This window comes from Scardinius erythrophthalmus (genome assembly GCF_964197995.2).
Source record: "Scardinius erythrophthalmus genome assembly, chromosome: 13".
Lineage (NCBI taxonomy): Eukaryota > Metazoa > Chordata > Actinopteri > Cypriniformes > Leuciscidae > Scardinius > Scardinius erythrophthalmus.
The window spans coordinates 24,935,121-25,063,264 of NC_138233.1; the positions used below are offsets into that span (position 1 = coordinate 24,935,121).

Below are 128,144 nucleotides of genomic sequence, written 5' to 3' on the forward strand. Positions count from 1 at the left end.
GATAAGATACTGATTTGTCATTGTTCAACAGATGCATTTTCATTCTGTGCAGACTTTATATCCATCAGCATGGAGAGGTCTTAATGGCAAGCAGCAGGGCCATGCTGGGCTTGCACCCCCCTTCTCCTCTGCCCCACACTGGGCCACGGCAGTAATGGGGATCATTGGGAATAGGTCCATGGTAGAAGAACAGAGGCTTACCATTGATCCACCATCTACTCTCCCGCGCCACTCCCACTTCAAAGCCACATAATGAAATTCACCTGTGCTAGCCAGCCGGGGAAGTCTTTAGTAAGAAGTGTAGATTGAGATAAAGGATAGGAAATACAGAGACGCAGGAGCTTTAAATGAGCTCAGCAGTGATCAAGAAGCTTGTGAGATGCACAGGGAAAGCAGGAAGGCCGAGAAGACTTGTTGGCTCAGTCAAGGTCTGGTGGAGACCTTGCAGAAAGCCCCCCTCACATTAGATTAGCTTAGTTCAGACACTCACTGAGCCCCTCTCGTTGGCCCCCTGCTCTGCCCCCAGTGAGGGGTGTTTGCTATTAGCCACTGACCTCTATCCATTCACTCTTCCCGAGTCTCTGCTCCTGCCTTTAGATCTGCCACACTAATCAAAGGAAACCTGGCCTCTTAATCCCGGCGTTTTCTTTTCTTCAGACATGAATTATGAACTGGACCCTAAATAATGTGGGGGGTTTTAGGATATTTATTATAATAATAATATAATAATAGCACATGCATTCAATAGGATAAAAGTCACAGACATTCATAACCTCAATTTAAAATGTCAATATGCACCTAAGCTGATGGGAAATGAGGATCTACTTATGAACTTCCATTTTTTTTATTTGACATCTAGAGGGAAAGAGTGAGTACATGTGAAAACAAAAGAGAAAGTTTTAGTCCACGTCCTTGTGTTGGGGTAAACTGTTTGCTTTTATTTTCCCTATCATCTTGATATTGCCGATAATAATATTTTAATATTATATTATATAATATTTTCATAATTCATAGTTGTTGTTCCTGGGAGTAGGTTTCTTTAAGTAACCCAGCTAACCAATGTGGTGTTATTTGCCTTTTAATGGCCCCAATTTAGGCAACTTTCCAGCCATCCTTTAATACAGTAGTCTATTTTTAATTCTTAATAAATGTTACATTTGTTACATTACTGTTAACCTTACATTATACGTACACTACATGCAATATATGTGATGCGATAAAACAGCAATTTCATAAAAAAAATTATTGTCTATGCTGTAAATGGTCCTATATCTATACATGGGTGTACATTCATCGCTTGAAAATTGTTGCTTTTTGAACAGAATGCCTGCAAGTCAAGCTTAGCGTGCTGCCTATCTGGAAGAAAGCAATTAAATTCCTCACAAATTAAAAAAGATAAGTAATATAATGTATTTACCTTTTATAAAAAGTATAAGTGTAAACTATTTAGTTATGTTATTATGAAGCAATGCAATAATTTGACTTTTTTTATTTATTAATGTTTCCCATCTTGCCAAAGTCATATAAAGCCACGTGCATCCAATCAAATTGGCCATTTAACACTTTGACACATCTTCTCTGTTTACAGCACCTCACAAAACTACACCTACTAAACTTTCACATAAACAGAGGAGCATAGACTTTGCATAGTTGAGAGACTAAATAGCTGGTTCACAATTAACCTCAAACATTTGAAGATCATTGGTCATCATATCATTCTACAGCAAGACTTCTTCAGAATTTTTATTAAAAAAAATTAAGAACATTGTCATGCTGTGTAGCTGTCTCTGGATTTGTCACTGATTTATCATTTACAGGATTTGGAGTGATGGTGGACCCCAGAAACAGTCATTGCCTCTGACTCTATTTTATGATTTTATGGGCAGTATCCCATTTACAGACCACACTCACAGTGGTTGGGCCAAGTGCAATTAACATGACTGTAACCTTGACCAGGCTGCAACACTAAATCACTGATGTCATCATGTGGGGGATCCGGTATGTAATAGAAGATTGAGCTGTGATGGCCAAGAGCTCCTGAGCAGTTAAAGAGTAAAATAATGTATTATAGTTCTCTACACTGTAAAAAAAATAGGTTTGTAATTTTTACAGAAACTATAGAAACTTTTACAGGTAAAGGAAGGGTATATCATTTGTTCCAGAATTTCTTTTTTGTTATGCTGGTTGAAAGTCTCTTCCCATCCTGATAGCAATCACTAAGTTAAAGGATAACTGTCGCCAAAATGCAACCTAGGGTCTTTTTGTTAATCTACCCGAGGCAAACTTTCGTTTAAAAGCATAATTAGAATGGAAACGTCACTTTTAAGTTTGACCGTATTTTCGTTTTCGGTCAAATTGCCTTTTTAATGGGAGCACTTGGGGCAATTTTTTAAAACACTAAGAAGGCTCGACACAACATGAAACTTTGCTCAAAGTATCACCAGGGTAGCCTGACGTCATCATACTCAGATTCTAGTCAGAATGTGAGTCTAATTCTGCTCCATTGGGTTGTGATTATAGGGTGTGTTTCAACCGAACCAGGAAAGAAAATGCCTCTACACTCAATTGCATAGGTGACGTATGTTTTTCATTCATGTTTCCGATCGACAAATGCCTTGATCGCGGCTCTCTGTTCCTCTTTTAAAATTAATGCGCTGTCGATATCTTCTATAACAGACGCGATGGTGGAATCTACACATGATGTTTTATAAACAAAGTTCGGGAGGAGCATGTTCAAATAATCAATCCAATCATCTTGTCATCAAACAATTACCAGGTCTACCCTATCAGTATGAGAGGAAGAATATATTTATACACTCTGTCAACTCACCTAACATTCCTTGACAGTTTTCAGCATCCCTACACTCACTCTTGGCTTGTTCTTCCACAGCCTGGAATACGGGGGGAGTACTTTGGGTTCGGGACGAATAACGAGCCCGGAGCCCTCTCCTCGGACAGCCCGCCAAATATGCATGTATTCTATCTGACTTATTTGTAAGTGTGAACTCGTGAAATCTCAATTCTCCAGTGGCAGTCATCTTTGTTGTGAACAAATTCAACCCAAGCGCTCTTTGGTGACGTGGATGATTACGTTACTGTTGATCATCTGTCCATCATCATATAAAGCCCGCCCTGACAATTTGATTGGTCCAGGGGGGCAGGGTTTCATATTATTTTGAAGCTTCCCCGGGCGCCGCCATTGATTAGCAGACCCCCACCTGCTGTTAGCATTCCATTGACTCCCATTCATTTTGGCGTCACTTCGACAGCGAATAACTTTACATCTGAGGCGTTTAAAGACTCCATTTGTCCATTATTTATTTCTAAAGAAACACGAAAATGTATAAAAGGCTCCATTACCTTGTATCTTACGTTATGGCCCCGCCCCGTAGAAGCAATTTTTGTAAAAATAGGCTAACGATTGCATCATAACCACGTGACTCTCTGTCGCACAGTAGAGAGATTACCGTATGGACAGGAGGAGAAGCTCAAGGGCAATCAGGGGGACGTGGAGGCAAAATGACAAAATAATTAATCAGAATACTTAGCAAAAGTTGCTCCTGCTCCTAGCTCATGGACACCTCCTACTCACGCTCTCCGTCTCTGCAAGTTTCGGAAGGGAATGATTTAGATTTCTCTTGGCACAGCTACTAGAAGACAGACGGGTTGTTCACGTCACATCTACGTCGTCAAGCTCAGTTTGAGTCTGTGCAGTATGCTCGACCCCCAGGAAGTGAGAGCTTCTAATTGACTTCACTTGTCTCCGTTGAATCCAATGGGGTCGCTGTGTTCAGTTTATATACTGTACTGTCTATGGATTGGTCCGAACAGCTTTTGTTCGGGCATAATAGCTCCACAACGGATCAAGTCCAGACCGAACTTCCCGACCTAAAAATTTTGTGGGTGGGGCTGGCATTCAGGCTATCACCAGGGGCTCTGCACATGAACTCGAGCATTGAGAACATTGTTTGTGTACACAGAGTTTACTAAAAAGAAAGATTTTGAACAACTCACTGTAGTCGATCTCCAAATGCAACGTAACAGGGAGGAAGGTAAAGATGTAAAGCTCCTAAAGCTTAGTTCCATATAAATTCACAGATAATTTGTTGTTTTGTTGTTAGTGAAAATCAGTAATGAGTATTTGAAAAAGGATGCTCATATAAGAAGCAGTACTAAAATTCAGAGTCAGTTCATTCGCATTTGGAAATCGACTATTTTTGACTGTCAAAATGCCATAAAATGTTTGTCCAATCATTGTATTCGGTGCGAATGCATTGATACGATACGATGTCCTACCTGCCAATGTTCTCATCCCAAGGCATCATATACTGATGCTTTTGACATTTCGTCTACATCGAACACACATGGCACCCTTTAGCGTCAATATGAGACGCAGATAGAAATGGGCCAGAAGGCGCCTCCTAGCGGTCTAACCCTAACCCTACCCCAGACCTAAACCTACCCATAACCGAACAAAGCTCTGTGCGTGTCATATTGACGCTGTAGACGTATATGTCATATTGACGCTGTCTATCGATGTAGACGAAATGTCAAAAGGATGAGAATGCGTTGCGCAGACATCACATGTCATCAGTGTGTCTCATGCAATGCAGAGTTAGACAGAGCTCTTGTAATTAATATTATTTTTTGTTCAATTTGTTTATTTATTATATGTGTATAGTATGTTTTGTGTACTGTGAGTACTTTACTGTCTTCATGTATTGCTGCTAATGCACTTAAATTTCCCAACTAGAATCAATAAAGTACTACTACAGACGTCAGTCACAGAGTACCGCTACCGAAACAGCAGCCGCCTTTTACAGTTCATCCTGAACCAAAACAATGAGCTTATGCTGCGCTCTCGCCATAACTACTGTAATTTGGAAGAGAAGGAAACCTGCAGAATCTGAAAATGAATCTGCAGCAGTCAGGTGCTAACTTGTGCCACTTGTGCCGCTTCTTGAAATGGGTTTAATGACTAAAAATTATGTAATACACTTTTATATTAATGGTAAGGTACTTTACAATCAGAATTGATTGGCAAGCAGCTGCAGTTACTTCTGTTTAATGCGGTATTGTTTGCCATTGGTTAATGTTTTCAATAAAAAGCAACCTATGAACAGAGAGAGAGAGTTAGATACAGAATATGGTGGGGACCACCAGGTCCAGCAGCTCCATAATGAGTTGTCTTGAGAGGCGAAATTTTTTTAATATAGCCACGTCAGGCAAAATGTCAAAAGGTTTTGCCAAATAAAAAATTTTACATGGACTAAACGGCTCCGCTGCCGGCGCCGTCTTTGATTCAATACAAGGACACGTTGGATCGCTGCCATAGTTGGTCGCTTACTGGACACCACCATGCTTACCCATTTATAGATCTTAGCCATTTAGAGCCAAATTGTTTGCCAGATTTTAATTATCAAAAGTGATTGCCAATTTAAACGCTTTAATGACATTACAAAATAGCCTAGGCTAATTACCACCATATTAGTTCTGACACCAAATAAAGTCAACTTCATAAATAGGCCTGTATCCATTGGAAACATATTTTATTATTAGTCTTAAAATGTCCATAACATAAAATCATTGTTGAGCCACAACATTGTCAACATACCACAGTTTGACTTGTACTGCGCTGCACTGATTTCTAAAGACTGTTGTACAGTGGCGGCGTCTATCTTGAGCTCAAGCAATGCGAGAGAGAGCTTACGAATGGTCCAGACCAACCTTACGAAAGTGTGACTTACAGAAGATATACTTAGCGTACGAACGTGTCGGGAATCGTGCCATAACGTTAAGAGAGAGGTTAAGGAATAGGTTAAGAACTACTTAACGATAAGAACGTTTTAGGGAACCGGGCCCAGGTTAGTTTTGTGTATTTACCATGGTAACTTTAGTTATGTTGTTTAATAGCCTTGCATTATTTTTTATATTCATCAGTGTTAGTGATATTCTTAAAAATGTGTGTATTTTAAGTAAAGTGGGACGGTACTTGTGTTTGTCAACCATTTTTGGAGAAATACATTTGCTTGGTTCTAATTCCTAAAAATTTGGGCCGGGGCTCAATTACCATGCAATAATTTGACCATTGACAACAACTGTTGTAAAATGCACAGGCACCAATCTGCCATTATGTAATACCTGAAACATTGCCATTGTATTTTTTATTTTATTTTCTGGCAACAACAGCTGTTTTTTTTTTTTTACTGTAAATTGAACAGGAAATTTTTACAGCATAGGCCTACATTTATTTACACATTTGAATTGTGAATTTTGGATATTATTCAGTGGATTACAAAGGGTATATTCGTCTTGAATATGTAGGATGGTTCCCTGAGGTGTTTTAAGTTTGACATGATACCAAAGGCTGTTACATTAATTCAGTCGGACCACTTTCTCGGAAATAAAGGTCCATTATACTTTAAGAAACTTACAACAATATAAATACAATAATTAATGTAATGTTGTAATGTTAAATAAAAAAAGGTGCAATAATAACATTGAAGATAAATTGAACAGATGTCCAATCCCTGTGAGTACAAGTTAACCACTGGGAACAAAACTAGAGGCCAAGAGTTGTCAGACAATAGGTGGAGCTGAGGATGGTGGAGGGTGATAAAATATCTTGTAACCATGCAAGGAAAGGCAGTTAAGAGAATGAGGACATAAAAACAGCTTTTATGTGTTTGTATTGAGCTGATAGATGTCTTGAACAGCTGTGTCACTTGATTATACTGATAGAAAATTGACCACTTGACATTTGAAATCTTTTAACTTGATATTAGACATTGTGTAATCGAATTCTAATGTCAGTATCTTAGGGTTTACCTGCTAAAAAGACAATTAGACCAGCATGAATTTCCATGCTGGTTTATCCTAGAAAATGAGCCGAGCTGTCATTCATCACCACTGCTAACTAAATCTTGTCACCTTGTCTGTTTGTGGTGCCATCGTTGTGGCATGTGTTTCTGTGGCCTTCCTGATAAGTGTGGTAGTCTAATTGCTGTGGTTTGTCAGCAATTGAGAGAAGGTGGGCTAGTTTCACAATTTAGTATGTGTGATATAGCTGTAGTCCTACACTCCTTCACTGACCCACTACACAGGCTAGCATAGCAGGTTTAGAGCAAAGTGCTTGGTAGAGATGCGCGGATGGGCTATTATTTCATCCGCAACCGCATCACAAAACTCACCAATTTTCAAAACCGCACCCGCCCACCATCCGCTGATTGCTGTATACATAATATTTTTCATTTCATTGGTTCAACCGCCCGCCACCCGCCCGAATTGAATTAAAATATAATTTTTCGTCACGTCATCCGCCCGATCCGCGGTTTATCCGCGGAGTCCGCGGCTGTAACCGCCAACCGCGCATCTCTAGTGCTTGGTAACGTAGAGCTGTGCAACAGCAACTCCTAGAATCGTTTTCCGTTCTGCATTTGAGGTCAATATGCAGCTGTGACTCTTTAGTATTAAATGACCATGGACTTGATACACTGCACTTGTCTAGTCAACACTTTGACCGGGACAATGAAGCACATCAACCCGGTCTGTCATAGTTTTCACTCATTTTTTGTTGTTGCTGGAGCTTTTACATAAGTTCTGAGAAATGCATGCAAATATATATATTTTTTTGTACATGGCCGTAATCTAGACTAATACTTTTTCCTGTCTTTGGAGTTTGCACCCAGTGAACATCCAACATCCAGTCGCATTCATCACTCAAAGCAACTCTTTTGGGAATAGCATAGTTATTAGAGCAACTCTGCAGAGAAGGCAGGACACTGTTATTTCAGGACCTAGTAAATGACAACTGGGCTTTACACTAGGGGCTCTGGTCTCTGGAAGCTCCATATCCCTCTGTGGTTCTCCCATCAGTCTACATAGAACCTGAGTGGAACTGGCAGTTTAAACCAGGAAAGAACAATTTTGTGCTGGCCTCCCTTTCAACTTGGATAAAGTGACATGTGGAAATGTGTTTGTAAGGCCTCCGTTTTTACTGTGACTATTTCCCTCTCTACTTTGAAAAAGGGATCAAAGACAGGAGTTGGAAGTAAGTGCCCATGCTCCGACACATTGAAGTGTAGTGCTTATTCAGATGGTGCATGTTCAGATCTGGCCTGCAACATTTCCTGATCTCATTTTTTCCTTCCTTTTCCCTATCATTCCCTGTCGTCACTTTATGCTAAATAAATGTGGCAGAAAGCTAGATAGACAGATGATAGGACATTTAGTTCATGGTTGTCATGTTTAAGACCTGGCCCTTCAAACCTGAGCCTGTTCCTAGCATCACTTGCCAATCCAAGTTAAACAAAACCAGTCCAAGAATTTTAAGATTATTTATTTTGGTTATAAATCATCCCATCAGTTACAAATGGTTATTTATAGTCTCTTCGGATTAGTCGAAACTCGGGACGGGCATGGCAAGGCGGGGAGGGCGTCCCCTCTCAAAGTGATGATACAAAGTGGTGATATAGTTCAAATCCAGCTATAACACATCCTGACAAGCTGAGGCTGCCGTTGATAATCACTTCCTTCACCTCACTGCCACATCCAGAATCCACACAAACCCTCACTTGAGAAAGAAAACGGCAGGGAGAGAGAGAGAAAGAGAGAAAGGCAAAACCATTGCACTGGACCAAAGCAGTAGCAGCACACAGCTTACTTCACATATTTAGGCAGGTGGCATAAATTAATGAAATCAGTCCTGTGGATCACACCAACAATAATCAAAAGCATATAGCCCATTCAGACCAATGGGGCTCCTTTTATAAGCCACACTTAAAGCCCCAACAGCGAATTGGCACATTTAACATCCTATGGAATCCTGTCAAATTCCTGTTTCCACATATGCCTTGCAACACTAGTGCTATTGTTAAAGCACTGCATTTGGTGGTAAAGTTTCCAAAAAAAGTTGCAAAAGCAATGCTATCCCCACACAGTGTCCTGAAGTAGGCCAACTGATCTGGTTCAATCAGCCTCAAGACTCTTGCTTCAGTGGCGCACAATTGCGGTTTTATGGACTGGAGTCCTTCCCTAGTCATTTTAGTCACCACACAGTGTTGCGTTTGCTCAGCTCAGCCCTTTTCTCTCATCTGTTTTCTCTTCCTTTGTAGAGTGGAGCTGCTGTAAACATAATATCAGGCTGATATAGCCAGAGCCTCAGTGCCCATGTCAGACTGCGACCAGCTTGCTTGCTGAGGGATTGAGTTCCCACTGCCAGTTCAGCTCTGAACATTGTTTTCTTTGGGCCCATTCCACTTAAGGCATTTCCAGCCTATTCAAAGTAAACAGCAACACAGCTGCTAAACTCTCCTGTCAATGAAAAGGTGGTTGGCATTCGACCTCCTCCTTCCAGGGTTCTCCTAATAATGCACAGCATTTCTAATTTTCTCATGTTGACAAAAGTCTGAGTGAGAAAAGGAGGTCATTGTTCAGCCTTGTTGAGTCTTTGTGTGACTTCACCCTCTCTGAACTGTGAGGCTTTCTTAACCAACCTCTCGCTGCTACCAACAGAAACCCCTCAGCTCTCATCAGTCCTGTTACCATTCTCTCACGAACAAAAATCACTTTTTCAAGTCAGGTTAATTAAAATGCCTTGCTGGGGATTTAAAATTTAGCTTTTTTCAATGGCTTGTCCTACACACCCCTGTTCTGTTCCCCCAAAACTTTGTTTCTTAGATTTAAATCTGTGAAACCCTCAAAACCCCTTTGTGTTGCATTTGGCATCATTTCGGTTCCCTGAAAAACAAAACAAAAAAAGCCAATGGGGGGAAACCATGTGACCAGCCAAGCAGGAAAGTGATAGTCTTAGCAAAGCTTTGATAATTAATAACAATTTCTGGTCAGACAGAATTTCAAGAGAGAATAAAAAACAGATCGTCAGGCAATCATAGTGCTGTGAGAGATGGATGCTGGCCAGCAGAAGGTCAGCTCTGTCGACCGCAGTCGCATTAAGACGGAGGCTGCAGTGTCTACAGTCCTAGCTGTGATGTCTACAAATAGCTCTCCAATGGCCAATCACTAACGGTTGCTCCTAGCTAAAAAGTATAAATTCAGTCCAAAATTTCCTAAAGCCTCCCTACAGAGAATCTGATGAATGCTGGTAGGACGTCACTATGTAAACAGCTCTTGAGTAGCAGGCTTGAGGAGTTGGAGGTCAGTGCATGTGGCCCGCATATGCTGGACTCAATCAGGACGCTGATCTCAGAGGTTGGTGTTAATTACAGATTATTACTGAACCACAAATGCAGCCCGGGCAGGACCGTTTGGCCGAGGACAATCTTAATAATGAGTGACGGCTTTGCAGTATGTTTGCAACTGTCTATGAGGTCACAGTTGGAGATGTCAAGGTGAAAATGAGATTTTCTGTTTTTGATGGGTGTTTTTTCGCTGAGATGAGTGAGAACATTAGACTCTTGCTAAGAGCTCTACGCAAGTAGCCTATAATCATCCAATCACAAAAACCTTATTCCCTTGGATGGATATTGGTCTAGCCCCTGAGTGAGTCTCTGGGAACAGTCACGGGATGAGTGTAAAGTTTATCAGCTGCACTGAGAGACTTGCATCTGACCACATGAACATTACTTCTCCATCTCCCTGTATGCAGATGAAATTCCGGCCGAAGGAAAAATCGAGGCAGAAGAGCCAACAGCTGGCCGCTCCTCTTAGCTCTTTTGAGTATTCTGGTCCATGATAACTCCCTAGTAAATTGGATCATCAATCTTCCAGTCATACCGATGGAAAAAGTCTTACATTGTAGCGTCAGGGTTAGCACCACATATGGAACTGTTTATAGGCTAATCCTGATAGAGGCACGAGGAGCGGAAGGGCACCAGATAGATCCCACCTCCCACCTATCCAGTCCTCATCCCATTCTCTGAAAAAGATAAACCATATTAACCACTTCCACATTATAAAACCCTACTGATTTTAGAGCTGAGCCAATCTAATTGTGCACTTCCTATCCCTTGAAAGAAAAAGCTTGGATGTTGTTGTTGGAGTTTCTCCTTTCACTTTCATTCCCATTGTTCCTGGTTCACACTGAGTGGCATTACGCAGAGCGCACGTAGTTTTGCCTGCTAGCCGTGAGTAATTGAAAAGGAGCGAGTGAGAAATTCTGTAGGAATGTTTGTCTCAGAGCTCGACATCAAATGTTGCAAATTCTGACATCAGAGCCAGGTCAAAGATCAACTCGTTTGGCATAACCAATGATGTCTGCAGGGCTTTAGCAGTTCCCATGGAATGTGAGCTTTTAGAATTACAAACAAATCATTCTACAAGGACTGTGGCAACATCTGGCCATAGTTTTTCTCCATGTGCTTGTTTGCTAAAACTGAAGGACAAAAATTAAAAAGAGTGTATACACCGCTAAAGCTCTTTTACCGTTCTTTGGATTAGCGCACAACAAAGCCAAGCATTTCTGGCTGGCTGAAACTCATGGGGGCCCAAATCCTGACAGCGTGTGTGTCCAGGGGACCCCAGGCTGTTGTTCCTGGCAGGCCCCTGTCACAACTCTCCACCTCCCGATACTCTCCCCTCTCCGCCTCCGCGGCCCGCCCGCCCCTGTTCATACAAGCTAGGACAATGTGCATGTAATTAGCAGTTCTGTGTGGCAGAAGCTGGTGTCTTGCTGCCTCATGGGCACACGCGGGGTTGGCTCTGGAGGCTCACACACTAGAAGCTTGGGCCTCTGGTTGAAATGGTCAGTGTTCAGACAGCAGGATGCTACAGAGGGAGGCTGTCTTTCCAATTATCACCCAGCAGCAGTTCACAGAGGTGCCAGACAGCAATGCAAACAGATGCCTGAGAGAAATAAGCAACTTCCCATTTATGTTCCGTTTGCCAGTCACTTGTGGGAAGGAATTAAGATCCATAATATATGGGTTAACAGTTGTTGGCAGGGATACAAACGGGACAAAAGTGGAAATCTATGAGCCATAAAGTCAATTTTGCTGTGGAATTAAATGTTTGACTTTTTTTTTTTTTTTCAGTTCTGTGTGAGCTAAAGGAAGAAAATTTCCACCCAAGAAGATGAGAAATCCTTCACTACTCTTCTCGGTTACAAAGCTACAGAACAGGATGGCAACGTAAAATGCATACAAACTGACAAAGAAAGGGAATATATGGAGTGAGAGAAAATCTATATGAGATTTCCCCTCACCCAAAGCAAACGGATAGGCTGAGAGATTTACGTAATTGCTGAAAAGTTTGGATTTCTTTTTATGTTCAAGTGTTCCATTTAAAAGCAGTCTCATGTCTCATGGTATGCTAATGGCTTTTTTTCCTCAGACAGGTCTTTGGCTAGCCCTTTCCCTTCCCTGCCAGAAGTGCTGGTCCACACCATCCATGCCAAGATTTTCCATAATCTGGCCACTCACTTTCCATTGGGTGCAATACATAAAATGGAAAGGTCAGTTTAATGTCAACTGTCCGGCCTTAACTCACAAAACTTGTATCATTTTACAAATAAGATCCTTTGTTTTGACATTTATAGTGCATTTTTTATTGCTATGTGTAGTTCAATGAAAACGCAGGTCAATTCAATTTGACGACTAACCTTTTAACTTATTTCAACTTTTTTTTCAGCGCAGCCAAGTTATGATTAAAATACAAGTCACAATCTATTTTCTTCCTCACTTCGTCTTATTTGTAATGTCATGCGCTCAGTTTTTAAACGCATTATGACTTTGTATGTTCACCCTTAGGGCAGCTGTTATTTTTTTCGAGCTCTCCAAGCGCACAAGGATCCTGCCTGTAGTCCAGTTCCTCACTCATGACCGCAGAGAATTAAAAAGAAAATGACATAATACCCTTCTCCTTAATGAAGACGTACATTTGAGTACGCAAGACAGAGATGCTTCTGCTGCCGTATAGTCTGATCGTGCTCAAGAGTGCAACATGGCTGTTTGGGGGTCACTGTGTGGGTAAGAGTTTTTTACTTGAAGGCCTGACCCTAGAGGAGCTGACAGACAGCTCAACACATGTAGAGTATTGCTCTCCTTATCACGCTCATTCTCCACAGTATTCCACAGGTGGAAGCTCTCTGGACATTCCTCACTCCTGACGTGAACAAGCGAATAGAATAAAGCAGTCTGTAAATCTGGCACATCACCCTTATTGACACAAATCATAGATTTATGGACTCACGGCCATGTGTGTGTGCATTAAAGGAAGTGTAAAGCACATGTTTTGCAGCTTAACTTCACACACGTACCTGCAGCCTTCCAGCAAATGCTTAAAGCTTCACTCAGTAGTTTAATCGGTTAAACGCTGTGCTCGGATCCTTAAAGAGTATTTTTAAAGAATACTTGTTTTATAAAGAATACTTGTCAACTCGTATATATACCAGATTCATTTAACACTGTAAAAAATGATATGATTAATAAGTTATGACAACATATGTTTTTACATTGCTTTAACTCATCAAAATAAGTTAAGCAATTTTCAACTTTACAAGTTATACAAGATTAAACTCATTAAGTCATTTTAATGTAATTTAAGTTGATATAACTTAAACATCTACGTTGATTGTACTTAAAAATTTAAGGCAGCAATTATTATTCTTTTTTTTTTTTTTTTTACAGTATTACCTATCTAGACATCTGTTGTCTTTTTTTGACTGGAGGAAATCTTTAGCACTCCTCTTTAATCTATTATTAAAAGTAACTTGCCCTGTCAGACAAAAATGTATTTTACTTGAATGGTCTTAATCTGTTTTTTCTTTCTTTTTTTTCTTTTCTTTTTTTTTTTTTGTTGATTGAACAATAAACCATATATTTGAGCCAAATTAAACTTCATAACCAATCTAAACTTCTCAATATGGGAAAACCAGTGATTTCTCATAGTGAGGAAGGAGTTTAGATTTAGTAAGATGAAGTTTCTCACCAGATGGGGGCACTACGACTGCAAAATGGGCACCAAAAACCATGAAAAAAGTCATGTAAAATATCTCAAGAGTGACAGAACTCAAATTATCTGTACAAAAAGTATCTGAATCTCTGAATCACTGCATGGTATAGCCTAGTTTAATACAGTGCCATTATAAATAGCATAATAACCATTTCTCAGTTAAAACAGTTGTTTATTGGTTATGTAGTTATTCATTCATTATCATTATTATTATTATTATTATTTATATATTTTTAAAAATTAATAATCACTTCACTAAGCAATTACTGTCCAGTAACTCACTTTAACCTTTCCTGGTGGTGAAGAGCCATACAGGCTTTCCGCAATGTAAAATCGAATCTTGTTTTCATGTCTTGTTTTAGTAAGATTTCTCACTTTGTCATTTCAAAATGCAGCTGAAAATAGTGTCTCGTCTTTTTTGAACTGCGGTTGCTAATTCATAACTTTGTGTTCTTCCACTCAAAGTTAACGAGCATTTGGTGTGGGCTGAGTTATTTGAAGCAGTCCCAACAACTTCTCGAGTCGAGACCCCAAACCTATCCCTGAATGACATCACGCAGATGAGCCAGTAGGAGTGTGGAGCGCAGAGTTTGGGGGCTGGAAATCAAATAGGTACGAGCTCCGCTGAAGTCCCTCTATCACTATCAATGAAGATTTGCATGCTGGACCTAAAAAAAGCGGAATTGGTGAAGGATGAGAATGAATCACTTTGGACATTCTGAATGATTTTGCGGACTTTTTATGGGCTTTTCCTAGGCAGCGATGTGCTTTTCTAACTTTTGATGCGCATCTGTATGTTTCAGCGGCGTGGAGAGACAGATGCAACTTTACGTTTGAATGAGGAACGCTTTTTTCTGTGTATTTCGAGAAGTTTTTAAAGTTGGAACTATAGTTCACCGTTAAGTTTTTCCCTCGTCCCACTTGTTCTTTGCCCGCGGGACTTCATTTTCTGTGGACAAGACGTGGATAATTTTTTTTTTTTTCATATAGCCTACGCATTAGTTTGTTTGCGTAGTTTTATTGTTTTTGAATTTTGTTCTATTGTTATTAGACTGCTATCAGCCTCAGAGGATATATATGATGCGGTGGGTGCAGTATTGGGGGACAGTGGCTGTGCTGTGCGGGCTGCTGTGCTCTGCTGTCAATGGATGCCCGCATAAGTGCAGTTGTTCGGGCTCTCATGTGGATTGTCAGGGTCAAGGCTTCAGGACGGTGCCCAGGGGAATCCCGAGGAATGCCGAGAGGCTGTAAGTACGCCTATTATCGCGTTATTTGAACACCGATAATATAATGACAGTGGCGCATGTCGTGTCAACGTCGCGATTATATGTAACGTGATAGGGAGATGCATCTTTTTTTGACTTGAATTTTTTGACTTGATGACTTGTAGTGTCTATTTTACACTTGTTGAATGGTAGGCTAAACACAATGTATTATTAATTAACATGCAAAAATAATAAGTGCAAGTTGTTTTGCAGCTATAAGTAATTATTTCTCCCTGGAGACCTGACACAACATGCCTTTTACTAAAAGGTTTAATCCCCCCCCCCCCCCCTGACTACAGTTTTAGCCAGTGCTCTAAAAATATTTTAAGTTGCACATAAAACAAGTATTATAATAGGACATTTCACAAAAAAGTTCTATTTCAGTCCTTCACTTCCAAATATGTAATTACTTGCCATTTCTTTGTAATTAATTCTGAAATTTGAAAATTGTTTCTATATCAAATTTTCTCAGTTGCAAGGATTTTTAAAAGCAACTAAAGATATATAATTAAATAATCAATCAGTAGGCTACATCAGTTTAATAATACATCATTAATAGGCTCTTTAAAATACCTCATCTCTCAGATGGACAAACGGGAATGAAACAGCTCTGATCATGTGACTTTTTGACCAGGCATGAAAAAAGTGTTCACATGAAATCAATATTTTTCCTTGACAGCTCTAACACATCAGTATATTTGTTACCAGTTGGATTAAATGGGTTAATACACTGTATTTTGTGTAATATGGGCATCATTGTAAAATGTTGCTATAGTTTTTCTTATTAAGATGTCTGAAGTTGATAAAACCAGATAACATGATACTTTTTATGTTATTTTTGCTCAATTGATCAGGCAGTTGTTATCCTCTTTAAACACTGTTATGCCAGTAATTAAAGAAGGTCAGTTTAGTTCTTAGAGTCAAATAGATTTAATACTTGGTGTCATGTTTTTCTGTACTAGAGGATGTACATACATTTTAAGTACTGTTTAGTTTAATTTAGCAGTAATTCATGCAGTGTATAACTGTCAAATGCATGAGTTCACGGTTCAGTGCATTAATGTGAGTGTTTAAAGAGTTTGTACTCGAGTAAAATCGCATTTCATTAATTCGATTCAGATTGTTTTAAATGAGTGTTGAGATATTAACTGCTCTTCATATGTGTCCACATCTGAATGTTGAACAGCATTGCATCTGATTCTTTCATCCAGGATAATGAGTTTACACAAACATTAACATGATTAATGGCCATATGGTGTGAGTGTGTGTATGTATCTTGGCTGTATTAGTTGGGGAAGTTGGGGAACCACAAGTCCGTTGAGGGGCGCACTGCAGCTGAAGACTGACTCTCTTATGTGTTTAGATTACTTCTAACCACTGGTGATTTTCACTGAGAAAATATCCTTAATTTCCCTGTTTCCACCTGCGGCACTTCTGTCATGATAAGCCATGACAGTTCTTTAAATATCATAACCATCTGTTATAATATAATATTTCGTTTTTTTGGATTTGATAGGAAAGGCATCCAGTCTGTTCAATAGCCAGAAGTCTGGTTGAACCTTCCAACCTTTAACCTCTAAAGGTCTTTTCAGTGGAATTTTTCATGTGGAGAGAAAAATAAATAAGGGTCATGACCTGCGGTATATTGGATTTGTTTTAAAATATACCATGTCAGGTTGCATCTTGCTTAAACTAGAGACAGATGTAAGTCATTCACGGTGTGCAAAGTATTTGTTTAATGACTTTGCATATTCTTGATTTTATTAATCTAAAACCAAGCAAATCATCCAAAACTTGCACCAAGCTACGGCATCTGTAACATACATGTAGCAGTTTTAAGGACTGCTCAAAGTCCCGGAGGACACGTCTCCATGTCTCATGGGTACGATTAACGCGCCACCAGGTTTCCCAGAGCACCCTGGAGTGTTGATTAAGCTGTAATGACTGTACCTCTGCCCTAAGCAAGGCCTAGTTACCCACAATTCCAGAGTTCAGGCACATTTCCCTCTAATAAATGTGCATTTATTTGAAAGGCTTTTCTCTCTTTGACAGCTCATATGATTTTGCGCTCATTAATAGCTCCTGTCGCAATTGTAATATCCCCTTTCAGTCACTCTCTCTCTCTCACACACACACACACACACACACACACACACACACACACACACACACACACACACACACACACACACACACACACACACACACACACTCTCTATCTCTCTCCCTCTCTCTCTCTCTCTCTCTCGCTCTTTCACTCTTTCATCTCTCTTGCTTTAATTTGCACCAGCTACGCACACACTTAGTAGCGTTTAATAGCAAATTCTCTCCTCCGGAGTCTTAGGCCCTCTCGCAGTTAACACTTCAGGAACAATGTGGCACTTTGTGGCTGGCGTAGTGTGTTTGGTCTGCTGGATCAGGAGAGAGAATGGCAGCATTCCCTTCCTCTCATCACACTTTGGGTCTCTTAATGAAGTTTCGGTGTGAAACCGCCAACTCCTGCTTTCCCAACTGGTGGCTCCACCCTAGAACGCATATACGTGTATCAGCATTTGCTTATGCTGCATGTCATGTTTTTTTTTATCATAGCAGTGAGTCAGTCAGCGGGATAGTGTGTGTGTTTGTTGTGTTGGTGTTGGAGCGAGTCAGGAGGTGGGTTTGTGGTCTCCGGTGCCCTGCTGACCTCAGTGGGCATATGAGGAGCATATGTGAAGTCTCTCGCTCAGTGAGCGTTCACACACTGCAGCCTGCCAGACAGCTGCTGGCACTGATTGTGGGCAACGACTCAAGGGAACGATTCGCCACCCAACCTTTATGTTTTCATGTACGGAAAATGTTTAATGTGCCTCATTTCAGGCACTGCATCAAAGCTTAATGCTGTCTTTGGTGAGTCTGGGAGCCTGCAGAGCCCTTGTCACAAACGTCTCGAAGAGGTCACTCCGAATGTCCCGGACTCAGAAGTCTGTGAATCTTCCAAGCTTGTGTCACGGAAGGCTGGGTTTGATAATGTGCACGCCTCCGGGCCATTTCGGGTTTACGAGGGCTCTTGTTTTGCGGGCTTTGTCGCCAAAGCAACACGAGGGCTTCGTTATTCTCATCAGCACATCTTGTTAGTTATAGCTTAGTGTAGCTAGAAGTGACAGTGTTTATCCTAAGCTAACAAATATGAATAAAACCGTGTGTGGTTTTATGATTTTGTTACTGTGATGTAAGTTTCACAGACTCAAACACTGGGTTGCAGCTAGCAACCAGTAAACAAAGAATCAAACCAGAATTTCGGAATGATTTGATCAGGATTTTACTAGGCTTTTGGTACGCAGAGAGAAAGCGGATGTGACTCTATAATGAAGTGTTGGGGAGGAAAAGTAGTTATGCCATTAACTGAATTTTCAGAAGTGTGACAACTTTTGTAGTAAAAAGCTCAGACAAATAGTGATGTGGTGTGACATTTATTTGAGTCCCTACACATTTTACACCCTGTTTGCTCCATGTAGTATTTAGTTAAATGCTGCTGTTCATTTATGACTGTAAAATATGATTTTTCTAACTTCATTGGTTGTATGTATTTAGTTTAAATGTATGTTTAGTGCTGTTAATTGCTTCCAAATATATTATCTGATATGCAGAGCTTGATTAATGTGGATTTCAGCAGTGGCAGCAAAGCCGCCTTAGTACTAAATTGAGTTCTTTTTCGGCTGCTTATTGGGCTTAAAAAGTCAAATATACACAAAATAATGTCAAGATACTGGTTTTAGCTAATATTCTCATAAACATAGTCAGTTATGTTTTAAGTGAACGTAAACAGTTGAGAAAGAAAACGCATGTGTAACAGTGTAATGGATCTGTGCTTCAGGTCTTAAAGCGACAATATATAATTTACCTAATATAGTTACCATACCTAATATACCTGCAGCCAAATTATGAGATAATATTAAAAAATATATATATGGCAGTTTTTCCTCATGGTATCAATGTCGAAATTGTGGCTAGTAACTTTGGTAAACCGCTAGCCACAGTGACTGGTGAACCAAAAAGGTAATGTCAAGCCCTGATGATATATGTCAAAAAGATATTGTCTTTCACATAGATTCACATTCACAGGAGTTTGCTATATTTCATTTGTGGCTTGTGGTGTAGCTATATAGCTTGACTGAAATCTAGCTACTTTAGCTTAGGAAGTAACGACTTCAAAATTAAAAGTGCCCTGTTTAACATCAGTTACAATGGGAGAAAGACAACAGCCTTTTTTGGAGCAATTTATACTGGCAACACAATTGGAAATAGAGCCAGATAAAGCCAAATAAATAAACCCATGGTGGCCTGGCACATTTAGATATGGGGACACTCGTCGGGACCCTTATTTTTGACTGCTGTTCCTGGTAATGACGTCTTTGGAAAGATGGTGGGCTGGGGGATGGGGGGGGGGTATCCTTGGTTACCCCTGGAGTCCAAGATGAGACTTGTGTTATTGATGAGCCTTTTGTAGCCTGGCTGTCATATTGACTTTCACACAGAAGTGTTGAAGATGCCCTTGTCACCTCTCAGCCAAGCGTTACTCTAGTAATTTAAGAACTCATATACTGTGAAAGAACACCGGGCCGTCTGCGCTATTAGCTGTCAGGGTTTGAAAATAAACCATCCAGGGGGCAAACGTTCAAAAGAAGAATATGAAATAATTCATTTTTGTCCGCTCTGCTTAGTGTGAAGTGAGAGTCCTTCAGTTGAGAAGGCATCCAGACATGGCTGTAATGAAAATATTTACTGAATGAAACTCTTCCTGAGATAGAAACTGCCAACACTGTGCATAAACAATACAGAGAAATTCAAAGGCGCATTGGCTTCTTCATTTTCACTGCCTTCATCCTGAACCTCCAGTGATGAGTTGGCCTTTATCCCCATGGAAAGACAGTCCAACCCCCAAATCCAATATGTCCTATAAGACAGATTGTCCAAAGTCAATAAACAATCATAACTTCTCATGCTAGGTAATCAGGAATAAGAGATTACATTTTTGTGGTTTTGACTGCTAACATGCAGAGATTTGTCTGTAAAAAAAAAAAAAAAAAAAAAAATGTATATGGAACCCTGTGATGGTTTCAAGGAATATGGAATCGTTAAGAGCTTTTGAGGTGGTAGTAATATGTCAGGAGGTGCACTTTAGGAATTCTGGGACGGGACTGCATGTGTCCAGTGGGGATGTGTGGTAGCCACATGGCTGCTGACTGCATGGCTCATGGGAGATGAAAGAGCGGTAATAACACTCCCCCCCCCCATTTCACCTCGCACAAGTGCAAACGAACAAGCGTTTCGGGCGAAGAACGTCCAGAGAAACTGGGAAAAGGAAAGTGCTCTGTTATGGGTGAGTGAGGAGGAGGTAATGAGGCATCTATCTGTTTAAAATGCACAAAATAATTACACGCTGTTACATGAAAGTTATTAAAATATCCCTATCTGTGTCTATCCTTTAGCATCTGCTTTCTAATTTTCAGTGTCACTTGGATGCCTTAGTGAATTACTTCAGTAAAGGAGAAATGTTAATTAATACAGTCATTTAATAAAGAGATAATAGGTTGCAGAAATTAAAGTGTTCTTCCGTTGACAGTTATGACAGTGAACTTGTTAATTCAAATGCACAGGACAAGCATAATCTCATGTGGTCTTTATCTGTGGTTATCTCAAGGCGTTTAGTTGTAATTAATCAATAGACATGAGAAACATAATTTGTTCTTTTGATGTATCGTCTATCTGTTCTGATAATAACTTGTGCATCTTATGAGGAGAATATTAATGTGTTAGTATTGATAAGTGGGACCCTCTAAGACATCTAAGGCGTCCAAACCAGAGGTCCGAAAGGAAAAACTCATTTAAGATTCCAAACAGCGATGAGAAGCAGCGTTCAAGAGGAAATGGAGCATACCTATCAGCTTTTGAGGACTAGACTAGCGTGGCTTTGAGGAAAATAGCAGAAGATTACGACAGGAAACACATTGAGAGGCAGGGTATCATATGGGAACAGAAAAAAAAAACTTTTGTTTTCATGGACATTTTTCTTGCGCGACTTTGAGGTCTTGGTCGCCTGGGGTGTTGCAATTGCAGCCCGACACAGTCAAAATAACCTCCAGCCAAAATCGCAAAGATTCTTCTCTTTGTCCGGTTTCGTTCTGAATAGCACATTTTACCAGAGTGGTTTGCCGGCTTATGACCTGGACGAGTCGGGTTGAGTGGTCTAACGGCATGCGTGGGTGGGGTGGGACCCCCGAGGGGGGCGCATTGTTAGAGCAGAACACCTGCCGTTTGAATGGGCACCTTATCCCCTCAACAAATTAAAACAAACAATAGCCAGTAGGGGGCTGCCATATCTGTGAACTCCACCTTGTCAGTGTGACCGGAGGTTTGATTGAGTATCTAGGAAGTAGGACTTAGTTTGCTCCCCAGGCTGTTAACACGTACTGTAAAAATACTGACACGGTGAGGATTGAAGTGAAGGATCGGGAGAGGAGGAAATGTTATTAGTGGGATTACATTGCAAGCAGGTGAGAGGATACGAGATGAGAAAACTACAGAAGGGAGAGCTACTTGGAGATTAGGACGTGAAAACAGAAAGAGAGTGACGTGGAGAGACTGGGAATTTAGTGGGAACACTGTATGTTTAGAGTTATTGAGAAGATAAAAAAAATCAAGGAAACAGGATGCATTAAGATTTTGGAGTTCAACTCAGATACTTTGAATGTACATATCTTTAAGTGATGAGGTCTATTTGCAAGATATTGTACATTAAAGACTGCATATTTATTTGCAAATGGTTAATGAGTTGAAGGGATAGTTCACTTTGAAATTACATTTTGGTATGTTTTAGCTTACCTCAAGGGCATCGAAGATTCAGGTGTCTTTTTTTCCGCAGTAGTTTCAATTTTGATATTTTTAGGTCAAACCGTTCTTGTCTGTCAGTCATATAATGCAGGTCTGTGGTCACTGTCTCAAAGAGCATGCACCGAGTCCAAATTAAAACAATTCCCCATCGTCCAAATTAAAACAATTCCCCATCGTTAGTACACATTGATGGCCTAAGACACGAAACGAGCGGTTTGTGTGAGAAAACGAACAGTATTTATATCGTTTTTACCTCTTGTAACACAGCCACGTCCAAGTGATCTGAGGGCGCGGGCGCTTCCTGCTGTGTGACGTGTGCGCAGACTGGTGCATAGATATATATACACTAGATGTCGCCTTAAAGACATTCGTTCCAATGAACTGCCGTAGTCAAGGTGAAATCTAGTGTAAAAGAAAAGAAAAACAATCATAATGAACTTTCGAATGGTAATCTACCTCAAGAATGATGATAATCATCAACCCTGTTAAGTGAAATAAGCTCTTTACATTACCACACAACAGAACACGATAAAAAACAACAACAGGATAAATAAAGTCAGCAAACAGTAAAGCAATAATCCTACAGTAATCACATCATTTATTTATGCTGCAGTGCGTGCTGGGAACTCTCAAACTCGTAACATGCATAATTAGCAGTTGTTTAGACAACTCTATAGGACAGTTGGAACAATTTTTGTGGGAATTTTTTTCTTTAACATTTTTTTTTTTTTATTCAGATCATTTACATGTCTATCTTTATGCTCAAAAGTAAGTGTGAAAGATTCTGTCATGTTTGGTTTTCAAAGCAGATGAGGGCCTTGTTTCTAAACCAAGTGTGCTGCCTACCTACTCACATTTGATGCCCAAAAATGCTGCCGCCAGCGAGAAGAGGATCATGTTTTGGACTCCATGGCCTGCAAATGGCCTGTCCCCTGTAATATGTTTCCTATATGGCTAATATAAGTCTGCTTGATGTGCGTTTTGTGGTTCTGGGGGAATCTTTTGAAATCCAATATGCCTTTAAATCAGATTTATAAATGTTTATGTATATTATGAGAAGCACACTGAGACGGCCTGATGTTAGTGTGTAAGTGTATGCGTGTGTCATCATATGTCACTGTATATTTCTCAGCGGTAATCTTTTCAGTGTGGCGAGGCTCCAGTAAACAGTGTCCCACAGAGGAAGTCAGTTCGTATCCATAGGCATGTATACTCATTTCAGTGAATGTATACAATTTTAGACAAGCTTGAAACAACTGATAAAATAACAGTCTGGGAAAAGTATAAGATATTGACTAGAGTGGAAAAATACTTAGTTTGGTAATATATAATTCACTCAGATGCAAGAAGAGACGTTTCCCAAACAAAAATGTTTCCATGCAATCTGTCTCTCTCAAGCAGTTTATTCCCACATTTCATTCGCTTTGCTTACATACAGAACAAAATATCATTCCTCTGCCATTTTTTTAGCCTTTAGTTGTCTTTTTTTTTGCATGAAAAAGAAAAAGCAGATAAACATATTGAAAGAAAATAATTGCATTGTATACAGTTATTGTACAGACACGACAGAACAGAAAAGGGCAGGTGTACATTAACGTGATCCCGAGCCATGTGCGTCGTGTGTGTGTGTATGGGAACGTTTAGAGTCGAGGCAGAACAATAGCAGCATGCTGAAAGTGAGTCGCCTCCAGCGCAGTGAATGCGAGGCAGAGTGGCGGAGCTGATGTCGGCCTCTCAGACTCAGTAACCCGCAGCATGGCACTAATGCTCGCTGGCAGACGCCAGCTTTGAACAGCGTTGCCCCGCGGGCATCTGGTGCGAGTCGGGGCCGTTGAGGCTCTGCCAGGGAGCCTCTGTATTTAAATTCTCTGTTTACTGACTCTGCTGTGAGCTGAGACTTGAAAAATCATGTTTGAAAGCATAAGTGAAATAAAAAGCTTTTAACTTTTTTTTTTCATCCCCTCTCCCTTTCCCCCCCGTTTTTCTCTCTCCAGGGATCTGGACAGGAATAACATCACCCGGATCACCAAAGTGGACTTCTCTGGCCTCAAGAACCTACGCGTGCTGTAAGATGTCACTCTGTATCTTTCGCTCTTATGGTTAATCCTTCCTTTAACTCCCAAGTGCCCCTCCTCTTCCGTGTTGTCTTTACAGTCAAAGCCATCAAAGGTTTCGAGGCTGAAAGCCGGGAGGATTACGGCACAAGTCATAATAAAACAAACTGACATTTAAACTGAGTAAATCCGACACGTTTAACATGACCCTTTGACTAAACCTCGCATGAAGTCATTCTCTTAGATGCAGTCAATCTTCAAACCTGTTCTTGAGTTTGAAGAATATGTAACAATATATTCCATACCAGAAACGTGAACTTTTAAAATAAAAAAATGAAGGGACGGCTTGCTAGTAGAGGCGCGGGTCAGTCGTGATCTAGCAAGTTGGGTTCCTCTAGAGAAAGTGTTCTTGCAGCTTAATGACTGTAATCATGTATTTCTCCGTGCTGTTTTCTTCCTGAATGAAAGCCCGTAAAAAGAGAGGAATGGAGATAAAAATAAACAAGTGAAAAAAAGAGGAGTAAAATAAACGCCCAAGAGAGCAGTCGTAAGCAGAGGCAGTGGCTGGCGGGCTGCACAGAGGCAGTTTAAGGTGGCTTGTGATTAACGGCCATGCCCCAAAAGCAGCCTCTCCCTGGGAAAAGTGAACAGCCTCGGCACCCCCTTATCTCTCTGGAAGACTTGCACCGTATGATAGCGCAGGACAAGCCTCCAATCTCACCTATGCACTCTTCATGCACGACATTCACCCTGTGACATATTATTTTCCCACGTGAAAGTCCTCAGAGAAGTGTTAGCTGCACTACAATTTATTAATTTACAAGATTATTTAAAAATACTGTACAAATATCATAATTATTCGTTTTTTAGATATCAAAAGGTTTTTGGGGGTTCTCTCCACATGACATTTTACAACCTGAACTAACCTTGTCTTCTCATAATTTCGTCAAATTATCTGATATTTTAAAGTCATCATGAAATGAGGTTGCGATAGTCTTTTCTCCCCTATTGTGATGTATATCTGAATGAAAGACTGGGGTTTAGATCTATCTATTTGCAGCTTTATTAATAATAACACTACTAGCAAGCAAACAGGTGATGGGCGACACTTAGACAAATACAAGTATTCATAGTCAAGTACGGGCACAGGGTCGAGTAGTGATGGGTGATTTCGAAACACTGCTTCATGAAGCTACGAAACTTTTGCGAATCTTTTGTTTCGAATCAGTGGTGTCAAATAAGGTGATAAACAATGTATATTATGAGAAAATAAAAGTATTTTTTTGTCCTTTGATGCATGTAAACATATTGTAGGAGACCTCCAAAACAAAATTAGGAACCTTTAAAAAAGAGGGGCACTTGAAATTTCCCACTCGAAATTCCTCAGAGAAGTGCCAGCTGCACTGCAATTGGTCCTTTGAAATAATTTCTCTTGTTTTTTCCCCACATGAGTCAAAATGTTGGTTGCACCATTTGACTTTGATTTGATTATGAAGTAAATTGTTCATAATAAATGACCAATAGCTTTGAAATTTAAGATTGACCTTACCTTGGGTCATAGATTGTTTCTATTCTAAAGTCCTCAGGGAAGCGCCATCTGCACTGACCTGAGTCCTGCCTATAAACCAGCACTTGGTTAATGCTTAAGGCAAGAATAACAAAGACTATTCCAGCAATACCATGTGTCTTGCTTCACCCTTTCAATTGAGAGGTCTTCTATTCTCCTTGTCAGCCCCTGTGAAAGCATAGGTGTTTGCCTGTGTCCCATTTGTTTCCATGCAAAACTTCAAAACATTTCTATAAAGATGAGAAAGACAAAGAACAGAAACAGGGAGAGATGCTGAAAAATGAAGAAAAAACTTGTTATTATTCTTCAGCACACACCAAAACCCATCTGGTCAGGATCGAAAGGGATTACGTTTAATGCCAATACATAAACCATGGCGGGGTTGATCCCCTATTTGTAAGAATGAGGCAGATTGTTACTCAGACTTAGATTTATGTTTTATACGCAGACTATATGATATGTTTGTTATCAGCAAAGAATGCAATTATTACGAATAAATCAACTTAGGCCCTGATCGCTTGTGTTTTTGGCCTCACCATGCTGGATCGTGCCTTAACCTGTTATTCAAGCTGTGGTATTCATAAAAAAGGCCTTAGCGAAGTGTCTCATCTTTTCCTGACGGAATGATATGACAAAACATGGACTATGGCTGTAAAAACAGTTGCGTGTCTAAACATTTTCTTTAAAAACATCATTCATAAGCCCAGAAAGCGGAAGTCCACTTTAGAGACATTTTAGGATGTCTTTTGCTTCAGGGGGTTGTCTGTCTTTGTGGGGGATTGCTTGTATTATCCGGTGCCGAATATAATTTAGTGGCTGTGTGCGTTCTATGCGAGTGTCTGCATGTTAGTTCTAATTCAAAGAGACTCAAATATAAACAAGAAATAGCCATGGAGATGTGCTGTCTTTGTAATGCATCTGGAAAATTTTAAGGGCCCTGAAATATGACAAAGTCTTCAGAGTAGAGGACAGCTCTGAAAATACCCTCCGGAACGTTGTCACAGGCATGCTGGACACGAATGAGGGTCTGCTGAGGCAACCGCACACTTCATAAAATCAGAGAAAAATCTCCTCTGGTTTTCATGAGAAAAAGGCAGTTTGCTTATCAGTCACTGTTGTGAAGTCTAGTCCTCTTTCAACTGTCATTTCAATCACTCTGGGAGGCTAATCAATGTCAGTTGAAGTTGAATCGCTGGAGTTGATTGAATAATGAAGTTCTTTTTTTTTTCCCCACAGACATCTGGAGAACAATCAAATAAGTGTGATCGAAAGAGGAGCATTTCAGGAACTCCGACAGCTTGAGAGAATGTAAGTATAAAAATAGAGGAAATGATTGAACTCACATGCTGTCATGATACATATTCCACATGTTTCTGTATGTGTGTTTTGGACAAAATAATTTGTAGCTGTTTATGAGCAACACATTGACCTTGTCGGTTTTAATCTGAAACATCTTCACAAATGCGAAAGGAACTTTTAGAATTTGGAGGTGACCTCCATAACTTTCCTTTTTTAAGTCCAGTGGGTTTACGTGCTTGTTTGCCCCCTGACATCTGGAGCGCAGCCATTTGCTCTTTTCTGGTGAGAATCTTAACACTTGCCAGTGAAATTGACCATTGGGTCAGACCAAACATGCTAGCTATTACTGCAGTTGGACAAGGTCAAAGAATGTCTGGACTGTAGCTTGCCTGTGTTAGCATCCTTGAGTTTGTTTATGTGTGAATGTCTCTGTGCGTTTCATTCCTTGTAAATGTTTGCACGGGTCTGTCGGTGTTTAACCGAGTCTGTTGGCAGCTGCCGCCACGTGTTAGAGATGAACGTACGTCAAAATCAGCAACTATCATGAAGAGAACCGAAGTTTGTCAGTCTGTTTACCACCTCTGAAGAATCTGTCTCTGTGGGTCTGGTTTATCTGGGTCTTAAGAACTACATTCCTCAATGTATCACTCGTATTTGGAATTTCACAGCATTTAACTCAATGACCCACTCTCGGCGGCGAGACGGCCAGTGTGTCCACATGCATTCCCTCCATCTGACACTCGAGTGTGACTTTTTGTTGTTGTTGTTGTTGTAACCCAGCAGACATATAAATAGCTTGACCCCACTATGAGAGCAAGTGCTTTAGAAATACTGATACAGAAACAGAAAGAACAGAAAGGATTTCATGCAGCATGTTGTGACTTTGGTGCAAAAAAATAGATAACATTTATAATCCATGGTTTAACAAGGGTCAAGTTTTGAGGTAACCAGTCCCATTGATCCCTCAAACTAAGGTCAATGACAAATAAGAGTATCCATGATAAAGAAAACATGTTCCAAGTTCTTTGAAGTATACTCTTCGTATTTCATTTTGTTTCATATGGTTAAAAAAAAAAGTAATAAAAAAAAAAAAATGTATTTACTGCATTTATCTCCGAAACGGTCAGAAAAGAAACATACATTTTTACATAATTTTTAAGATTTTCTTTTCTTTATGATGTTACGTGGTATAACCATCAAGTGAAAAAGTAACATTTTACTTACACCTTGAATACATGTGAGTCTACACATCTTTTTAAAAACTCTACCGTTCAAATCTTTGGGGTTGGTAATTTTAAAAAATGTCTTGCTCACCAAGGCTGCATTTATTTAATCAAAAATATGCTCAAAGACATGCTCGTCATACAACATGTACGTTAAAGTACTTGAATTTGTGAATTGCAGTTTTAATTTATTTTTAAGTAAATCGATAGAATTTTACAGTAGTCACTGTCCCATAGATTTGTGTAGCACAATTGTAAGATACCATACAAGTCAGACAGAATGATGGTTGCTGTGAATTTGTCTGTAGTTGATGCTCACTAAGGCCGTGTGTCCACCAAAGCGTTTTTTTTCCAGAGGCTAGCATATTTTTCCAATTAACACCATAGGAGCGCCACATTTTTTAAAACTCCAGCAGCGTGACGAGGAGCTGAGCGTCTATTTCACACTGAGCGCTGTGCGTTTTTTACCGGTCGCAGAGAGTTGAAGAATGTTCAACTATGGGGAAAACGCAACGCTCATCACTGTCACACTTTTTGCCAGCCGTCCAAACGCAGTGGAGGAGGGGCGGGACAAATACCACACCGACCAACCGCCACATCCTGCTTGTACAACGGTAACAGACGAAACAAGAGCCAGAGCAAATACTTTACATCAACATTTTTATATAGAAACAATACATCTGTGAAATGAGATACTAGAACACTTCTGCGGATCATAGCAAGCAAAGCAGCTCAACTGAAAAAAACAAAAACAAAAAAACGCTGCACTGCCGAAGCGCTCTTAAGCGCCCACAGCTAGGCGTTTGCAGCAGAGTGCCTGGCATTTTCAGCTTGCTAAAAACGGTTTGGTGGACACATGGCCTAAGAGAAAGTCAACTCTTCGCTTGTAGAATGAGTCTACTTGAAGACTTCAGCAAGGAACCAAGTCATAGAGGTTGTAGATTCTCAAAAAGAAAAAAGAAAAAGTAATGTTTCTCCTCCACATACCTTTGGTTTGCTCCATGACCCTGCATCCTATCATCAAAACCCATACTCGCGTGATAAGGGTCATACCAAATCCCACAGTCCGTCTGGCCAGGCTCATGTGAGTGATAATAGCCTTTAAAGAGCACTACTGGAGATAACCTAGGCCTTCTTCAGAGGAAGTACATTTATTTCCCATCAGCCCCTGCACAGATGTGACTCCTGACCCCAAGATGTAGCTATTGGCCTGTCGTGATGTTGCTCATCCTGATAGCAATGCTGACCCGGCTTGTTTCTTCAATCAGAAAGATGGATTGGTCTGTCCGTGTGTCGTTTGTGTTTGCCTTGTTGTCTCATCCATCTAGGTATTCAGATGCCTGCATGTCTATGTGCAAGTCAAACAACCTTTCCGTCTTTGTTTGGTTTTCGCTCTCTCTTTTTGCCTTGGATAATCTAACTGCACAAACACATACCCACTGATCTGTGCTCTGCATAAGGTCATTCTCACAGTGTCTTACGTTTCATTTCTTACCTCCTGACGTTTTGACCACACTAACTCTTGCCCTTCCCCTGTCCTCTCTTCCTCACAGCCGCCTGAACCGGAACCGGCTGCAGGTCCTGCCGGAGCTGCTGTTCCAATCCACACCCAAGTTGGGCCGCCTGTAAGTCATCGCTTCCCTTTGATATCAGTGGCTGGAAAAGCTTGCGGTCAAACTTCCCACTGTTTGAATTTTGATCATTGTACTGGAAAGGATCTTGCTTAAATATTTGACTTTCCCAAACACTGTTTAAAGGACGCTGTCAGTGCAGGGATATTCTGTGTTATTCCTTCAGCCCGTCCAGATGTGATTCTTTCAGATGGACCAGGAGTCCCAGCCAAGCTTAATGTGACACAACCTCTCCCGTGCTCTTTATGGAGAGGAGAAGGTGTGCTGGAGGGAATATTTTTCTTGGATAAACGAAATCTTATTCTGAATATTTTCCTGCTCTGCTTTGAATCAGGGACATGTTCTGGCTTAGCCGTCGGGGAATACTTCATTTATGAATTTAGAGTCGTCAATGAAACTAGCGCGATCAGGTCAGGCCCGTGCCGGAGCAAAGGTTAAGCTTTACAAGTGTTTATTTGAAGCCGATTGTGACACGGTAGTCACTCTAGAGCACCATTAAGTTCTGCGAGCAGCTTTGTGTTTCTCAAATGTTTCCATGAGGCAGAGAAGATTAGATTGGTTGGCCCTGATGCTGGCATTTGAAGCTTTTTATGTAATAGTTTCCCTGGTTTGAAATATTACAACACACGAGTTTCTTTGCTCGTCATTCACAAGCTACTACATTTGCATGATATACTGTATGACACATGGTTGGTCACAGCAGTCAAGACTACAAATCTTTTTTACAGCCAACTAATAGAACATGCATTTTATAGCTTGATATTAAAAGGCATTATGGGGACTAGCATTGGAAATTACAGTCTAATTTCCACACCAATTCCTGCAGTTTCATGGAAGAATACTCCAGTGTTAATATTCTGACTGATACCGACAAACTAATAATTATTTTATAATCGATCATGGCTGATAACGATAATAAAATAAAGTTTGTCTACATACAAATAAAATGATAAAGATAAATATATCTTGTGTCCTTAGTTTCATGAAAACATGAATGCATTAATGATATTACAAATATTCATTTGAAACTTGTCTGTATTTTTATCCATTGAGGAACTGTCATTGGACTTAGGACATATTCTTCTTCTTTCCAACAGCAAATTTAAAGTACAGCATATTTGCTCCCTCTTGTTTTAACATTTGCTAAATGTAAACCGGAGTATGCCTAATGAAAGTTGTTTAGGGCGGGAGTGGTTTATGGCAGGGCTTGTAACCTTGCCTTGTCAGGGTTCGTTACGCTGGTTGATGTTAGTGCGATATGAACGGCCTCACCCGTAACCTTCCCATTAAAAAACCTCAAGCCCGGCCAGCTGGGGAAAGCAAGCCGACCGTGGCGCACGCAGGAAGGGTTAGGCGGAGCGAGGCTGGGGCTGACCGTGGCCAGCAGGACTGGGAACACTGACAGGTGTCAGGGAAAGGTAAGGAGCAAGTTTTAACGCTGAGTAAGACTGAGGATGGAGTGGAATGAAATGGGAACAGAGGGCGTGGCGGATGAATAAGGAAGGGAAAAGAGAGGATGGTAGCTGTTGGCCGACGAAGACAGAGAAAGACCGGTCTGTGGGTCGTGGGGGAAAAGCCCTGCAGAGACGTGTGCGGTAATGACTGCCGGAGGCCCTTTGTGGTCAGCACTCTCTGCAGCCTGGAAAGATTGTGGTTACAGTTACAGATTTCACTGTGTGGACTCAGAAATGTACCTCATACTCAATGCAAGCATACTTATACACCCTTTATCCGGGGGTTTGGTCAGGTTTCTAGATGTTCTTCCACCCTTGCCCTGTTCTTAGAAGGCTAGATCTTTCTGTCTAGCCGTTGAAACCGAATAATGAAGAGCGAATGACGAATTAGAAGGCAGTCCCGAACATGCCTGCTCCTATTTATTAACGGTGCAGCTAAATGGGCCCCTATATTAACTTCAGTTCCTGTTCTGAGACAGGCCTCTGCGCTGGTAATGTAGGATATTTTGGTCAGTGATACCCATGAGACTCAGTCACTCCCTGCCATTACCCAAAGCTCAGGTTGCATGTGATTGGTGCATTAAGAGGAATAGGAAAGCAGAATGCATCATCTTGTCTTATGTCCCCTTCCCCTCAGCCAATTTTAAACTTTCCCTCTTTAATCTTCCTGGTACAATTATCCCGGCAGAGGCGAGCAGTTAGCCAGCATGAAATGACCACCAAACAGCGGCGATGGCCTTTCATAGCTACATAGATTGATTGAATCTCGAGCCTGATTGGAGTGTCGAGGTTGGATTTTTACCCTCCCTAGATTTTGCGTCACGAAGTACGTCTTTTGTTTTTCTCCTTTCCCTGACAGGTTTATGTTCCTTTTGAGCGTTTGTTTTCTTTTATTTATCAGAAACAAATTGCTATCCCACACATCAAGTTTTCTCCCCGCGTGTTTTGTGGGGTTTGGCCTCCTCAGCCTTGCAAACACAAACCATCTTTCAGCTCCAGACTGAATCTCAAACATGACTCCTGAAGTCGGCAGCCTTTCTGAAGCTATTTAGCTCAGTTGTTCCCTTAATGAGCTCTCCATAGCATGATTTAAAATAATTGCCGTTATTTTGCAAAGTGTACTGTGCTTTAAAAGCCTTGTAATGGCATTTTACGGCACAGTTAAGTGATTGGTTAATGACTTATTTACCCTGGACTCTGCAGCTTTACCTTGGAATATCATTCTAAACCTATATGATATTCTTTCTCTTGTGGATCACAAAAGGAGAATTTTTGTAGAACGCGCTGGTTGCACTTTATAAAGAATGACAACTGCTTTTAAACCATAAAAAGTCAGCGAAACAGCATGAAAGGACAATATGCGCTATATTCAAACTCTGCCGTAGTCAGCTTTGTGCGACAAACCAATTGGAATTCATTCACTAAAAATCTTCCTTTCCAGTGGGCTGTTAACTGCTGAGACCCAAAACTAAATAATTTTTTGACAGTTTGACAAAGTTTGATAAACTCACTTACTGAATGATTCAGTTTTGGAACGTGAACTGATTCTTTGAAAAGATTTGAATAAAAAATGGTGTTCTTAAATCACTATTTCTCTCATGAACTCTCTTAAATGCTAATGAATCGAGAGCAAGGATGTAGTTTCAGTATGTTCTTCCTCATAACTATTGTATGTCTTTAGAAGACTGGAAATATAGTGCATGATTCAGAACTACTTTTACTGTGCTTTTTTTGTCATTTTGGAGCTTGACAGTCCCAGCCCTCATTCACTTTCATTATAATGACTGGCCAGAACTGACATGAGGGTGTGTAAATAATTACAGAATTTTCATTTTTGGGTGAACTATTCCCTGAAATATTTGGGTCCGGAAAAGCTGTAATAAAAACAAGCAGTTGGGTTCTGCTGCTGTATAAATGGTGATTATCAAGTAATAAGGGATAATACTGAAACTCCATGTTATTATATTGCTGTGTAAAGCAATGCAAGTTTTGTCTACCCACAATAGCTGGCTAATAATTCAACATGCCCCAAGTACATAAACCATAGAGCTCTGGCTCAGGGCTTTCAGAAGTGGCCTACTGATTGTTTTCAGAGAAATGAACCCTCTCTGAATCCAGCCAAGCGTCTTCCAAAATAGGGCTGCGCTCAGCCGGTTTCAAAAAGCTAGACAGCTTTGTGATTTACTCCAAAGACATATTTAGATAAATACAAGCTACAAAGACTTTGGAGTCCTGACAGAAAGCCAACTATATACAGAAAGCTCAACGAAAAGCTTAACTTTTTTTTTCTTGAATTGTACTGGTTTCCCAGGGTCGTGAGCTGATTGATGTACACCGGGGAACTTTGAAATTCACAGTTTAGTCCTGGTAGTGGAATATAGGTGAGCTAACCCCCCTAAGGCCGATCAGTCAGAGGAAGCTAATATTCTCCACTAAGTTCCAACCAGAGAAATGTTAATGACCTGCTGTGCTGTTCTTAGATGGAGGCAGTGGCATTTGCCGGTAGCTTTTTAACCTTGTCAGCCTCGAGGAAACCGTGCACACGTGGGTCAGACAAAAACCAAAGCAGACATCTGCCCAAGGCACTGCCCACGCAGCACTTTCTCTTTCTGCTGACAGGAGGAATGAATAAATAAACCTGTTTACACTGTTTTGGTGAAGGAATTTAGTTTCATATCTTTGTTTCGTAAAACTGCTTCAGAGACTGCCAGGTATTGAAAGTGTGAAATAAACAGTGAAATTAAATTGTTTAGATTAAATGTTTAAGCTCACAGAAAGAAAATCCAACTTAAGCATGTGTGCTGGTTTTAGCTGGTTTAAGCAGGTTTCCCTGCCTGATCAGTTGAAAAGTGCCAAAATCCCCCCTAAAACTAGTCAGCAAACTGGTCTGACCAGGCTGGGAGACTAGCAAACCTGCTTAGGCTGGTTTAAGATATTCGTCTTCATCAAGAATGCGACTTGTATTTAAGTTCAGGTCAGAAATGTGTCTTGCTACTGACATTTAAGTTGTAACTGTTCAAATATGAAAGCACACATCTTCAGGATCAAATACATACCTGCCCATAAATTGCTACCACTTTTTTTGTACTATTGAAAGATGTGAGCATGAATATCTTCTGTATGCAGATGTTCAGGTTCAGTCAGCTGCCAGATTCTCTCCTACACCACAATGTGTAGTTTGCAGCTGTAGGCAAAATCTAGAAATCTGCTGGCAGTATATTTTATTGGACGAGAGGTTTATATGTATGTTGTGTGCACCGAAATATCCCATTACATGTGTAAGCAATTTAGCATCCAAATAAAGGAAAATATGCACGATAGGGGGAATGGTTAGTTAGTAAATTTAGATACACTTAAGGCCTCCTTTTCACATTGTTGGCACAAGGTTATGTGAAATAAGTTTGTTTAGTTTCCTCTGTGGTTTATAAAAAGTACAATCTGTGAAGACCATGCAAAATCCAGTGGCAGTTGTGAAACCGTAGAAATTTATGGTCAGATTGTTGAATCCGAGAGGTAAAAAAGTCATTGAGTTTTCACTGAAGGCTGTTGACTTATAGTCTCGTTATACGTTTCCCACTTTCACAGCATGTTGTGGAGTCATATCCTCTCCCTGGACACTGTTTGTGCCTCACTCAGGCGCTTGAGATCTGGTGGTCTGGATGACAGGTTGATTCAGAGAAATGGTGGCTTGTGGGAACACAGTTTGCTGTATTTATGAGGGAGATGAGGCAGGTCTGTAGCGTGAGTAAATCTCTGTCGTGGTGTGGGGCCCACAGAGCCACCCAGTGTTCCTGAAGCTGCACTGCTGTGACTGTTGGACTGTGGGGATTCTGCTAGCGTCTTATGCTATTGGTGTAGAGCAGCCCAGTGTCACTCACGCACGCGCGCCTCCATAGACCCACCAGAGAGAATCATAGGTCACTGACTAACCTAGAGTAAACTATTGATTCATTTAGAAAAGCCTGATTGTTAAAAATTAACCTAAAAAAATATGTGCTGTTTCCTAATAGAAGTACCAGATGTTTTCAATATTGAGTATGATAAGACAAATCTGCACTGCACAGAGATTGTTTTAGATTAGGTTTGTACTGCTGTGTTCGTGTTAGGTTTGTACTTTTCGCCTCTTCACTGCAGTTTCATTGATTATTTGACGCTGAATCCTCATAACTCTATTAATAAGCTTAGCTAGAGGCAGGATAATTACTATCATTATTTCGTTATTGATTTCATGTTACCCTGCGTAAATGATGTTGATAAAATGTCTTACAAGGCTGTAGATGAAAGTAAGAGAAAATCTGCAGGGAAGTTGTAATGACGATTGATTTAAAAGCTCAGTAACATGTCAAATGCTTAGAGATACATTAAGGTCAACATGAAATTACTTTTTTGACCTATTAATGCTGCCTTCACGTGCTATCGGAAATTTCCCACTTCCCACTTCTGAAGTCGTTCATGTCCATTTTTTAACTAGGAAACTAGTATTTACCATAGTTCTGATACCATGTGGCAGCATTCGTTTTTAGTACGTAGTTCCAAGTCTTTTAATGCATGTGGCAGCATTAGTTTTTAGTACGTAGTTCTACCAGAAATACTCGGGAGGCAAAATAACGTAACAAGTATGCATTTATTAACAGCCCAGCATGCAACTATTATTATATAAAGTTCTTTGGCGTAGGCCCCGTCTGTAGCTCGCAATCCGAGGGTCCGGAATCTGCATTTCCTGCCTGAAGACGAAGGCAGGGGCGCAGCCGACCCCCTGGGAGGTATGGGAAGGGACCATCCTGGTGGTGGTGGGGAGGATGGAGGGGAAGGGACCATCCTGGTGGTGGTGGGGAGGATGGTGGGGAGGATGGAGGGGAAGGGACCATCCTGGTGGTGGTGGGGAGGATGGAGGGGAAGGGACCATAGTGGTGGTGGTGGGGACTCAGACATGTGTAAGTACCGATCTTTTATACTACAAGTATTAGAATACTATTGGATAGATGAGAAGGTAATAGGCTAAGTGACGTAACAATTGAGTCTTCCCGGCATAGCTTTCATTTCCAAGTCTTTTAATGCATGTTTCATTGGTATGCATTGGTAAGTTAATACAAAGTTATTTTTTTTATCTTTGTAATGTATAATCAAAGTATCATAACATGCGCCACCTCGGCTGAATTCACGAAGCCATCTTATTTTTTAACCTATTATTTACTTTAGAGTTTCAACTGCCAATTTCCAATCTAAGTAGAGGGCTTATTCTAAAATATTCCAAATAATGAAAGTAAAATGAGTATTGTAATGTAATGTAAAGTAATGTAATTTCGTGTTGCGGCTTTAAGATATTTTGTGACGGGTCTTACGGAAACGGCAAAGGAAGATATTCTGTTCAAATACTCAATCTGCGTTTTAGTTCACAAGACCTTTAATTGCTAACATGCAAAATGTGTGCATTTGTACTTCATTCAAATCTTCAGAGTGATCTGCATTCTGGACTCGGCCAAGATGTGTCTCAGGAGAAAGAGCGCATAGATAGAGTATCCCGGTCTACAGAAGCAGAGAAGACCTAATTCGTTGTGTTGATTGAGGGCGCCTATAATTTGGGAAATAGTTTGGGGCCATTATGTGCCGGGGTGTTTATCACAGGTGGTTCCCATGACGACCGGTTGAGATCGTAATTGGATTTAAATGGGCAGAACTGCTTGCACATGTTTGAAAGAGCATGAACGAATGCACTCCAGTGACCATGCACTACAAGTTTCCTTCTTTAGCAGCACAGCCTCCAGATGAACCTTCCTGAGTTTGAACCTAGCCTCTCCCTGAGTTTGAAAAATTAAAGGGCTGCCGCTCTATCATCACTATAGTCCCATTAACATCACCCAGACGCAAACCAGCACACTTTGACTGTGTAGATTTAAACTGTTTGGTAAAGATCACTAATGCTACACCACTTATTAAGAGCCCGGGGTTAGAGCTACATGTGTGTGTGTGTGTACTGGTAACCATTCATACAGACCTAACACTGTGTACAAAGAACTTTATAAATGTGTTTATATATACCATTCAAAGTTTTAGAAAGTCTCTAATGCTTACCAAGATTGCATTTATTTTATTAAAATGCAGTAAAAATAGTCATATTGAGAGATTTTATTACAATTAAAAATAACTGTTTTCCATTTTAATATTGTAAAATGTAATGTATTCCTGTGATGCAAAGCTGAATTTCATTACTCATGAAAGCATCATTACTCCAGTCTTCAGTGTCACATGATCCTACAGAAATCATTTTAATATGCTGATTTGCTTCTCAAGAAACTTCTTATTATTGTGTTTTTTAAAGTTGTGCTGCCTAATGTTTTCTTTTGTGGAAACTTTGATATTTTTTTCAGCATTCTTTGATGAATAGAAAGTTCAAAAGAGAATCAGTATTTATTTGAATTTTGTAATAATGTAGATCAATTTAATACTCCTTGCTGAAAAGAGATAGATAGATAGATAGATAGATAGATAGATAGATAGATAGATAGATAGATAGATAGATAGATAGATAGATAGATAGATAGATAGATAGATAGATAGATAGATAGATAGATAGATAGATAGATAGATAGATAGATAGATAGATAGATAGATAGATAGATAGATAGATAGATAGCAGGGTGTTTAGTGTTCTGTAGTATGGACAAGATTGAAGAGGATGAAACCTAATTTTGCAATCGGTCATATTAAAGGTCCCATGACATGGAATTTTCACTTTCTGAGGTTTTTTAACATTAATATGAGTTCCCCTAGCCTGTATATGGTCCCCAAGTTTCTAGAAATTTTAATCGGTGTAAATCGAGCTTTTGTTATCTTTCTCTGCCTTTGAGAAAATGGACGCTCAACCGCGCTGATCTTGAATCTCCTCCTTATGACATTATAAGGAGGAAAGTTACCTCCCCTGTCTCTGCTTCGCCCGCCCAGAGAATATTTTCCGCCCATGAGAAAATGAGCTAGGAAGTAGGAACGCGCGCGCGCGATTTTAGTTTGTCCACGAGAGATATAATTGCTTTTGAGCGAGCGAAGCACAATAATTTCTCAATAATTGGATGTACAAATGAACACCGAAGGGTCAATACAGAGCTGGGCTTGCTGAACGTCTGAAACTAAAGTCTGGATCAGTACCAACTCTCTTTGGCTCAGCTAACGTTACACAACTCGGACAAGTAAGTCAACTAATGATACAAGTTGTTGCTTTACTGTTTATGGTTACCTAGCTTGTTACACGTAGAATGTGGCTGTAACATTAGCAATGCAGTTACTTGCGCTAATGTAAAGGTAGACAGCATCAAGTATGTGTGTGAATACACACACTGTAACGCGAGTGTTGTACACTTCTTTGTTATTTGGATAGCGTTTTCCTGTTGGTTATACGGCGTGCGCGATATCCGCATTTCAAGATCGCAGAGCTTGATGTAATTGTAATAAGATAAATTACAGACGTTACAGATCTCCCGTGAAAAGGCAACAGTAGGTTAGCGTTAGCTACATGATAATAACTAAACCATCCGAATAAAGTACCGTATCCAGACATAATATTTTAAACTAACCATTCGGAAACGTCCTGCTGGAGCTGCTGAGTTGCAACTTCTTCATCCGTTGCTTCTCCATCTGGATCAGATTCTGGGTCAAACTGAAATGCTTGAATGACTGCGTGTCTCCGTGCCATTGCAATATATCCAATGTAAACATGCATGGTCTACCGTTGCCGCAGATGGTCAAGGCCACACCCACCCTCCACCTTACGCCGCCTTTCTCCTCCTCATTAACATTTAAAGCTACAGACACCGAAACGGCCCGTCTGAAGGAAGCTCATTCTGGGACTGGCTTATAGTGGCTATAATTCTGCACTGAGACTGAATTTTTGGAAAGAGATTTCAGATACAGTACTAGGGACCACTAAGGCCTATATTAAAGCCTACAAAAAGTAGCATGTCATGGGACCTTTAAACCAATGCTAAAGCCGTTATTGTGCATCCCGGTGCATTTAGAGCCATTCAAGTAATTGTGTACATTAGACGTCATGGTTTTATTTAGGTTTAAAGTTTCCTCAGGGTTGTTAAACTGTTGAACCCATCTTGATACCTTTGTTACTGGAAGTATTAACCATGCCGTTTGTTTTTGCAAGTGTGAACAAAGCGCACAACGAGTCCAAGGAATGTTTTTCGTACAGAAGTGTGCATCTCAGAAAAGCCAGGGTGAGTAAAACAACAAACAAAGCCCCATTAATGCAGCAGAGCTCATCCTGACTAGATTCCTCCCACTGGCAGCAGTGCTATTGCCCTTCACAAAAGGCAAGGAAAGAATTCTGACAGGCCAGCACTTTTTTTGCACCGCACTGCTGTGTTTACAAGAACATCTGAATCAACAGCAAGTCAAGCCTAGCTTCTGGGCTTGGCTCTTGCATAGAAACACTTGTCTTACGGATGTCAAGATGTTCGAGATCCCAACGAAATCGCTCTGGTCAAATGTCAGAGCTTTTTTGACATGCCTGAGATGGCAGAAAACGGCACAGTCAGCATGGCAGATGCTGTGATTCAGGGTAAGTTAGTCACTGACCGGAACTGGCATCCAGAACTGGATGTACAGCTTGCCCCACCACACACACACACACACACACACACACACTCCGGGGCCGGTTTTACAGTGAGAACGGCGTGCTAAACAAAACGCTCTGGTCAGTTTATGAGAGTGAAAGAAAGCTAACAGTTCGGGTTCACTTCCAGACTGCCCTTCTTTTATTACAGACTCAATTGTCACTTAGCTAATTACAGCTTCTTTTTATGATTTGAGGCCACGCTCGCAGCCAGCCTCCTTCAGGCAACAATGGGAAGGTTTGTGGCGCGCAGGGGACCTAAGTGAAAACAGACGCTTCTCCTCAACTTTCTCGTTATTGTTTTTCTCTTTTATCTTCCTGTGCGACTCCACAAAGCGAGTTCAGATATTCAAACCTCCATTAGTCATTCTGGCCACCGCATTGTGAGGAGTTACTTGGCTGAACTCGAACGCAGAGTGGTTGGTCATTACGCACCCAAAATGCACACTTAGGCAGGCCGCTAGCTGAATATTCATGCCTCATTGCTATAGATACAACATACTTGGGAACTCTGCAACAGAGTGTTTGGACATCAAATCTGGGAAATATGCGCAGATAAATTGTTACATTATGTTGTTTTTTCTCCCCACTCTGTGTCTGTTGGCTCCATTTTACTCGGCACGCCAACATAAACTGGGCCCCAGAAGGAGTTCATCTTAGATTGCTGTGTGTATGTGTTTGCATGTGCGGTTTGCTTCGTGTTGTTTCTGGCACAGGTTTGGATGACGCTTTTGAATGGGTGTGTATGAGATGAGTTGTAATGTTTACTCATAGCTGGACAGGTACTTGTCTAATAAAAAAAGCATTGAAGAGGGGAACTCCAGGATACAGAGGGGCCAGCTGTGTTGAATTGTGCCACCATTTATGATCTTAGTGTGTATATTGTACCAGGGGGGATTTGATTTTTGATTTTGATAAACTTTATTAATCCCTGAGGGGAATGATTGAAGGGGATGATTTGAAAAGTAGGGAGGCTGGAGAAGTAAGATTTCCCCTACAAAATTTGGTGAAATTTCACGGGCAAAAAATGGTCCATTGTCTATAATAGATATGCATATATATAGTATGTAAGTATGTACTATGTATAGACTGTATAGTGTGGCAATGAATGAAGCACAGCTCACACAGAAGTCACTTTTAAACTAAGAAACTTTGATAATGATAAACTGAACGTGATATCTTTCGCCAACATGGATTTTTTTTTTTTTTTTATGACTGGATTTGTTTGCTAAAATTAGCAGATTCTGAGTTTTTGTGACGGGGGAAATTTGTTTGAAGGAAGCCGAAATGGAAAATACACGCAGATTCTGAGTTTTTGTGACGGGGGAAATTTGTTTGAAGGAAGCCGAAATGGAAAATACACATTATGGCGATACGCAAATATGAGATTAACCAGATGCATATGAACAACATAAATTTACTGTAATATTTCAGCTGCATTTGCACAAACTGACGCAAATGCACAAATGAAACTAATTCAAAAGAAGTTGTTTCATGAATCTTCTCCCTCTGAAAGGAATATTCTGAACGTCTTCTTTAACTTGTCTGTATGTTTTTCCCATTAGCCCTTTACGATGAAGACATTTTTTGGTCTGTGTAATATATAAGCAGTATATAAAATTTGAATATTTGATTTAATATCTCTTCAAATAAAATGCTGTTTTTGTCAACCAAAATTGGATGCCATTTTAGTCAGGCTAAAGTTGACTTAATAACTATGGCATGATGAATTATCAATTAAAGGTATAGCGGAGGATCTTTCCGAATTTTAGATAAGAACCGCCCTCTCCACTTTTTGAAAAAAATGCACATGCGCAACACTCTACTTGCTCCCGAGAGGGAACGCCTATTAAACGTGTGCGAGGTTCTCCTCGTGCACGCTCTGTTTACAAGTTGCTGTCGGCATCGCTCATACAAGATTACTTTCCAAAAGAAGATTTGCACTTTTTCTCCAAATAGCATGCCAAACTTTACCTGTCAAGTAGAAACTTCGCGACTGAGGCATCAGTGGGAAGCCCAACCTGTGTTTTCAGCGCACGCCATCGTGTGAAACAATCTCCCAAAAACACTCTGATCTTGTTTCTCTCTTCTGAGGCCTTTCTCTTCTTCTCATAAGGTTCGTACAAACTTTTTCTCTTGCGACCCTCAGACATTTTCAATGGACCCGGTGAAACGGCGAGCTTCAATGAATGGCTGAGCTCTAGCTCACCACACATAAACACCTGAAAGTGCGCATGCGCAGAAAGCGAAAACTAAGGGACGAGCACGTACGACGGCCTTACGTAAACATATCACCAGAATGATTGACACTTAGGTGGACCAATAGTTTACACTACCCACCCGGAAAAAGAAAATCCTCCGCTATACCTTTAAATTAAAAGGATATTTTAAATGATGCCTTTGTCAAAAGACAAAAAAACAAAACTATGCTTTGGTGGATAACACTTTTACACAGCTATTTCATTTCAATAATCAAATAATTACTGTAAACTAACACCAAAGGCGTGTGAGAGTGAGCTGTCCACCCAGCCTTCTCTTGTGACCTTCAGCGCTCTGCAGATGTTGCCTAGAAAAACAAAACAAGAGTGTTTCTTCCTATGATCTGCACTCTAGAGAGAGATGTATGTGATTCACTGCCTTCCTACACACTTGGATCACAAACAATGAAAATCACACTATGAAGTGACAGCCACGTGCCCCAAGAGGATCTGTAATCATAAGTAGATCGTAATGCCATGTTTCGCAGAAATGGCTAACTTAGCTTTCGAAGATGAAAATAACAGAGCCGGAAAAGCCTGGGTCCCTATTTGCCTTGGGAATCTTTATCAACAGTGGCTTAGAGTAATATACAAACAACCTGAACAAAAAACACACATACTAAATGAAAATAAATAGAGGCTGCACTGAAGTAGCCTTTTCCCACTGCAGACGCTTCAAAGGAAAAAAGAAGGACGATTATGTTTCTTACAAAGACATTTGTGTAAGGGAACAGCATTGAGCAAAGATGACAGTGGTTTCCTCGTGGAGCTGGAGGGAGAGATGAATGCGAAACACGACACACTGTGATCAGCGCCAGAGCCACATCCAATAAACTATATGTCTTATTTACAAAGAGCAAAAAAAATGGCTTCATCCTAAAGTGGGAATGGGAAAAACACAAATGCACGTTAAAGAGGAGGTTGGGGCAATTCTTTTGCACCCAAAGTGTGTGCTGGGTCGAGGGGATTTTGGGAGATGATTCCAGAACAACATGTGTCTTGTTTGACTTGGGCACACACCACCACATTACTTTCCCTCGATCTGTTTTCTCAATTTCATAAAAAATATATTTACTTGCACCTATTAATCATGGAGAAAGAAGGGTAATGCTAAGTGAAAACTGAGATCCCTAATTCCCAGAGTCTTGATGACAGTGTTGCAACGTTACAAACCAAAGAAAATAAAAGTTTAAGTCTTTTTCGTTCGGCTGCAAACCACAGAAAAATATCTGCAGATTTGGCTTTTTTTTTTTGAGGACTCCAGGTAATTGGATGTGCAGTCGTCATGTGACTTTACACTGAAGGTCAACTGGAGACACTGTCCATTATTAAAGTGACTTGGAAAATAGGACAGCATCAGAGTTTGGTTAGAAAAACAGTGCAGCGGTGAAAACATTATTTCATTTCAGGCTTCTAAGTTAACAGTTTTGATTCTTTTCTTTTTGAACATGAAAAGAGAAGTTCAAAATCATTGTAAGAAGTAAAATCAAGATGGATTTTTCAATTTTAAATATTTTCTTTGGAGCATGTCTTGATCAATTTGTCATTACCGCAACACGCAAACTTTGGCCCAAAATCGGAGAATCTTCTGAGAAGCTAAGAACTTTTTAGTAGAGCAATAGGCCTATGTCACACTTCCTGCTTCCGGAACACGGAGTAGGGATTCAGAACTTCCGGTTAACAGTATTTCTCCATAAGGATTTAGATTATCAGCCATAATGTCTAAACCATCCGAGGTAGACTGACCAGGAGCTATGAGGTTGTGAAACAAAGGTTTTTGCTCCTGTAGAAGCTATACGTTCGTATGAAATCAACCTTGTTTTAAGAAAAACATGTTTTATCTGCGATCTTATGAAAAAAACTACACTACCCACAATCCTAAGCGTAGCAGCAACGTCTGCTGATTGGTCCAACTCGCTGTTACCATAGAAACGTTTACCTAACTGGCGAACGGCCCGCCGCTGTTGTTGCAGTGTACCGGATTGCTCTGCGTCAGGACATATACAGCCATAACTCAGCTTTCACGCTTTTCCACTTGAGAGTTTTCATTTACCATCCGAACCACATCGTCATATGTGACTTCAGGCAGGTTGCAGAGAGATTTGGTCCAGCAGTATCTATCAGACTCCGCCATTGTAAAGAGCTAACCGGAAGAGCCGTATCCCTACTAAAAGACGTACTTCCGGTCTTCAATTTTTTATTCAGCATTTTAGTGAGCAAAAATAATTGCTTACTGAGGTATTCACTTTATACATTGTAAATTATATTTTACACATTTTCTCTATTTTCTGTATACTATACTTAATAGACCAATTTGATGAAAATTCTTTAAAAATATAATAAAACAGAAAATTGCTTGTAATATTTATCTTCACTTACACTACCATCGATTTTCATAGTATAATTTTAATATTGATTTTAATGAAGAAATCGTCACTGCCATGCTCATTTTCATGATATTTACCCCAACAGTCAAAACAACAGTGACAACTTGCGAATGAAGAGAATATACGCCACAGATTACAGCCACGTCAATCTTATCTCCCTCTTAATACCCTCCCCACCCTGAGGAGTACATATGTCAGGATTTTATTAGGTGTGTCCAAATGTTGATTAGCTGTTGGCTGAGGAGGCATTTGGGAAGTTTTAGTGGTGCTGCTCAGTTGAAAGGGTGTCCTTTGACTTAACATCATGTGTGTCACTATAGGCCGATCCACCTATATATTTACTGTGTGAGACAAGGGGGTAAATCTTAATGTCGGTTGTTCTCGACACCTATATCCAAGAGCGTTAGCTGGGGGTGGACATGACTTGAGTGCTTTGCAGTCATCTGGTGCATACGTGATGACCTCAGAGAGCATATTTTGCATTTCTCCCATTTTTTCCAAGCGATGCATCAGCTCTTCACATTTAAAACCATGTGAGATTGATTAAGTTCCTTTTGTGGCCCTGACAACCGCTGCACACAAGGTGCTGCAAAGTCTCCAGGCATCACTCCCTCATATGGTCATACTGTTTTATGAAAGGTGTCTGGGCATTGTCATGTTGGTGAATGTGTATGTGTGTGTGTGTGTGTGAAGACTTCTCAGGAATATAAGGAGCCAGAACAGCACAGTCCATGTGGCGTTAATGGTCCTTAGAGAGGGTACATGTCTAGGCTACAGGCTCAGTAATCACCACTGACCCTGACCGGCAAAGTGTTTTTCTTCATGTGGTTCAGCTGACCTCTTCTATCTGCACAGAAACAAATCTCAGCGTCTCATTAGGCTTCATGTGTTTGTTTCTGTAAGGCTTTGTAATTGTGGGTGATTAGCACAAGCAGTGAGCCATTTGTGGATGTTCTGTGCTTCGAGACTGGGCCGGGCCTCGATCGCTCTTATCTCAACGCACGGCTGCGTAGTAACACTAAAGTATTCGCCATTTCCTGTGGCCCCGACAATTAACCCTCAAGATTCTCGACACGCTAATTGAGGCCATGTTCCACCTTTAACGCTCTTTTAACGAAGCCTAATCAAGGCGCCTGAGAGACCGCTGATGCACGTGCGTCTGATTTGCTTCCAGACTGGCCCAGTTTTTAATATGACGGGAGAGAGTTATGGCTTCCAAAAGGAGGCCAGCACGAAGTGGCAGACGCTGTTTTTTTTACAACGTGTCAATGGAGCAGTTGACAGACCTGTGGTTTGGGGCTTCCATTGTCTCCCTTGAAAACGAACATTTCAAATCCTGGATTATTTAATCTTGCTTCGTTTCTATCTGGACTCCTGAGGGAAGAGTGCAGATTGGTCTGGTTTAGGGCTGCCAAAGCCACACTCGGAGATCCCATCTCCTTCCCAGTGCCAGCCACCTCCCGGAGGATCTTTGAATAGCAGGAATAACGGAGGCAGACATGAGGAAGGGGAGGAGGGAGCGTGGTGTTGTGATATCACGGCAGCAACATTTACAAAGGCAGGAGACATCCTTCTCCATTGACTCACTGCAGTGGAAGCCACTATGGGCAGCTGCCAGGCGTCCTCGGGATAAACAAGTAAAATTACATGGTGTAATGCCTGGGACTGTGAATTTCACTAAGCAAAGGCTCTCTGATTCTAATTATGACATTCATTAACGCCAGGATTCCTGGAACAAGGGCTTTAATCCTGACACAGACCCCCAAAGCTGCTTTAATTCTGTGGGCTGGCCTGGAATGGGAAGCCCGGTCTTGGTAGACTTGTGTGGTTCCTGTAGAATCATTACTCTGTCAGTGTCTTTGGTCATAAAATTAAATTTATTAAGTCTCCATTCTTAGTGTATAGATTTTCATTCGTATGATTTGGAACAGATCTTATTAGATAAAAGCGAAAAAAACAGTAGTAAACAGTAAATTTGCACAGACATTATACTTTTTAACAACCCTCATGTAATTACCCCCAATGCTTGAGACTAAACCATTGTCTAGCACAAAAACAAAAACAGTTTCATAAATCTCAAGAGGATTTTTTTATCATTGTACAGTAAATCTATCACACCAAACTCAATCCCTTAAGAACCTCCCTTGGCTCCAGGATACCCAAAGACAGTTGCTAAGGAAACACTGCTGAATGCTTGACATTGGCTGTGGTGGCAAAACTGTCGCCTTGTTTTTTGATGGTTCACATGTTTGATGATTTGCTGTAACATTCCACTGGCAGACAGGCGGCTCCAGGAAGATTCAATATGTGGCATTTGCTACCATCTGTAATGTACCATCTTTGAGGGAATGTTTTATAAAATGACTTGGGAACAAGCTCTGCTTTAGAAGATTTGTTGACCCCAAAATAAAACAAAGTCGGGTCATTTTTTCTCACCCTTATGTCAATTCAGTCTTATGACTTCCATTCATTTTTCTGTGGAATGCAAAAAAAGAGGAATTTTGAAAATACTGTTCAGTCTTTTCCATTCAGTTACAAGGAAGAGGGACTTCATGCTTCGAAGAGGACACACATGCATCATAAAAGTGTCTTCAGAGTGGCATATGAATAGTCTGAAACCTTCTGATAACTCTGTGTGAGGAACAGACCAAAACTGCTACAGTACTACTGCACCGAGTCAGTGAATTGAGAACCAAGTCAGTACGATTCATGAATGAAGCATTCACAAGAACTGATTCATTAGCCATTTCATTTTATTGTATAGCTTCAGGTGTCTATAGTACAGGAGTAATATTATGATATTTGTTTTGTCACTTTGGATCTTGACAGCCCCAGTCCTCATTTACTTCTTATGTTATTAAAATAATGTCCAGGTCATTCCTAAAAAGTTCTCCTCCATCAAAGAAACAAAGTCTTACAGGTTTGGTATGTCATGAGGATACATAATGCAATTTTCAGATATGAGTAGTTTCGGCATTTAGAGGCAGTATTTGTTTTAGCCTGAAGTATTATTCTGTCATTTGTTTGAATGATTTAATACTTAGGGTGCAAAAGTTCAAGGAGTCTGTGCCATGTTATTGTTGCTTTGGATGTTTTCACAGCTTTGAAGGGAGTACTTTACATATTTGTCCCTTGAGGGTTTCCTGATAATGAGATAAAGCATGGTGCATGGCCGTTTGATTGGCATGCCTGCTTTCTATATGTAAACGGTTAGCTCTGTAACGTAGCATCGTTTGTTTTTAAAGTGGCAACCCTCGATTCAGGCCGCATAGCCTCATTGCCTTCAATTAGCCTTGAGAATGTCCTGACCTGCAGTGTCCTCTCACACAAAACACATTGCATGTCATAGCACTTAAACACAATCCAATCAGAGCGGGAACAATTTCTCACTTTCAGAGCGCATTAGCTTACAGACTGATTACAGCAATAAGTACTTATTTCCAAGAATTAAACTCTCTGATGCTGTCGCTTGCTCCCACAGTCACACACACACACATTAATCACCCGAAAAAATACCCCGAGTTCCAGTAATAACCGAGCACCATTCTTAAGTAGCACAGCCCTGCTTCTCAATAAATGAGCCTGCTCAGTCCGGAAGAGCTTTTGACTGTGGAGATGAAAGGCTCTTTGGGGAGCCTGTATTAATGAAATTTGCTGAGTGAAAACTGAGCCGCCTGGCTGGGCCCCGCCAGGCCCTCACCTGGTTACACTCGCTCCTGGCCCAAGGTCACGGAACTGGAGCCCTGACAACACTTCCTCCCATCCTCAGAGGCACAGCGCACACACATTCACGAAACAGTAATCCAATTCCTGTCTTCCAAATAGACTGGGAAAAAATAGATCTGCTTGTTTTGTCACAGATGATATTCCATCTAATATTTATATTTTGAGCCTTATATCACAAAAGATTATGCTTAAAGGTAGGGTAGGCAATTGCAGAGAGGCTAGCAATAGCAAGTTAGCTTTGAAAGCTTGAGATCCCACCCTCCCTTCAGAGAGTCTTCAAAGCCACTCCTCCTTCAAAACACATGAACGCACACAGCAGTGTCTGCAAAGCGTCACGAGAGACGGCGTTAACTTACCTCTTATCACTAACCACATAACATTACAATAATAATGAACATAACCTGGAGAGCTCTTGTACCACCTGACTGATGCAGATTCATTTCAGCATTGATAGTGTTGATGGAGAAACGCATAAATCCGAGTCGGAGGACGTGATACGTAGAACGTCACGCTAAGCTATAATTAACCAGAATTACTAAAGCCAAGATGGTTACAGGTCTCTCTTATTACTCCAAAGTCTATTTTCCCTTCTAAAAAAACTGCTTAAGCCAGGCTCCCAGTTTGGCGAAGTTGGTGTTTAGCTGGTTAGGCTTATGTGGTCAGCTGGTATCCCTGCCTGAACAGTTGTAAAGTGTCCAACACCCCTTTGACCAGGCTAGGACACCAGCTAAGACAGGCAGACCAGCATATTATTATTGTTATCTTCCTGCATAATAAATTAATATCAACTCAATTCAATATTTCACATCCATTTATTTATTAATTTTAATATGTGTCTGTGTAATAAGCAAGATAATGTACAGTTCACTGTTTGTTATCGCAAAACAAGCCCCTTCAGATGAAGGTCAGGGTTATATATTACGCTTTCATTATACAAACTGCACATCCAGTGCAGTCTTTCTGCTTATTTAGCTTGCTGATTCTGTGTAAGTTTTCAAGAAAAAAACATAAGAGTCTCACTCCACAGTAGCAGTGTGAGGTTGTAAAGGCAGTCATTGCATGTGGTTATAAATAAATCCTATAATCAGAAAGGCCGATTACCCTGGAAACCTAATTATCCAAATCACAGTTTGTTGTCGTGACAGTTGCTACAGTCGTTAAGCGGCGTACGGGACCAGCTGCTGCAATGCTAATTTTGTTTATTTATTATTTATTCATTTAATGAGAGACACAAAATACCCTGATCTGTTTTGAAACTCACTGACGGCTCCCTCTTCGTGCCATGAACAATTCATGAATGCTTTTTCAACACCGAGACACTCTAATGTGAGAATTTTACCAAAAAGGTCAATGTACGCTTAGCATGTCCTCATGCTGCTTGGCAGGTACTGCTTTTTATTCTCAGTAGACCAGCGGTGCCTAATGTCATAGTGTGAATAATAATACACACTCCAAAGAGACTGCCAGGAAGGAAACTCGCTCCAGACTTTAGCAGTTTGAGGATAACTCTCACTCTTTAGTTGCTCTGAAGCACTACGTGTTAATAACTAATAGCCGAGATCACAACACTGTCAGTGGCTTGTACCTCAAAAGTGTAATTAGATCACTACTACAGCGCACATCCTGATAAGAGCTGCGTAGGTTTTTTGCATGGCTAAAGGCATGGAAATCGTAAATAATTTAACGATTATGATTCCAAATCCTCTATTGATTCTGTTCTTTAATTATTCCATTAACAATTCTTTTAGTACTTTAGATTAAAAATATTTGATAAAAGATTAAATTGGAAGTGTATATTTAATAAAAAAATATTCGGGAATTGAATTACACTGGTTTCACTTTATTCTCTATTCACTAAAATCAACCCTCTCGTTTGTGACATTCTTCTGGAATTGTACTATACCATTTTCGCTGTACGTTTTTGATTCTCTAAAGAGAATCGTTTCATAACAGTGTGGTCACATTAGTGAAATTTTTGCACATTTTTGCTGGCAAATTTTTCGAACGAACTATTCATGATGCGAATACCCTGCAGATGCAGTGGCGCCAGAGCTGCATCTACGCATTCCGTGAAAGTGCGGGGTGATAGTGCTAGGCCGAACGGAAGAACTCGATATTGGTATGCTTTTCCCCCGAAAGCAAACCTCAGGAACTTCCTGTGATATGGAAGGATGTAAATGTGGAAGTATGCGTCCTTGAGATCTATCGTGACAAACCAGTCCTCGAATTTGATCTGTGGCACAATTTGTCTCAGTGTTAACATTTTGAACTTTAGCTGCATGACTGATTCATTCAGAACTCTCAGATCCAAAATGGTACGCAACCCCCCATCCTTCTTTGGAACGATGAGATACCGACTGTAAAACCTGGTTTCCCTGATGGAGGTAGGTTCTATGGCCTTTTTCTCCAACAGGGTTTTCACTTCTTGTTCCATTACCAGAACCTGCTCGGGGCCCACCACAGTGGATAGGATCCCCATAAACCTGGGCGGCCGAGACCCGAACTGTATTTGATAACCCTTTTCTATGGTCTGCCTGACCCAATGAGAAATATTTGGCAGTAGCTTCCACGCTGTCAAAAATTCTACTAGAGGATTTTCTAAGAGAAATTCTACTAATTCTACCAGTCTCTCAAGCCTGGCTTCTGGATTTTGTTGTTGTTGTGCAATCAGTCCGACGCCCTGTAACGTCGAACCGGCAGGGAACGACCAAACTGACTGGGACCCTCTGGGACCCTCCTTGGAGGGGGCGGGCATCCCAGGACCACTACGTTTCCGGGTGAACCCTGAGATATGTGTTTGCTGGAGACCGCTGGCCCTGAAGCACACAAGGTGGCAGGGTTAGCATCGTTTGCCACCAACTGGACAGGGGTGGGAATTACAGTTACAAGTTACAATAGATTACACTCTAGTGTCAAAATGACGGACGGCCTTCAGGATTTTCCGTCACTGCTAAATCAGTTAATAATGGAAAATATTCAGTTAACGTGAACTCTGGCTCACACAAAAGTCAATTTTCAAACCAAGTAGATTTCTTTTGGTCAACATGGTGAATTCCCTTAATTAACTTTAACCTTTTGCTAAATCTGATGTGGGGAAATCTTTTTCCCTCATGCCGAATTTCCAATCGCATGGATTCCTATGGAAATTACTGGATTTGGCCACGAAAATTTACCGACGGATGATAAATGTGAACGCACCTTATGAGTCATTCACTCAGGAATTACACAACACTGGTTTTGCTGCAATTCAGTGTGAGTTTCTGCCTCAAATGAACACACAACACACTATAGTGTACTGTATGTAGTCAGCGATTTAACCTGAAAAGCATTAAGCTGTGTCTCTGACGGAGAAATACCGAGCCCTGCTCTGGGTATGTTACTCAACACAGGGATGACAAAACATCTCTTCCTCTCTCACTAGAAGCATGACCGTTCTGCCAAACTGGCTGACAAGCTGGCAGCGTTGAAAGCCAATGGGGTCCTGGGAAAAAGAGAACCAGGTGACAAAATCTGAGTCTCCTTTACCTCTCAGAGGTCCCTTTCTCAAAAGTAACAACAAGAGTTTCTGAAACAGTCAGAGGAGGTGGATTTTTTAAGAGAGTGAGGGCCCTGCGGGTCAGCCATGCGGAAAGGCTTGAGTGCTGTTTTAGGAGCGAGGTCAAGCATGGGTGGTGGGGGATTTGACAGGAAGTAAAATAGGAGCCCCATCAAGCTCTCTGCCTGATGTGACCTGTGGAGACATTTGTCTGTGAGTGTTAAGAAGAAAAAGAGTCTACCTGGGGTTGTTTGTAAAAGAAGCCACTTATTTTTTGTCGACTGCTTTATTCTAGGGCTCAGTGTAGTTTAGAAGATGATACTTCTAAAGTGTTAATATTGGTGTTAATATTGTGCACTTATTGGGTTAATAAGTAAATTTTCCAATAAACACTTCACAGAGGTGTGTCTAACAAAGACACGCTCACATTTATTTCAGATAGTGTCTCTGGGTGCAAGAGAACCCAACCTATTCCTTGCCAAGCCCATCTCCCCTGACATTTGTTTCCAATCAAAACTCCAATTCCCCTTTTTTCCAGTTCAAAAACCTGCAATAATAGAGTTAACCTTTGAGCTGTACTCCCCTCACTCTGAGGCAGTGGCTTAAAGCTGAACCATACCTAACACCAGACTCTGGTAACCAATTTACTCAGATCTAAGCCTGAGTTATTGCCATTGAAGGGCATTCCTCTGGTCCTCTCCTTTGCTTTGTACCTCTCTTTAACAAGTGACATTATTGTCCTCCAATTACGCCTTTAAAACCAGAAACACAATCTCAGAGGAGTCCCGTAGATGGATGTGCTTTGTTAGATTTGGGCTACAGTTTCCAATCGAAGTCTATTTGAGTTCTTTTGAACCTAATCGTTCTGGGAAATTCTTTTGCCTGGTACCACTTTGACATTTTCGTCAAGTCATATAAAATGGTTCACAGAGAAATATATCTTTACGTTGTTCAATGAATCAGAACTTGTGGGCCAAGCACATGATTTTGCTTGAATATAAATTCAATCAAATGAAATCTAACCTATTGATTTCTCCTGCTTAATTTTCTCCTGGACTATAGCCCAACTTCCAAAGACAATTAATCCGATGCTCCAAAGAGATGTTGGAAGCCAAAAAACATATATCTTTTGGTGTCTCAAAATGCTGAAAAACAGGACATCATTGCTCACTTTAAGTGCCACAGCTTGTTTTCACAAATGTGTGTCCGCCAAAAAGTCCAGCCTTTCTTGAAAAAGTCGAATCTCATGTTGATTGTGTCCTTGTTTTGTTATTGGGCCTGAAGAACAGGGTCTTGTTTTGTTTTTGGCCTCTGAGGGCATGAGGTGGCAGCGGTCCAGAGAAAGACAAAGACCTGAGGCGCTAAACAAGGCTTGGTAGGAGGCCTGCCTCTCTCCTCCCCGTTTCACAATCAGCGTGTGGGCTTCAGGGTGGCTGACAGCCCAGCAAGCTCTAGCCGCTGAAATATGGAGCCTTGTGGCTTTGAAGAGAGACAAAGTCCCCTGTCTGGAAGCTGCAGACGAAAACGCTGCGTGTTTACTACTAAGACACCACCGTCTGTCCTTGCATGTGTGAACTTGAACCCTAGATTGCCTATGAAACTGTGCAAATGGATTTAATCTTGATTCATAGAAAGAACCCAAGTAGATTTGGTACCATGTTACATAAACTGCATGGCCATTATTCATTTAATCTCAGAGAACATGTATGTGATACGAGATATCAGATATGGTGTGTGTACGTGTGCTGGCTGCTCCACTGGCCCACATAGAGAGCGTTAGTTAACCCGCTGCAGTCTGGGCTCTCCTCTCAGGCTTTAAACAGCTGTCTGTGTTTGCCAGCACATCCTCCTTGGCTCATTTCGGTTCCCCCTCTCTTGCTGTAATCACAGCTCTGTGCAGGGCTAAATGGAAGGGTTGGGAGAGAGCACGCAAGCCTGTGGTCCCTCGCTGGACTCCTCAGCTGGCCTTGTAATGCTCACTTAGTCCTGCAAGCTCCATATGCATCTAAACACAAACACAAGCCCTGGCAGAGACACATCATCAACCAGACACACACACACACACAATATTGAGAGTTTACAAACACACACGGATTAAATCAAATAAACATGACGTGTGTTTTGGATATATGTAATATTCATACATATGGAGACCAAAGCATATAGATTCGGTAAGACTGGACAAGGCTCCATATCTCATGGCTGTATTTATTTGATCAAAAATACACACAGTAGTATATTATTACAATTTAAAATAACCATTCTCTATTTTTTAAACATTTCTTTATATATTTTAAAATGTAGTTTGTAACTGTGATGGCAAAGCAGAATTTTCATCATCATTGCTCCAGTCTTCAGTGTCACATGATCCATCAGAAATCATTCTAATATGATGATTTGCTGCTCAAGAAACATTTATTATTATCAATGTTGAAAACAGTTGTGCTGCTTAATATTTTTGTGGAACCCGTCAGGATTCTTTGATGAATAGAAAGTTCAAAAGAACAGCATTTATTTAAAATATAAATATTTTGTAACACTACCCTAGTGAAAAAACGTACCAAAATGTATTTAAAATGCGTTTATTTCATACTATAAATGTATACTACAAATCCATTAACATATTTACTAACATAATGCTTGAGGCTTACTGATATTATAATTAAACTTTATTTGGAGTACTTCTTTATTGCACAATGCACATTTCTTAATATTAAGCCTAACATGTGTATCAGTAAGGCTTGTATGATCTCTGTATAATACTAGGCCATTGTTTAAATTCAAGATAGTTGAAGTGTACCTAAAGCATTCTTGCAATAGTTCCACTTTAGCACAATCCAATATACTTAATATATATCTTAATGTTTATCTTTAGTTGGACCTCACCACTATTTCTGGATAACTAAATTAGTTGTTCCAATTTAGCAGACTTTAAGTATATCAATTTAGTAAACCAAAAGTACAATTGCAGGGTATTTATATTAAGTATATAATATGTATTTGTAGTATACTTTTAGCATAAAATAAATTTATTTCAAATACATTTTGGTACATTTATTTTTCACTAGGGTATACAGGTATTTATATTTACTTTTTATCAATTTAATGCATTCTTGCTGAATGAAAGTATTTATTTTATTTTAAACATTTTAATTTTAGTGTTTATTTAATTGTACATGCATATTTGTTTGCGTGTGTGTATTCTTATCTTCCCCTGTCTGCTGATTTTGAAGTCACTTCTTAGGATAGCTACTAGTGAGACAGAGAGAGAAAACAGACAACAACCAAACAAGAGGAAAAATATAGTCACAGAGTGATTGCTGAGTGGACCTTAACTTGAAACCAATCCTTCCAGACATTAATGATTACCAGAAAACACCACAGAGAGTTTATATAAAGGCACTTTGTGAGGGCAGAAATTGGTATAAATGAGTACATTACAGTGCATTAATCTGAAATCATCGCTAATGCACATTAACTGAATAGAATAGTGTGTCAGAATGTGTTTGTGTGGAGAAGGAGGTCTCTTGATTTTACTTAAGAACCAGCAATCTAATTCGGTCTCTTTTTATGTGTGCACTTGGAAGAGGCAAAGCGGTACCGGACTGTCACGTGTGCACCATGAGCTGCCATGGTAACTTGGACAGGTCTGTTTGTGATTCACCCAGCTGGGCTTTAAATTGGTCGGTATGACTGCATCACCACCACCTGGTCCCAATCAGTGAAAACTATTAGCGAGTGGCCATCCGATGTCTTAGGGTAGGCTACGTTAACACACAACGATGTATTAAAACGGAAAAGTTTTTTCTTTGTACAGATAACAGCATTATCAAATCAATCCCCGTTCACACGGATCCATGAAAACAACTAATAACGGTGTATTATTCACGCCAGACAAGTAGTTGGCGATGTCACTTTGTAAAGAAAGACTACAAGACTGCGCACATATGCAGTCTTTTACTACAGTGCCTATACAAATGCCTATAGACACAAATTACATACATTTTTTTTCGATTTTCATTCTAAAGATGTTAATCTTAATAACACTGTATTATTACTTTGTCTTCTGGGTAAATTTCATCTTCACAAATCCAGATACATTCACTGTAATCCAAATTTTAGAAAGTTCTCCTCTGATATAAAGTCCCTTTTTACTTCCTTTAAGAAAATATCAAAACCTTTGAACACAAAGGCTTCAAAAACATATGTGACCCTGAATCACAAAACCAGTCTATGTTGCACGGGTATATTTGTGGCAATAGCCAACAAAACATTGTATGGGTCAAAATGATAGATTTTCCTTTTATGCCAAAAATCATTAGGATATTAAGTAAAGATCATGTTCCATGAAGATATTTTGTAAATTTCCCACCTTAAATATATAAAACATTTATTTTTGTGAATGGATGCAGCACTATCGCCAATAGAAATGGACAACTTTAAAGGTGATTTTTCTGTACCCTCAGATTCCAGATTTTCAAATAGTTGTATCTCGGCCAAATATTGTCCTATCCTAACAAACCATACATCAATGGAAAGATTATGTATTCAGCTTTCAGATGATGTATAAATCTCAATTTAAAAAAAAATTACACATAAGACTGGTTTTGTGGTCCAGGGTCACATATATCATCCTTAAAGGTACACTGTGTAGGAATTTCTCCCATCTAGCAGTGAAATTGTATTTTGCAGTCAAATGAATAATGCCCTCTAGCACCTTGCTTTTTCAGACGAGTTGCAACTACGGTAGCCGTTATGTACCAAGAAGCTATGACAACATGTCTTCCAATAGCACTACATCGAGTTTAACTATACATGTTCTACTGTTCTGCTGCCTATATAATGAATTACACAACCAAGCAATGAAAAAAAGCTTGTAATTTAGACCGTAACATTGACTTACCTGTCGAGAAGAAAGCAGGCAACTTCAGCGTCCTTTTCAAAGTCTTTCTCCTTCATTAGCTCTTTCCACCTAGGAAAAACTATCCCGATATTTACCCTCGTGTTTTGAATTCGCCTGTCACGTTTCCTTTTAAATTCAATGTTTCGCTTTTTTGGCGACGAGGATTCCTTTCCCTGTGGCTCGGCATAATTATGATCCTGCATTATGAAGTACCGTGCAGTGCAGCCTTCAAATTCGCCGGGGCAGTGACAAGCGCCTCTCACTGATCTCCTTGTCCATTTCAGTTGGTTTCAGTCTCGTGACACTGGCTCTGAACGAAAACGCGTTGTAGAAACGCGTTGAGGTATGCTAGTGCTTTTTGTCCCTCTCTGCTATTATAGTTTTTCAAAATGGCGGAACGACATGGAAGCCTCCTTGGACTTGCCCGTCCAATGTAAATAAAGATAAGAAATTCTTCGCTTACGAGGATAAGTCAGATCATTGACAGAGGTAATTTTACACCAATGAGGGCATATTTATGAATAAAGACATTGATTTTAGCTAATAAAATACTTAAAAACTACACAGTGAACCTTTAAGTCTGTTGTAAGGAACCTTTAAGTTTTCATGATGACAAAATGTTATATTGTGTTGAGTTGTGTAATTCTTATAACCACTTGTGATGATGTACGTATGCCCCCCCCCACCCCATCCCCCATATCTCTTACTGTTACTATCTGTATCTTTTCATTTGCAAAAAAAAAAGCCTATAAACTAAACACGTAATAGCCTACACATGTGCATGGCATCACCATTTTCACAGATTCACGTTTTTGTAGTTTAAACGGTGATAAGTGTGTTGTTTTCAAAAACTTTTCAAAAGTGTTCATTTTCAAGCCACCGAAAGCCATGGTTGTATAAATGAATGGCCAAAACGCATAAAAAGTCTTCTGTTTCAAGTTGAAAACGGTGTTGTGTAAATAGCCCCTCAGATGGTGCACAGCCATGGGATTTTAACAGATGCACTCATCCTACATTAGACAAATCACTCCAGAGAATGGAAAGTGAGATGGTTTTGTTTGGGGAGTTGATGGGGGTTATACAAACTAGTGGTTCTTGCTTCCAAACCCATAGCAGGAATGTTAATACCCATTTGGGTTTTACCTGGGTCCAGCAGATCTTATGCAAAGCTAAAGAGCATAAGAGATCAGCATGCGAGTGGCCAATAACACCATCTTTCATGCTGTGAGGTAGAGTTATTGGATCCTTACAAAGGCGCTCAATTTAACTTTGCCCTTAAAACCCTTTTGTTTGAACCCCTCCCATGCCAGTAGGGCGCTAGTTACACATCTAGAGAACAAATCCACACACAACAGCACAGCCCGCACATCTTTGCAGCTGTGTCCGCACTAAGAGCTGATTGGGACTTCTGTCTCCTCTACAGAGGGAAAACAAACTGCTTGTCAAACGACTGAGTGGCTTTTTTCTTTTTTCTTTTTCTTTTTCTTTTCTCACTGCTTGTTTGTTTTTGGGCTCTGGGGCTGTAGAGGCCCTGGCAGGGCTGTTTGAGTTTTCCCAACTCTAATGAGCAGGAAAGGAGGCTGTTTCTGTGTAGAAGAAGGAGATTGGTTCACCTTGCTGGTCAACCCCTGCAAAAATGTCCATTGTTCCTATTTGCTCTGAAAGTACGGAGCTCTAAATGGCTGTTGGTTTTCAATATGTGAGCAAACTTCCTCCAGCAAATGATGTTCCAGGGGCGGGAAAGAGTGACAGAGAGATAGCACACCCTTGTTTGCTGGGCCACCAAACTGTTAAGCCTCATTTGGGTGGGCATGTTTCAACTGTGGCTGTCATAAATACTGATTGTTTTGGACCAGGACAGCCCAGGTGCGTTCATTGTGCCGTAAGCTGTTGCGGTAAGAGCCTGTTGTTCTGCGCTAGTATCGTTTTGCTTCCCATAAAAACATGTTGCTCAGTGCGGTTAGGTCACAAAAATGGAGCGGCTTGTGTGGGGGACGATGGCACGAAGAGCTCATCTGACACATGATCTGTTCAGCATGTAGTGCATTACAGTGCACTACACCCTCACTTTTATACGTCCTAATGTGGGAAGGAAAATAAGGGCAGCCACCTTCATGTTTCAGCAGTCATTCACTTTCACTCAGGCAATCACATCACATGGAGGTCTTTAACAAGGTTTCCAAGTATCTTTGCTGTTATCTGTTAAATACAGAGGGAGGTAGCCTTAGACAAGAGTAGGCATCGGCACGTGAAAATATCAGGAAAGGAATATTGTGATTACAGTTTCGGTTTAATTGTTTAGTTTAGACATTTTTTTGTCAGGGTCCAAAATTATCACTTGCCAGGACTCGAACTCGGGGCGCCCGACGTTCTGTTGTGTTATATGTCAGGGTGCTACCCACAAGGTTATGTTTGTTCTTAAACATCAAAAATGTATACCCCAAAAATATACCCCATTAACTCTTTTTGCTGTCAAAACAGCATTTTGTAAAGAATAAGATGTTATTTTAATATAGTATGATACAGAGATTTCCAAAATGAATTAAAATGGCACTTCATATCAAAAAGGTTGCCGACCCCTGGTTTAATGTTTTGTGTGAGTATAGTATATCTTAAAGACAAGGATGTGATGAGAAAACATGATATTGCGATTTCTCTGTCCTGTAGCATATTGGATCATATTGAGCAGATGGACCATCGTGGAAAAAAGACTGAAAAATATTAGCCAGGTCATGAGTAATGAGACCGGTAAACTAGCTGGTGCACCCCAGCCTACAAAGGTTAACATTGGTTATTTCAAGCCCTAAATGATTTAATGAAATGTAGTTAGATATTGATCTGGTTAGCATTTCTACATGACAAAGTCAAAGGTAGTTGAATTTGAAATGCATATCTAGACATTTTAAGACATTTAAAATGTCTAGATGCATATCTAGACATTCTAGGCGGGTAGTGTATATGAGATCCAGACACCAGGAAGATCCAAACTCAGTCTGAAATGCTTTCACGGTGCTGTTGTGAGTTTGATAGACTTTGGGATGAGGAGAGCTGGAGGATATGGAGGTAGAGCTTGTCAATCCCAGTTCCTGTGTCCAGTGATGCATGGTGAAGGCAGCTGACCCCAGGTGCCCTGCAGGTGTGCTGGGGACGAGTTGACTGGAATGTGGCCTCACGCTGAGAGATTCCCATCAGCCCAGCATTCCTGAAATGGGGAGGGGACAAAGGGGCTCTTCTGTGATGGCGGACTTTGCTGAAGCCCCCAACTCACCTTGACTGACTGTAGATTATTGGCCTGCATACTGGAAGATATGTTTCAAGCAGTTTCCAAAACAAATCAAGTGGAAACAGGTGTAGGTTTTCAGCGTGCAGTGTATCATCTATATGAGTAGTCCAAATAGAGTTTGTCCAAATAGATTTGCTATTTTGCCAGGGAAGGAAGTCACTGTGCAAGAGAAAATGATTATATCTAGGTGGAGTGGAAACCTCAGTTCTCAGCAAAGCTTCTGGTGCTGCATTCATAAAAGTCTTCTAAAGAAACAATTTAGGAAAGTTCTTAAAGGGATAGTCAACCCAAAAAGGATTGTATTATGTGAATAAAAGCCGAAATTCAATCTGTTCATCATATAAAACGATCGAGTCTCTTCAGAAAATTTGAACTAAACCACTCAATTCATATGGATTAGTTTTACGATCTCTTTGTGGTACTGTAGTTGGTGGTAGTTGCATAGCTGTCAGTGGCGGGACAGAAACCTCTCAGTTTTCAAAAAGGTCTTCATTTGTGTTCTGAAGATGAATGAAAGTCTAACTGGTTTGGAACGACATGATGGTGAGTAATTAATTACAGAATTTTCATGTTTGGGTGAACTATCCCTTTATGGTAAATTTAAACAAAGTTAATGCCAAGTATAATTCTTGTACATTCTTAAATTCCCAAATATTTTCTTAAAATAACTGGTGCATCTTAGGGCGCTTTCACACCAGCACTTTTGGTGCGCACCCGGGTTCTAATAACGTCAGAGTTCGGTTCGTTTGGATGATGTGAACGCTGTCTTCCGAACTCGGGTGCGCACCCGACTCGATACCGATTAAAAAGGTGGTCTGGGGTACGGTTCATGTGAACTCGGGTACGGTTCGCTGCTGATATGAACGCAATCGAACCAAACCGTGGAAGTGAACCGTCCATCGGGGGCGGGGGCGGGGGCGGGGCGGGGGCAGGGGCAGGGGCACGGGGAGGGGGGAGCAATCGAAATCGGGTTCGGAACAAGCAATTGAACCGTGTGAAAGTGTGAAAGTGCCCTTAAGGATAAATGTGTCCTTTTTTCAGTAGAAAGTATGGAATTTTTGAATATATGTGTGTGAGATTTTTGAAAATAATATTAACAGATTTTAAAATAATAATAATAAAAAAAAAACATTAAAGGTGCATTGCGCAACATTTCATGTTAAAAATACCCGTTTTTCTAACCCATACATGCTTAAACAATTGCCTGATGGGCTGAATGAGCCCTTCTCTGATGACTGCGATTGCCTCTATAATCCTGTACAGTAAAATAAATAAGAGGGATTCGGGTCGGAATTTGAGACTGGGCGTGACGTCATGCGCGTTCAGTTGCAGTGTTGCAGTTTCACTTGTCGCCAGAGGGGGCATAGTTCTGCAAAAACACAGAGGCTGAGTCCCAATTCGCCTACTTATACTACGACCTAAAAGTATGTACTTTTTTTGTGATGAAAAAGTACATACTTTTGAGTGTGTAGCAAAAAGTATGCACGTTCTGGGACATACTTCGATGACATCATGCAACGTGAACTTGAACGTGGTTGCCTAGTTACGCACACCGCGACTGTTAACAAAACATTTAACATTTCATTCATTCTTATATATCCAATATAATTTTATTTGCTATTCCCATCTTTTTTTCCACAATACATTTACAATGTGTTTACCAAATTGAGGAGTGAAGCAGGGCGTCGTTGTAGATCAACCAAACGCAGGTCGTTTGTGAGGCGGCTCTGACGTTCATGTGCAAATGTGTGTAACGAAAGCTAGCGCTACTTATTTTCTGAGTTAAAATATTTAAAGTTTATAGTGTAACTATTGTTTAACGTATTTTATACTTCATCTTATACTTATGTATAATACTTAAAAATACCCAGATGAAAATGAACCATGCTTTTACTATAGTAAAAGTGTAGTAACCATGTTTCTTTGGTTGGACTGATAAAGTTAACATATGTACAGCCACAGTATTACTACAAATAAGTCAGACAGAAACATCAAAAGAAATACATAAAAAAAGACACTTGCATGACACTACTAGAGCCTTTTTATTTATTGTTTTGTAGACTGCAATGAGGCGCTCGGTATCTTCATCGGACCCTACAAGATAAACACGGTACTTTTTTGGCACAACATAAACCCATTAATATTACGAGACAATAAAATATAACTTTAATTAGGGTTAAACATTTGAATTCTTACACTTAAAAACTGAGGGCGCATCTCCGTTGCTGCATCCGACTGCCAGGTTTACATCACCATCATCACCGCAAAGCTCCTCCCTCCCGAACGCAATGGGTTGTGGGCAATATTAGCCGTTAGAGTGTGCATTGATCTGCACTTCGAATTCTAACCGGAAATAGTAGACCATCCGGGTATCTTTGGAATACTTATTTCAACATGCTATGATTTGGGACGTACTAATTCTAGTTTCGCATACTATTTAGGACGGATAGTATGCGAATTGGGACTCAGCAAGAGACTTGCGCAATGCACCTTTAAGGAAAGATGAAACATTTTTTTTTAAGAAGTCTTTTAATTTTAAGTTACGAAATAAAAAAGATAATAGTAAAGAATGTTTCAAGAATCTGGCCTCTGATAAAGGTCAGTAGGTCATGAACCCAGCTGATTTATGTATTGGTCTGTCCAGGTGTCCTCTTGCGCCTTGTGTGAATTATAGGCTGCAATGATTCCAAAGAGAACATTTTCCCTCAAGAACATTCACTCTTCTGCTAAACCATTTGAAGCCTATTAGATTAACTGCCACAATATCTCTGGCTTTGGATTAGCCTGTGACCTAATCTTCAACAGCCATTTTTCACTTCCTCTACCCAGTTCCCTCAAAGGTCAGAAGTCTTCAGCCCAGGGTGGTGCTTGTCCATGGGTGATGGCATCTGATGTAGATCTGCATCATAAATCCCCACTTCTACATGTCTGATTTGCTTAAACCCATGTGCTAATAACAGAACAGAAATGATTCGATTGCTATTAGAATGCAGGTCACGTCTGTATCTGCAGCATATTTGCGCTTGACCGTTTCGGTTTTTGAATAGTTTGACTTATAGTTGAACCACGCTGTCCCACATCTCTTTGTCTGGTACTTAAGCGCTGATGTATTGAAGGAATCCTTGTTAAAATTAGCCCCGAGCAGTTAGATTACCTGCTGTGACACCAAAACACCTCACCTCGAACAACAAAAGAACTTAAAGGAATGCGAGCAATGTGGGTTATGCCACACTTTACAGCCTTTCGGCCTCAATTCCCCATTGTTGTGGAATAAGCAGTGATGAAGTTGAAAGGAACGAAAACAGCCACACATTCATTAAGTTAATGAATAAACCATCACATATTTGTGAAACACATTCACGATCAAGAGGACGACCATAAATAATAAATAGACCTCACTCGGTCGCTCAAAGCAGATGTGGCGTCGTAAAACTGACAGTTGGACTGTGTAAAAATGTTTTTTTGCCTCCAGCGAGGGGGGTTGGGGGGGCTCATGACAGATCACGAGAAACCGCAGCATTGCATTGCCAGATCGCCATGTTTTGGTGGAAATCTAAACATTTACAATGAGAATGTTTTTTTGCTAAGAATGTAAGAGATATAACCGCATGATGTACATCACTGCTTGTTTCTCTGAGGAATTCATTTAAATATTAGCTTTGGGCAAAAACAAATAGGATTGTGGAGAGATAGGCCCCCTGTTGACTGCAGAGATGGGCGGCTCTGCAAAGACACAAATATTTTCGCCGATGGTTTATTTTCCTGTGAGAAAACAAACACTGTGTGGTGTTGCTATGGTGAATGGTCCTGAGTAAAGAGCGCTGGCAGTCGAAGGAATTGGAGTTTTTCATTACTTCAGGGGTGGGAGGACGAGCATGATACTCTTGAACGGATCACTGCGTAAGCTTTTATTGGATACAACAGAAACCCATAAATGAGTCGTAGACGTAAGGATAATAAATAGATAAATATATCTATATATATCTATATATATATATATCCATATACTTAATTTATACCATAAGCTGGTGTAAATGGGCACAGTGGTGATATGGTTTGAACATGCAACCTTTTGGTTACCAGGCTTTTGTCCAATTTTCAATAATATATATATATATATATATATATATTTTTTACACAGACAAGACAATCTGTAATCAAAAGGAACATATCACATAAACAAAATGTCATTATTCCTCCCTGGTTTTACCTCCAAGCCAACGTGCTTTAAAAAATGTATTATAAAAAATATTATATTATATTATATTATATTATATTATATTATATTATATTATATTATATTATATTATTTTATATTATTTTATATTATATTATATTATATTATATTATATTATATTATATTATATTATATTATATTATATTATATTATATTATATTATATTATTTTATATTATATTATATTATATTATATTATATTATATAGCTTTCTGTCCCTCCACTGAAAGCTACGCAACTGACACTTGTTCATAAACAGATCGTAAAATTAATTGAATGAGGTTCATTCTCGTGTTACGCAGCACGTTTGAGCTTCAGCAAGAGCCAATGAGGTTCATTCTCATGTTACGCAGCACGTTTGAGATTCTGCAAGAACCAATGAGGTTAATTCTTGTTACGCGGCACGTTTGAGCTTTTGCAAGAACCAATGAGGTTCATTCTCGTGTTACGCAGCACGCTTGAGCTTCAGCAAGAGCCAATGAGGTTCATTCTCGTGTTACGCAGCACGTTTGAGCTTCAGCAAGAACCAATGAGGTTCATTCTCGTGTTACGCAGCACGTTTGAGCTTCAGCAGGAACCAATGATGTTCATTCTCACGTATCAAGCAGGTTTGGTTGAGCTTCTGTTTATGTTCGCTGATCAATGAGTATATATGAATAAATTAATTTAATTTAATTCCAATAAATTAAATCTGTTCATCATATAATGAGATCGTGTCTCTTTAGAAAATTTGGACTAAACCGCTTAATTCATATGGATTCATACGATCTCTTTATGAACTTTTTGAAGCGTCAAAGTGGCAGTTGCATAGCTGTCAATGTAGGGACAGAAAGATATCAGATTTCATCAAAAAGATCTTAATTTGTTTTGCGAAGATGAACGAAAATCTTACGGGTTTGTAACAACATGAGGGCGAGTAATTAATGACAGACAATTTTTTTGGGGGGACGAACTATTCCTGTAATTCTGAAGTTTTCTGATGTTATTCAATGATAATCTTCCCCTCTGCTGATACGTATCTCTCCCTAATCACATTAAGATACTGAATTTAACAGAGTTCGTATTAGTGAGTAAATAATGACAGAATTTTTATTTTCGGTTGTAATGTCCCTGTAACTTTCAACAAAAATCAGGTGTCACGATAAATAAATGCCAGAATAACATCAGTGTTTGTTTTTATTCACCCTCGTTGTCTAAAATTGACTATTATATTTATTTCTCAGATAGCACATTTATTTTTTTCTGTGGTGAGCTAACAGTCAAATGTCTGTGGTAGAAGGTTTTTTACACTCTTGATGAGACTAGATTTACAGATGTAACTCCTTTACAGAAGTATGCTGACCCATGGCCAAGTGGTCATATTTACTCCCAATTTGGAGAGAGCTAGAGTGAGTCACATCAAAACCCTAGCATAAATGCCTATTCCAAATGTTCTTCCCTATCTCAGGACACTTAACTGAGTTTCTGGGTTTTTTACGGTGTCTTTCACGAACACAATATTCACATTGTCTGTCTCAACAGATTGGCTTTTTAACAGGTTCGGCATGTTTCCACAGCACTTTAGTCATTGAGGAACACACTACAAATACATCACTTGATTACATTAGAGCTCTAAATCTGATAATATCTCCATCTGGAATAAATAAGTGATAAATACATGTGATAAATGTTTGATTTGCCCGGGATAACCTTTAATGGGAGCCAATGCGATGAGAAAAATGAAAGAACTTCCACTTGTTATTCTTCAGAAGGTTTGGTTTTAAGAGATGTTGAATTCCTGCTGTTAACTAGAGTTAGCAGTCAATCATTAGCTTGCTGTATTATCTTTGGGCTTTATTAAGGACATAAAGCATGTACGTGAGTGTCAGTCTTTTGAACTTCCCAATAGAGTGCAGATGTTACTCAGATCTGTATGAATCGACTGGTATCTTCAGAGATAAGATCTACAATTCTCGTAGGCATGCTGTAAAAGACTTGTGTGTAAAAATTGGCTGATGCGATATCTTTTCTCGTATCCAGCATACTTTATTACTGGTAAGAGACAGCTGATTCAGTCAAAAGAGAATGTCAGAGGTTGCGTAGTTTGACAGCAGCAGGCTGTGTTTTCCAGACAATGCATGTCTTTAAACATTTAGTAAAGCTTTTTGATAGAATGATGTCTCCTGGCTCATGCTGCATGGTTTTGTATAATAGTTTCACTGTGATCTCCGCAGAGGCTTTGTGTGCACAAATGCATCAGTGTGAAGGATTGCTGGGATTGTTCTTTGTTTAGGTGTCAGCATGCGTACACTAGATCCTTTTCTATCAACACCTAACTGATAAGTTCTTTTCCACACCGATTGCACTGACAGACCGGATGTGTTGGACTTAAATCAGGGTCAGGAAAGAGGTCAACATTTAAGATATTGAATACCTCCATATGCAAATAAAAAAAAGATAAATCCAATGCACAAGCTTAGGTTCCTATATGTTTAACACCACATATTTGAAGATTGTGTGAGATTTATAATAGATTTGAGTATGAATGTGTTTATGTTGAGTTAATCTTTAAGTGGGTAAGATTAACTCTGACTAAGATTAAGTGAAACAGGAAATGTTATTCCTCTATTTCTAAAACAAAATGAAACACATTTTAATACAATATGATTTGTATGTATTGTGATATTTTTATAATTAATCACATATCACCCCCTCCACCCCAATACAAAAATATATATTTTAAATGTATTATTATTTTCAGTATTAACATATAAAATTGGTTTGTATATTAAATATAATAATATAAATTGGTATTTTGTATAATATTTATTTCGTTGACGTTAATTATGGTGATTTAAATAGCTAAAAACTTTTTTTTTTTTTTTTTGGTTTAAATATAATATGAACGTTTTCATGTTCATTATATAATAACACTCGAATCAGTTCACTATGATCTGACATTGATTTTGGAGTTTCCTTTTGTTTTTCCAGCAGATTCGCATCTGTGTTAGAGCACCCAGCATGGGTTCAGGCTATAAGCAGAGATAAATTGGTTTCTCTGTTTTGATATCATACGTAAATCAGCTTCTTGGCTTAATGAGAACTGTTGAAACTGACACTTGACTGACACAGGGAGATAATAGGGCAGGAGGAGCTTTGAAGCTGTGCTGACGGCTACCTGACGAGCGCCTGTGAGTGAGCTGAGTGACCTTTGACCTCTCAGCCCAAACGCAGGCATAGCTGAGCGTCACCGGGCGACCTGTCACTAGCGACCCTCTCTGGTATTTGCACCCATGAGAACAAACCTAGTTGGACACTGCTAATGGTCTGTTCTAGTTTCTTGCAGGGTTGTCTAGAATAGTTTATTCTGATCAAATAATTTATATATATGAAATAAATATATGAAAATAGTTTGCATAATGGCTGCTAAACTAAATAATAAATCAATAAAAAAGGTCTATTTCTGCTGTAGTTTGTTCAGTGTGACAAAAAATGCAATTTACAAATGCAATTGACTTGCCAGAGCTCTGTAGCGAATTGCTTATATGGTTGTTTTAGCAGTACAGCTTTATGGGCTGATAAATTGAACGCACGCTGTCATCTGCCTCTGACACTCGTGCAGGCAGACAGATTATGAGATGTGTTGAAATTGTTTGACATTACAGTGACACATACAGCTTAGATAGTTCGTGGATTCCCCCACAAACCAGCTGCCGGCTGGCTGACAGTTAACAGCCACATCCCATCAGCGACCTCGGTTATATACGGTCCCTTCATTTTGCCTCTGGAACAACAATTTACTACACGACTGTTTCTGCTGCTTAATTCTCAAGGTGCCTACCTCTTAGATGTTTGAGCGAAATTACAGCCAACTCAATTACAGCAGAGGTTCTGTCTGTCTCTATGTGTCCGTGGACCTCAGCGGTTTGGTGATCACCAGTTTTTGACAAGCAAACATGATTTTAATGACAGCTGGGTTATAATAATTCGATTTCCAGATGCAGGGAAATGGTAAGTGCTTTTTCTTAAGGTTGTCTTCCCCGTGAAGCCCAACACACCACAGCTTGGTGAACCCATCAAAACATGATCTAAAGAGAATAACCCGGAATCGTCCTGTGTGGCTACATCCCCCTCTTAATTAGAATTTTAATGACCTTAATCAGTTGTTCTTGGAAGTATGTGGTTCCCTTATTCTTCCCGGCTCCCATCAAATCCCTCCTAATCACTCCGGCCCAGCCTCTACATGGCTAATGCTTCCTGCATCTTTTATCTCTTAATAAGAAGATAAGACATGAAAATTGATTCATCTCCTTTCACTGTGTGGAGTATTAAGCAGATTATTATTGCTGTGATAATTACTTGGCTGTGCCACTTGCCACTTTTATTCTGCATGGTAAGAGGGTTTTTAATAGGTCAGTACCCGCTTTTTACCTCAGCCAGGCATTAATGAGACTGAGACGAATCCCGAGAGTAATTTAATAAAAGATACTAGAAAATTTATTTGCCAGGTTTTTGTTCAAGAAAAAGCCAACAGCTCTTTCTTCTGTTTTTTTTTTCTTCTGTTTTTTTATCTGTAATTAAACATTGATCTTTGAAGAGGTCATTCAGGAGAAAGAAAAAAGCAAGAACGGCCCAAATTCCTTTTCCACTTTCTCTCTGCTGCACATACCATGGAAGTGATATTGAAAAAAAGAACAAAATCTGTGACCTGTTTTGACACATAAACTATGGTTGCTCAATTATGTGGTGTTTATTTCCATTCCTGTAAACATGCCATCTGTTTTTCTTGTTTTTAGGGGGATCAGTTGTTCCCACAAACCAGATTGAGCATATTTGTATGTCAGTCTGTGAAGTTCATTTGAGTCAAATGTATTGAATGGAGACAGCGTCCACCTTACTCAAAGTCCTGAAATCCCCTTTCAGCGAAGGGGAATGGCAGAACGTGGCTTAATGTTTCATTCATAGCCGATGTGAGTGCAAGTAGGCGACGTCGAGTCCTAAACACCTTGTCCAGAAGCTCCCAGCATCACTCACATTGCAGCAGCTGCCGCTTGTTCACACCGTGCTGTGGCTGAGTGTCTGACCTCCCTAAATCCTGCCCACGCCGCCACATCTGAACAGCGGTCAGAAGAAATCTGGGATAAACCTCCAAGAGCGGTTGATTTGTTAGGTGTGAGAGTAAAGACAGAGACAGCCCATTTCCGTGAGCGATACAGAGCCCCATTCTCTGCTCTCACAGTACGACTGGCCAGCAACGGCACTGGCCTGAATGGCCCTAGCGGGACCACTTTTTATAAAATGAATATGTAATTCAAAATTTTCAACGGTTTCAATGGTTCCATTTTTCTTTCTTTCAATTTTTTTCACTCCTTTGTTTTGTGAGGTTTTCTCTGGTATGCTGACATTAGTCACTGTTCCAGGTCTGTTGCAAAACATGCCAGGTTCATGATGAAATATTTGTGTTGGGACTTTTTTTTTATGTTGAAATGCTCTTGAGTGTGTATCTACGAATGAGAAACATATGGCCCCTAAAACGTAGTCGAAAACAAATGTTCGCTTTCAGCTGTCACTGGGTACCTACTTTTATGGGGTAATAATTTACAAAATAGTGGGAGCTGGGTGCTAATATCTGGCATTTCTTACTAAAATAACTCACCATCGCACCTGAGGCAACAGCGATGGAATTTAGGTGAAGTTGAAGACCACCCAGAGGTAGCTCCCCACCTGTATGAAGGTAGTTTTGCTGGTCAGATCTTAGAGTATAGATCGGAGCCACTTTGTCTAGTCAAACACCTCCTCTGACCCCCGTTTAATCGATCCGGACACAAACCCCACCGTGTTTCCTGCAATCCCATGCCACCTAATTCCATCCAGACAGGCTTGATTGAACGTGCCAAAGCGAGACTCCCGCAAACGGAGACTGCCGTTGATTGCTTCAAAGTGCCGTTGACCCTTGACCTTAAGGGTGAAGTTTTTAGATGCTATTCCAGGAGGCATCTCATTCCCAGATCGGATAGATGAGTCACTTGTCAGTGTAGATGGGTCAGGGCTGAGCGCTTAGGGTTAAGGAAACTCACAGCTGCTCTGCTGTGGCCTTTGATCTGAAAGTGTTGTGTTAAAAGCTGGGCCTCGTCCGGGATCCTCTCTTATTCACACAACAGTAGGAGGTGTGGGACGCCAGGGAGCTTCTTTGAATTTTATTTGCTTTTTATAAGCGCCTGTTTCAGTGTTGCCATCAAGTCTGGGTGACGACATTTCAAAGAAGGCACAAAAATCTGAAAAATATGAGTGATGTTTACGACACTATTTGCAGTTGATGCATATGGTGGTGTTTACTGTCTGCATCTGTGTGGCTGACATCAAAAGAATGAGTATTACTTTGATTTTACGATTTTGGAATTGCCATAAAAGCGCTATTCTTCCAAGCAGCTCGGCTATCAATACAGACTCAGATTATCTGCTCTCATTAGGGTTTCTGGTAAAATGTATCTTTTTTTTTATTTTTTATTTTTTTATTTCTGACTCCCGTTACTGAGAAGGTTTATCCAAAGGAAAGGTCTTAATGCTTAACCAAATGCTTAGGTGTTGATTTTATTGGAAACAGCTGGATTATAAGGACGTGTTGAAAGAAACCAAACATAATATTTCTTTGGTGGTTGTGAAATTCTACTGGATGTATAGCTGAAGTGAATTGCAGTTGAAATATTTGTCCTGCAGGATCTTCACTTCCTTAAGCATTATACCTGTACATTCATCACACCCTATTGTGTCAGTTGTCCTTTCCTCACCCAGAGCTCTGAACTGTTGTGTTTCACACAAACCCATGGATTATATATTATGTGTGCAGATAGCTTTAGTGCATGAGAAGACCTTTGTTACCCCTTAATAGAAAACTTTAAGGCACCTCACAAATATATAGTGAGTAACATGTGTTTGGGAACTCTGCCTAAAACAACACATTCCCAAACTCTGTGGTGCCCCAAGGGTCACGTTAAAGGGACTGTGATGAAGGGGGTAAACCAACGCCTCTGTTCACAGCTTTGTTACCTCACAATGTTCTGTATTTCCTTTTCACCCTCTAGTATTCTTTTTTTCTAAGAACAGTTACAGTGCTTTTCACTAATTTGATCATTTATCATCCTAACACTCAGGAACAGAGACTTTTCACGTGTTGCATTCCAATTCAAAGGGTCCCTACTCACTGAGCAGGGGATATCTGTCAATGTTCACTTCACTTGACAAAAAATAACTTGTTATACCCGCTACTTCTAAATTAAGTGATATAGTAAATGTGTGTTGTTCAATTGAGACTTCTGTCTCTGCCTCTTTTCCGTAGTCTGCTACACTGGCTACTGTACAGTCTTATCTCCTTGATCCGGTGCCTAGAGTGAGAAACTGAGAGCTCTGATCCCGCCTCATGCTTAATTGAGAGAGCTTGGAGGTTCGCTGGCCCTGTCACTTCTGATAACTCAAGCTGGCCAATCTCAGACTCTGAAGTCCTGCCCATCTCTCTTTCTCTACTTCAGGGGGTGTTCTTTGGTGTAGGCACACTCAGTAGGACCCATATATGGTCTTCGACAGCTGGGGTCCAGATGCTCCCTTGCTAAATGTGTACGACAGGTCCTGTCAGTCCTATTTTTGATGGAGGGCAACATCTCTCCATACACATTCAGTCTTCCCTATGGGTACCTTGATACAGGGCAACTGAATTCTATATTTCTTTGTATCACTTAAAAAAACAATCGAGCCCTGATTAGTCCAACTTCATTCTGAATTAGTTAAACAGGTCTTGTTGGGTTGGACTGCATGGACAAATTGACTGCCGCTTCCTACCTGGATCCTCCCTTTCTGATTCTGTGATGCTCATCAGAGGTAGTCTGGCATGGATAATGATTGTTTCAAAAGGACTGGAACTAATGCAGACCAGGTTGATCAGCAATTCATTTCTTGACTAAAAGAGACGTACTTCAAGAACCATCAGAAAGTGATGTTTTTCTCTCTGCTTTATTTCAGACATAAAAGAAATTATCCAAATATTTCAAGGGGGTATTGAAAAGGAAAGCATTCATGCATTTTGATTGAGCAGGTGTTTCTCATTTCTTTTACAATACAGAACATCTGTGGACTAGGTTGAAGCACATTCAAACACCCTCCAAACTAATCCTCCACCAGCCCTCCTTCCCTCCCGCCAAGACCACCACCCTTTCGTTTAATCTTTGTTTTGCCTCTTGAACAGAATCATGATTAAACAATAGCGTGTGATGCATGGAATTAAAAAAGATAACAGATTTCGGACACATTGAGGTCTTATGGAAACATTGAGCAGTTTAGAAACAATGACGCCCATCGTTATGAACCTCTCAGTGGAAAAGCTCTACAAAGACTTTGATATGATAGGGTGGAGGCCCTGATCTGTTTCCTTTGAAGGATTTGTTATTTTGCAGTGCCCTCTCACATTTTAATGAAGTTTTTCAATGTGCTACAAAGAAGTAAATCCTGCTTTGGCGGTCTGTCTGACCATGTCCATTGGGATTAGATATAGTGCATCGCTAAACATTTGAAAGAGAGAAAAAACTCTCTAATGCATTTCATTCAGTTTAGGGTTGCAATAGTTCAAAGTGTTGGGTTTATAGATTTGCGTGTTCCTCTAAATGCCTTAATTTATCCCTTCTTGGAATTATTTTTATGGTTTTGATTCAAACCACACCATTCACCAATCTCAATTGCTTGCCTTATTGTTATTCGATTTGAATCACGCTACTGTCCTTCCTGTTCACTGTCTGCTACAATGCTTTCTGATTGGCCTGTCCATCTCACTGTAAGAGGGATCAAAGGATGAAGGCTTGAGAATGGCCTTCAGTGAGACTGGTTCTCTAGTTTCACTCTGTAAAGTGACAAATTCATCATTATCCATCACATACATTATTTCCCAACCATAGTAATATTTATGCAGTGTAGGGGACTGCTGTAATACTAAAATATTAACACGTCACCACGTCTAAGTTATTCTTTTGATGGTGATTAGGAGCAGGTGTCGGGGAGCAACTTGACAAAACGGAGAGCCTAACACTGTAGCTCTGAGTACATGATGGAAGCCTGTTAAAGTGATTTATGGGCTGGAGACCCCTATGTTTGCATAATAGACTGAACAGGATAAATGAACCAGAGATGATTTCCACGTGAAAGAAGGCAGAGCCTACCTATTACATAATCACCATCGACCAAAGGTAGTACGAAGGTAGTATTCTTCGTAGAATACTTCGTAGTATTCACGGCCTACTATTTAACGTACAACTAGTTCACATAGTCTTGATTAGTATGTGGGTGGGTTAGTTGAACTTTTCAAGACTACAAAAAGGAACCTTGATAACGATAGACTGTTTTGGCAGACAGGCTATTAAAACGCAGCAACCAGGAGTTTATCTGAGAGGTTATTATCGGTGGACTTTAAAAGCTGGGGCTTATTACAATTCATCAGCTGACAAACCCGCCCACCCCCTCCCTTCTGAAAGCCCTGAATCTGATTTATTAATTGCTAGATAGGCCTTGTGCAAACATCGAGTGGCTCTGTGTAAACAGCTTTAAATTAATAACAGACTATATGTCCATTCAAACCCTGCTATTACAAGCCCCTCGCCTCTCATTGCGTTTCAGCATCCTCTTGACTGAAACACTAGATTGCCGATGCAAAACTCTTGTCAGAACTGTCCTGGTGAAATTTCACATATCCTGCTCTGTTTACAGCAGCCATTGTGTGGTACGCTTGCATGTCAGGTGAGAGCACAACAACCTTTTTTTTGTGCAACAAGCAGTGATATTAATGTCATGCAAATGTCAACAAAAGGGAATGTTCGTCAATTCCATTGTGTAATCCCATCATTCAAATAAAGCCCTGACATTCCCTCAAAGGAAGTTAGTGAAAGTTGATGTTCAAAGCACTTGATCGTGTCATATACATGCCGATCTCTTGAATTTGCCTGTCACTTCCTTTTCGCCCAATTCCTAGCTGTGGTTTTGAAGCCCAGAGAGACGCTCATCAAAACCAGTCTCCATCCACTGGCAATGTGTCCGGCAGCTGTCACAGGGGCTTTTCCAATTCTTCCTCTGTCAATTCCAGCTTTATGAAAACCTCCCGTTCTGGTCTGTAAGACAATCATGCAGCCGATCAGCGATTTGTTACGTCTGATGAGTTCCCCAGTGGTAGAACATTCCTAATCGTCAGTTCTCAAATACAAAGCAGGCGCTGAACCCTGTTGCGTGAGCTCTAAACAAGTGTGGAAAAAAAAACAATGTCAGGATCATATAATGATTCTGTAAGCTTGTGCTCCTTTATTATTGAGGCAACATATTATTGTGCTTGTTTGAGTAATCGCTGAATGCTTTTTGCTTGTTTGGGTGGCAAAGACTTGGGTTGGCTCTGAATACTCGTAGAGTGTATTTAGACTTTGGATGTTGAACTGAAGGCACCTTCCTATTATAAATGGATGTATTTACCTTTAGCACTGTTCTAATGAGCAGGAGGAGAGCCCAGAGATGTGCTGACGTCAGCTCTAATTTGAACAGCATGGAAGGTAGGGAAAGCAGCCACACGCTCCTAAAGGGAGTTCAGTGAAAGTCTCAACAGGAGTTCAGTTCAGCGTGAGGAGCAGGAAACTCAAGTAAGCTAAGAAGTTGTTTTGCACTCCACTTCTCAGATTTAACTTTACATCAATTGTACATCTTCAGATAAATCCCCAGTTGCGCCATCAAAGCAATATTTGTGACGAAAAAATTCAATCGGACGCTCCACTTCTACTCCTTACTCAAAGACAAATAAAGCTTTTGTGCAGTGAAGGCATGGAAATTTCCATTTGGGACAATTAGCTGTGCTAATGAGGCTCTCCATTTGTTTGCTACCATGTTTGCATAATTTACAGGTCATTAATACAGTACTATGTGCATCAGATTGTGCAGCAAATGTGGCTCTTTGATGATAGTATCTTGATACTAGTCTTGCCACTTTGGCTTGTTTGGAATGGAAATTTTAAATTATCATGTTTCAAAAACTTGTTTTCCTGGAAGAGTTGTAGTCAACATATTGGTTAGTTTACAGTTGTGTACATCTTGCTCCATATCAACCAATCTGGATGCAGGCTTGTAAATACAATATCCTCAATGTGGTTACTGAACTTATCCGCCTTGTTCGTAGAGTTTATGGTCTCGGCGCGCATTCGTAATTTCCAGACCGCTCACAGTGCTGTATGCCAAATAGACAGTCCTTTCCTGCCAGTTCATCACATCCTTCCGGCATTACAAAAGCATGGCATTGGAGGTTTCAATGAACGTACTAGCATAGGAAAATATCCAGGAAGGAGAAGTCGTCAACTGATGTGATTCATGTGCTAGACCTCCGTGTCTGCCTGCCTCTCCAGGCTCCAATTTGCTAAGAAACACTGTACTTCCGTTACTCTTTCACACTGAAATCAGACCAAACATAGCTTGTTTTATCAACAGACTCCTTCAGATTGACAGACTCTGCCTTGCAACATTGTGTACTGAAAGGACTAATGTATTCCTTTAATGAGCCTTGACTAGCGTGCTCCCATACTCCCAGGTGCTTATAGAGCACTTCGTTTGGATTGGACAGCTTGTTTTGCTACTCAGTTTTCTGCCCCCTGGGGTGACTGCCACGAGCCGAGGAACGGTGCCAGACCTCTGCCAGGTAGTCCTCTGAGAGAAGAGATCGAGACTTGGCGTCTGAGCCTTTCTGAAAAACAAGGGTTGGGAGAGGCTGGCATAATCTCTTCACTTCTGTCAAATTTATAAAGATTACTTGAGTAAATCTAATCCAGGACCTCTGTGCCGTTAGTGGAGACCAGGGCAGGGTGCCAAGGTACATACTACACCACAGGCTGTTGCTCTATTGGCCACCCACTATCATGTCAAGGGCTCCTGCAGATATCTCCTTGTAATCCAGTGCTCTAAAGTCTACACAAATCCCTACAGCCTCATCCAATTCTTTTGGATCAAAGTGCTTAAAGACCAGCAATCCACCATCTCCCAATTTTTTTTTCCATCGCCCTCCCTTTTGTATTAAATAAGTTTTTATTTCATTTTTTATTTTTACATGTACATTATTATCAGAGAGGTGGAGTGGTAGTTATTGCATGTGTTTGAACTAGTGTTGTATTAGTCTGTACTAATACCAGTGATATTTCACAATATTCAATATCATATGCAAAAATTTATTTGCTGTTGACCACACCTTTTAACTTAAATTGAAATATGAATGTAAATTAATAATTATAATTAATATAAAATAAATTACATAAACATAATAGCAGTCTTCTTTCAGCTATAATACTGTATAATGTGTATTATATTTTTATATACTTATTTTTTGTTAGTTTACTTAATTATCCATATTGTGGAAAATTGTCTATGGCTTCACCATACAAAAGGGTACAAACAATATACATAAAAACAATCAACAATCATTTGTATTTACAATTTTAAAAGCATAGACACAAAAATAAATATCACAAGGTCATGTTTTTTATTTTTATTTATTCTATAAAAAAAAATATAGACCATTTAAATTATGTTGTTACTCAAACCAAAGTGATTTAACCTGATCAGATACAACCTTTGTTGAGCTTTCTTGCTAATGCTCTCTATAAAACTAAGTTTAGCATCTATGTATGTCCCCAAATACTTAAAATTACAAACAATTTCACTTGGATTTCCACCAAATATTACAGGTTAAATTTCCAATGCATTCCGCTTATCTTCAGTAAATACTGAATTATTTCAAGTTAACAATGCATCATCTGTACCTCTAGCTTGTTTTATGTGAATTGCATTTTTTTGCAGTATTTTTGCTGCTGTATCTATGAATTAATTATGGGCGTAAACAGAGTTTTCTTTTTTAATGATCAACATTAAGAAAAAAATAATATATCCTTTTGATTTCAGATCTGTTAGTGTTCTGGCACCAAATAGCTGCACTGGAGAATAGTAGCCTATTATAAAATATTATGAACAATTTTTGGGTCAAATAATAGCTGCTCCTGTAATTGAATGTTTTGTTTCATATTTTCCCCGCAGCATTTTGAATGGTATTGAGAATTCTTGCATTTGACATCAATATTACCTCCCTACCTCTCATGCACCCCTCTCCTCACCTGTTAATCGCATGCGTGTCTCTGGGTCAATGCGTATTCAAATGTGCTGTCAGCATAAATCTTTCGGGACCATAGGCACAGATGCCATTGAATTTCTATTCAGAATTTTGATTGTGAGTGAGCCAAGTGGCCGCAGGGGAAGACTTGCAGATGTGTGTGCGCCTTCTCCCTGCAACTGTTCTGCCTTCTTCCAATCTCCAGCTTCCCACCTGCAACATCCCATTCCGTAATATCCCTACTTACACTTGGTGTGAAGCCAATCCAGTGATGTGGACACGTATGAGGTGCAATTCATTACCTGACCTTGAACAAACAATTGATCTTTTTAAGGCCTAATAGTGTGACCATAGACAACTGCCCAGGGGTGAGTTTCCCAAAGCCAACCATGGTCGCAAGTTCCATCGTTACCAATAGAGTTCAACAGAACTAGCGGCCATAGTTGTCTAACATTGCTTTCGGGGAAACGCACCCCTGATCAGGCAACTTTAATCGGCTTCCGGCAGCTTGATTACCTGACGTATTTTAATTAAGCCGCCTGCTGGATTGGGCAAATGTAATAGCTCACAGATGTTGCATGGGCCCCAGTTGACACCAAAGACTGTCCCTTCTTTGAAAGGAGAGCAAACATATGGTGAGGAGCTTCAATTATATGAAGATATACACTGTCAGTACAAGCCCCCTATTGACAATCAGCAGTTTTCCAAAGGGGAACAGGGACTCATTTCAAGGCTATAAAAAAGATGTAATCATAAAGTCATGGTACTCTTCTAGTGCTTTTGATGTGCTGGCAAGTCGAAAGTCGATTTTGACACATCAGAGGCAATGTAGGAGGTGTTTTCAGTGCCACAAGGCAGCCATGTTGTTAATGTTGTTGAAAACAAACTCGACTGAAATATGGCTTCTCGTCAGAGTCTGAGTAAAAGCAGAAAGACTTTCCTGTGTTTCTTTGTGTTTTGGAACTATAACTCACACAGGACATTTTGACTAGCTGAACATAAAGTTCTGTGTGGGATGCTTTTTAATATGCTGTGGTGCCAAATTACAAAGGATGAGCCATAGTGCTATGATTTATTTCACCTTACGCTCTGTCCAGTTCAAACCATGTCCAAAAAAGGAGACGGTTATAAAACATATTTTACTATTGGTCATGGCTTTCCCATCATCCTCTAGGTTTTTCAATAATCTTACTGTCAGGTGCTTCTTTCCCAGCTGAAAGGCTGATGCTTCACTTGTCTCAGCCAATTTATTAAGATCATACAAGAATAAAAAAAACAAAAAACAAAAAACTGTAGAAGCTCCTCAGAGAGCCTGTTAGCAAAGACCACTGGTCATGGTTCAGAGCTTTAGAGAGCTCCAGCTAAAGTCCTTATGCTAAACCTCCGAAGAACCCCGCCAATTACAATGATTCCATCCGGACATCATGGGGTCGTATACTTCAGAATGTCAAAGCGTATTAGCAGAACTAGATATCTGCATTTCTTTACCTTTTTTAAGCTAGTCAGTCTCTCTAATTCACAGAAGAAGCCAAGGCAGTTGTAGAAGCCTACTGCTATTCTCATATAAAGTCTTTCAGATTTTCCAGTCATCTTGGTCTCAGATTGGTCTTTTGTTCAACAATCTTCAATGACTGTGTCTCTGGCAAAGTTCAAGAGCATATGATGGCGTTTCCCTTAACATTACGGAGCAATGTGATCTGGAAAATTGGGTGAACTATATTGTTACTTTAGTAAAACAAATTAGTTTATCAGTGTGGAATTACTTGCGAGTCCTGTAGCCCAAGGGTTGAGAAGAGTCTGTGAATGAGGTCTTAAAAATGGAGATGATTGGCAAATTGCTGATCTAGAGTGGCTAGGCTTGTTTCCACTCATAACGAGCAGTAATGGAACTCATTCCTACCCCTGGTGTCTAATTGGCAGATCCCGAAGCATCCCGTTACACTGGGTACACATAGCGTGCACGATTGCAAATCCTCAGTCTTATTGTAATGACTAATCTTTGGTTCTAATTTGGCAGCGGCAAGCTTAGTGAGGATAATTGTTGATGAAATGTTATTTTGAACAGAAAGCTGTACATAACCCTCAGCCACTTAGCTGAGCTAAAAGGGGATTTTACAAACAATAGTTAAACAAAAGAACACAAGGTTTGAGATCTGAAACTTTTCCCAACAAAACAAAAGTGAGTGAAACAGCTTGAGTATGGACGTGTAATGTAATAATTTAATATTTGTTTTTGTTAATGACAATTAAAAATGTCATTGATAAAGAAAAAATCGAATACTATTTTTTTTTAGAAAACGTTCGGATTTAATTACTCAAAAAAATGTGAGGTTACCCATTTTAATAATTGTTTTCAAAAAGTTTTTAAATATATTTTTCAAGGTAAATTTCTGCATGTTGGTTGCACCACATTACTTTTTTGGCAGATACATGTTTTTGTGTCAACAAACAGTGAAGATTTTTTTGTTTTATTATCCCAAGAAATAAGCATACGTTTTCTTTCTTCATTGTGGTATCAGAACGGTTGTATCATCCTGACATTTTTGACTTTATGCAACTAATAATAAATTGTATTCAGAAATTAAAAACATGCTAATTATTATAGACTGCAATTAAGTCATTGCATGTATAAATTTGATTTTAAATGTATTTTTGAATACTTTTGAATTAATTTGACTAAAGTTGAAAAATTATGTTAATTCTTTCCTCACCATTAATGTAATTTTCCGTCATTTATGACACAATGCTTTCCCGGCATTGACGAAAATTTCCGGCAATCCATGTTTTCACTGTTATATGGTAGGGGGCGCTATTATGCATCTTCTGGAAGAGAAGAGCTCAAAACCCAGGTGAAGAAGGCGATTGAAGCATTGCTCATGCACATGTAAAATAATGCGATCATTAAACATTAAACAGCATATAAATCAAAACTGCCTGACGTTACTGAATGAAATGTCAATCCTGGAAGAGGTAATGACTGTGAAGCTTTTTTGATATATTGCATGTTCTTTTATACAAAAATATTCTGGGGCTATGAACGTTTTTTGAAAATGATAAAAAATGCTGGCGGGGAAAGAAAAGGGAGGGAGTAGCTATCATGTCATTCAAAGTGCATCACTTCCTGTCAGTTGACATAATTTCCTCAAACTGCTCCATCTCTGCGTGTGGGACGGGGTCCTGTGGGAAGGTGTTGGAGAGGTCAGGATGAGAAGCTCTGTTGGGACACCAGTACTGATGAGAACCAGGTGGCTTCAGACAAACATTTTCATCCTGCATGTCAAGGCCACCAGGGCACTCACACACAGGGCACTGGGTGCACATCTGGGAAATAAACTAGAGCAGGATGGGGCATTTTCAGTGTGTCTTACTTCTGCATTTAGAGACGAGACGTCTTGTGCTAGATCTTTAGCGAATGTGCTTTTCAGGATATTCGTATTGTCAGCAGATCTCATTTCTCATGAGCTGCATGAAACTTTAATGTCTGCTCAATATCTAATTCTAAGTTAATCATATAGAGGGTAGGGAGTCTTGCCACATGCAGTTGTTGCTGATCTGTTGGCACGAAACGATACTCAAATAACTGCATGGAAGCTCACATTGTTTTTGCTTTTTCTTTCTGGAGCCAAAAAAGGAATGTGCCTCCTAAATCTGGGTAATATGGACCTTTAGAGCAGCAGCAAAGATGGAAAATAATGCTGTAGACTAATACCACAGCAGTTAATTAAGCAAATGTGCTTGTGCGATACAGCCAAAGGTCTGCTGAAGCTATATGTTTAATGTTATACAGACCCAACGTGCCTCACAAAGCATGTTCACAAAGGGCTTATTTGGTTTGGTAAGTGTTAAATACATCTTTGCAACATATTTGTGGCTCTCAAGCTGTCCTCTTCGTTCCTTTTTCATTTCCTTTTAAGCCATATTTCTACAAAATGCATAGCAAATTACGCCGTCTCTTATGAATTTCATATTTTGTTGCAGATGCCTTTGCAAGCCCGACGATATTTTTTCATCTCTTTTTGTTATAAGGCTTCAATCATTCCTGTTTAAGGACCTCTGAGAAAAGCATATCCTCTGAACCAGCGAGCCGGGGATACTGCAGCTTTCCGTCATGCCCTTAGAAGCACACCGTGGATCCCTTTTTTATATTAAATGTTTAAAGCAAGGCATGCTGATTGAATCAGTATGAAATTGTCCAGTCACAGATGGTGGAGTTGATATTAAACTGGGCAGAACCTCCCCTAATCCAGTATGTATGTCCCTTTTCTTTTCCTTTGTGAGAGTATTAAAAACATCTTTGCAGTAGATGCCTCTTTCTTGTTCCTCATTGGCAAAATATTGTTTGCCCTTGCAAAGTCACTCCACAAATTGGTCTCGTATGGTGAAACAGTGCCAACAGTCTTAATTGCTGCAGATGCATGACATCTCAAATTTACATGTTTAAGAGTGACGGATATAAATAAATGGGGTCCATAATGCGCACTATCAGCTTCTGGCAAAAAAGCCAACCCGTGATGCCTCAGGTCAAAGCCAGACCAAACTTTTGTTTTGTTTTGTTTCGCTCCGTTTCTTCGTTCCTATCCTAAATCGCCCTTGTTGTTCAGAAATTAACAATTTCTAATTAAAAAAAAGAAAAAGTCTCTTCTCTTCAGATGTTGCAGACATTAGCCAGAAACAATCCCTTTTTAATATCCTTTGTCATAAAGTGGGCATTTTCATGGGCCCAGAGTTCAACAGAACACATCACAGAAGGCTTTCAAAATCACACATAATAAAGATGCTGTGAGTTGAGATGCAGCGTTGCCAGAAGCGTTCAAAAAAGCTCTTTCCAGCCAGCCTGAACTGAACACACAGTTTTGGATGACGTCTGACAAGAGCAACACTATTTTAGGCGTCTAAGCCTTTTTTGGCCTTTGGAGCCCCGCTGAGCTCAGACTATGGCATCCTGTCAAGCATTAGTATTATCATCTGCCCTGAGCCACAATCAGCAGTGTTAGCTTTCACAGCGAGACTGATACCATCACACACAGTGTCATGTAGAAATGTAGATGCATCGCACATACGGCTGGCAGATGTCTGGATTTCAATCAGGTGTTGGGGTGTAGTGTGCAGAAATTAGCAGTAATGCCCATGGACACTGAATTTTACTGAGATTTTACAGTTATTAAAATACATTTCTCCGGTGTGTGTAAATAAGGAAGAGTGGGCATGTAATTAATAGTTGTTCTCAGTTTTAAACTCTTTAATCTAAATAATACTTTAAAGGGTAAGTTCGGTATTTTACACTTAAAGCCCTGTTTACAGATCTTTCTGATGAAATAGAACGGTTAAGATAAAAATTTGGACACATGCTGCTGTCCCGAGAATTTTAGGTTTATTTAGCTTTCCCCAAAACCTCTAGAATGGGTGTATAGGTGCACTCGAACACTCCTTCATAAAACGCATTAAACTTTCGTTTACAAAGACCTGAAACTCACCGAGTGGTCAGGGGTGTTCACTGATATGCTCACACAAAAATAGCTGCAAAAGATGCTTTCCAATAGGTGTTTTACCATTCGTTGTAAAACTGTGGATCTATTTTTCCAAACGTCTCACACCCGTAGATTCTTCCGTTGAGAGCTTGAATAATAGACACTCCAGCCCAGTTGGTGGCGATAATGCACCTTTGCCAATTGCAAGCAAACCGCTGGCATTTCATTGAATACACAGAAGAAGCAGAAGAAGAAGCGGCGGAGTAATACCATTTTTTACAGTCTATGAGTAATACCGTACCTCACACAGCACATTCAATACAAGTCAATGGAGTTGGACAAAAACTACGATAAAACCTGTAGGAAAGCATCTTTTGCAGCGATTTTTGTGTGAGCATATCAGTGAACACCCCTGACCACTTGGTGAGTTTCACGTCTTTGTAAACGAAAGTTTAATGCGTTTTATGAAGGAGTGTTCGAGTGCACCTATACACCCATTCTAGAGGTTTTGGGGAAAGCGAAAGAAACCTAAAATTCTCGAGACAGCAGCATGTGTCCAAATTTTAATCTTAACCGTTCTATTTCATCAGAAACGATCTGTAAACAGGGCTTTAAGTGTAAAATACCGAATTGTCCTTTAATAATCTAAAATAATATTTAATAAATGTAGATTACTAGTGTTACTTTAGATGAATTCTTTATTTGTGTTATTGATCACACATTCTTTTATAAAATCTTTACATCTTTATAGAAAATATACACTAATACACACATAAAGGTCAATGAAGGATAACAGAGTTCAGAGTCTCTCACACCCACTGTCTTGTGCGTCAGTCTAACCACAGTGGCTGGGAGCTTTCCTGTATACTTCAAACAAGAATGTAGGAAAATGATCACAGGATGTGTTTATGTATGTTACGCTGAGCAGCTGTGCTATACACAAATATCACCTATTGAAATAACGGAGACAGTGGTTCCTTTTGGAACGACAAGGTCTGCTATTTAGACTGTAACTAAGCATGGTCCCTTTTAAGTCAATGGAGGGTGAGTAGTCAAAATCTCTGAAAAAATTCAAGATTTGGTTTTGATGACTTATTTGAAATCAGGAATAAAAACAGAGAACAACTGTAGCGTATATTTTGCTTCCTTTTAACCATAAGACGGAACCATATGAAAAATGTGATAGACTCTTTTTAACTGAAAGACGGGACTTCAGCTGCCATATTGAGCGTTATAATTTCTCCCATTTATTTTATATGAGTGTCTCCTTCCCCTCTCAGTCTCTCTGTGATGGTTAATTTATTCAAAGGATTTGAGATTGCATTTAATAAAGTTTTGTTCTACACCATTTGACGCCGCAAGATTAACCAAGATCTCTGGATTTCATTAGAATTGTGCCATGGCATCCTTACCTGCAGGGTCTGAGCTAGGGAGACGTGGGCTCAGATCTGACTCCATGCGTAACCGTGGGTTCAGAGCTCTCCCTGTGTGTCTTTGTGGGTGTCTTACTGCCTGAGGGAAGCTTATTGCACGTTGTAAGCAGCTTTTGTTCTGTGAATCGGAGGAATTACGCCCAGTGCTCTTGTCTGTCTGGCATTGTCCTGATAGACTCAAAACATTGGATGTGCTTAACCAGTTTAATTATGTTGATGCCCTCTCGTCTAGACGCAAGGCCTGAGTTTGCACATAACTACAGGTCTTGATCCGCTCTCCGGTTGTCAGGGGCCAGAGGTTACCCTCACTCACTGATTTCACACCCTCGCATGGCTCACTAACCCCAGCTATTGATTCCCGGATGCCTGCAGTCCCTGCGGGTCAGGATCACAGATAGCTTCATGCTACACTAACCCCACCTTCTACCCCTGTTAAGTTGAACCAGCTTTTACTGTCCATTAAGAGAGATAGAAGTAGTTAGGATAAGAGTTGGGACCGCAACAGGGTCCAGACTACGTGCCTATAGGCAGGAGACCAGGGCGCCACCATCTCCACCAGACGCAACCACAGAACAACCTTCTAGCTGTCTGGAATGTAAACACCTTGACTGGTTTTTGCTGGGGGAAACGGGGGCTGAAACTGAAAGCTGGAGCGTTCCTTTGTATTTGAAATGCAGCCACTGATTTTGTTGTGTGAGGTGTTTTGTTTCAGTCACAGGCACTGATAGCATCATTTGGAGCTGCTCCAGCTTAAATGCTGCCTTCCTTACCTCAACCCTTTGCCTATCTTGAAAATGTTGTGGGTGCACCCTCTCATTCTGCCACTTCTCTTTCCTCAACTCTTTAATGTGTCCAGAGAAAGACTAATGACCAGGCTTTTATGTACAATCGCCATCATTTACCAAAGTCATATCCACTGGGGATGCTGCCTCATGGAATGCTGTGCTATTCTTACCGGTGTCATCCATCAAACGGCTTGGCAGCTTTTGGCTTATTGCTCTCCACATTACTCTGGGACTGCAGGGTCCCTGGGAAAGGCTAAATGACAGGAGCAGAAACTCTGACTGGGGCTTCAGGTCTCAGTGCTCATGGGGAAGCCCTTGGAATGTGGGGCTCTAATGGCTTAAGAGGCACTTTGCAGAGGTCTGACCGACTTTTGCTGAACAGGTTAAGTGGAAGTGTCGCCACAGACCACTACTACAGTGAGAGTACCGTTTAACACATTCACTTGAGGTCTCTGTTTTACTCACACACACATGCCTGAGCTCATTAAATTGTTTGTCCGGAGCTCCTAGCAGGGGTGCTTTGCTCTGCCCGGTGGCGCCATAGCCACAAAATAACCTTGCATGCAAGCAGTCCTGCGCCAAAGTGCTGACCTGACCGAGGTCACCGGAACATAAAGCCAGCAGACTCTGCAGTGACCTGTGGGTAGTGTAAATCTTTACACAGCTTTTTGTTGCAGTCATAGTTTCTATCATTTAATAAAAACATCCTTGAAATTGTTTAAAACAGGCAATTTTACACACATTTTGTTGACAAAAAAGTGCAAAAGTAAATTAAATATTAAAAAAAAACATTAATTTGAACATACCTACGAAATTAAGAATTCATTCTAATTTTAATTTAGTTCAATCCTTGCCACGATGGAACAAATTAGTATGGTAACACTCTATTTTACAGTGTCTTTGTTACATATGTTACTTGTACTTACCATAGTAATAACAGTAAATTATGCATGATTACATAATTACTACACCTCAACCAATCCTTAATCCTACCCTAACCCTATAGTAAGTACATGTTGTTAATTAATATTACTCAGTACTTAAATATATAATTACACTGTAACAATGACACCTTAAAATAAAGTGTAACCATTAGTACAATGTGTTAAAACGTTCTAACAGAAAGAGCATATTTGCAATGTGACATTCTGAATATTACGTCTACAGCTGTAATGGTTAAACCCCCAACATTTTTGACTTGAGTTTAAAAAAGATCAGTGTTCTCTTATTTTCATCAGCATTATGCAACAATTAAAAATAGTTTAATTAACATAATAACACACGTTTTGTGTCTTCATTGTCAGTGTCAAAATCAAACAAACTCTCCATCTAATGACCATTTTTGTCAGTACTGTATGTTGTTAAGATTAACACTGGCCATGGGCAGAGTCTCATATGCTGCTTTTAGAAAACGCTATAAATCCTTTACCCATTCCTGTAATGGGAAACCCCTACACGGACGCAACCCTCAGCACCTGCACACTCCACCAAACTGCACCACCCACCTCTGGAAACCTGTTGCCCAGTGCCACGCAGCAGCTGTGCAGAACCGACTGGACTTCTGTGGCCCCCAGACACAGCTGGAGAGGTGGAATTTCAACTAACAGGGCACAGATTTATTTATTTCGATTTCCAGTAAAAGCCTTTTTGTGATGTTTTGGTTGGCACTCCCAGCTCTCAGGTCTGTGTTCAGGCCTGATTACTCATCATTTGGAGAAGGAACCGACCTGTGGATGTCTATTCTAGGAGAAGCGTGTGGACAGACTGACGGGGTGTGTGATTGATGGGGTGGAGAGAACTGGACAAAGGAGGCAGTGGTAAGCTTGAGGTTTCATCTGTGGCCGGGAGGTGTTGAGAGACTCGGCACAACAGGATAATGGCAGCGCCACAGGCGGCTGCTGACCCCCCACGCCCACAGCCAACCCGTATTTTTCTTAGCTTGTTCTGCTCCATAAAATAATCGGCCCACTGTCAGGGGCTGTAATTTGGCTAATGTGTAGCTCAAGGGCAGAGGTGACCTCACAACCAGCCATGGAAGCAGGATGTTAAATCAGTTTGGGCACAAAAGCTTGTCTTTGGCGTTATCGGTAGGGAAATTGTTGCATAAACAGTAGAAACCGTAGTACATTGACGAGTTTTCCACACATACCGCACCAGAAAAATGCTAGGTACTACGCATACTTTTGAACACACACACACACACACACAAATGTGTCAAACAGAAGGCGCCTTAGAGCACAAATCATCCCAATCATTGGAGACCCACTGACTCTAATCTCGCTCCTAATGAGACAGGGCAGAATGGCTCAATTTTCCAATGGCCTGGAAAGCCTCCGAAAATGAGCTGAGTGTTGCCTTGGCACAGACTCTCATTATGTCTGTTTGAAGGGAGAGGAGAAAGAGCGAAAGGACAGTAATGTGAAAGAGCTGGACTGCCTTCCCAACAGCAAGCCTGTTAGCATGCTGGTATTTTAATCACATCCTGTCATGCTTCATTTATCCTTGAATATAATGTCCCCAACAAAAAAACAGGCACACTTTCATAATTGATACGGTCGTAAGCATAAGGCAGCTATAATCAGTACATTGTCCACTTCAGCCATATTTAGACATGGCCTTATTAGTACAATCTGTGGCTATAGAGAAACACAAGGGCTGAGGGAAGTCTTTTCATCCTAAACGGCCTAAACAAGCTGTCAAATAGCAGGACGTCGCTTCTTAACGGAAGGAGCTCTGATTTGTGGAGAGGCGTCTAATAATGTTTGTATATTTTGGATTTTCATTTTAAGCCCAGTCAACTGGTGACTTCTAAACATTTGGAAATGCATCATTGTGTTTTGGCAACTGGTTTGCATGGAGCACAAGACTCAAGTTGATTTAATGGTCTGGAGGTTGTTTAATAAACCTCAACCTCATGCTGCAGAGTTTCTGCAGGACTGTTGCGCATTAGGCACAAAAGGAAAGCTTTGCACATGCTATAGGTCATGTTATACAAAGCGCAATCAGACCTCCACAAGAGTGACATGCGGTGAATATCAGAATGGTATGTGTGCTGATAATGTTCTGAAATACCCTGTATAAATAAGTATCTATTCATTTAGCATCATGTGCTAACTGCCTTTAAGTTCTGCCGATTCAGATCCAGAACAATCCTGTGGAGGCATCTGAGGCCTTGTTTACACCTGGTATTAAGATGCATTTGATCGATTGGATCACAAGTAGACAAAGGAGACACATACCCGTTAACACCTGGTGTTTTAATCCGTCTCTTTTGTCCACTTGCAACCACTTCTGTCCTGATTTCTTTGTGGGGAAGGTCTATGGGCGGGTAAATGTATGTTGTTGTTTTTTTTTCAAAACTGTCAATCGAATGGACAAAATATACTATCGCAATTTACATATAAACGTGCACAGAGATGACGGAAAAACACACGGAGAACATCAGCTTTCATTTCTGCTTTGATAGCCACAAGACTACGCCAAACACTGTGAGTGCTTGTTAGAAATCAGGAATTTGAGAAAACATTGCACTTGGGACAGTATTCATTTTCAAATCACACTTGGGTCTCCAGCCGGCAGTTTAAATCCTGTCTGGCTAGCATGCTCCCATTATGTTTACGCATTAGGTCAGACTTGTGGCTGTTCGAACGCATTTGACCACATGAGCGTTTACACTACAAAAGCAATCCTGTCTAATGTGTTTTCGAGAGGTCGAAAGTGGACAAGCTCTAAACTTTTAGACCCTGTTTACACCTGTATTTAACATCGTCCACTTGTGACCCGGTCGACAAAAACGCATCTTAATACCAGCTGTAAACAGGACCTGAGGTGCTGCATGAATGAAAATGACTGAGATGGCTCCAGTCAAATCCAGCCAAGACAGAAGGTTCTTTGGAGGAGATTCACTCTTTTGAGGAATTAGCAGTGTTAATCCTTTGGTATGGCTAAATCTGCAGTCTCTGTGGCACCGCTAGGAGTCATTACACATCATCTCCTGCCGTTTAGTCAGAATGGGCCAAGATTTACGATTCACATTCAACCTAATACCACCACATAGGGTTTTGTTAGTGTAATCTATGTTCCATTTTTTTTTTTCACAGACCAGTTATTAAGCACTAACCTTGCACCGCAGACGATTCTAAAGATTTGATTGGTCATGTTAAAGGGATAGTTCACTTTGAAATAAAATTTTGGTATGTTTTAGCTTACCTCAAGGGCATCCAAGATGTAGGTGTCTTTTTTTCCACAGTAGTTTTAATTTTGATATTTTTAGGTCAAACCGTTCTTGTCTTTCAGTCTTATCATGCAGGTCTATGGTCTCAAAGAGCATGCACAGAGTCCAAATTAAAACAATTCCCCATCGTCCAAATTAAACAATTCCCCATCGTAAGTACACATTGGCCCTGTCCCAAATGGCGCACTTCATGCGGACTTTCGGTCTCGTGGACTTGAATTGCGCGTGCTCGCTGAGTCTACGAGTCCGTAGGCTGTCCCATTCAGCATTTTACCGCTCTGAAGTGTGCTCAGCAGCGCCCCCTTTGTGCCCTTTAAGCGGTCTTCCGCGAAGCCCGCATAGAAGCAGGCTTCACGCACTTTAACTACCCAGGAATCCTTGCGAAAGGCCAATCAGACAACAGATGGGAGGAGATTTCACTAGCGGATAATTGTTGACATGGCTGAGAAGAAAATATTACGGTTTTTATGACCTAAATGTACATTTTATCAGTGGTTACCTACAGTTTATACAAACATTATGGTAATCGACCAGTGGTTGATGTCTCAAACATAATAATAGCGCGTTTAATAATACGATCGCATTATGATTCATTAAATAAATAATGGCAGGGCTTTACTGAGTCATATGTAAACATAGTATGAATATTGAAACCTGTAAATTCATCTGAAACTCATGCACATTTTCATTATGTTTTAAAATTGCAATCTTAGTTCAAATGGAACATTATGTATTATTATGTACAACTGTATACATCATTTAAATAAGCATGGTGTATCTATTGTCTAATGCCCAGGTGATATGCACAATATCAAAATATAGAACTGTAAAATTAGGCTGTGTAGTTGACATGGAGATAAGACGTTGGAGCGCAAAAAATGTGATTTCTCCTGTCCAACAACAGGCCTGTATTTCTGTCAGTAAGGTTATTTTTCACTCTGATTTCTCTGAAAATAAAAAGCTAGATGATATATTAAACTTTTTCTGTACGATGGGTAAATATCATATTCACAAAGCAAGATACCTTAAATTCAAACCTAGTTGCAAATTTTTTGCTTATGATTTACAGTTATTCTTCACTTCAAAAAATCCCCTCCAATAAAAGAGCTTCGAAAATATCCTGTATTATAGAACAAGTTTTATATAAATTGTAAAAATATTTTATTTACTGTTATTATTTACTTTCATTTTCTCTGTATCCCCACATGTTCATTGTTTTGTATTTTCATTGTAATGCAAAAAAAAACAAAAAAACAAAAAAAAAAAAACAGCCCGTTATTTCCGGCGTGCTGATCAAGTCTGTCCCAAAAATACCTCTCAATGCACCCTCGTGGACTCGCGCCAAGGGCCCTATAGGTCTACACTACATGACGTCACCAAAGTGTGGACTCTGAGGAAGTCCACAAGTCCGGAGTGTGCCATTTGGGACAGGGCCATTGATGGCCTAAGACACGAAACGAGCGGTTTGTGTGAGAAAACGAACAGTATTTATATCGTTTTTACCTCTTGTAACACAGCCACGTCCAAGTGATCTGAGGGCGCGCGCTTCCTGCTGTGTGACGTGTGCGCAGACTGGTGCATAGATATATATACACTAGATGTCGCCTTAAAGACATTCGTTCCAATTAACTGCCGTAGCCAAGGCGACATCTAGTGTATATGCACCAGTCTGCGCACACGTCACACAGCAGGAAGCGCGCGCCCTCAGATCACTTGGACGTGGCTGTGTTACAAGAGGTATAAATAAATGATATAAATACTGTTCGTTTTCTCACACAATCCGCTCGTTTCGTGTCTTAGGCCATCAATGTGTACTAACGATGGGGAATTGTTTAATTTGGACGATGGGGAATTGTTTTAATTTGGACTCTGTGCATGCTCTTTGAGACAGTGACCATAGACCTGCATTATATGACTGAAAGACAAGAACGGTTTGACCTAAAAATATCAAAATTCAAACTACTGCGGAAAAAAAAGACACCTACATCTTGGATGCCCTTGAGGTAAGCTAAAACATACCAAAATTTTTATTTTCAAAGGGAACTATCCCTTTAATCACAGTGGTGATTGCCTTCACAATGCTGAAACAAATACTAACCCCTAAACCCGTGTGCACGCCAAGCTAAACTCTAAACTAATGTGCAGTTTTTTTAATAACTTTTTTCTAAAAGAAATCATCTGACGAGAACCTAACTGCATCATGGTTTTCACAGAACTTGGTAAAATGAGCAGTGATAGTGGAGGGAGTTGTGAGAAGCTGTTTTGTACATCTGTCTGTCAGATGGCTGAGCTGTGAGAAGGTCTCCTTCATCCAGTTTCATCACATTGTGATTTAAAGGTGGATATTATTTACAGTGCAGACAGAGTCTCTTAGTCAACTCTCAGTCTGTTAACCCTGCTGATTTAAACCAACTCGCTCAGACCTTTGCACGCTCATGTACAGTGGGGTCCACTTGTGAAAATGCTTATTTTTTGCATTTTGCAAGTTCAATACAAAATTATAATTACATATTATATTACGCTAGAACAATTTGAGTAAAAAAAAATAATGTACATGAATTTCAAAAATAAAATCTTTAAGTCAATGTGGTCTCAGTGTTTTAACCCACGGTATCACTGACACACTTGCATATACTCACATAGGATATCAGTGCTCGTTGATGCAAAACCAATTAAATAATCACAATACCATTATTAGAGCAGCTGATGAAAGATTATCATGCTGAACTCACATGACACTTGTCAAAAGAATAGACATGTAGACGCTTCGGGTGTTCAGCAACTCATCAATTCAGACATATCAAGAGAATTTATCATTCCGGCTTAGTCAAACATCTTTAAGTCCTGTGAGGACGTCTGAGATTTCTGTTCATCCTCAGAGCACTGAAGAATTCCCTGTTTTATCCTCTCGGATATCCAAGATAGCCTTAAGAAATTATTGAAAATAAATTGAGGGTTTATGGGTATTTTTAGGATATGGAGCTCATCAGAAGGCAGGAAAAGATGAACCCTGCTGGGTTTGCATAAGGTGAAGGAGTTCCTTAACACTAAGCAGATGGCTGAAATCCATATCTTGGAAAAGTGCAACCATGTGATGAGGATGAGGAGAGGAACAATGGGGAGCTGGAAGGGTCATTTCAAAGTAGTGATATTATAGGTGAAAAAGGGTTGGGCTAGCATAATGGGCGCCTCGAGGAGATCCAGCATGATAAAAGCACTATGATCAGGTCTTCAGCATGGCAGTACACCTCTCAGCTGGAAAGAAAGATGGTGAAAACTATAATAATGCTCTTAAAGCGTCTATGACCGCAGTTAGCGCAGCGCGACGGGATTAAAGGATTCTGTGCTATTGTGATAAAGTTGGAGGCTAAGTGCATCAGGCAGACCTCTGGTTTGGGAGGCCATTATGGGTGTGATTCCCTTACGGAGCTATCTTTAACCGATTAAGGGTGTCAAAAACATTTGAGCCAGGGAGATTTTACCGCTCCCATGGAGCCTCCCACATCTTGCAGTGATCTGCAGTTTTATTTGCACCCCCGGCCTCTGTTATCTTGTATGCCCTTGTACATCAGCCTGGGATAAAAGAGCTAGAAAAACCGAGGGGTTAGAAAACTCAAAAGATTGCTGTTTAAACAGCACCTATTGTTCCCATAAGAGTTTTATCCACTGGTGATGAGGAACACATGGCCTAGGGGCGGCACAGAACAACTTACATGGATCAACTTCATTATATCAGCCATGCAGCTTTAGCTCAAACAAGTGAATGTGTCTTTTCCTATGCTTACCTCACAGATTTATTAGCGAGCTAACCTATAATTTCCTATAAATATGTCCAGTCTTCTGAGGAAAAACAAGAGTCATTTTGGACTATTATGAATCTTGTTAGTCCTAATGGTTAGCATTGATGTTTGGGCAGGCTTATGCATTACTGTTTGTCTCCAGCAACAAGAAAACGATCTCTCTCATTGACCACATCAATGAACCACCGCAGTGCATAATCCCTCCATACATCTTGTACATTTCATTATCATTTCAAAGGTGTTTGAAAAATTACGCCTCCGGCCCAATCCTGCCGCCAAGTGGGAGCGTAGTTAAACGATCCGGCGACCTCAATTACCGCAGAGTTAAGCAGATGATATTGTAATTATTGGCTGCCAAACAAAATCCCACATGCACTCATGCGCAGGTTGGCTCGGCAGCAATAAGGCACCAACCGGGAGGGCAGAGAGCAGACCTGGAGAGTTTATTTATATCATCAGTTCAATTACCACTGGTGAATCAGAGCCTCCATCTGACGGTTAGAGCGGTCATAAAAAAACAAATGTATTTATGCACGTGAATTAAAAATGAGAACCGAAAAAGACTCAAAGGAAAACGAGACGCTCTATAAAAATAATATCAAAACTCCAAGGTTTGTTCTTTCGTTTATAAGCATCAGCTGCTTCACATTTCCTAAACTGATTGGCGTGAACACATGAGTGTATAAGAAATTTAAAACAGACTCAGCTTTTTTTCTGGGTGGAGCACTGGGATCCTTTAGGAGACAATCGAAAAGAGGATCTTATATTTCGGTATCTGTTTCAAATCTGCAACAGTTAACTTGCTGGAAAGTGTCCTTAACAAATTTTGTGGTGTGAGTGCACTACAAAAACATGACCAACCAGAACGCTAAGCAAGCTTCCTGATTGTGTTCCTGATTGTGAGAGTGTCACATGCAGGGTTGTTGTTCTGGAACTAGTGCGATAGTGTGCTAGTCTCTTGCTGCTTATTCTTTACACTCTGCTGCGCTTTTTAAATGATTTATTTATTCACTACATAATACTGATGTTTACAAACCTTTCCAGGATATTCTTAGGTAGGGGTTGGAACGATCCTGGTTTGAATTTCTCTCAACAATTCAGGCTCCTTAACAAATCTTTTAGCACCTTATATATATATATATATATATATATATATATATACGCTTATATTTGGAAAAGAAGTACAATTCTATTTGGAAATGATGGGGTAATGGGAGGTAATGCAATCTAATAATTGGCCTAATATATATATATATATATAAAAAAAGTGGTAACATTTCTTTCATATTTTAATTAAATACTATAACTTTTCATAGACAAAACCCAAATAATTTTGTATGTGCAAACCAGACAATGGGGTTTTATGCAAGCACTTGCTTTTAATTGCACAACTTCATTGATGTGGCAATATGATTAAAAACTTTGCCCAACATTAACAATGTATTGTTTTGTTGGTGGTCTTGATGAAAGCGGTTGGCTGTAGTGTTGTTTTTTAGGGTTGCGAAAGCTTGTGATTTAAGAACAGGAAGAACTTTCAGTGGATTGGTTTAATTACGTTCATCAGATCAAGGGATGAGACTGTTGGCTCATATCTGAGTTCATGTTTCGTTATATGTGAAATGGGTACTCTTTTTCTTATGGTGCAGGAGTATAGTAGCTATTGAGTTGACGAGAAATCCTCTTGGCTGAAATTGACATTAGCTTGCAGGGATGTGGTTAAGGGACCAGAAAGGGGGGACAGAGGGAGAAAGCCCCTCTATTTTCACTTTGGTCATCAAACATGGGTACGCTCTGGTTTCTGCCTGTCTGTCATTTTTCTAAGTGCAAACAGATCCTTGTTTGGCTTCCAAAAAAAGGACCAAGACAGCAATACTGATTGCAAGGAGTCTGCAAGGGTCCTCTCTTCAACAGTTATTACTCTCAGGTTGTATGGGTGTGTGTGGGCAGTTGTATGTGTGTGAGGTTTGGACTTCTGGGAGATTTGTCTTGGATGAAATTTAAATTAAATGAGGCGGTTTAATGAGTTTGTTAGCTAAACTCTACAAAGCCATCTGGCAAAGGGCACCAGGCCCTGGAGGCCGTACTGAGGAGGTTTGTCCCACTGCCTCAGTGTTGTCTAGACACACTAAAATCTCTGTACTTGTACACTAAAGAAAACTTGATCATACTCAACGTGGCAAATATCTATGTTAATGTCTTGTTATCATTGTAGAGAGAGCAGATTTGTGTTTTAATGTCCTCAGTTAAACTTTTCTCTCTTTTTTGGCTCTTTCATCATTTTCATTGACTAGAATAGAGAAAAGCCAGGAAACTAGTAATGGAAAGATATAAGAATGCAATCAAAAACATGAGCACCACATCTCAGTGTTTCGGGACATGTGTGCCATTTAGTACACCTGCTCTGACACATAATTGGGAAATTTAAATTCAGACACATGCAGAAAGGAATGATTATAGTAGTTGTGTGAAGAGCTGTTAACCTACTAGTCTGGCGAAGCAGGGAAGTTCATGGATGGCCAGGTGGGGCCCTGGAGCTCTTCAGCTCGAAGAGCAAGGCTATGACCTATGAAAACAGCAGGAGGGTGGATGCTGGTGGCGTTATCATGGATAACCTTGACTTTTGACTTTAGCCACCAAGAGTGCTGAGAGCAAGTCTAATTTTTCCAGCTGCTGCATAACCCAAATTATGCTAGAGGGGTCTGAAATCCGTGCTCAGAATTTAACCTGTACGGTTTAGCTTCGTCTGTAGGGTTATTGTAGTTCTGGAAGTTTTTTTTTTTTTTTTTTTTTGCTTCGAATATTATTTTGAATTGGATTTTATTTACATTGAAATGGTCAATTGTGTTGTATATTTGGACAAGTAAAATTTTTGGTTTTTAGTTAGCTTCAGCATTAGTTTTAGTCTTCATCCGTCCGCACAAAATTAATCTGTGATGGTTTTTTTTGTCAATCAGACTGCTGCTCGTTTTGTAACTGGTGTTGTTGTTTTGTTTTGTTTTGTTTTGTTTTGTTTTGTTTTGTTTTGTTTTGTTTTGTTTTGTTTTGTTTTGTTTTGTTTTGTTTTGTTTTGTTTTGTTTTGTTTGTCGACAAAACATTTCGTTTTATTTTATGTGTTTGTTTTATCGAAAGTATTTTTCTATCCTAGTTTTTGCTTCGTCTTTTCATTCAGTACAACAACCTCCTGAATTTAACAGTCATTGCACAAACACTTCTCAATAAACCTGGTCTTTGATCTCATGCTTGTGTTTCCATGAATAAAAACACAAGCATCTGCCATTCACCCTAATGCACACACACATGCTCACATATTCCCTCTGCCCTTTCATTATGCACACACACAAACACTCCTCCCACCTCTGTCATTATTTATCCACATACACACTCTCACAAACACACCATATTCCCCTCAGGTTCATTATTCAAATACAATGGCGGCCTTCTGCGGCTCGATTGCAGGTGAACAAGTCCATTCCCTCAGTGCTCACAGCTCAATTCCCTGAGCGGTGTAATCACTGGCCCTTGCTCCCACCTCTGTAAATGTCTGGTCCTAAAGCTATGATTAACTTAATACCCATATTCGCTCACCGTGAGAAAGCTTATATAAAAGTGCACGCTCGTACCGGTCAAAGCAGCCCCCATCAGCGAGAAGTACCCACAGCATGACCAGATGTCCTTCAGAAAAATAGAACTGCTATAAAATGCAGTCGCTATACTGATGTGGGCTGCGCTCTCGTGAATGTGGCGGCTTTGGGGACACTTGTTGTAGCGTTCTTAAGGTCTGTCCCTGTTTCTTAGTCCCCCTGCCCCGGAAAGCAGAATATGTAGGAGCTAATGGGGTCTAAGGAAGGTGGAAATGTGGCCTGAGGGGCTGCAGCCGGCGTGAGGGGCCCTGATTTATGATCCAGCACATAAAATGCTCAGTAATGCCACGCCACAGCTGAACTTAATTTCAGCCCCGGCCTGGGTGTTAACAAGGGTAGACAAGCTATTTAGCAGAGGTTTAACACCACCACGGGCTGTTGTTGTTACAGTAATCTGCATAGGCGATTCAAGAGTCTCCCTGCGCCTCCACTCGCACCTGGTCGAAATTGTCACTGGGGGCGCGTAAGTTCGAACGGGGGCAAAGTGTTAAAGTCATCGACTCATTCCACGCTCAAACGAATCGATTCAACTTCCTCCTTAACCCTAAGCCCCCCCAGCCAGCCCATGTGTAGACCCTCGGGGGAACCATATCTTTAACTCTGGAAAGGATGCTGATGTTTATTTAAATACGGCCTCATCAGTGGGCCTTAATAAATCAACCTGCCTTCATGATGTCATAATCAGTGAGATCATCCCCTGTAGAGGTGAAATTCACCATCTATGGAACATTCCACCGGCTGAAGCACAGCGGGGCTTAACTTACAGCCCTGGGGAGTCACACACACTGATCAAACCGGATAATGGGGAAAAATGAACGGCCGCAGTCAAATATCATATTAACCAGCCATTGTGGATGGAAGGGCACACGATGTGTGGCAAGGCTGCACATTACCTCACTGTGCCAACGTATTCCCAGTTGGCACAACAAAGCATTCTTAACATGATTAGTTTATAGTCCAACGATTTCCACTTTCCAAAACATGAAACAAAGAGTTTTCATCAGTTGTTTTTCAACTCTAAATGACCATTTATTTTTCTCTGAATAATTAGAGCTCAATTTTGTGCTCATCAGAGCTGTAATGGAAGGAGGACGAGAGGAACTGGGCCTCAATGTCTGAGGCTCTGGCTGAAGCTCAAGATTCACAAGGGAAATAATCATTGCACAGCCTTATATTTGATCAACGCTAAAGGGCCCAAGGTTTCATGTGTAATTTCTTATGGTTTATACATTTAGCAGCTGGAAGGCTCTTGGGTAGGATCTAACCATCTTTAGACTTCACATTCTTGGCTCGCAGAGAGACAGAAACCAAAGACATTGTTGGAATGTGTTGCATTGAAAAGCGATAGCGTTGGCCCTTGAGTGACGCTTAGAAAACAAACAATTACCATTGAGCGACGGACGATAGCGTATCTCTAGGACTGGAAAGACAAGAGCTAACAGCCGGTAAAAGAGGAAGCCGGCATGGCAGCACAGGAAATGTTGTGTTTATGCAGAAGGTGTTTTAGCTAAATTAGGGGGTAGTATCAGCAAGAGTCTTCGGGATAGCAGTTAGAGCACAGGGAATATGGGCAGCGCAGTATAATTATGATACAGAACCCTCAAAGATACACCTTAGTGCAATGTCTAACTCTAAAAGGTGCATTTTAGTACATATTAGGTACTAATATGCAGCTTTTAGAAGTATAAAGTTGTCCCTTTAAGGGGGCTGCCCACATACTGACCTGGCATGAATAATACAGCGTTTTTCACAGATCCATGTGAACAGGGATCGTATAGCCAATGGTGTGGTCTATACACGAAAAATGCAAAGGAAAAACTTTTCCATTTTTTGTACATCGTTGTCATGTAAATGTACCCTTAAGGTGATGATACACAGGGCAACTTTTTGAGCAATGTTGCTGTCAACGGGCAACCAGATGAGACACAGGGCCCACGGCCGATCTAAATTATCCAGATAGAAATGTATTGCCCATTTTCAATGGGAAAGTGCCCAAGCAACAATTGCTCTGCAAGATTGCCCAGCAACATTGCTCAAAAAGTTGCCCTGTGTATCATCACCTTTAGGTTAGTTGCTTGTAATTATGCATAATTTATTATAGTAAGTACATGCAACGTGTGACTACATCACCTAACCGTGTACATGGGCACAACTCATAAAGCCATATTTCAAGCCCAAACAGACAGTGGCAGGGAGTGAATAGCCAGAGAATTCCATGACTAAGGGTGAATTCGATATCATTTCTTTGCGTAAGGCAGCAAAGGGTTCTGCATGAGGGTGAGGGAGGCGAGATGTTTGTTGTCACAGAGCGGCCAGCTACAAGAAGACTGTTTGGCTGGCATGTGGCGGTGTGGCTGATTTGATTAGGAAGTCGGATAAACTGAGTTTCGACACTAATCTCAGGAAGCAGTTTACACACAGAGGCCGGGCAACTGAGGCAGCCCGCTGTCCCCATAATAGCAACACTATTGACAAAAGCCATTTCTGTCACTCATTCCCCCAATGCGCATTTGCTGTGAATCAACTGAGAGTGCTTGCAATGGCACATGGCCATCTCGAGTTGATTCTTTTATGACATGCACATGGATACTAACATGGGCATCACCGTGTAGGTGGGCAGTGATCTGCTCACTCCTGCTGGTTTCTTGTTTTTAGCGGCCAGATAGTGAACAGAGCGTTGGATCTTTGTTTATGGGCAAATTGGTCGGGAAATGATTGGGAACGCTTTATGGTCATCCTCCACTGGCAAGGCAAATGAAGCACAGACAGTTGAGTAACAGAATGTAAATACTGAATAAAACTGCCGCTCCCTTTAAACCGCATCATCTGAATACTTGGCCGTCTCTTTCGTTAATTTCATGTCATTGTGGTCATTTCCCATGTGTAAATTTCCATTTGCGAATGTGTTTTTGAAGTTTTTTAAAAATGGATTTATTCCTCAATAACTATTGCTTACGGTAGAGATGCACAATATAACAGTACCATAATGGTTGCTGACAAATGGTATATTTGATTTCCTTCTATTTATTAGTATTGATCAATATTCAATATTTAATTTTTCATGCTCATTTTCCCTATTTATATGTTTGTTTATATGACCTTTGCCATCTTCAACTGCTCACTTAAATGTAATCTTTAAAAATACTGATAATTTAATAATAGTTAAATGTAATCTTTAGCAAATATTAAACATAGTTTAGTGTTTCCTTTTAAATTTAGTTAGTCGTTATTAAAATGCTATACTAGTTTGTCTGTTTATTGGTTATTGACCATAGCATGAAAATAATTATTGACTTATAGGTATTGGACAGAATTTCATTTGGTGCATTTTTCTTTTTTCTGTCTGCAGCTAGTGCTGCATATCCTGCTTTTTCCTAGCTACTGTGGTTAAGAAACCACATAATCTGATCCTGTGGTCCCAGTTCCTCTCCCTGCAGATACCAACTGCCACTGTCTGGCTGAACCTTCAGTGTGTTAATGTGGTCGCATCTAAGTTTGTGGATAAAGGTGGTGGCTTCCTGGGCACCATACCTATACAGCCTCCTACATCCCTCCACCCAGAGCCGGTTCTAGACATTAGGAGGCCCTAGGCAAAATTCATGTTGGAGGCCCCCCACCCCCAATAAAAAAAACACTTGAAACAAATATGATTCCTAACCTTTTTATTTATACAACATTTAATTTTAAAAGCAGTATATTTTTACTTACATAAGTTTGGACACATTACTATTTTTAATGTTTTTGAAAGAAGTCTCTTATGCTCATCAAGCCTGGATTTATTTGATAAAAAAAAAACAGAAAAATAATAAAGTGAAATATTATTAAAATTTAAAATAATGGTTTTCTATTTTACTATACTTTATATTTCTGTGATGCAAAGCTGAATTTAGTGCCACGTGATCATTCTGATTTATTATCAAATGTTAGAAATGGTGCTTAATATTTATTTTATAACCTGTGATACTTTTTTTCAGGATTTTTGATTATTAAAGAGTTGTTTTAAAAAAGTCTTCACTATCACTTTTTATATATTTAACACATATATTTTTTTTTCTGTATTTTTGATCAAATAAATGCAGGCTTGTAGAGCATAATAATAAACTTCTTTCAAAAACATTAAAAATAGTAATGGGTCCAGACTTTTACCGGTACTGTACATATTAATCAAACTTTATCTACGGTAATCTCTTTTTTGTTTAATGAAGATGTTATTGTTGTTGTTGTTATTTTGCTGTTTTATTCAATTTATTCACAGTTCCAGAATCCCACTTCAGTAGATGAGCATAAGGGCTTTTATATTGCATTGCTACCTTAAATATGCTATACACAAATCAAGTGGAAGAGAAAGACACGATCGCTACTGAGCAGAAAAAAAATATATAAGTGAAATTATTGGCGTGATGTCAGGAATCTAATCATCAGCAGAATTTAGAAGATAGACCCATAGATGATATCCTTTAGACTATTTGAAACATTTAAAAATGTTGTAGTGTGTTGGCTTTTTAACTTAGAATACAGACGTCTTGTCTTTTAATTTTGTAGCTTTTTTACTAGTCAGCTCCCGACGCGATGTTATTCATTGTACGCGCAAATTCAAAGCGTCGCGTCTGGGCACGTTAATGACGCTCGCGCTCTTTTAAACTCGTAATAAAGCGGTGAATGATTTTTCCAGAAATGACGCTGATCTACAGTACAAGTTTATATTTAGAATACATTGCAATCACTCCAAAATAGATGACGACAACTCTCACACCTGCATTATTAGCTGTGCTTCTTTGTGTGCTTATTAGGCTTTAGCCTCGCAGCATCTGATGGATGCGTTCGTTACACATACTTTCAGAAGCCGGCACACATTAATTGGTTTAACTGCAGTAATGTAACAGTCTATGGTTAAGATAAACATCGTCACTATTTATAGTGAATTAATAAATATTGAAATAAATTGTAGATAGGACATTTGTACTTTTTTTTTTTTTTTTTTTTGTCCCTCTGTCTGGGCCCCATCCCGCCAATCGGGCCCTAGGCACGTGCCTAGTTTGCCTTTGCGTTAATCCGGCTCTGCCTCCACCAGAGATTAATTTATTGATCGGTTGGTTCAGTGGTGGAGAGAAGCCTGGGGGCTCCATCTTGTGGTCAGGGATGCATCTGCATCTTTTGTTCTCTCTACGTCTGTCTCTCTCACACTCTAGCCTTCCTCCCTTTTCTCTGTCTTTTATTGTTCTGTTTCTCTCACACACATTCTCATGTTACCATGAATAAGCCGAAGAGGAATAATAGAGAATGCATTCTGAATACATTTGGTGATACTGGGAGATCAAGACAAATGTAAATCTGACATGATCCATGTGTGAAATTAAACCTTCAAGGAAGAAAAAAAACGAAATAAATTTCTTCTCTAATTTTTAACATTTAGCAACTTAACTAAGCACTTAAGTCATGATCTGGCTCTTTTCACTAACTTTGGTGATTATTCACAAATGGAAACGTTTGTTTGTCCTTCTCTGCTGGGTGGCCATTATTGGAAAGCGTAACAATATTTTAAAACATGTTAAAAGAAACTAATGCTGATTAGGGCCCCGCGGGGCCTGGCCTCATGTATTAACTCCAAGCTGCTCTCTCTAGCTCTCTTCCTCTCTATGGGCGCAATTACACTTTTCTCAGGTTTGGTTACATGTTAATTAGCGTGCTATGTTGACCTTCTTAGACTCATATGTTGAGTAATTACAGGGCATGAAAACCTATTTGACAATAGCGCTCTGCTTTTTTCCTTCACAGATCTGTGTCCAGATTTCTGTGAAACATGAAGGTTTTTTGCATGGCGCCCACGGTCTCCTGCTTGCCCCCGTAACCTCTCAAAATATTCCACCCTTGTCCACTTCCACGTTTCCCATTATTAGATTTAGAATAAAACCTCCTTGGCCCAATAGACTTAACAGCCCCCATTTATACCACATAATCATTCAGTCCAGCCTGCAGCTACAATTGGCTGGGCACATGATTTGTGATGTTGTGTTATTGCGTATGCGTATTCTGTGCATTTCTGTAATTGAATACTGCTGAATGTCATCCTTCTATATATATTGACTCAGCCCTCAGTATGTCACAGGTGCATGGTCACGCCTCATGATCAAGAGCCCCAGACCCACCAATCAGATGTAGGAATTACACGGCTACGAGGTCTTGCATTCGTCATCGTTTTTTGTGGACAATGCAGAGGATGGCAGGTTGAGGTTTGCCAGATATGGCCGACTAAACCAGTTTTGCCTGTAATTTGATTAGCTGGACATTAGCCATTTACCCACACTAACTGGATTACTCTCATTTTAAAGAGCTTAGGGTTATTAGCTGGCTGAGAGCAAGCAGCCACCCCTGCTTTCTATTCAGCTTCCTACCTAATGCATTCTAAGAACCTGACAAACAAATCTGATCTGATTCCGTTGTTTTGAGTTGACGTGAAAAGGGTTTGAGCTTGTCGATTTGAGTTTGGATTTTTGTTTGTTTGCTGAGCTGTGTGGTTCTTCTTGTCTTAAAAAAATGGATAGATAGGGCATATGAATGAATGGATGGATGGATGGATGGATGATAGGACATATGGATGGATGGATGGACGGATGGATGGATGGGGCGAGATTAATGGATTGATAGATAGGGAAGATGGATGGATGGATGGATGATGATAGGACTTATGGATGGATGGATGTATAGGGTGAATGAATGAATGAATTAATTAATTAATTAATTAATTAATTAATTAATAAATGAATGAATGGATGGATGGATGGATGGATAGGGTGTATCAATGAATGGATGGATGGATGGATGGATAGGGCAGATGGATGGATGGATGGATGGATGTATGTATGGATGGGGCAGATGGATGGATGATGATAGGACATATGGATGTATGGATGTATGATGGATGGATGGATGTATAGGGCGATAGATAGATAGATAGATAGATAGATAGATAGATAGATAGATAGATAGATAGATAGATAGATAGATAGATAGATAGATAGATAGATAGATAGATAGATAGATAGATAGATAGATAGATAGATGGATGAATGGATTGATATTCTATAATTTATATCAGATTATAGTTCAAGATGAGTAGGAAGTGTTATCTTTTACACACACTCACTCACTCACACATACACACACAGCGCGCCCACACCTGTCTCTTCATCTCAGAGGACAGACTGTTTGGAAATAACACTGTCTCTTTTCATCCGTTCACCCTGGGAGTGACTTATATTTCACCATTAAAGGTGCTGCTTTAGTGTGGAGTGTGTTTCTGTGCTCTCCTGTATTCATGTAGACACAAACACACACAAAAAAACATTGCTCTCAATGCCCCTTACCACTACCTCCAACCCCACCTGCACCACCTGCATCACTGCCTCAGTAGTTAATTGGACAGCATGGCTCTTGGTCTCCGTGGCAACTGTGACCTGCTGCAAGATGGATGGAAACTTCTGCCTGTAAAGCCATCGAAACCCCCCCAGAACCCCCCACCCGCAGCCAATCTCCTAATCTCCTAGTTTTATTTATGAGTGCCAAGTGGCCCCTCACCATGGACGGAGCGCGACTCAGCTGTTGCCTCCAACCCACTCACTTTAAAAGCTCTTAAATCCTATTGTCTGATTAGCAGCCTCATCCTTTCTTCAACATCTCCCTTTGTTTTGGACGGCTCTGCTCTCAAGTCTTTTGTGAGGACTGGGAAAAGGACATTGCGGTCTCATTCTCTATCCGAAAGCTGTCCCATATTGAAATCAGTCATGCACTCTCCTCATCTCTTATAACTGATGTTTTATTGTGACTATAAATGATCCTAAAAGCTTGTTGTACGGCTCAGGCTAGGTCCAGGGCAAGACGACGCAGAAGAGAGAAAATTAAACCAAATGGCACACGAAGAATAAAAGTGGATTAACCAATAACAAATCACCCTCTGCACCCAGCCTCTCCCCCTTTTTTCTTCACTAACTCATCTAAATTTGTTTGACATCTTTTGGGCCGGGAGCCAAAAAGGCTTTTAGAGCCATAAAGTGTATGGATCAGGATAAATCACATTAAGCAATCCAATTTAATTAAAGCATTGACAAAACATAATAGATACTAAGGCGGGGGGTGGACATTTTCTATTTATAATATCCATACACGGACTCTTTCTTGGATGCAGCGGAGGAATGTAGAAGCTTTAGCTGAAAGCTTTAGACACCCAAGGGAGCATTTGAGCTCATTTTCTTTGATTTAGAAGCAGCCTTCACCTCCCTCCATAGTGACTCCAATTGCAAGTAAGGACGGCGTAATGAAGCGAGCGCTGTCCCGGTTTAGCCGGCGTCAGCTCTTAGGATGATCAATAGTGAAATATTTTTATTCATAAAGCACTGAGTTAATTAAATCAAGGAGTCTTTGGGTTACATGTAAGACACTAAGCAAGGGCAGTTAAACGACTGTAGAGGAATACAAAGCTGACACTGCCGGATACTGATCAGTGAACGAGGGCTCTATGTTCACGTCCTTCTTTTTCATTTCATGTCCATTCCCTCTTCCTTCCAGCGAGTCTGACGTCCTGGTGTTCACTAACTTGCTGCTGTCACAAAAGTTGAAGAGACTGCAGTGGGTTTCACCATCCTGTTCACGTCACAATACGGCTGAATGTTTATGGAAAAAATATATATAATATACGATTATTTCCCTTGACATTGTAGTCGCTGTTTATTAAGTTTAATAGAATTTACATTCAAATAAATGTGTGATATTTTGATGATCCCATTCCATTAAAATCACTGAAACGTCTACATTGCACTTTACAATCAATCAGACTTTCACAGTGTCTGCACCTTTTTGATTATAATAGGAACATTTTAGTTTTGGTACGTGTCGCTTAAATGTACAGTATATTGAGTGTTTTTTGTTGCTTTTGTAAAAAAAAAATAATACTGTTTTTTGTCTTTTCAAATCAGCATATTAGAATGATTTCTAAAGGATCATGTGACACTGAAGACTGTAGTAATGATGCTGATATTTCAGCTTTACCATCACAGGAAAGAAAATACATTTTGTCATCACAGATATATTATTATTTTAAATTGTAATAATATTTCACAATATTACTGTTATTACTCTATTTCTGATTAAATAAATGCAGCCTGCATTGGCAAGGGAGACTTTTTTCAAAAACATTTACTGACCCCAAACTTTTGAACGGTAGTGTGTTTTTGTCCATAATTCAGTCTGTATGTGCCATACGCATATTTGAGAAAAATCCCTAACCCTAACTATTATATTATATTTCTTAAAACTGCATCAATAATACATTGATGGTTTTAAAGTGAAGCTGAAGAGTCACCTTAGTAAATCATGATATGATATGGTAGAATTACATTTCTTTCACAGAATTTTTACATTTTTATTTCCATTGATTTCCAATGCATTAACTTGTGTGTATTCCTAAATAAATAGTTAAAATTGGAATAGACCTGTTATCAACATGTATTTCATGTAAACACCATAATCATAATCACTATTTTTCAGATTAATGGCGCAGGCGCAAGAATGCTTTATTTGATGTAACTGGCAGACATGTATTAACCATCCCAACCATTTGCCTTCATCATCCTATATGCAGCGCAGCAGGTGAAAGAAACCTCCATCTAAAGATCAGTAATGTGACTGAACGATCCGGCGCACTTTCACATTTGCAGCCAGCATGTGATTTGTTGCTGGTTCTGTGCCACCTGCCAGAACGTAATATTTACATCTACTCTATTCTCTTTAAGAGAAAGATTTCAGTGGAGAGACTGGAATAATAACTTCTAATAACTCAAGGGAAGAAGAAGATCTGCTGGCTGGTGATTCGCGCAGAATGAGACAACAGAGAGATAGAGCGAGCGGCCTGGGTCCAATGAAAAAGCTCCTCTACTCAGTGTAATTAAGAACTACTGTCATCCTTAAGGCCAATTACACTATACGGTCTTTCAGGGCCAGAAATCCATAGTGTTTTAATTTGCCTCCATTTTTAAAAGTGGAAATAAAGCAAAGTGGAGACTCCAGCCAGCAGCGAGCGAGCGCCGCCCACCACGACCATAACTGGAGCTGTAAAAGAGTGAAATACGAGGCTGCAACGGGGTCACTATTTGTTATTCACATTTCTATATATCTTTATCGAATAAGTGTTACATGAATTGCCGTTCCAGTGGGAAAAGGCTCCTCAGATGCAAAAATAGAGGAGGAGGGGGGAAAGAGTGCACGCTTTACGGTAGATGCAGCCCGTCATGTGAAACTGCCACTCGATATGGATGTGGACTGAAGACGTTTAGGGTTTCATAAAACAAAATGCTTATGGAGTGCCCGAGGGGGTCATCTTCTTTCTCCTTGTTTCTGGCTGTGTGTTTAATGAAAGAAAAAAATCAGAAATGTGCATCTCATAACCTGTGCAAACGGCATCCGACCCGGCCAGCTTGCTGTTGTAACCTGTCAGTTCAGGGAGTCACAGTTACGGCCTGATTCCTCATGACACCAAGATGAAATCAGAAGGGCCAAGGGTGTATTGTAATGCTCTCCATTTTCTTGTAGGGCTGGTTTCACTTCAGAACAGTCTTAACAGCAATTTGAAAGTGACCCCTATAGCACACACACACATGCAGACAGACTTTTAACTGGTTATCCCTGAAGCAGTCGGGTCAGATGTATTATGACAGCAATGCGGTTGGCCCCAGTTATGAGTGCTAAATGAATAATGTAATGCAATATATCTAGCGTGAGGAGCTGGAGGGTTTTAATAACCTTTCACCTTTCTCTTTGTGATCAGGTGTGTACGCTCAGATGTGTTTGACCCATCTGTGTGTGATCGCATGAGCACGTTCGAGGGGGATCTGTCATTGCTGGCAGGACTTAACAGAAGCGTGTAGGAACCCACTGACAGGCATCGGGGTCTCTGCGAGAATCTCGGACTCTAGATTCAATTTGGCATGCAGATAACAGCCCTGCCAAAAGCAAGAGTGAAAGAAAGACAGCGCTTGATAGATAATGAGAGAGGCACGGGCATGGTAGGAGACGTATCAACAGTCCAGTCACCAAGCTGGGCTGCGGTTTGTGCTTGATAAGATAGATGGAAGGAGACAGATGTCTGTTTTAACTTCACGAGAAAGAAAAAACCAAGGAAAGAAAATCCCATGTGCTCTGGATCCGTGCATCATGAGAACCGTTGAAATTACACTCGTGTGATATACTGTAACAACAAGCAGTCCTATCCAGACGAAGATTAGATTTCTCCAAGGGCTGAGTTAGCCGAAACATAGTAAGTAGTTTGCTCTGTAGTTTATACAGAGAGGGAAAAAACATAGCCATGTTTGATTTTAGAAGAGATTAACATCATAAAGTACTGTGAAACACAAATTAACCTGACCTCCTCTGGGAAACTCAGTCCTGTCCGAGAGCGGGTGTCATGCGTGACTGTGTTAGAGAGTGAGTGTACACTTGTATTTGTCCATGAAACATTTGTGCAAAAGCTTTCATGCAGGAATCAAAAGTCTTGAAAACGTTTTCACGTAAAAATATACTGTGCATATATGGACCTGAGAAGCTTTTGTGCGTGTGTGAGTAATAACTGAAAGAGACCCTGTCACGGCCATCCTGCATTATTTGAGTTCCTACTGTAAAGTGATGCTTAAGTTTCCTTGACTTTCTTAGTCACTCACTCTTTTCCTTTGTGCTTTTAACAGAGCGAGAAAACAACAAAAGTGAAGCAAATAACCTTCTTGTAAAAGTGCACCATTTGTCAGTGAAGAGATAAGAGTGACATTCGTAAAGCGTGATAAGAAAGAGAACTGACCGACATACCCTCAATACTTTTCACTGTGTTTTGTAAGGCAGCAGCATATTGATATTCCTCAAGCATTCTGCTTAGGACATAAAACATGCTGTTGGTAAAATGGATGGATGGACTCTGCTTAGGATTTTTTCTGAAGTAGTAAACAGTAAAAACTTAGCCCAAACTTTCAGACTTTACTTTGTGGTTAATTCCAATCTAAGGTACACCATCCTGTTCGGAATTCTCAAGCAAAAGTTAAAGATTCAATTTGGAAAATCTGATTTACATTGACAGAACACTGAGCTTTCGAAATGTAACAGACATATATAATGAACTATTATTGGTTTTCTCTTCCTTGCATATATTTAACCATTTATAGTTGAATCCTATGTGCATCCGACTGAAAACAAGATGTGTGCTGAGTGTCATGACAGCGGCATTTCAAGTAGCATGTAGCGCTTCATTCTGTCTAACATTTGCTTGTGTGTGTGTATGTGTAAGGATATCTCCTCCTTGCTGCTCGACTCTCATATCCTTGCGTGTTGCTGAGCGTTTATCTGTAATATGTTTTGGCGTTGCCAGGTTGTCTGGACATGGGAGCCGTAATGGAATCAAAGGGAGATTTATGGCAGGCATCCTGACAGTCAGAGAGAGCAGGGCCAAAGCCAAATGAAATTAATGAAATTTGCAAGCAGATTGCTAGAGGAGGGGGACCAATGCAGCTCTGTCCTTTAACAAACACGGTTTGGCTCATGTCTGGTTTGAATCTGTATCTTTAACTTAAAGCATTAATTCAAGCTTCTGTTAAGATGGCCAATTTGACGCTAATGATAGCAGTGTAAACCAGATTAAGTTAAATTTATTGTATATAAAAACACCAGTTTTTATAAGTATATTGTGCTATTTCTATATTATGCTATTTTTTGCTATTTAAAGTCTAAGAAGCCTTAATGAGTCGATTTATTAAAAAGGTTATATTCTCTGAAATCAAGACTTAATACGTTAAGTGATAAAACAAGACAAAGTATTAATTAAGAACATTATCTTTACACTGTATGCAGTGAACTGCATCGCTACAGTATCTAAATGGACAAATTAACCTGTGTTTTTAAAGATTCTTTGGAGAGCTTGTATTCATTCTGAAGTCGCATATATTGTTTCATTATCCATGCGTAATTAATATAGTGTCAAAGCGCATGAAATATGTGCATTGCTACATTTTTCCCAGCCAGTATAATTCTCATATCTCATAAACTTCTATTATCTCTTTATAGTTTCATGTAATTCTTCATTAGAAATCATCTAATTCAGCCCGAATCCTGTGGGGCTGTTTTTTTTTTTTTTCTTCTGACATGGAGTTTCTCTCTGTCGCTCCTCAGCTACGGCACTGCTGAGACTGATTGCGTTTCATAAGTGCCTTTATTTGGGACGATTTGCCTTTTTGTTGAAATAATGAAAAAGGTTCCACTGAGTAAACAAAGCAATAAAACATTTATTAGCAGTGGAAGTGCTGTAAAGTACTACGCTGTGCTCTCGGCTCGCCGAGGACGTACGAGTTTAGTGCTTCGCCATTCATGAAGAATTAAAAAGCCTAGCCAAAGAGAAGTTTCCTCTGTGCTCCTCTCCATCTCTGCACTTTATCTGTTTTGCATTTAGACCATCAAAGGCAACAGGGATTCGCTCTTGCCCAGCGTGATGATGGTATAAACAGCGGTCCTATTTTCCCACTCTGTGGCATACGAACATGGGATGTTATGAGTTTTTACTCTGCAAATGTTTGTTCTCCTCTGTACATGCGCTGCAAAGTTCGACATGAAGGATACACAAAGGAACATGATGCTCGAATCAAGCCAGCCAAGAGTGCTGTAAAGAAATATAGAAACGCAGGATTGTGGAACATGTCAAAAACCATCAAGAACAGTTTGATGAAATACCATAGCCCCTTATTGCAAAGCAAAACATAGTTATTAAGATTTTTGCCATAATAAAACTTGATTGGTTCGAGAAAAAAAAAAAAAAAAAACACGTATCCAGTTCTGGCAGGGGGCTGAAAGAGCCCAATAACTACAGTTTTTAATGCTCCTAAGAGGAAATTGCTGGCAGTCCTGTACTTGATACATCATTACGTCCCACGCACGAGCTCTGGCAGAATTCCTCGCTGTGTTTGGATCCACGCCTGATTGTTTATCAGTGAAATTGGTTGTAGCAAGGTCAGTTAAGGTTAGTTAACCCACGTGGTGGTCTGTTCGTCTTATGTGTGGCAGGCATGACTCCAAAGCAGATGCTTTGATTAGCTGGGCAGATATTCCATATCGCATTTGTTTCCTTCTTGGCCAGTAATTGCATTCTGGTTCTCAAATTATGTTTGCCAGCGTGAGTCTACAAACAAACAAGCTTAATAAAGTTAAGCACAAGCATTGTGACATGTCAAAAATCATTTGGCTCATAAGCGAGCATTAAAAATGCCAGGCATTAATTTTGGTGTAGAGCTACTTTTGTCTGTTTGCTTTCTCGGGTTACTCAAAGTGCATATGATTGCTTCATTTTCTACAGGAATGAAGCAACGATTGCGGGGCATACCGCTATGAGGCCTTTTATTACAAAGTACTGCTTTAGAAATGTTTTTCATTAGACCAGCACACACACACATAGAGTGATAAAAGGCCAGACGAATAAAGGAGGATGTGACATTTATGGTCAGTAGAACAATATGGTTTCAGACTTCAAAGCAGCGGCGTATCGTTCCAGAGGGGTGGCAGCAAACCGTCCATCTTCCTCAAGACGCTTTCTCCCAAAATGTGAAGTGGCTTCAAACAAATCCTAATATCTTTCTCTTTCTCTTTCTTATCTCTCTCTCCAGGGACCTGAGCGAGAATCAGATTCAGGCTATTCCTCGTAAGGCTTTCCGAGGGATCACCGCCGTCAAGAACCTGTAAGTGTTTCTCCCTCATCTCCCATTGGCACCGCCGTGACATTCGTTTGCATGATTTTACGGGGCAAAAAAGCCTTCATAAACTCTCCTTTCCCCTAAAGCAGTGAGCCAAGGTGTGATACTCCACATCAGCACATCAAACTGCAAACGAGACAGTCGTCCACTGCGTTTAACGAGTCTTGTGTTTTATTCCAAAGACAGATAAGTGAAATGAAAGATAATAATCTCTCTCGCTGGAAGAAGAAAATGTTCAAAAGCAATGTGCTAGGTGGCCTACATGTACGCTCCTCGAATCATTTGTCATAACAGTTAATAAGCTTAGCGCTGATGAAAATTCAATTAATCAGTATGGTTCAATAAGATGGATATCTTCAGGATATTGCCAGTGAGTAATGTTCCACAGCCATTTGCAATTACAGTAATGGCTTCTGATAAATCTCCTGTAACAGTTTCAGGAGCTGATCTCGCTACTGTGGACCACACTCTAAAAAATAAAGGTTCCAAAAGGGGGTTTTCACAGTGATGACCAAGGGATGTGCCCGAAGCCAAAAGCTATGTTCGGGAAGGAATTGACGCATTCTATGGAGCCCCTTAAATAGACATGGTGATGGGGAAAAAGTCGAGATTGAAGGAAAAAATACATTTCAATGCTTTTGCGTTCTCTCGCAGTTATATAGTTGGGTGATTATATTGTATATAATCAGGGAGTGCGGGGTATTGAATCAATTGAAATCGTTTTTGAACGCACGCTCGCTTTTCGAATTTGCTATCACACTTACTCTGTGTATAGACCTTATGCGCCAGAGAAACAAGTGCGCAACCATCTTTAGAATTTTGAGTTTGAACTTCCGATTTTGGCGGTAGCTCTCTATATTTCTATGGCATCGCTGTCGAAGAGTAATTAGCTGGTGAAGTGGATTTACTTATTGTAGAATTAACAAAAGTTATCATGAGCAATGTAATGTTTGAAGCGGATATCATAACAAATGTCAGATTTTTAAAACCGACAAGTTCATTCATAAATTCTTAAGATCTTACCTTCATGCTGTGGAAATACAAATATGTATTTACCCTTACCTTCTGTGGAAGACAGAAGTGCTGAAAAGGGGTGGGGCTACATAAGGTCTATAGGGAGCGGCGGTACTGACCACACATTTTACAAGATAAGATCTGTTGTGCAAATCCCCCGACATCGTCCTGTCAGTCATCTCGGTGATTTCACATGTGATAAGTGAAATCTGATGTACAGTAATGTAACCGACTACACCAGCAAGCCTAACCATGTCCCTTTAGGGGCTCCATAGAATGCGTTACTCATTTATCATGCCTTTCCGAATTCGGATTTAGGCTTTGGGAACATAGCGAAGACATAGGCTGCATCCGAATTGACATGCATACAAAAAAACAGTATGTGACAAAAGAAGTATGTCTGAATTCACAGTATTCATAAAAGAGTAAGCAAAAAGTACCTGGATGACCTACTTCTTCCGGCAAAATTCCACGGGAGAGGATTCGTCTATGGCAGTGAAGCGGAGTAGCTGACGCCGGTTGGTCACATGATAATGACAACATGGCAAATGTAGTACGTCCAGACTGCATTCATACTACACACACTCATACTGTATAGAATGTACTTTTTTAGCGGTTGTGAAGTAAATATTTATTCAAAATAAGTACCTACTCAAGAGAGTATGCAGCCACAGTCCGAAAGTTTCTTAGTTTGAAGAACATAATAATCTAAAGAATAATATAAAGAACCCTTTTCCGCTATAAAGAACCTTTTGTACAGTGGAAAATTTCCATGGATTTTAAAGGTTCTTCATTGAAATATAGAAGCCAAAACCTTTTATTTTTAAGTGTAGAGGGGCTTATTTAATAGTGATTTAAATGAATAAATACTATCTCTTTTTTAAAGTAAAAAGCATAATCACCCAATTTCCTGGGTTCAAACCTTTAAGAACAGAGCATGGAGCTGGTAGTCTCCAACACGCCTACAACAATAAACATTGCCTTCTGCAGCTATACTTCAAAGCCAGTCCCAGGAGCAGCGTTCCGATAATTCCCTGTAATGAATGAAGGACGCAGTCTTGAGGTCGTCATTAATGGGAAACTTTGGTTGAAGTCAGAGATCAGCTATGGTATGCGGCCGTAGCGTTCGTGTGCATTCCCTGGCTCGAGCGCTCAGTGAAGTTCTGGGCGGTTTTGTCGCAATATCTGATGCCGGCTTTGTAACAAAGACTGTTTTCAGATGAAGTCTTTCCCACTGTGGGCTGAGAACCATGGGTCACATCATGCTCGATATCTCGGAGAGGTGTGGAAGTATAGTTAGCTTTTGTTTAAAGACAGTCATGCTTTTCAGTTGAAGAGAAAGAAGAAAAGAAAAAGTGGTGGGAGAGTTTGAGAAAGCCAAGTATACAGTATAGCCATAGTTCACTAGTAAGTGAATGAGTAGTCATTTAACAGACTTAAGCAACAGAACATTTACAACGGGATTTAACAGCGCAAAGGTGATAGCTCATGGGATTGAAACTCTCTGCTAAGTTACAAACTTACTGTATATATTCAACCACTGGGCCACACCTCATCAGTATCATTTTCAGTGTTTAATTTTTATTCAGGGTGGTCTTTTGAATCAGTGTATTCCTGAGTGACACACGTTTGTGCATGAATGTTGACTACCACCCGCCCTGGTCAGATTGAGTTAACTGATTGTCAATACTAACTCTGACCTCATTGACCCCTGTCAAATGAGTCGCAGACTGCAGGAGTGTCGTCAATCATCTAAACAGGTCAATAACTCTCTGCAGACACACTTAACAGATACAGTATGTACAGACAGCATTGGAATATACATTTCTGCTCACAAGTTTACATACGTCTTGCAGAATATGCAAGATGCTAATATATATATATATATATATATATATATATATATATATATATATATATATATATATATTTTTTTTTTTTTTTTTTTTTTTTTTTTATTAGCACTGCCCTTCAGAAGCTATACTTATGATAATCATATTAACGTAAACTTATGAGCAGGACTGTAATACAAATGATGTCATGAGATGACTTAATGGTAACGTTACTTGTAAATTTGACACCATAATATTTATATAATATAATAATATAACATGTTGTAATCTAACACTCACTGACAAATGAATCGTAATAATTTAATAACACTTGAATGTAATTTTTAGCAAATTTTACATTGAATATATACACTGTACAAATAATAATGTTGTGATTTATTTTTTATTTTTATAAATTTAGACAAAATGGTATACAGTTTTAAAACTGGCATCGGCCATAACATGTAAATAATTATTATTTGTATCTTCAGTGAAATTGTAAGAGCCCGATCTCATGAAAGTGCGTATCAATAGCACGAATGAAAATATCTCGTATCATTTATACGCCAAAACGAGTTTTTGCATACATATGATACGCAGTTTTCGCGTGCATATGATACGCACTTTATGGCGTGTAATATGCACGCCCTCCTCACCCCTAATCCTACCCAAGGGGTTTGCAGTGCGTATCATTTGAACGCAAAAACTCGTTTTGGCGTATAAATAATACGAGAAATATCATTCGTGCTATAGATACGCACTTTCATGAGATCGTGTTGAATTGTAATGGTAAATAATGTGGCAGTTGGGTCCATGATACATTTTGAGAACTTTGTACATATAGCCTACTTATGTTGCATTAAAAAATAATGTAAAATTACTTTTCATAAAAATTAGCAATGTAATATTATTTGTTCTTTTTTATGGACAATATAGTAATGCGTTACTTTAAATTTAAATATTCCCCAACTCTGCGTACAAATGCAAGCTTTTTTTGTGAACATTTTTGTCGAGCATGTTTTCCCCTGATGTTCTTACAGTGATGTCTATGGTGTTAGACAGTGTTTGAATGCTCATCACATCACTGTCATGTGCACCGTCACACTCCGATGGATGAATGATAGGAACAGGTAGGCAACACTCATTTCTTCAGGTAGGGCTTTTTAGAGGTAAGAAAAAGGACTAACAAGGATTGAGCGAGAAGGATGGATTTGTACGTCGGCAGCGTGTTTCTCTCCCACCGACCTGCCTCTGCAACGCGTGGCAAGGTGACTCTTGATTTAATTGCTGAAATCATCCAGCCCTCGGTTTTTTAACGGGAAGGAGGAGGAAAAAAAATGGACAGGCAGCGTTCCAGGAATGAATTGATTTTCTCGTATGCTTTTCTACCTTAATGTCCTCTATTTGAAAATGGCTATGCACGCTTTGAGGGCAGGTTGAATCTCTATTTCTTATATCGCCCTCACATTTCCACAGTTTTACAGGCTACAGCATGCTGGAGTCAGCATCCGCCTTTAGCCAGCATCCTCCACCTTTTATAGAGGGGCCATCTGGATAATATGGTCAAGATGGTTCCTCCAGCTAACGAGAGTCTATGTTGCACCTTATTAAACCAGACACAATATCTCCGTCTGCCTTTATGGCTTTAGTCATGCCCTCCTACTGTTCACCAGACATGCTGCGCCAGTCACGTTAACCTCGAGAAGCGTCGAGCGAGGGTGATGTCGTAGATTCCCTCATCATATGCATGTTCGAGTCCTTCTGCGAAAACATGCCTGATGAGCTCAATATCAACATGACGTGCTTGTGTCAGCGGGGTACGTTTCCCATTAGAACAGGTGCTGTATGAGCAGTGGATTCATGGGAAATGGCTTGCACACATTCATTCCACTGACATTGTTATTCATAGCAGATAGAGAGGCCGTATGGCATCTGCACATGTAGGGCACACAATACTTCATTACCTGAAACCGAGGTATCATTAAGAGAGCTGCGCGTCCTGTACGGTAAACCATCAGATACATGGACACTCAGATTTTTACCCCTTTGTGGGAGGCTCTCATCTGTGTGCTAATAAAAGCCTTTCTATTTCATGTTCCTGTACCCAGATTGTCACTCTGACCGCACGTGGGTTTGAATTATGTCCGAGAGGGCGAGGTTCAGTCGCTGCCCGCTTTACAAGCTTCTGCGCCTAGCAGACGAGACTCTGCAGAAGGCAGATCTCAGCTTTTCATGTGCACTGCTGATGCTGAAACACACACTACACATGATCAGTGCACGGTGTGGTGTGAATGACACTGATCCCACGATAGCCAATCAAGTTTGCTTGCTCTGGGAATCACTTTCTCAGGACACCCCTCCAAACCGAGGCTGTCCTTCTGTTCAATTAGGACAAGAGACTAGACAACATGAGACCAGATAAATTTTGACAATAAGACCAGATGAAATGAGACAAATTGAGAAAGAGGAAGAAAATTAGACTGAAGGAGAAGACAAAATATGATAGAAGATACAAAGTGAGATGAGAGAAGAAGTGAAACAAGACGGGATGAAATGAGACAACAAAGTGAGACAAGTCTGAATGAGATGAGACACAGTGAAACAAAACCAGTAGAGACAAGAAGACGCAAGGCATCAGCAGTGTAATACTGACACAACTCCTCAAACCACACTTGATTTGGTGACCATGAAAGTTACTGTACATCTGTTACGACTATAGACTGAATATGAGTTTCATATTTTTTGAAGCTCTGATCAAGCATCGTCCTGGCTGTGACGGTCAGTTCAAACTCATTTGCTGTGCTAGTTATCGAGCGTGAATGAAATACGGCCATGCGGCTGCTGGTTAGCGTCTCCGACTCTGACAGATTAATAGTCTAGTGAAGGGAAGGAAGACCCATATCTGTTTCTTTCTACCGTTCACTCCAGATGGGACACTGGCAGGACGAGAGCTCTAAAGTGCCAATATGGCTCATGACTGAGATGATTAAAGGCCAATGTAATTAGAGCAGGGAAATTAAAACTGGGACTTTCATTACCCAACACTACCATGTCCCACCTCTCCAAACAATCCCCAAACATGCGGATATTCACACATACCACACGCTCGCAAATGTACTTTCAAGACAGCTATTCGCCCTTGACTATATTCAGTATTATCATTGTTCAAAATCTATGGCACATAACCACAATGACTTCCTCTAGAGATCAACTTCGCATGTTCAGATAATACAGACAGTTATGGCTCTGAAACCTGATTGAATGAGCTATGTTTGAATTTATTCAAGTATTCATAATATCACCTGCTGTTTGGCAGTTCACTGTATTACTTGCCAGTGGAATTTTCTATATTCTGATTATTATTAATCAAGAAATTAACCGTGAAGAAATAGCTTTTTGTTTTTGAAGTGCTTTTCACCATTCCATTCAAAATCCAGAAGGTTTTAATCAGTCACTGAGTATAGAAAAATTATAGTCCAAGGCACTTCTTGTAATATAAATGCTAAAAAGCCATTCTTTTAAAGCATTTATATAAAAATATGTGCCTTGTGCAATAAACGACAGCTTATCGTGAAATAATGACTTAAAAAAAGTCTTTCTGCTGAGATGTCCTCGGGCTGTACGCAAAAACAATCAAACCAGTGCACCCTGATTTATGAACAAATGACTATAATGAGCTGCTTCTTTTTAGTGTAGCCTAATTCTTGAACAGATGAGCCAATACTTTTAATGAATGGTTCAAAAAGTCGAGTAAGTGCTTTGAATCAGGTTGACAAATCCTTCTCTGTATTGAATTTATCAGAGTGTTTAATGAATCAACCTCTGACTCTCTTAATGAACTAGTTATTTTCAGTGATGTCCACATATGAAGAAAGTTTTGTGTCGGCATCATTACAGACTGATGGTCATTACAATGTGTCATTAAAGATACATATTTGGTTCAGGTTTTGTGTTTTTGTAAAAAATGTATATCTTATTTATGTGTGTACATATATAATTTACAGTATATAACATAATTGTTGTTCAAGCTGTTGTAGCCATTTTATAAAAATCAATAAGCCAAAGAGTATATGTAACACATGTAACAAATTGCAAATGTAACACATTCACAATTTTACTCTCAAGGCAAGTGTCTCTTTAAAGTCTTCATATATTTGGATGAAAAAATAAATATCATAAAAGACAAACATTTAAAGAGATAGTTTCCAAAAATGAAAATTACCCCATGATTTACTCACCCTCAAGCCATCCTAGGTGTATATGACATTCTTCTTTCAGACAAATACAATCAGAGTTATATTAAAAAATGTCCTGGCTCTTCCAAGCTTTATAATGGGAGTCAATGGGTAAAATTTTTTGGAAGTCCATCAAAGCGCATCCATCCATTATAAAAGTGCTCGACACGGCTCTGGTGGGTTAATAAAGGCCTTCTGAAGTGATTTTAATATAACTCTGATTTCGTCTGAAAGAAGAGTGTAGTATACAGCTAGGATGGCTTCAGGGTGAGTAAATCTTTGGGTGAACTATTAACTTTTGCATCTAAAGAGTATTTAATTTTCACTGTGATAGTTAATGCATCTGCTGTGGGTGGATGCCATACAGTCTGACCCATCAGCAATTATGGAGACAGATGCGTGTCTTTTAGAAACGAGGGATGGATCGCCAGAGATGCTCTGTTCTTCTTTATTACCCATCTCTAAAGACGCAAAGGCACAGTGTCTGTCATGGGTCAAATGTCACAGCAGCCCTGTTTGCTGAACAAATGACTTAAGAAAAGCGCTTAGATTCCTTGTTCTTTATTCAAGTCTCTTTCAAATCCATCTCTTTTAAGAATGCAGAGAGGGAGGGGTAAATAGGCAAAAGGAGGGGCGGATAGCAAAGTCTGCAAATTAAAGTAAAAGGAAAAAGAAGCAAAAAGGAAGAAGTGCCCCTCGCGTCTGCTCGTCCAGCTCCATGACCCCAGCTGATTTACGAACCCCTTCCTTTAATGAAATTGTTTCTTTGACAGAGCCGGTAAAAGCTTGTAATGGATTGGCTGCTCTAATGTAATGAAATTACTCCCATTCTGACTTTTAAAAAAAAAGAAGAAGAAGAAGAAGAAGAAGAGGGGGGGCAGACGAGCGGGTTGGGGGGAGAAAATGCAATTAATATTTACAGAGAACTGACAGACGGGGTGGGCTGTGCACTATAGCCAGCCTCCCATTCTCTCTCTCTCTCTCTCTCTCTCTCTCTCTTACCTCTCTTTGCCCCCACACTCTCAGCAGTGTGGCAAAAAAGAGAGGACGAGATAGGAGGAGGTTATAGCCAGACAGGCCACTTTTAGCCAGCTGGTCCTTTATCCCGACTGCGGTGAGGAGAGAAGAGTAGATATGAGATGCCCGTGTGTGTGTGTGTGTGTGTTAGTGTGTCTACCTCCCTCCCCGCAGCCCCCACCTCTCCTCCTCCTCCCTCCCCTCAGCCCCCACCCGCTCGTCTGCAGACCTGCCGCTGACTTCTGTCTCTCATCTGCAGGCAACTGGACAGCAACCACATCAGCTGCATCGAAGATGGAGCCTTCCGAGCCCTGCGCGATTTGGAGATACTGTAAGTCCCCCTCCCGCCTCCTCTGCGGGGTTCTCTCCTCTCTCCTCACCTCTGCTGTCCCTTTCCTCTAACTCTGTCTGTGTGTTTCTTGGTTGTTCTTGAAGGACAAACTGTGTTGCGTTGTGGACCTGTGGCGCATAGTCTGGTGTCACCCCGTCCGGTCCGACACTGTGGCGTTTAGCATGCAACCGCCCGTGCGACAGCTAAAGTTGCTCGTTTGTCATTGTGCTGCATCGTTGCCGTTAGAAAAAAGTGTTCTGACTTTTCTGGGTGCACCTTACCATTAAAACCACCGCCGTGCCGTGTGTTTTCTGTCTAGAATTGCATTGTCTACTTTAAACCGGGTGTTAGACTCACTTTGACTCTGAGATCTCTCTTCTGTTGCCTGCTGGGAAGTCTTCTTTGGCTCTCTGCGTTCACCTTCATCACTCACATCCTTAATCTCAGAACAGGTTTAGTCAGAGTTCATAGCAAATTCTTTGATAGCACTGGATTTGATGTGTTTGTGAGTGAGTTTATTTTTATTCCTTGGGTATACCCCGAATTGTCCCAGAGAGGATGTGAGGCAGGAAGCGGGACATACGGGGGGGGGGTCTAACCGCCGCATCTCCATCAAGCCAATTGGCAGGGCGCTAAGTGCCAACCTCATCCTCCAAATGAGCGCCGCTCACTGGGGACCCGGAGTAAAGCCACCCCCGCCATTAATTCCTGGCTCCAGAGGACATGGCAGTTACATCATTGTTAGGCAGGTTTTTCGGCATTGTTAGCAAGGTGTACAGGTGGTGAAGGGAGAATCAAAGGAGGAAAAATAGTAACATCTTTCATCTTATGCCCTGTGTCATCTTCTCGTGACCAGAGCAGAAAATGACCTTATAAAACAGGAGCTCGGGAGCAGGAAAGTGTGAGTAAGTCGGGAATCAATTTTCATGAATAATACAGAACCTCCCTAGATTCTACCAAAGACCTTTGCAAGCCAAGGAGAGCAGTGGTACATGAATGCACATCACTTCCCTGCTGATTGAGGCATCTCTCCACCCCTCTGGAGAAGATGAAACACAGTTCTGCAAATGACACTGTATCATGGCTAAATATCCCCATGCGCTGTAATCAAGCTCAACCTTACACCTTACATCCATGTTCTCCAGTAGCAGATTCAAAATTCCGCTAACTGACCATTACGGCTGTGCAATAGGGCCAGTTTGTAAGAATATGACACATCTAGGTAATTGATGGCAAAATTAAGGAATGGCTTGTGGTTTAGGTGCAACGATTTAGCCACAAGTGATAATGCTTTGAGTCTCAATGTGAGGATAATCATTTCTAGCATGAGTTATATTACAACCCAGACTTACCTTTGTCTTATGGCTGATATTTCTGAATGGCAGATGGAGATATATCACCAAAGAGTATGATGACTGTCAATGAGATTATCGTGAGGTCATAAAATTAATCCGTAAAAGGGATTTTACAGGTAAAGCATCTTATATATTTAGGTTAGTGGTGGAGTTTTAAGTGTTGTGCTTTCAGAAATGTCCAGGGGTTATACAATAGACATGTTCAAGGACAGCAGTTTATGTTTAAAACAGTGTTGGATTATAGGAATTCAGGGCAAGCATGTGTATTTTTTTTTATGTAGATTAGTATAATGTGACATCTGGAGAAACAAATGAAAGAACGAAAGATAAACATTTAAAAAATGTGATGTTAATGTGTGTTTTTGCCATTCATAACACACTTGAGGTGTAATTTAAGAGTCATATTAAATGCATTGTTTGAGTGAGAGGCCAACCGAATCTTTTAATCTCAATGATCGTTAAAGGCCTATTAAAATAGATGGTGCACTGCGACATAATTGAGAGATTTGAGAATCCTTTTCCATCATTCGCTGTTGGGTTTCGTGATCACTGTAGTATTTTTGTGATCACTATAAACAGCGACTACAAAAATTGCAAAGCAGGGAACTATTTAAACACTTCCATCGGGTTTTGAGATGGTGATCAGAGTGGAGATTAGACAGAGCAGTTCGCGGCTAACCCTCCTCCACAACTAAATGACTGCCAGTGATTTAACGCCTGCCAAACTACACAGAATTAATGATCGGCCCTTTCTGCTGATGAATTGTAATTTATATTTAACATAACTGTGCTAATGACTGAACTAATGACTTCAAAGCTATCTCGGACATTTTCTCACATAGGACGTGACTTGCATCTCAATGAGCTGAAGGAAGTGCGGTAGGCAGCACATTGATGTGTTCTCCATCTGCAGAGCACCTAAACCTGCCTAATAAGAATCACCCCCTTGATTATTTTCCATTTATAACTTAGGTACTGCTTGCGCTTGCTCTCATTTTAAATTCTGATCATTATAAATATACACCTAATCTAGCCAGTTTATCTTTCCATTCTCGCTTTAAATGTATATTTGAGATAGACTGTTCATTATAAGATGTCCACCTTATCTTTGTTTTATTAGATTCATGAAATTCAAGTTGGTGCATAACTAAGAACATTGGTAGTGTTTCTCATTTCTAATTTCAAATCAAATTTTATATATAAATATTTAAATGAGGTTCCATGTGGTGTGAGAAAAACTGAATATTTTTCACGGGTTAGGTATATGCCTCAAACTCAATTTTCATTCATTCACCATAGTCAAATATACAGAACATTTTTATTTGCTTAAGCGAGTTGAAAAATAGTTAATAAGATCATTCCTTAGCCAAGTAATTCTGGTGAAATGAAAAATCACTGTTTTAAAATAATGAATAAAGGCATGGTCTAAGTGTTAAATAAACTTTAAACCTTTCTTACAATAAGGAGGACAAAAACTAAAACTCAAAATATGTATATTCAGCATAAGTATGAACAGTTATTAAAAAAAAACATTTATAAAGCCAAAGAAAGCATAAAGATTGTTCAACTGGTCAAATATCCGAACGGATATATTTTTCAGCAGGGTTACGGTGAGCATATTTTGTTCTGATATCTGTTTTTATTGTGTTAAGAAAACTATGATAAAGTCTCATGTAATCTGTTTCACATTATGCTAAGAGCAATGTGTATGCGCTCAATGCTTGTTTTTGTCTTTAAACACTTTGCTCTTTTGTGGAATCTTTCATAATATGTTATTATCGTCCTTCCGGGCTATTTTGTAAAATGTGTTTTAAATGTGAGAAGGGAATTTTTAGTATTGAGAAAAAGAGCATTTTGGAAACTCCCCATTTACCCCACTCAGTTTTGTCTACACACACCACAGCACTCTCACAAGCGCTGGAGCCTCTGCATATTTTATAACCACTTTTGTACAGAAAATTCTGGCTCTGAATCAAATGTCAAATCATGTGAATTTTTTTGCCCCGCTGTGTCATTTTTTATGAGCAAGGAAGTGCTGAGACATTTCCATGCCATCTCCTGAAGGTGACTTTCCTTCCCACCATGCATTGATAAGAAGGCCCAAATTTTCGCATTACCACTGTCCTGTCCTCCTGCCAAATGCTGTCATTTGTCAATGTGTGCACGGCACATTTTTCTCGACAGCTTGGCACAGACCTTGCTGGTCGAACTAAAGTGAGTTTAGCATGATAGCATGGGCACCGTGCCCCAAAGGGACGTCTTTGCAGCTCACCAGGCCTGGTCGATACGCACCACTCGGTACTATGGCCTCAACAAAGGCATCTTCTCCATTTAAAACCACAGATGTACTTCTAATCATAAGTGCCGTTTAATGAGTGTTTCACATTTTTATTTAAAGAGACTAGCTTGTAGTACTATGGCATGCCACGAAATACCAACCAGGGTAAACCTTCTGTGTATTTGCTGCGTGTTGTCAGATTAAATGTTGATTGTGTAAGGGAGCGTGATGAGGCGGATTATTAATCCTGGGTAGAAAATGGCATTGGAAATATGCTGATTTGGAGAGGCTTTTGCATTTCTGTGGTTACGTTGACGTCCCAGGATTGTTTTAGGGGGAGGCAAGTGGCCGTTTGATCGAAACCTAAATATATTACGAATGAAAAATCGTGTATTTCATATGGAAGGTTTGAGAAATATAATTTTCTTATGGTTAGGGCTTATGGTTTGGCAGTTTTCTACCTTTATAATGTCATTTTCTCAAAGAAAGACCTTTTGAATGTTCCTCTTGGCAACGATAACACTGAGCTTTGCTCTTTTCGGCCCCTGCCGCCCCTTATCCTAATCATTTCTAACCCCTGTGCTCCTGTAAAAAACATTAGCTCTTCTCAGGTTTAACAAATGTCCTCTAGCTGGTGCAGTTGGTCCCACTTTGGGAACTCGGGACTGTAGATTCCCTTGAATCAGATATTCCATGCATCTTTAATTTCTAACACGGGTTGGCCTCCCTTTGGACAAATCAGTCTTACTTCTGCAAGGCCTGATTGAAAGGTTGTCTTTAGTCAATAGATGAGTCTTTATGTGACAGACAACAGGCAGGCGGAGGGAGAAAGGGCAAGCTGATGGCTAAATGAGAGGATGGATTAGGGGAGTGGAGGGGGAGAGAGCTGTCATTAGCTCACAAACAGCACTTTCGAGCACAGGAAATTGCCTTGCCACCAGACATGGCCCCATTGCGTTATCTTTGTGTGGTCTACGCCAAAGCTCGGGGAGATGGGGAGGGGGCGGGCTGGAAATCGTGCTTTTCAGCAGTCGGACCCTTGCGCACAATTAATCATTCGCTCCTGGATGACCAGAGAGAGGAGGGAGGCCGACGGAACAGCTTAGATTCAATCTGTCCTCATTTGCGCTATAATGGCCTCATCAATGGCAGGGGAATCGTGTCTGTTTTCGGTCTTGTACCCGTTCTTTTCGCCTCTCCTCCCGTCCTTTGGTCCATCGAGGGATGGAGAGCTCTTTCTCTCCTTTCAGAGGAGGCAAAGGGTTGGTTTATGCAGGCATAAAGCTTCCCCTTTTTTGTTACAAATGCTAAGCACTAGTTTCTTTTTTTTTAAATAAGCCTCCACTTGGACACAAACCACATGAATGCGATTATGAGCAGAGATCATGTTATTTCTCTGTTTATTCTCATTGGGTTTATTTGAATTAGCGGAATAACATCTGATTGTGGCTTTGTGCTGAAGCTGAACTTACGATGCTAAGCTAAACAATGGCAAAAATTTCCATCCTACGCACATGAATTCCATCACACTGCAACAAGTGGAGCCCAAGCGCTCATAATGAAATTACGCTCCATCTGGAGGCACTTTATTCATTTGTTTTGACTCGAGGGCCCGACGCAGGGATGCCCTTTAAATGGTTGCTCGGATGGACGCTTGCATTGCAAACTTACAATTGTGCTGCAGTAGCGATAATAGTTTCCCATGGAACCATGACAACATCACAGACACGTTGGCTCACATCTAGTTTCCAAGTCATATATACAGTAGACATGGTTGTGTACTCCCTACTCTATACACTTGCACTCGGATTCACACCACATGAAAGAAAACATGGATTGAGAAGATAAAAAAAAGTTGAGCACAACACCTTCATCTATCACATTTATGTTTTTAAGAATGGAATTTAGAATAAGCATCAGTTACCAGGACAGTTACACACTCACTGCTTCAATCCTGTCATGTCAAATAACATATGTCTTTGCCTCCTGATTTCTCAGGAAAAGTCAGATGCCGGGAGCACTTCAGTTATTTCCCTGCAGTCCCCTGCATTCACCAAAACAACCTCTCTCTTATTTTCTTATTTCAAAATGTTCTGGCTCTGAAAATGCTGCCGTCTTTTAGGAGTGAAGTATCCAGAGACCCTCTCCAAGTCCCTCTAATGAAGGCCCGAAGAAAGCCTGAGAGCACTTAAGACCCCACTGTTAAGCTTTTTGCAACTGTGGGAAAGCTTTCTTGACATAGAAAAGAGAAGTAAAAAGAAAACGTGCCCCTCTGAGACGGTCTGAAGACTAAGCATTGTGAGCAATTAACAGCTGCCTGGTTCTATTGACGCCTGCATCAATAGAGCTTTAAATAAAATCATAAAGTTACACAGTCAAGCTGTACAGTTTGGTATTTGTCAGGTCCCGCATTGATTTCATTTCATTTCCGCTTGGATGCACTTTCTCAGGAGTCATTGTGGATGTGGTCATTAACCCTGCAGCACGTTGATTTTGCTTAACACATTTTTGATTTATGGTCAACTACAAGGCAACACAGGCGGAATGACTTTATATCGCTGGTGATGAAGACAAAGGAATTTTAAAGACTCAAGGTGATCTTCAATTATCACAAGTGGCTTTTGCAAGAGTTGCTCATGCTGCGCTGTTATTTGCTGAGATCCCACGCTGCAGCAGTGGGCGGCCCTCTGCACTGCAGAAGGCTGGATATAGGGAAGACTGACAGTCTTGTATAAGACAGAAAAATAGGCTCTGCTTTAAGGCCATTGGTCTAGTGCTCATTGTTTCTTGTAGAAAAGCTTAACTCAGCCAGAGCCAGAGATGTCCATATACATAAACAGGTGCAGTCTATCCACTGAGACACACGAAGGTCATCGCTCTGGGGCATGGAACATGTCAGGTTTACGCTGACTTAACGTGACTGTGACGCCCAGTCCAGCTCCAGCTTTTTCAAATTACAATTGCATGAAGGAAATCTATATGAGATTATTTTTACTCAGGGCTTCTAATCCTGGACACCGGATGGCTGAAATATGAATGAGCGAGCGAGCACTACCACAGCAAGCACAAGCTGTTCAGCGCTCTCTGTGGATCCTCTTCCTTTCTTTAACAGTCCTTCTTCAGTTCTCAGTCTTTTCTTCATTTTGTTCACTGTTCGTTTCTTCCCTTGCATCACCTAACTTTGGAGGATGTTCCCAGAAGAGAGTGAAGGTTTCACAGATAGGAGTGAATCCTTCCTGAGCAAATTGCATTTTCCCTTGGTGATGGTTTGGTATTACAGGCTTTTACCAGGGCGTTCCTCCCTTAGGCTTGCCCAGAGCTTCTTCTATTTACATCTCTACAGAGCAGCAGAGAACAGCAATGAAACCTCTGAGCCACAGCGGCCTTGACAAGAGGTTCGCTTTCTGGTGCGGATTTGGTCAACTCCTCACGAGGGTGATTCCTTCACCCCGTGTGTAATTTGTGTGGAATTTTTTGTGTGTCTATGTGTAGAATAACAATAATTTTCCATTCCATTTAGTTAGTTTTCTTCTTTCCCTCACTCATAATAAAGTGTTCCACCACAGATCTGAGCCAAAATCAATATTCAGATATCATTTAAAGTCCCACAAGAATGTTATATTTTAGAGGGATTAGTTTCCCTCTGATTTGTGCTGTTTTATAGTACCCACATTCAAGAAATGGACCCAGGCTGGGATATTTCCATTGGTCTGAATTGTAAATCTGATCACTCAAATGGTAAATAATGTAAATAGCTTGTTTGTTTACCACAGTGTTTAGACTGAACTACCTGGCCTTGAATAAAAAGCAAGACCAGCAGCTGGTCTGATCAGTTGAGAGTATTTGGTTTCCATTAGCTCAAACAGTAGAGCATGGCGTTAGCAAATAGGTCAAGGATCAATTTCCAGGGAATGCCTGAAGAAAATAAAAAAGTATTACATGAATGCAATGTAAGTCACTTTAGATAAAGAGTCTGCCAAATGCATAAATGTAAATGTAAAATGTAAATCATGGAAGGGCCTTTAGAAAATTCACTCCAAAACTGTCTGTCATTAAACCTTTCACTCAGAAGGATCACTCAGACCCCAAACCCGAGCTGTAAACTGAGTTGGCGTAGTCAGCGGGATTCAGCAGTTTCTCCCCACCAAGCAGGAACCATTTAAAATCCTAAATTGAGAGATCCCAGACCGTTTTCCAAGAGGTGGAAGTACAGGAGGCTGTGTGTTCTGCATGTGTGTGATAGGTTTGGGGGTTATGGGGTGGGATGGATTGATTACAAGATTAGGTCAGCTAAGTAGTGCTAATCACAACTGTGGCTGGTATGACAGGAAACAGAGAGGTCTGCCATCCATAATTACAAGTGTGCACATCATCGATGATATCATTCTTTTGCAGACCATTACACGCTTATGTGAACACACACTACTCACAGTGTGACTTTCTTATTTTTAAATCTATCTAACAAATACCCTTGTTTTTTTTACTCTAAGACACGTTCTGGTCTTCATTGTCAAATGTTATCTGAAGTCACTCGCTATTCTTTCTACTTAAATGAAATTAAGGAAATGCCTTTTTCTAACATTTGCTCTCTCTCTTTTTTCTTT

The 128,144-nt window shown here is 40.2% G+C and overlaps 1 protein-coding gene across 1 annotated transcript; it reads left to right on the forward strand.

The window, feature by feature from the left end:
• Positions 1-14,456: 14,456 nt before the first annotated feature.
• Positions 14,457-120,812, forward strand: LOC308700472 (uncharacterized protein; the record flags this gene model as incomplete). Its single annotated transcript, XM_081382106.1, has 7 exons — positions 14,457-15,155; positions 24,038-24,109; positions 26,901-26,972; positions 29,740-29,811; positions 111,392-111,463; positions 119,836-119,907; positions 120,764-120,812. Exons 1-7 carry the CDS (start codon positions 14,986-14,988, stop codon positions 120,810-120,812), a joined length of 579 nt encoding a protein of 192 aa, XP_081238232.1. The 5' UTR covers positions 14,457-14,985.
• Between the last annotated feature and the right edge of the window lie 7,332 nt (positions 120,813-128,144).